This window comes from Balaenoptera musculus, chromosome 7 (genome assembly GCF_009873245.2).
Source record: "Balaenoptera musculus isolate JJ_BM4_2016_0621 chromosome 7, mBalMus1.pri.v3, whole genome shotgun sequence".
NCBI classification, from domain to species: domain Eukaryota; kingdom Metazoa; phylum Chordata; class Mammalia; order Artiodactyla; family Balaenopteridae; genus Balaenoptera; species Balaenoptera musculus.
The window spans coordinates 78,570,849-78,690,763 of NC_045791.1; the positions used below are offsets into that span (position 1 = coordinate 78,570,849).

At 38.5% G+C, this 119,915-nt stretch overlaps 4 protein-coding genes and 2 non-coding genes across 12 annotated transcripts; 2 read left to right on the forward strand and 4 right to left on the reverse strand.

Moving 5' to 3' along the window:
- Positions 1-2,384: 2,384 nt before the first annotated feature.
- CLK1 (CDC like kinase 1) lies at positions 2,385-11,005 on the reverse strand. Of its 2 annotated transcripts, XM_036857694.1 has the most exons (13): positions 10,865-10,975; positions 9,190-9,353; positions 8,633-8,861; positions 7,523-7,613; positions 7,057-7,123; positions 5,811-5,927; positions 5,555-5,721; positions 4,599-4,693; positions 4,379-4,508; positions 3,604-3,686; positions 3,071-3,150; positions 2,882-2,972; positions 2,385-2,758 (listed from the first exon to the last, which is right to left on the reverse strand). In XM_036857694.1, exons 2-13 carry the CDS (start codon positions 9,351-9,353, stop codon positions 2,615-2,617), a joined length of 1,458 nt encoding a protein of 485 aa, XP_036713589.1. In that variant the 5' UTR covers positions 10,865-10,975; the 3' UTR covers positions 2,385-2,614. The 2 variants fall into 2 exon arrangements, with proteins under 2 accessions (XP_036713589.1, XP_036713590.1); XM_036857695.1 differs by lacking the exon at positions 7,523-7,613 and having other exon boundaries at positions 10,865-11,005.
- Positions 11,006-25,051: 14,046 nt separating this feature from the next.
- PPIL3 (peptidylprolyl isomerase like 3) lies at positions 25,052-35,232 on the reverse strand. Of its 3 annotated transcripts, none has more exons than XM_036859044.1 (7): positions 34,913-35,232; positions 34,309-34,382; positions 33,129-33,203; positions 31,523-31,616; positions 31,083-31,150; positions 28,182-28,300; positions 25,052-25,500 (listed from the first exon to the last, which is right to left on the reverse strand). In XM_036859044.1, the coding sequence occupies exons 2-7, from the start codon at positions 34,309-34,311 to the stop codon at positions 25,374-25,376; spliced, it is 486 nt and encodes a 161-aa protein (XP_036714939.1). In that variant the 5' UTR covers positions 34,312-34,382; positions 34,913-35,232; the 3' UTR covers positions 25,052-25,373. The 3 variants fall into 3 exon arrangements, with proteins under 3 accessions (XP_036714939.1, XP_036714940.1, XP_036714941.1); XM_036859045.1 differs by having other exon boundaries at positions 35,165-35,218; XM_036859046.1 differs by lacking the exon at positions 25,052-25,500 and adding an exon at positions 25,585-25,646.
- On the forward strand, positions 26,791-26,897 carry LOC118898642. Its single transcript, XR_005020785.1, has one exon. It is a non-coding gene; the product is annotated as a U6 spliceosomal RNA (small nuclear RNA).
- Positions 35,233-35,248: 16 nt separating the features above from the next.
- On the forward strand, positions 35,249-50,665 carry NIF3L1 (NGG1 interacting factor 3 like 1). Of its 3 annotated transcripts, none has more exons than XM_036859048.1 (7): positions 35,249-35,329; positions 38,228-38,688; positions 39,541-39,703; positions 42,996-43,122; positions 44,763-44,901; positions 46,509-46,592; positions 50,108-50,665. In XM_036859048.1, exons 2-7 carry the CDS (start codon positions 38,253-38,255, stop codon positions 50,290-50,292), a joined length of 1,134 nt encoding a protein of 377 aa, XP_036714943.1. In that variant the 5' UTR covers positions 35,249-35,329; positions 38,228-38,252; the 3' UTR covers positions 50,293-50,665. The 3 variants fall into 3 exon arrangements, with proteins under 3 accessions (XP_036714943.1, XP_036714942.1, XP_036714944.1); XM_036859047.1 differs by lacking the exon at positions 35,249-35,329 and adding an exon at positions 35,351-36,091; XM_036859049.1 differs by lacking the exon at positions 35,249-35,329 and adding an exon at positions 35,351-36,062.
- Positions 40,887-41,021, reverse strand: LOC118898617. Its single transcript, XR_005020761.1, has one exon. It is a non-coding gene; the product is annotated as a U4 spliceosomal RNA (small nuclear RNA).
- Positions 50,666-53,091: 2,426 nt separating the features above from the next.
- Positions 53,092-108,426, reverse strand: ORC2 (origin recognition complex subunit 2). Of its 2 annotated transcripts, XM_036858522.1 has the most exons (19): positions 108,139-108,383; positions 104,712-104,760; positions 103,675-103,778; positions 103,062-103,205; positions 88,828-88,917; positions 84,187-84,279; positions 83,485-83,516; positions 81,959-82,006; positions 81,480-81,540; positions 78,866-79,059; positions 77,776-77,874; positions 68,262-68,371; positions 65,992-66,124; positions 65,068-65,164; positions 62,968-63,114; positions 62,189-62,360; positions 59,809-59,870; positions 58,621-58,739; positions 53,092-56,476 (listed from the first exon to the last, which is right to left on the reverse strand). In XM_036858522.1, the coding sequence occupies exons 3-19, from the start codon at positions 103,769-103,771 to the stop codon at positions 56,390-56,392; spliced, it is 1,785 nt and encodes a 594-aa protein (XP_036714417.1). In that variant the 5' UTR covers positions 103,772-103,778; positions 104,712-104,760; positions 108,139-108,383; the 3' UTR covers positions 53,092-56,389. The 2 variants fall into 2 exon arrangements, with proteins under 2 accessions (XP_036714417.1, XP_036714418.1); XM_036858523.1 differs by lacking the exon at positions 81,959-82,006 and having other exon boundaries at positions 54,670-56,476; positions 108,139-108,426.
- Positions 108,427-119,915: the final 11,489 nt, after the last annotated feature.

The window sequence follows — 119,915 nt, forward strand, 5'->3', positions numbered from 1 at the left end:
CTGCGTGCTGCAACTACTGAAGCCTGCGTGCCTAGAGACCATGCTCCGCAACAAGAGAAGCTACTGCAATGAGAAGCCGGTGCACTGCAACAAAGAGTAGCTCCCACTCGCCACAACTAGAGAATGCCTGCACACAGCAAAGAAGACTCAACGCAGCCAAAAATAAATAAATTAAATTAAAAATCAAAAAACACTATTGCATGGGCCAAAGGAAAATACCAAAACACATGTCCCTTCTTCCATAACAAATAGCCTATGTAGAATCTAGGCCACTATTCCAACCGTGCTTTTCATATATTAAACTAACTTATGCTCCTAACCGTAACACAAATACTATAGTCTTCTGCAGTTTTACAAATAATATAGGCAAGCAGAGATTTAGTGATAGTCCAAGGTCACACAGCTAGTAAGGGCTAGATTTGAATCTATGCAGTTTGGCTCTGGAGTTGGGATCCTTATCTTGGCAACAAGGAAGTATATCATGGATGACAAATCCACTTAAAATCTCTCGGCCTTAATGTACTTTTAAATTTCTAACACTCCTGTCACCCAAAACAAAAACCCTCTTTTCAACAAATGGTGCAGGAATAACTGGACATCAACATGCACAAAATTTAAGGACTTCCCTGGTGGTGCAATGGTTAAGAAGCTGCCTTCCAATGCTGGGGACTTGGGTCCTCGGGGAACTAAGATCCCACATGCCACGGGGCAACTAAGCCCATGGGCACTAGAGCCCGTATGCCACAACTACTGAGCCCACGCACAACTAGAGAGAAGCCCATGTGCCACAACGAAGAGAACATGTGCAGCAACGTAAGAGCCTGCATGCCGCAATGAAGACCAGACATGGCCAAATAAATAAATTTTTTAAAATAGATAAAAAGTCCACATAATCTTAGAGAACAGATGTTTATTATCTGCAACCAGAATGCTTTAGTTCTTGATAGCCCTCTCTGGTACACATCTATTAATACTTCACTGGACCAAACCACCCTGGAAAATATATGCTCATACAGGTTCTTTTTGTAAAAGATATTTATGATAGACAACTGTGAACTGCACAAAGATACAGACTAAAATGGAATGTTTCAGAAAGAACTAGGATAAAACAGCATTAGGTAGTAATGCTGCTAAGTCTTTATTAGTGTTACCATATAAATAATCTGAGTGAAAGTTGCCATTTTATGTGGTTTTAGGATACTTAAATTCAAATTTTTTTTTAATTTGATTAGGTACATTTGTAATTTACATTAAAATATTAACAAGGATATGCTATGTATAATTTTAAAAATTGCAGTAAAAATATATCCATACCGCACAACTCTACCGTTGCAATGCTTCCTACAAAGTGGCCTCTTCTACTGGGTTCCTGACCAGGTGTGTTTGCGTGTGGGGAGCACTACCTGAAGTTTAGATCTTTCAGTGTCTTCCAGGATTTAAAAATAAACTGGGGACTTCCCTGGTGGTCCAGTGGGTAAGATTCCATGCTCCCAATGCAGGGGGGCCCGGGTTCCATCCCTGGCCAGGGAACTATATCCCGCATACATGCAGCAACTAAGAAGCCTGCATGCAGCGACTAAGACGTTTGCATGCCACAACTAAGAACTGGTGCAGCCAAAATAAAAAAAAATAAATTAAAAAAATAAAAAATAAATTGTAAGCTAAAAAGAAATGAGCTATAAAGCTATGGAAACACAGAGGAAACTTCAATGCACATTACTCAAAAAGTGAAAGCCAATCTGAAAAGACTACATACTATACGACACCAACTATATGACAGTCTAGGAAAGGCAAAACTAAGGACAGTAAAAATATCAGTGGTTGCTAGAGGTTGGAGGTGAGAAGAACGATGAATAGAGCAGATTTTTAGAGCAGTGAAAACACTCTGTGTCCTATGCTAAATACATGAGGGATGTGGATAATGCGGGAGGCTATACATGTGTGGAGCAAGAAGTATACTGGAAATCTCTGCACCTTTCTCTCAATTTTGCTGTGAATCTGTAACTACTCTAAAAAAGTCTTAAAAAAAAAAAAAAAAAGCCACTGCGTAGAATCCTAAGTTCTAAAACCTAAATTCCCCACTAACTTAAGCCATTTGTGGAATCCCACTGGGGGTGACAAGAAAGCAGCAATATTAAATTTGGGAATAAAGGGAGAACAAAATTTTCTTGGCTCATCTCTAGTTCTTTGTATTCTATAACCTGTTTCATTGCATTTGGTTTAGAGAAGGAAGGCATAACTCCCAATGCTGGCAACCCCTAAAATGCAAACAAAGCTAAACATTTCCAAAGACTTAAGGAAAACTCCAGGAAGAGATACACATCCATTCTTACAATAACAGGTAGAACAAAAATGGTGCTAAAAACAAACTATACAGATTCATATAAATTTTATAAGTACAAAAATTTATTCTGAATAAATCATTTTGTAATTACTGAAAAAGATGTTCATTACTTTACTTAGCTGATATTTACTTAAATCGAGTTACCCAAACAAAATAAACATGGCAATACAAAAATGTAAATTTACAAAAGCTGTACAAAATAACTTAATATTTAAAAATTAGACTGATACAGTCCACATGATCTCTTAAGGGAGCTATACAATTATAGATTTATATACTTTTTTTAAGGGGGTAAAAGAAAGGATGCTTTAAGGCTTCTTTAAGAGTAATCCTTTTAGCTGGATCATACTCCAACATTTTCTGAATGAGGTCAAAGAGAAGCTCATGTTCAGCATCTTGAGAAAGCATAAACTCCTGAAAGGAAAATAAATACAATCAACAGCCTTTTCTACTACCACTTATTATAATTTTATTTCCCCACCAAAAAAAGAGGGAAAACTCAAGGTTTTGATCACTTAAGCAATGACCCAGGCTTACCTTCAGAGGTTTACAGCGCCTTGAAACATATCTGCCAGCAGAACTATGTTCATCCCAGTCTAATCGATCATGATGGAAATATTTACGTTTCCTAAGAGTAAGTCCATATCCATTCATGTTTATAATGTTGACAATGAAAACTTAAAACATCTAGCAAAGGTGATCAATGGCACTTACTCTTAAACATACCTGGTTTTCTGTATCATATGTTTTGGCAAAGGTCCAAGAATCCTTTCCATCATTGCCAAATGTTCCTTACTATCGTGTGTCTAAAATAGTAAAGAAAAGTTATTAACTACCTCTATTTGCACATCGTGCTTTGTTCTTATTTAACACAGCTGCTAAATTTTTGGTCCATAGATTACAGGTCACAAAGGAAGGTGATCTCTAAAACAGGCATACTTTTAGCAAGTTACAGCTTAGAAGAAAAAATAATTAAGGCCTACAGAAGTTCACCAACAACTTCCCTAAATAAACAAAGATAACTATTTGTCATATACTTAGAAATGTTTCCAATAAAATGATAAATTATAAAGAAAATACAAATGCCCAACAGCATCAGAATTACATGTGATTTTATTTCTTTACCTTTACCTACAATTAACAGTCTATAATGAGAGAGAGAGAAAAAGCGCTATCTAAATGTGTGTACTTTGTGTTAAATTCATATAAACAGGCAATTTACTTTTGCAAAGTCATTGAAACAGATCATTGACACTTACTGGAAATACTGTAAACCCAAGGTAATATTCAATAAGAATACATCCTATACTCCAGACATCACATGGTTGGGACCATCCTAGGGCTGCAAAGTAAAGCAAATTGTTAATGAAAAAATCCTCAATATTTCTTATCAACATTTTAAAAAACAAGGATATAATCTGATGTTTGAGCTGGAAAGATCATAAAGGAATCACTTAATCCAAGCTTAAACATAATACGATAGCACAGCATGTAAGAATTAGTTAGGGCTCTGGAGACATCTAGTTTCAAGCCCCAAATCTGGCTTACTCTTTTGGGACTGATTTGGGGAAAAAATTTTTTTCCTAAACCTCCATTTACTAACTTGTAAAATGGGAGCAATCTACACCATGCAAAGACTGACTAGACATGACATGTATGAAGTATAACAGGCATTATATGATTATGTTTTAAAATCCCATCACGGGATTTCCCTGGCGGTCCAGTGGTTAAGACTCCATCTTCCACCACAGGGGGCGCACGTTGGCCATGCAGCCAAAAAATAAATAAAAGTAACATCCCATCACATATTACAAATGTGCAAACTGAATTCTAGGAAGATTAAGCAACTTCTCAAAGTCCCAGAGCTGACTACTTGGAATAAGCAAGAGCTTAAAACCCTTAATGTGTTTTACTATACTAATCCCTAAAAGGGAAAAAGGTAGTCCCACAAACACCTAGAACTGTAAATAAATTTTAAAGTTAGCTTCAATAAAGACATACACAGGTCTCAAAGCACAATTAAGAAATTCTTACCTAAGATAACTTCAGGTGCCCTATAGTGTCTTGTAGATACCAATGTACTGTGATGTTCATCATCATATGTTGCACTTCCAAAGTCTACAACTTTAACATCTGGATTTATTAAAGTACGTTCATCACGTTTCTGAAAATCATAAATGATTTAGGAGGCATTACATTAAGAAGGTGTAAAATATTCACTTAAAACTATGAAGATAAAAGATCAAAGACTTACCATTTTGGGATTATACGCCTCTGTGTAGTCAGACTGTACAAATAAGATGTTTTCAGGCTTTAAGTCTGTGTGAGTCAACTTATTACTGTGCAGAACTGAGAAAGAAACAGAAAAAGTTCCTGTATTCGAAAAATCGAAAACCAAAAACCTAACCAAACCCCAAAGCCCTACAACAAAAATCCTCTCTGAATGCCTTTTCATATGTCCAAATAAGTGGTCAACATTCAATAGCCTACTACAAAACCACCAGGGACTAAAACCCATTACCCCTCTAAAAAGTTAGTTCACTGACAGCTAACTGCTTACGAGAAGTATCTTTCTCTTATGAAGCTGAGATTTGCCATTCCTTAATTTTAACCCAGTGGTTCTAGATTATCATTTTTAGAAATCAGGAAGGTTAAATCAGTCTTATACAATTTATTATTATGTGCTGGACAATATTCTCTTTACTGAATGAAATGCAGTAAACTGACCAACCGCTTGTAATCAACCACATCTTTCTCCTGCAGGATATTTTTTTTAATATAATTTATTTTATTTATGGCTGCATTGGGTCTTCGTTGCGGTGCGCGGGCTTCTCATTGCAGTGGCTTCTCTTGTTGTGGAGCACGGGCTCTAGGCGCGCGGGCTTCAGCAGCTGCGGCTCATGGGCTCAGTAGTTGTGGCTCACGGGCTCTAGAGCGCAGGCTCAGTAGTTGTGGCACACGGGCTTAGTTGCTCCGCAGCACGTGGGATCCTCCTGGACCAGGGCTCGAACCCGTGTCCCCTGCATTGGCAGGCGGATTCTTAACCCCTGTGCCACCAGGGAAGCCCTCTCCTACCTACTCTTAATTAAGTCAGGCCTCCAAGTCATATATGTTAGATTGTATTTTTTTCTTTTCAAAGATTCAAATTGGTCTGGCATTAAAATCAGTCTCCATAAACTCAAGTTTCTGGAATATATGCCAAACACTTACAATTCACAGACTTGCATATCTGATATGCCATCTTCCTGATATGATCCAGTCGAAAGGGCAGAAAACCATTTTCCTTAATAAAGTCATAAGTACTAAGTCCTAGTAGTTCAAACACAATGCAGACATGACCATGATGTTCAAACCACTCCAACATCTGGACACAGCGGCTATAAACATATGAGAAAAAAACTGAGTACAGCCTCTTACAATTCAAATCTACCCGAGGCCATTTTCTAAGTTCTATTTTGATACTTACAATGTTCTGCTGGGGTCTGTTGTATTTAAGTGTTCCAGAACTTGTATTTCTGAGTGAGCAGCTTCACAATATCTATCCACATTTTTAACTATTTTTACTGCTACATGTCTACCTCCCCTGTTAACGAAAAGTTAACATTAAAAAAATGATAACGATGATGTCCAATTCCATTTTTCCATCACTCTTCAAACTGTACTACTTCTATTCTGACCCACTGTATTTGTTTTTTTGAATTTATGGTCTAGCATTCAGTTTTGTCTAATTATATGTAAGTACTCTAACTTCAACTCAGTGTAAGCAACTAGAATGACCTTTGGGCATATGGTAGGGTCGGTAACACATGCTGAATGACAGATTTTTTTCATCAGACCATCACTCACTTGAATTTTTTTTTGGTCCTTTAACTATGTACCAATAGCTCTAATTTAACAATACTGGGACACTATCACCTCAATTTACATTCCAACTAAGACGTAAAACAAGTGTACATAGAGCAGTTTCTTCCTATTATACCAGTCACTGGCTAATAACTCCAATCTTCCTTTGGTCCAGGTTACCAAAAAAGTTGGGATATAGCGGGGATAAAGAGTTCTAGTTCTCAGAACCTTACCAACCAATAGTAGGAAGCCTCCTCTAATAATTCACTTAGAAAAGCTTTGCCATTCCAAAGGGAAAAAAAAATCAAACAGGAAGCAAAGTAAAGAACATTTCTTACACTATGTTAAGAAATTTCAATCAGTTGTTTGAAGGGCATAGATAATTAAACTTATGACACCAATCTAGGAGAGTTCTCAGCTCTAGCTGTGTTATCCCTTATCAATTAGGTTACTTTCTAAAAATATAGGTTCCCAGGTAAACTACCCTGAAGATTGGTTCAATGTCTGGGGTGAGCAAAGCTCCACAGGCTCCTAATATGAAACCAAGGCTAAAATCTACTGATCCAGGAAAAAAAAAAAAACAAAACAATGGCCACAACTGTGCCCAGTGGGACAACAAAAGAATACTTTCTGAAACAATAAAATCTATTCTCAGCTTGTAATTAGAGACTTACACATACTATTAATAGCTACTGCTTAAGAACACAAAAGGCTAGTAACTTTACTGGAGTTTCCTATACATAAGTCAAAAATCCAAGCTAAAAGGGTATAATGATGTGTGTAATTCGTGGCCAGACTATATATTAAAGCTGAATAAATTTTCTATACTGTTCACCTTCCCAAGTGCAATCCCAGGCCAGGAGACTTACGCTTTATGATCAATGCACTCCACGACTTTCCCAAAAGCTCCTTCACCTAAAGTATCAACAATTTCATCTAAAAGAGAGAAATAAAACTCAGTTATACCAAGAAGTGGAAACAGTTTACTTACAATAAAGGCTATCAAATGCAGATTATTCTAGTTGATGCTACAAATTTCCTTAGTCACTAGATATTTTATTGGTCAACACTGCCAAAAAACATATATAACTATTTTTAGGTCTAATTTCATTCTTAAGCTAATTTCATTAACTTGATTTACTGTTTTGGAAGTTCTGCATAACAAACATTAAATTTCTAAAGAAAGTAAAAACACAATCCCCCCCCACCAAAAGAAATGGAAAAAAACAAACAAAAACAGAGAAAGAAAAAAAGATTTCCAAATCCCTGAAATCTTAATCTATATATAGATTATGTTATCTGAAAAGTTAATAAGTGTTGAAAAATATTCTATACATCTTGCACTTAGTACGTCTCCACTCTGACAGATCAGGTGACCCTCCTCATCATCCTCTACACTCCTGGTTCTTTTCCTTCGGTGACTCTTCTGGAAACGTCAAGTGGGCGGCACCAAGATCATCCAGCCAATCAATATACCCGAGTGAATTCAGGGCAGAATACGAAATTCATTCAGCGGGGAGATATTCAGGCATTCAGATACACGCCAGGCCACAAACGGTTGGCAGGAGCAATTTCAAATTCAGTCCCCAGAAATTCACAGGGCACATAGTTTATGTTAACAGGAGAAAAACATGGCAAGGAACAGATTTTCAGATAAGATACTCAAAGTGGCAAGGCAACAAAACATAATACAATTGTTTTTCTTTTTTAAAAAAATGCTTAGTTGTAGCATTCACTGAAACATAATTTTAAGTTTCTAGTGTCCTAATTTAATGTTGCAAAATTGTAGAATATTTACTTGTCAAAAGTAGACTGTGGCCAAATTATAATTTCCCGGCTAAACTAAGAAAACAAATAACAAAACAGCAAATAAAATTTAAAATCCTAATTTTGGGGAGAAAAAAAAATTGGCATACAAGAATAACACTATGGTATTTAAAATGTCATCTGAGCTTGATCACCAAATTAACCCATAACCCATAACATTCAAATCTGTTTAAGTGGTTTCCTTAGTGAAAAAAGGATTAGAGAATATGCTTTGCCAGAACAAAGAGGCACGCACGGCATAATCCTCAGTCGTACAAATATAAAATTCTACTTCTATTTGTAGTAAGACTTTAATTTAACAAATCACATTTCTTGAAGTACTATAAGAAAACTTTCAAAATATCTTGTAATCCCTGCTATAAAACCAACCTAAATTACCTCCTGTCACTGGAATGACAATTAGTTGCCAACTACTAATAAAATCTATTACTATATAACTATACACATATGGTATTTGAAGAATTTCCTATCCAATGTACAAACACAAAGAATCCTGCAAGTTAAAATCGAGACGACTTTATCTTAAACAGAACTTCCTCAAATGATCAAACACAATTTCAAGTTTTCCTGTTCCACAAGGGAAATAAAATTTCCAAAGTATTTTAGAAGAGCTCATACCCCATGTGAACGATGATATGAAGTACTGTGGTGAATTCTGTGTTTGCTTTTATAACTACTTCTTCCACTTCTACCAGAGGACTTGCTACTATGGTTCTGATATCTGCTTTCATTATCTCTATGACGATGTCCAGGTTCACATCCTTGATTGTAGTCATTTCTGTATTCATCAATGTAGCGTCGACTATGATAATCCTTCCCATTTATGGATCTGCTTTCCAGATAATAGCTAGAAAAAGAGAAAATGTGTTTTCAATGCTCTATGTTAATCCCAAATATCCTCAAATTCTCAGTAAATCTCTTCAAACAGTACTCTGAACAAGATTTTACGCTTTTCTTACCAAAAAGAAAAAAAAACAAAAACAAAAAAACCTCTCACAATTTTACAACCATTACAAGTTATCACTGGAAACAGAAATGGTAATCAGTTATTTTAAGTCGCCTCTAGTTTTAATCATGAAAATGTATTTTTTCCCCGGTTTTACTGAGATACAACTGATATGCAACACTGTAATGAAAATATTTTTATACTGAGACACTATAAATACCCTCCTTACCTATCAGATGTTTTAGAGTAATTATATCTGCAGCGCTTGTTCTCCCGCGCACTGCTATGCGATCTCCTCCGTCTTTTATGACTGCCGCTGCTGCTCCTCCATTTTCCATAATCCCAATCTTTTTCATCCCAATCAGGACAATAAGTTCTCTTTGAGTGCCTCATCTACATAAAAGACAAGTTTTTCCCAGTTAAATACTACCCCACATGTCAACACTGTTGCAAATTCACTCTAGTTGTGACGTTTAATTGTTCTTTTAAATCAAAGTTCAAAAATCATTATCGGGCTTCCCTGGTGGCGCAGTGGTTGAGAATCTGCCTGCTAATGCAGGGGACACGGGTTCGAGCCCTGGTCTGGGGAGATCCCACATGCCGCGGAGCCACTGGGCCCGTGAGCCACAACTACTGAGCCTGCGCGTCTGGAGCCTGTGCTCTGCAACGAGAGGCCGCGATAGTGAGAGGCCCGCACACCGCGATGAAGAGTGGCCCCCGCTCGCCGCAACTAGAGAAAGCCCTCGCACAGAAACGAAGACCCAACACAGCCAAAAAAATATATAAAAATAAATTAAAAAAAAAAAAGACCTAAAGAAGAAATACATGGCGAATATCTTTCTTCTCTTTAAAAAAAAAAAAAAATCATTATCACCCAACCTGAAATCACTGATATACCCAATGATTTTTTTTTCTGCTGTCTCAAAATCTAGAGTCTGAACTTTATTCATAGATATTCTGCATTATTTATGTCACGCTCAGATTTACTAGAAGAGTGTTGGAAAAGAAAAACAGAGAGGAGGAAATCCCAATTTCTGAACGTTGGGAAAAATCCTTTCCTGCCAGAAGCACAAATTCCTAACAACTTGAAAAAGACGTTATATAGAAACTTTTCACCAACTACCGTTCATACCAGTACTAACTGCCCGGGCCTCACCTCGTCTCTAAAAGCAACTCGAAATCAAGAAGCTCCAATTGTTCTGGGCGGGGGGCCGCAAAAATACTTTCGGCTAAAGGGCCCCACTGCCCGACTTCTCTCACGCGCTCCTTCAAATACGCCATATTATTTTTCTTTCCTCGAGATCCTAAACCTGACTTTTGTTTACACCACTGAAGGCAAAGGCACGCGCCATTTTCCCTGGAATCCTTTAAGACTCAACAAGACATTAAGTGACACCGCCTTACACCAGGTCAACGTGTTCTTTCTTTTCATTTGTTAAGAACACTTCCTCAGAGGAGCGAGACTTAGGCACATTCCAGAACCCGAGTCAACGCCACCCCCCGCAGGCGGCCTTGCCCTCTCCGCCCCGCCGCCATTTTACAGCCCGGCCGAGGCCTCCACCGCCGTGGACAAGATGGCGGCCGTGGGTTCCTGGGCTTGGCCCTCCCCGCTCCCTTCGGGGAAGGCAAACGTTCGAGAACCCCACCCCGCCTGGCAAACTCTATCGCTACCCTCCACCAGTGACTAGAGCGTTGCGGTTCAAACAGAAATTCGCAGCGACGGGCTAGGCAAAGCATGGAAGACAAGCGAGCCACCTTTGTGCAGCCGGGAGGGTAGGGAAAAGGGGGGGGTCACCGTGCCGGAGACTGCGGGCGCCCAACAAGCTTGGAGGGGAGCGTCACAAGCGCTCTCGAGGCACAAAAAAGAGGCCCTGCCACCTGGCCTGCTTCCTCCTGCGTCTTACCGTCCTGGAAAAGAGTCCAAGCCTAAGGAGACAATGCTTGCAACGCGACCACAGAGAAAACGCAGCTGCCTGCTGCGAGCTCCGGCAGCAAAATGGAGCTGACAGCCACCGCGTCAGGACTCTCCTGGAAAACACGATGACGCTGCAAGCGGGCCTCCGCCTCCGGGCGGGGCGTGCACGCGGGGAGGGCTGAGCCGACTCAGGCTCCGACTTGTGCGCAGGTTCTGGGTCGGGCGCTCAGCGACCGAGGGTGGAGGGAGGGAAGCTGTTGCTGGCCGCCATGTTGGCCCCGCTCTCCGTTCCGACTCTGAGAAAACATTGTAAGAGTTGGAGAGAAGAGACTCGCTCATGGTCACTAAAAATTGTGTTTGTGAACGCTAGAAATGAGGAAAAGTGAGGGAAGCAGGGTACAAAATAGCCTGTGCCCTATTGCAACCGCTTAAACGATGCTTTAAAAAAAATTACACCATCTGCATCAAATAGCCCCAAATTGGGAATTGTCTGGATTTGGGCTTTTGTTAAAGTTCTGAGACCTGTTTAAAACTAGTTAAATCTTCAGTGGCTGGGACCCACACGCACTGAACTTAGATTGTAAAGATTTTTCCCGAGGTTTTAAAAGTCGAAGAAATGTGAGAGCAAAAGCCTGGAGACAGAAAGTGAAACTCCTCACAAGCAACATTTCCGCGTTAAGCGAGGCCTCTGCGGTGTAAAGGTCAAGCAAACTGTAAAAGGGGGAAGTGGAAGGTCATTAGAAGAAGACAATTATCAGGAAACAACCTCTGAACAACAAAAATCAAGCTGCAATTTTTTTTTTCCAAGCTGCAATTTGATGGAAAAAGTAATTGCCAATCCTGACTCCCGCGCCCCGCCCCTTCTCCATTTTGTCACTTGAAAAAAATCATGTACTCATTACAAATTTAGTGGAATGCATAAAATTATCACGCGTTAAGGTAAAGCGTAGTCTTACTGGTTTTATTTGCACAGGAGAGCAGCATAGATAACCTGCCCGATAGGGATACACAACTACTGTAGGGTAAAGAGATGGGAAATACACATTCCCAAAATCCCTGTGGTTGTTTGCATTTCTTAAGCCGCTTCTCAAAATGGATTTGAAGATGCTTTAAAACCATTAATACCTAGATTCTTACATGGGGTCAGGATCACTAAGTACAAGGTAAGTATTTCACTTGTGAGGGAGAAATTTCTCACAGTAACTTGTGAAATTTCCAGCTATTCGGTATATGTTTAACAGCACATTTAAATGTTAGGCAAAACCTAGGGAATCCCAGTCCTTGGAGTATTAACAGTTAATCGAAGTCGTTGTGCTAAACACTGTACATAAGTTCTCACTTAATCCTAACAGCAATCTAAATATGGGCATTAGCCATGTTCTGCTATTACAGGTCAAAGTTGCAGTTTGTGCAGACAGCAATTTAGAGTATTTAATTTCTTTAGGCGAAATCCTCACAGTAAAATTACAGGGTAAAAGCCAATGAAAAAATCTTGTACATGTTGCCAAAATTGCTTTCCAAAATGGTTTTAAATTTAGCAAAGCCCACATACAGCCGATTACTGGTTCAGGATATACCCAAAGTTTCATTAATGAAGTTAGCCATTTTAGTGTGTCTGTTAGTTGAAGGGCTGTTCCGCCCCCGCACCCCATATACTCATGTGTTTAAGTCCTAACTTCCACTACCTCAGAATGTGACTGTATTTGCAGTGTGGACTGAAAAAAAATGCACAATGTGAGAGTTGTGAGTTTTATTTGGGGCAAAATGCCTGGGGAGATAGCCTCTCAGCGCTGAGGAACTGCTCACAGGAGGTAGGGGGAGAAGTTAGTGTTATCTGTGATTTTAGTGAAGGGGGATATGTGCAGTCAAGCACACGTTTTGGCAGAAGGTTGCTGCTAGTCACGAGGAGCAGGTAGGTGTCTCCATTAATGATTTTAGTGCTTTTCTGGATATGAGAAGGTGCAAGAAATTGGGCTCCTAAAATCTTCTCCTGAAAATATCTGTCTGAAGGCCTGTTCTGCCAGTTTTCCCCAAAGCACAGGGTGCCTCATTCCTGATCTCCACTCTGAACTCCCTTCAAGGTGTGTTGAAGGTCAGTGACTGCGGCGGCTCGTGACTTCACTCTTATACACTAGAGCCAGATGGTAAGCGACAATTTTTAGTTGGCAGTAAATAGGGTCTTTACAGAGGTAATATGATTAAATGAGGTCATTAGGGAGGGACCTAATCCACTTTAGCTGGTGTCTTTATAAAGAGATTGGGAAACACACACCCAGAGGAAAGATGACGTGAAGACAGGAGATGGTCATCTACGTGCCAAGGAGAAGGGCCTCGGAGTAAACAACCCTGCCCACACCGTGATCTCCCAACTTGTCTCTAGAACCGTGAGAAATTTTTCTGTTGTTTAAGCCACCCAGTCTCTGGTACAGTACTTTGTTTTGGCGGCTCTAACTAAATTAGTGCATAACATTAAACATTTTGTTATTTTGGTGGATACTGAACTTGTAACTTTATTTTCTAATTAGTGAAGTTGAACATTTTCTCTTGTGACTTGCCCATTCATACCTTATTGCTTTTTTGAATGTACAGTTCTCTTTTGTCCTGTTTTCGTGCAGTTAAACCTATTCCATCTTTACCTCTGTCAAGTTTGTAAACTGAGAAATTCCTTTCTTCTTCAGAGGAATTCTTTGAAATGTTTTAAGTTTTTCTTCTGTTTTCTTTAAAAAGGCAACTCTTTTATCCATCTGGAATTTTGGTATATCATGTGAGGTGAAATTCTTCTGCTTTTTTTTCTCCATGTCATTTACTGGTTATCCTAACACAGTTTATGGGATAACTTTTTTTTTTTTTTTTTTTTTTTTTGGCTGCGCTGTGCAGCACATGGGATCTTAGTTCCCTGGCCAGGGATCAAACTCATGCGCCCTGCAATGGAAGCACAGAGCGTTAACCACCACCAGGGAAGTCCCCTCTTCTCTCTTTTTAATGATTTTTGGATACTGCTTTAAATAAACTATGTATACACTACTGTTTACACTCTTTTTCTATTATTCTAGTCTTATCCCTCACACCATCACAGTTTTTTTTGTTGTTGTTTTTGTTTATTTATTTATTTATTTATTTATTTATTTATGGCTGTGTTGGGTCTTCGTTTCTGTGTGAGGGCTTTCTCTAGTTGTGGCAAGCGGGGGCCACTCTTCATCGCGGTGCGCGGGCCTCTCACTATCGTGGCCTCTCTTGTTGCGGAGCACAGGCTCCAGACGCGCAGGCTCAGTAATTGTGGCTCACGGGCCCAGTCGCTCCGTGGCATGTGGGATCCTCCCAGACCAGGGCTCGAACCCGTGTCCCCTGCACCGGCAGGCAGATTCTCAACCACTGCGCCACCAGGGAAGCCCCATCACAGTTTTAATATTGATATTTGCAGCTTTATAAAGATTGGGATTAATTCCTTTTTCATTATATTTTAAAAATTTTCCATTATCATGTATTCTTCTAGATTTGCTTTAGAATTATTATATGGAGTATCACTACCTGAACCACAATTGGTACAAATTGAATTTAAAGAACCATCAATCCATTAGTGAAATAGTAACTGATCTATCCACTTTACTAACCTGATTAAAAGTTGAGTCTTTGTATGAAAATTTATCTATTTACATGTCTCTTAGGTCCTCAGACTGTGCTCCCATGGAGTAGACAGTGTCCGATGACCTTTGTATCCAAACTTGGAAGAAGCTCAATAAATTACTTACTAGTTTTAGTTGTTCAAACAACAACAAAAAAACATGTCTTCAGAAATTCCCACCATAGAGATTATGAATGTGTTGCTAAATGGATTTGGAAATTTCCAAGTTCAACCAAGGTATGAATTACAACTATTCAATTTGCCATTAACCAAAAGGTCTGCAAGCCTTCTACTCAAGAGCTCCAAACGAGGATCTAACAGGACTCAAGAATTCTAAGGAATTCAGGTACAATTCAAGAATGGTGGCTGCAGCAAAAAGAGCCATGAAGTCTTACCTCCCCTGAGAGCAAGGGAGACAAAGGGAGCAGCGAGCAGGCAGAGAAGCAGCACAGCCGGCCCTGAGTTAATCGTGTTGCGATGTAAATAGAAGTGAGAGTTTTCTTTTTTCTTCTCCTGAGAGCAAGGGGGAAAAAAGGAGCATCGAGCAGGCGAAAGAAGCAGCACAGCCGGCCCTGAGAGAGTTAATCACTCCTTGTTTAACTGTCACTAATTTGTAGTAACTGGATTTGTACTTTACAAAGCGAAACTCACTCCCTGACACTATGTAATTTACATTCGGCACCCATCACCCCTAACTCTGTGAGTTACATACCCCGCCTTTCACTCCTGGCACTTACATTCTATACGCCCCTCGTAACAAATCACCCCCTATAGTTTTTGCATTTCAGAGACAAGGTCACAGGCTGATAAACCAGAGGCAAATGGACGCAGTTACCAGACTGCCGGACCCCAATTACCAGGCAGCGTGACGCCAGCTATGACTGTTTTGAAATAATGCAAAGGAAAGGAAGCATGCAAGACCTTCACTACTTCGATCCTTATCATATACCCCGGGCTGTGAGCCCCACATGTAAAATCTCCCGATTCCCAAGGAGGGGGCGGGGCACAGTTCTTGAGGCGCTAGCTTGCTGTGTCTTCCCTTCTGCCTAGCAGAAAAATAAAGCCATCTCTCTCTTCCTCCAAAATCCCTGTCTCCGTATTTCTGTTCGGCCTCGGTGCACAGGGAAGCCGATATTTCGGCAACATGGTGAAGAAGGTTTCAGGCATAGTTTGTTTATACTATCCCTTAAACTCATACAACTCCCTTTGCTGTGAAACCATGATTATTTGGCAACTTCTGATAGTCTGGGTCAAGGGTTGGCAAACTTTCTTAAACGGCCAGAGAGTAAATATTCTAGGCTTGCAGGCTATTTGGTCTCTGTCACAGCCAATCATTTCTGCTCTTGTAGCACAAAAAAGCCAGAGCCACTGCATAAACATGGGAATGGCAGAGTTCCAAGAAAATGTTATCTGCCAAAACAGGTGGCCAGCCTGAGGGCTGCAGTTTGCCAACCTCTTGTCTAGTTGGGGAACCACTTTACTTTCGTTTTAAAGAGAATTTGGGTTGATCAGCAATATTCTAGTCTTCTAGTCTTCTTAGTAGTTTATACTTACTGCCAAGTAATACATGGAACAGAATGTCAATTACCCAACTGCTAATGTGATCAGTGAACCAGTCAATTCAGTGTGAGTGGACAGAAATCAACGTTCTGGATTTTGATCCTCATGGTAGCCTATGAGAGGCCCAAGGGGGCAGCCAGTATACCTCCCTATCTATGAGATCCTTATGGGTACAACTAAGCAGACATAAGAATAAGACATAAGAATGAGCTCTAAGAACCCAAAAGTCATATTTGTACCACTAATGGCACAGTTTGGAATAAAAATTGAGGCAGGGGCTTCCCTGGTGGCGCAGTGGTTGAGAGTCTGCCTGCCAATGCAGGGGACACGGGTTCGAGCCCTGGTCTGGGAAGATCCCACATGCCGTGGAGCGACTGGGCCCGTGGGCCACAACTACTGAGCCTGCGCGTCTGGAGCCTGTGCTCCGCAACGAGAGAGGCCGCGATAGTGAGAGGCCCGCGCACCGCGATGAAGAGTGGCCCCCACTTGCCGCAACTAGAGAAAGCCTTCGCACATAAACGAAGACCCAACACAGCCAAAAATAAATATAAAAAAAAAAAAAAAAAAAGAAATGCCAATTCTCAGGTCCCATCCCAAAAAAAAAAAAAAAAAAAAATTGAGGCAATGTCAGTCAGTACAAAAACTTCCTGACAATCAGTAAAATACTCTTAAGGGTGGTGATAAAAATTCAATGACATGTTTGGAGAAGAAAGATATCAAGTGTAAGAAGTGGCAAACCAAATTCTGGCCTAAAAGAGGCCTTAATACTAATTCTAGAAACTAATGGTTAAATTAAAAGGGTGAAACAAAACATGAGGGCATTAGTGTAACTGGCCCCTCAGTTTAGTGTAAGGTATGGAAGGTACCAATAGTAACAAGAGAATAACTGCAAGCTAACTCCCAAATTGCAGTTAAGAAAGAATCAATTAATTAGATCAGCCATCTGCAGAAATGATACAAACGAAGAAATGTTTGGTATCGGTTTTAGGAATACCGTAAATCTAACCTAGGTTAGATCTAGACAGTGAGTGGGACATAGTTCTTGGACAAATCAGTGGTAGAGCCTGACAAATGGCCTGATTAGGTGAGAGCCCTGATATGGTTAAGAGCACAGCTTCCATTTACTTGCTACAGAACACTTACTACATGCCAGAAGCTTTATACACACTTTCATTTAATCCTCACAAGAGTCATGTGAAGGATTATGTATGTTATGAGAAAATTAAAGCTTGGAGATGTTAACTTGCCTAAAGTTAATAGTAGGGGGCAGAGCTGTGATTCAAACCCAGACCAGAATTCTACAACTAATTGTATTTTTCAAATGGATCATCTGTAGAACTCTATCCTGCATTATATTTATTTATTTATTTTTTACCCTGCATTTTGAAAAGATATATTCTTAAAAAATGTTCCATGGGCAAATCAGTCGGGAAATTCTGAGTGTTTACTGTTTTGAGACTTCTCTGAGCCTTTACTATAAATTTAAAGACCAGGGAAAATAGCAACTGGACTGACTGGCCTTTCTAGGCCATCTCTTTATTTGTCCTACCTCTTTCTAACTGTACAAAGTAAATAATTAATAGAAAATAATATTTCCAGGATGTGGACTACGTATGGTAGGAGCATGTAATTAGGGTGCTCAACAATGCCTGGATTTGAGACTCAGCATTTAAAAATGAATATTTATATGGAAAAACAAAATTAAACATAGGGTTTTTTAAAAAAAAAATTAAAGAAATGCATTAGATAATAGTTACAGTAGAAGATGGCGGAGTAGAAGGACGTGCTCTCACTCCCTCTTGCGAGAGCACCAGAATCACAACTGGCTGCTGGACAATCATCGACAGGAAGACACTGGAATTCACCAAGGAGGATACCCCACGTCCAAGGACAGAGGAGAAGCCACAGTGAGACGGTAGGAGGGGCGCAATCAGAGTAAAATCAAATCCCTAACTGCTGGGTGGATGACTCACAGACTGGCGAACACTTATACCACAGAAGTCCACCCACTGGAGTGGAGGTTCTGAGCCCCACGTCAGGCTTCCCAACCTGGGGGTCCGGCAACGGGAGGAGGAATTCATAGAGAATCAGACTTTGAAGCCTAGTGGGGATTGCAGGACTTCGACAGGACTGGGGGAAACAGTGACCCCACTCTTGGAGGGTGCACACGGAATAGTGTGCGCATCGGGACCCGGGGGAAGGAGCAGTGACCCTGGGGGAGACTGAACCAGACCTACCTGCTAATGTTGGAGGGTCTCCTGCAGAGGCGGGGGGCTGGCTCTGTTTCACCGTGGGGACAAGGACACTGGCAGCGGAGGTTCTGGGAAGTACTCCTTGGCGTGAGCCCTCCCAGAGTCTGCCATTAGCCCCACCAAAGAGCCCAGGTAGGCTCCAATGTTGGGTTGCCTCAGGCAAAACAACCAACAGGGAGGGAACCCAGCCCCACCCATCAACAGTCAAGTGGATTAAAGTTTTACGGAGCTCTGACCGACACAGCAACAGTCAGCTCTACCCACCACCAGAGCCTCCCATCAAGCCTCTTAGATAGCCTCAACCACCAGAGGGCAGACAGCAGAAGCAAGAAAAACTACAATCCTGCAGCCTGTGGACCAAGAAACACAGTTAGAGAAAGATAGACAAGATGAAAAGGCAGAGGGCTATGTACCAGATGAAGGAACAAGAAAAAACCCCAGAAAAACAACTAAATGAAATGGAGATAGGCAACCTTCCAGAGAAAGAATTCAAAATAACGATAGTGAAGATGATCCAGGACCTCGGAATAAGAATGGAGGCAAAGATTGAGAAGATGCAAGAAATGATGAACAAAGACCTAGAAGAATTAAAGAACAAACAAACAGAGATGACCAATACAATAACTGAAATGAAAACTACACTAGAAGGAATCAATAGCAGAATAACTGAGGCAGAAGAACGGATAAGTGACCTGGAAGACAAAATGGTGGAATTCACTGCTGTGGAACAGACTAAAGAAAAAAGAATGAAAAGAAATGAAGACAGCCTAAGAGACCTCTGGGACAACATTAAACGCAACAACATTCGGATTATAGGGGTCCCAGAAGGAGAAGAGAGAGAGAGAAAGGACCAGAGAAAATATTTGAAGAGATTATAGTCGAAAACTTCCCTAACATGGGAAAGGAAATAGCCACCCAAGTCCAGGAAGCACAGAGAGTCCCATACAGGATAAACCCAAGGAGAAACACGCCGAGACACATAGTAATCAAAGTGGCAAAAATTAAAGACAAAGAAAAATTATTGAAAGCAGCATGGGAAAAACGACACATAACATATGAGGGAACTCCCATAAGGTTAACAGCTGATTTCTCAGCAGAAACTCTGCAAGCCAGAAGGGAGTGGCATGATATACTTAAAGTGATGAAAGGGAAGAACCTACAACCAAGATTACTCTACCCGGCAAGGATCTCATTTAGATTTGATGGAGAAATCAAAAGCTTTAGAGACAAGCAAAAGCTAAGAGAATTCAGCACCACCAAACCAGCTCTACAACAAATGCTAAAGGAACTTCTCTAAGTGGGAAACACAAGAGAAGAAAAGGACCTACAAAAACAAACCCAAAACAATTAAGAAAATGGTCCATAGGAACATACATATCGATAATTACCTTAAACGTGAATGGATTAAATGCCCCAACCAAAAGACATAGACTGGCTGAATGGATACAAAAACAAGACCCATATATATGCTGTCTACAAGAGACCCACTTTAGACCTAGGGACACATACAGACTGAAAGTGAGGGGATGGAAAAAGATATTCCATGCAAATGGAAATCAAAAGAAAGCTGGAGTAGCTATACTCATATCAGATAAAATAGACTTTAAAATAAAGAATGTTAAAAGAGACAAGGAAGGACACTACATAATGATCCAGGGATCAATCCATGAAGAAGATATAACAATTATAAATATATATGCACCCAACATAGGAGCACCTCAATACATAAGGCAACTGCTAACAGCTATAAAAGAGGAAATCGACAGTAACACAATAATAGTGGGGGACTTTAACACTTCACTTACACCAATGGACAGATCATCCAAAATGAAAATAAATAAGGAAACAGAAGCTTTAAATGACACAATAGACCAGATAGATTTAATTGATTTATATAGGACATTCCATCCAAAAACAGCAGATTACACGTTCTTCTCAAGTGCGCACGGAACATTCTCCAGGATAGATCACATCTTGGGTCACAAATCAAGCCTCAGTAAATTTAAGAAAATCGAAATTATATCAAGCATCTTTTCTGACCACAACGCTATGAGATTAGAAATGAATTACAGGGAAAAAAACGTAAAAAAGACAAACACATGGAGGCTAAACAATACGTTACTAAATAACCAAGAGATCACTGAAGAAATCAAAGAGGAAATCAAAAAATACCTAGAGACAAATGACAATGAAAACACGACGACCCAAAACCTATGGGATGCAGCAAAAGCAGTTCTAAGAGGGAAGTTTATAGCTATACAAGCCTACCTAAAGAAACAAGAAAAATCTCAAGTAAACAATCTAACCTTACACCTAAAGAAACTAGAGAAAGAAGAACAAACAAAACCCAAAGTTAGCAGAAGGAAAGAAATCATAAAGATCAGAGCAGAAATAAATGAAATAGAAACAAAGAAAACAATAGCAAAGATCAATAAAACTAAAAGTTGGTTCTTTGAGAAGATAAACAAAATTGATAAACCTTTAGCCAGACTCATCAAGAAAAAGAGAGGACTCAAATCAATAAAATCAGAAATGAAAAAGGAGAAGTTACAACAGACACCGCAGAAATACAAAGCATCCTAAGAGACTACTACAAGCAACTTTATGCCAATAAAATGGACAACCTGGAAGAAATGGACAAATTCTTAGAAAGGTATAACCTTCCAAGACTGAATCAGGAAGAAACAGAAAATATGAACAGACCAATCACAAGTAATGAAATGGAAACTGTGATTAAAAATCTTCCAACAAACAAAAGTCCAGGACCAGATGGCTTCACAGGTGAATTCTATCAAACATTTAGAGAAGAGCTAACACCCACCCTTCTCAAACTCTTCCAAAAAATTGCAGAGGAAGGAACACTCCCAAACTCATTCTATGAGGCCACCATCACCCTGATACCAAAACCAGACAAAGACACTACAAAAAAAGAAAATTACAGACCAATATCACTGATGAATATAGATGCAAAAATCCTCAACAAAATACTAGCAAACAGAATCCAACAACACATTAAAAGGATCATACACCACGATCAAGTGGGATTTATCCCAGGGATGCAAGGATTCTTCACTATACGCAAATCAATCAATGTGATACACCATATTAACAAATTGAAGAATAAAAACCATATGATCATCTCAATAGATGCAGAAAAAGCTTTTGACAAAATTCAACACCCATTTCTGATAAAAACTCTCCAGAAAGTGGGCATAGAGGGAACCTACCTCAACATAATAAAGGCCATATATGACAAACCCACAGCAAACATCATTCTCAATGGTGAAAAACTGAAAGCATTTCCTCTAAGATCAGGAACGAGACAAGGATGTCCACTCTCACCACTATTATTCAACATAGTTCTGGAAGTCCTAGCCATGGCAATCAGAGAAGAAAAAGAAATAAAAGGAATACAAATTGGAAAGGAAGAAGTAAAACTGTCATTGTTTGCGGATGACATGATACTATACATAGAGAATCCTAAAACTGCCACCAGAAAACTGCTAGAGCTAATTAATGAATATGGTAAAGTTGCAGGATACAAAATTAATGCACAGAAATCTCTTGCATTCCTATACACTAATGATGAAAAATCTGAAAGAGAAATTATGGAAACACTCCCATTTACCATTGCAACAAAAAGAATAAAATACCTAGGAATAAACCTACCTAGGGAGACAAAAGACCTGTATGCAGAAAACTATAAGACACTGATGAAAGAAATTAAAGATGATACCAACAGATGGAGAGATATACCATGTTCTTGGATTGGAAGAATCAACACTGTGAAAATGAGTATACTACCCAAAGCAATCTACAGATTCAATGCAATCCCTATCAAATTACCAATGGCATTTTTTAAAGAACTAGAACAAATCATCTTAAAATTTTTATGGAGACACAAAAGACCCCGAATAGCCAAAGCAGTCTTGAGGCAAAAAAATGGCGCTGGAGGAATCAGACTCCCTGACTTCAGACTATACTACAAAGCTACAGTAATCAAGACAGTATGGTACTGGCACAAAAACAGAAACATAGATCAATGGAACAAGATAGAAAGCCCAGAGATTAACCCACGCACCTATGGTCAACTAATCTATGACAAAGGAGGCAAAGATATACAATGGAGAAAAGACAGTCTCTTCAATAAGTGGTGCTGGGAAAACTGGACAGCTACATGTAAAAGAATGAAATTAGAATACTCCCTAACACCATACACAAAAATAAACTCAAAATGGATTAGAGACCTAAATATAAGACTGGACACTATAAAACTCTTAGAGGAAAACATAGGAAGAACACTCTTTGACATAAATCACAGCAAGATCTTTTTTGATCCACCTCCTAGAGTAATGGAAATAAAAACAAAAATAAACAAATGGGACCTAATGAAACTTCAAAGCTTTTGCACAGCAAAGGAAACCATAAACAAGACAAAAAGACAACCCTCAGAATGGGAGAAAATATTTGCAAATGAATCAACGGACAAAGGATTAATCTCCAAAATATATAAACAGCTCATTCAGCTCAATATCAAAGAAACAAACACCCCAATCCAAAAATGGGCAGAAGACCTAAATAGACATTTCTCCAAAGAAGACATACAGACGGCCACGAAGCACATGAAAAGATGCTCAACATCACTAATTATTAGAGAAATGCAAATCAAAACTACAATGAGGTATCACCTCACACCAGTTAGTATGGGCATCATCAGAAAATCTACAAACAACAAATGCTGGAGAGGGTGTGGAGAAAAGAGAACCCTCTTGCACTGTTGGTGGGAATGTAAATTGATACAGCCACTATGGAGAACAATATGGAGGTTCCTTAAAAAACTAAAAATAGAATTACCATATGACCCAGCAATCCCACTACTGGGCATATACCCAGAGAAAACCGTAATTCAAAAAGACACATGCACCCGAATGTTCATTGCAGCACTATTTACAATAGCCAGGTCATGGAAGCAACCTAAATGCCCATCAACAGACGAATGGCTAAAGAAGATGTGGTACATATATACAATGGAATATTACTCAGCCATAGAAAGGAACGAAATTGAGTCATTTGTTGAGACGTGGATGGATCTAGAGACTGTCATACAGAGTGAAGTAAGTCAGAAAGAGAAAAACAAATATCGTATATTAATGCATGTATGTGGAACCTAGAAAAATGGTACAGATGAGCCAGTTTGCAGGGCAGAAGTTGAGACACAGATGTGGAGAATGGACATATGGACACCAAGGGGGGAAAACTGCGGTGAGGTGGGGATGGTGGTGTGCTGAATTGGGCGATTGGGATTGACATGTATACACTGATGTGTATAAAATTGATGACTGGACTTCCCTGGTGGCGCAGTGGTTGAGAATCTGCCTGCTAATGCAGGGGACACGGGTTCGTGCCCTGGTCTGGGAAGATCCCACATGCTGCAGAGCAACTGGGCCCGTGAGCCGCAATTACTGAGCCTGCGCATCTGGAGCCTGTGCTCCGCAACAAGAGAGGCCGTGATAGTGAGAGGCCCGCGCACCACGATGAAGAGTGGCCCCCACTTGCCACAACTAGAGAAAGCCCTCGCACAGAAACGAAGACCCAACACAGCCATAAATAAATAAAAATAAAAATAAAAATTATAAAAAAATTAAAAAAATAAAAAAATAAAATTGATGACTAATAAGAACCTGCAGTATAAAAAAACAAACAAACAAAACAACTAATACTAAACTTTCATTGGGTTATTTGTATGGAAATATGTTAATATAAATGTTTCAGACATTACATGAAATTTCTAAAAATCTTATATGTTCTGGTATAATGTTATAAGTCATAATCCTAGTTATTACTTTAAAATGTATATCTCAGAAATAACTAATTTTCTTGTCAACTGCATTATTATGAACTTTCATCAAATCTTTAACCGTGGTCATTTTTAAGTCTTTTGTCATTTACAGACAGTTCTGGGTGTACTCTGATGCTTTTGCAAATATGTTCCTATAAAAGGGTTTCATCTTCAAGAAATTCATGGAAAAGACTCTGACAAGTACAGGTTTCTGGTAACTGACTGTACTGCTGAACTGAATGAATAAGCATTTTCAGAACTCTAATGAAAAACTGATGAACTCATAAAAGTGCTAACAAAAGATCAAGATGAAAAAAAAATTAATTACATGGGACTGAGTCAACTGATGAGGATGAGTATAATTTTTGTGACTTTCTGTTTGAATTAAAAAAAAAAAAATCCGGGCTTCCCTGGTGGCGCAGTGGTTGAGAGTCTGCCTGCCAATGCAGGGGACGCGGGTTCGAGCCCTGGTCTGGGAAGATCCCACATGCCGCGGAGCAGCTCGGCCCGTGGGCCACAATTACTGAGCCTGCGCGTCTGGAGCCTGTGCTCCGCAACGGGAGAGCCCACGACGGTGAGAGGCCCGCGCACCGCGATGACGAGTGGCCCCCGCTTGCCGCAGCTAGAGAGGGACCTCGCACAGAAACGAAGACCCAACACAGCCATACATACATACATACATACATAAAAAAAAAAAAAAAAAAGAATGTAAGCAGACAAGAATCTCATTAAAATATAAAAAAAAAAAAAAAATCCCACAAGGACTCAGAGGCAAAGAATATACAAATCAATTTTCACTGCAAAGTAAAGGAGCTGTTACAGTGGAGGATTACTGGACTGAATGTCAATATTATGACATAGTATGAGTGTGTTTCATGTTTGGTAATTGCAATCATGGTTGCTTTTGTTGTGGTCATCCCTGTACAATGCTTGGTGTCAGTCTATTTATCTCTTGTAAAAATAAAATACAGTGTGTGTGTGTGTGTGTGTGTGTGTGTGAAAAAAAAAAAGTTACAGTAAAGAATATCCTCTAAGAATAGGAGTTAAAGCTGTTTGGCTTCCCTTGGTACCACCAACTCATAGAAGATCTTAGCTGTAAACAAGTAGATCTTAGTTGTAAACAAGTTGTATAATGATGCAATCTCTGACATAATTAAAACTGGGTAAACCATAATAGGTGTGTTCCTTGAGTAGTTTGCCAAGTATTTGTCCAGGTCTATTATAGCTACTGAGCAAATGGGTTGGCATGAATAGTTATGTCCTTAATGTGTACATCATTAAGAGGTCGATATGTCTTCTCATTTACTGGTAACTTCTCCAGTTCATCTAGAGTCTCCAGACCATCTATTACCCTGAAAGAGAAACAATATAATGTTGGAAAATATCCTGAGATTGAAACATAATATCCAAGTACCTATAGCAATTACAGTCTCTCACCATGTCTCATAGTTCTTTGAATTCTACAGTTGAGTGTACAACAAAATATCGCTTTGATTTTCTGCCATAGGTAGGGGCCAAAATTCAGAAACAAAAATTCATTTTTATGCCTTTAGACAACAATAGCAACGGGCAGGAATATTCCCACCAAAGTATCTAAACATTGCATTCGGCCTCATTCACATGGAATAGCTACAAATGGGGCCAATATAACCAGTCATAAGGTTTTCTTTGTTATAGGAAAAACCTGGAGAAAGTGTGTAAGGATAACACTAGTATTATCAGTACTGCCCTACACTGAAGGTCCTGAAGTGGGTGGCCTCTTTGCACTTTATTGTTTAAATACGGTGTTTTTATTTTTTGCTTCTGGACAACAAAAAACAATATTCAGAATAGGAGAAGAGAAGATCAACAGTTAAGCCCACTTCCAGCAAGCCCACTTCATGTTTCTATCAAGAAAAAATATATATATATATTGAGAGCTATCCTTCTAATATGTTCTAGAAAGTTAGTCTAAAACATTTGCTAAGAAAAAGTGGCTTTTTAGATTATACTTCCTAGTGCAATTCAAATCAATTCCTAAGACATACTATGTACTTAAAAAAAGATAAGATTTCCATTTTGTTTTACATTTCCACTAAAGTGATACTATAACCAAACCTTTGGATTTTACACCCAAATGTAGGACAATTAAGGTCTTGAAATTATAAGTTTTAAATGCTTTCCCATGTGAAGGAAATCTAAAAAAGAGGGGATATAAGTATATGTATCGTTGATTCATTTTGCTGTACAGTAGAAACTAACACAATATTGTAAAGCAACTATACTCCAGTAAAAACTAACTAACTAACTAACTAACTAAATAAAGGCTTTCCCACCTTCTGGGTCAGTAAGAGAAAAAGAGGGTACAAGAAACAGATCTCAGGCAAAAAAGGGCATGTAGAACTGAGGCAAGTAAGCCTAGTTAAGTATCTGGGACATGGGCCCCTTTGAGAACCAGTGGAAAGCTATGTACCCTTTTTCTCAGAAAAATGTATGTGCATATATATACAAAACAATTTCAAGGAGGTACTGGACCAAAGATTAAGAATCTTTGCTCTAAACTCTACAGTTTTTTTACCAATCCAGTAAGATAAGTCCTGGTAATTACTAATCAATAATTCTGAATGGTGGGTTAGGGGAGAAAAGAGAAAAAAGGAAGTCTGGTGCTCGCTTCGGCAGCACGTATACTAAAATTGGAATGATACAGAGAAGGTTAGCGTGGCCCCTGAGCAAGGAAGACACGCAAATTCGTGAAGCCTGTGGAAGTTTTAAAACTATAAAAGATTAGGGCCTAAAGGCTATAATGTAACTACTAAAGGCTATAATATTCCTTTTCATTGATTATTATTAATCTATAAATTAGACATGTATATGGAATAGAAAAGAAAAGTTGTAGACTCTTCTATTTTTAATTAACCTAGCTTGGCATTCAAACTGTTAAATAAAACACACTCTAAAACTGTGCCTTGGTTTTTTTTTTTTAAATTAATTTATTTTATTTTATTTATTTATTTTTTATTTATGGCTGTGTTGGGTGTCTGTTTCTGTGCGAGGGCTTTCTCTAGTTGCGGCAAGCGGGGGCCACTCTTCATCGCGGTGCGCGGGCCTCTCACTATCGCGGCCTCTCTTGTTGCGGAGCACAGGCTCCAGACGCGCAGGCTCAGTAGTTGTGGCTCACGGGCCTAGTTGCTCCGCGGCATGTGGGATCTTCCCAGACCAGGGCTCGAACCCGTGTCCCCTGCATTGGCAGGCGGATTCTCAACCACTGCGCCACCAGGGAAGCCCTGTGCCCTGGTTTATTAAGCATAGTAAATATCTGTTGACAAACTGACTTTCTGTTGATTTATAAAAACAATTCCCAGGTAGAGTGCTTGTAATGGATATTCTTGCAGAGACTGCTAAACACTCCCTAGGATCCAATCTCCCCTTCTTCTTATTCACAGAGGCCTGGTTTTATTGCGAGTGGCAATATGTCTGGCTAAGAAACACTGCCTACCCTCCCTTGTAGGTAAGTTCTGGGCTTTCCAGGAAAGCTCTTGAGAAAGGGGCTGACTCAGCTGGCAAGCACCTTTGCCCTTCCTCCTTCTTCCTGCTTGGAGTACAACTGTTCCGACTGGGGCTGTGCTGCCCAAGTTATGGCCATGAAGTGAGCTTCAGAATGACAGCTAAAGACGGTTGAGAAGAAAGACAGAGGCACCTGGAACACCGGTGATATAACAGAACCACCATCCCAGTCCATCTTGTTTAAGCAACTGTTTTTCAGATGTGTTAGTTGATGCAAGATGCTATTCTTAATGAAAACAGATACATACTGTTAACTTGCATAATGACCCTGAAAAAATAGTACTGGCCCTTCTTTTACAAAATAAGAAAACTGAGGCTCAGAGAGGTTGTACGTTTCCCAAGGTCACAGGGCTGTTACGTGGTGGACTTAAATTTCAGGTACGTTTAGCTCTCATACTGCTCTTTGAGTATTAGTTATGCTATGATCACAGCCACTCATATGCATCCTTTGCATTGAAATTCCAAAGAAAACCATAACCAGAATACTCACTTTCCAAATACTGTGTATTTCATGTCCAGATGTGGCTGCTTCCCATAGGTGATGAAGAACTGAGATCCATTGGTGTTTGGGCCATTATTAGCCATAGATACAACACCTCTAACGCTGTGCTGAAAAAGAAAGACCAAAGTATTAGCTGCTTTTGCATAAGTATTCCAAATAACGGACTGAAACAAGACGTGCACTCTACCTTCCCAGTATTTAAGGGATCAAGAAAACATGTAATCAGCTTCCAGCAGGGCTAATCCAAATGTTCAGTTTCTGTATTATCTGTACCTCTGGAAACTTGTATCTAAGTTGTTATATATCAAATCACATTGCCCAATTAATGTCATCTTTGGAGAAGCAGAGCCACAAACACTTTTGGCAATACCAATGTATAATAGAAATAATCCTTACATTTATATTAAGGAACAGTGTGCTGGCATGAAATGATCAAGCAGACAACAAAACCAAAATCCCCATAATCTCTTCACATATACACTGGACTCAGTTTCTTTATCTGTAAAACAAGGGAGGTTGGACTAATTCAGGGGTTTATTCATAATTCAAATGCTCACAAGGGTTACCAGACAATAAATTGATAATTGGGCAGAATGTAAACATTAGGGAATGGTGGAGCCTGGCAAAAGGAATAGTGTAGCTCTTGCCTCATGACGTTTACAATTTTTTTAAACCAATGGCCATAGAGAATGCATCTGTGGGTCTTCCATCCATGGGCAGTCAGTTTATAACCCCAGGACTGGATGATCTAAGGAAGGCCTTGTCTAGCTCTCATATTCATGATACTATTTGCTATACAAGGGACTGTGTACAGGAATTAAAAGGACTTTACTGATAAGATTGAAGACAGACAGAACTGTCTTACAGGGAGATGCCCAAATATAAAATACACTATAAGTAACTCCAATGATTACTCTGTCTTTAGCTATTCATCAGGGGACACTAATGAGACAAACTCCAGAGATGCAGCTTCATAGAGATATTAATGCTTTACTGTTCCCTAAAAGGTGACTACCAATAACATATGTAGTGTTTGATACATACATAAGAATATATGTACCACTTACAACTTAATAAAATAAGCACCCATTAACCTATTTCCAAGTTTTAAGAATTAAAATTTACCAAACTGTTGCATATGCCTATGTGCTCCTCTCAGCTATTACTTCAGCCTCTCCAAGAGGTAACCTGTGTTCTGATATCTTTACATTCAATACATGCCTATACAATATATTGTTTCCTTTTGCTTGTTTCTGAGCTCTATAAAATAGTATCATACTATTTGTAGTCTTCTGGGAAATGATTTCTACACTTAACATTATGTTTCTAAGATTCATACATGTATACATAGCTGTAGTTCTGATTTCTTTCACTGTATAACATTTTATTTCTGAATATACTACAATTTGTCCATTCAAAGATCAACAGACATTGTTTCTAGACTTTTGTTATTACCAATAGTACTCTAGGAACACTCTTGTACATGCTTCCTAGTGCACATGTACATGAATTTCTCTAGGGTAAACATGTGGGAATGGAATTTCTGGGTTAGAGTACGTGAATATTCAATACGCATCCTCAAGTCTGGTATATAAGAAAATAGTTCTTAACCTTGTCTGTCTAGGAATCACCAGGGAACCTTAAAATACAACCGAGGTCCTAATCAGTTCTACTGACTTTTTCTCTAGACTTAGGGAGGTAAGGCCCTAATCTTTTATAGTTTTAAAACTTCCACAGGTGAATCTGTAACAGCAAAGTTTGAAAACCACTGGCATAGGATGACAGATTACTACCAAGGAAGCAGTCACTCATTAATGCCTAAAAAATCATTTCATTTCCAATTCAGAAAAAGGATGACTTTTTAAACAATTTATCACCTCCTAACCCCAACTCTGTAACAATATTTCTTCATGATAGAAAAGCAAAAGGATAAATTACTCCTAGTCACCATCCAGAGATAAACACTGCAACGAATATTTTTCAGAAGTTTTGCTGAGTATATTTTACTATAACTGAAAAATAACATACTAAATTACATATTCTGATTGAGGAGAACTGATGTCTTTTTTTCTAATTATAAACTTATCATTCTATGCAGATACAAGTTTGAAAGACCACACAATAAATTGTTAACTCATGTCATCTCTGGGGAATGGAACTGATTTTTTTTAAAATTGGCATGTACTAGTTTTTTAATTTTTAGAAAGTTTGAAAAATACAAAAAAAAAAAGGAAATATAAATATCTAATTTTTCTATGATGAAGATTTATTTATATGCACTTCTCTTTGACCTAGTTGAGATCTACCACAGACATTAAGTTAATACAGGATTCAAACATCTCAGAGAAGATGGTAAAAGTTGGAGATTGATAATAGGCAATATTGCAAGCAGGAGGTCTGATAGTCTCTCCTCTCCACTCTCAAAAATAAATGCCAATGAGGGACTTCCCCGGCGTTCCAGTGAAGACGCCGCCTTCTAATGTGGGAGGTGAGGGTTCGAACCCTGGTTGGGGAACTAAGGTCCTGCATGCCACAAGGTGCAGCCAAAAATTAAAAAAAAAAAAAAAAGGCCAATGATTCATGTCATTCAACATGAATTTTATAGTGAGGCATTAAGCCCCTTAGGTACATTGCTGATTAAACATTTCAGATTGGACCCAAAGATGAGCTCACTTAATGTCAAGATTCATGTGATGGTGAGATTCCAGTACATATTAGGCTAGAACTGCTACTTATATTTTCTCCCTGACATCACTTATCAAGTGTGCAAAAACTACAAAAAAGTATCTTTACTAATTATTTTAACCTGTATTATTACAACATATGTACCAAAGTTTCCAAGTGTAAACACAGCATGAAAAAATAGATTTTGAAGTATTTTGGATTTACCTTAAGATATTCACTGTATTCATCTTCAAATTTCTTGCCCCAGATACTGCTACCTCCTCTTCCAGTACCTATATTACAAGACGAACAAAGGAAAAAAAGTATTTAATTAAAGCTGAAAAAGGGTTCATTTTCTAAACATAAGGGCTAATTTATATAGCATAACCCTTTAAATACAAATAAAATTTGGTATGTCCTCTCTTACTTACCAAAATTGAACTTTAAAAACCATAAAAATAAAATATCTCTAAAAAAACCAAAAACCCTCCTTATCAATATTGTTCATATTTTAGGGCTTGGTGCTAGTAGCTTCTGCTTAAAAATTTCTCGCTAAGGTAAGTTATAAAAACCCCACATGCTTTTATTTTTCTATTCTTTGTCTAGTCTCTTCTTCACACTACATACCCTAGGTATATACCCTAGGTATTACTGGAGTAACTTACCTGTCGGATCTCCTGTTTGAACCATGAAACCCTTGATATTTCTATGAAATATACAGCCATTGTAGTAATTACTGGCACAAAGAGCCAAGAAATTCTGAAGAGAATAAAAACAATGATTGAGAAATGATGTAGCAGAAGATAAGAACCATTTAAGATTTAAGAATATTTAAGATAAAGAACCAACTGTAGGGACTTCCCTGGTGGCGCAGTGGTTAAGAATCTGCCTGCCAATGCAGGGGACATAGGTTCGAGCCCTGGTCCAGGATTATCCCACATGCCGCGGAGCAACTAAGCCTGTGTGCCACAACTACTGAGCCTGCGCCCTGGAGCCCGCACGCCTAGAGACCATGCTCCACAACAAGAGAAGTCACTGCAATGAGAAGCCCAATCACCACAACTCGAGAAAGCCTGCGCACATTAACAAAGACCAAACACAGCCAAAAAAAAAAAAAAAAAAAAGCCAATTGTATTTACTGAAAACACTACAACAACCTATTTAAATGATATCTTTTAGGCATTACTTTGGATAATGTCACTGCCTAAAACTCTTCAATAGCTTCCTTCTGTTCTTGAAATAAAATGCAAAATCCTCAGGAGAGCCTAGCAAGCCCTGCATGACCTAGCCTACTTCTACATCTCATAATGATAATAACCCCTTCCCTGCTGCTTACTGTGTTAACCCCATCAGGCTTCTGAAAATTCATCCAAAAAACACAGGCTTTCCCACCTTAAGGCCCTTGTACCTGCTATTTCTATACCTGGAATGTTCTTTTTATAAGTTCTTCCAGAGAGATGCCTTCATGACCTTTCACACTCAGTTTTTAAAATATCACTTTCTTGGCTAGGCTTGCCCTCACCTTCTTTTAAATAAATCCTTTCCCATTATTCTCTATCTCAAAACTTTATTTCCTTCAGAGCATTATTACCCTCTAGAATTACTTTTTTTCTAGAATGAATCTGCCCCCTTGCCTATCTTCCCGGGTAGAATACTAGCTCCACAATAGCAAGGAATGTCTCTTGTTCATCACTGTAGTTCTAGTTACTGGCAAGATAGCCTTCCATAAATAAATTACTTAATGAATGAATATATATAGCTGACTCTTTTTCCTTCTTGTATCTCTCTCTTTTTTTTTTTGGCTGAGCAACGAAGCTTGCAGGATCTTAGTTTCCCGACCAGGGACTGAACCTGGGCCGTGGCAGTGAAAGCACCAAGTCCTAACCACTGGACCACCAGGGAACTCCCTCTTTTTCCCTTGTTTAAATGACAAGGATAGAACCTTGTCATTTAAACAAGTGAAATAATGTATGGAACAGTTCTCTTACCTAATATCTAATGATTATTTACATTTCTTGAGGAAACTGAGCCAAAAGAAAAAGATAACAGCCACTCTATGGTTAGAGAAAAATTCTCTACCCTTTCTTTGATCCACCTTTGACATCAGAAAAAGAAGTGTAAATTAGACCAGAAATTATCATTGCAGGTTTTTCTTGACAATAGTTTTATAGAAACTTGTTTTTTGGATGTTGTTTAAGTTAGATGACTCAATTGCAAAGTGGTTATCCTGTTGCATTAACTCATCTTTTATACATACATTATGGTACTCACTTCACAAGTTCTGGGTGTCCTCTCACAGAAGACTTCTATTTTAATATCACCTACATCTGTATGCAGTGTCACCGACTAAAAAGGAGAGAGAATGTGAGAACGAATGAGATTTCTTCAGGTGACTTTGTGCACTGTATCATTTCCCTAACTAGATATTAAAGATGACTATCTGAATAAAAACAGAAAGAAACACCATTTCAGAGATGATCCACCCACACAGTAGCTCTGAAAGATAAGTTGTATTTCTTCAAAATTTATTTCAGCAGTAGAAAAAAAATTCCAGAGGAGAAATATAAATGTTAAGTTAAAATGATATCTATGATAAAATATTTGGGAGCAAATATTGTGATGGAAATAATCATTTTAAGCTTGAATTTTTCATCAGTAAAAACAGTTTTTATGTTAGTATTACTGACTTAAATGGCAATTCACTAAGTCATTAATATATATTGAAAAATAGTAAGAAAATGACTTTTACATAGTTTCCACCATTTCCCTTATGTAATTTAATGGCGAGAGACTTAAAAAACAATTTCTTTCTCCACTAAAGACAACAGACATAAAAAGCGTCAGTGTTTTCAGATCGTAAATGTGCAGAGGTAACCAGAGTACTTCTTCTTGCTTTTTGTTTAATCTGTTGTTTTGGTAGCTAGAATGTTCCTTTTGTTACCCCATTCCAGAGAGGGTGGAAAACTTCTGAGGCTTCCTTTTTAAATTCTCTTCTTACAATAGTATCTAGCAGTCAGAGCATGACCAGGTTGAAGACAGAGGGCAGGAGTGTGTGTGTGTGTGTGTGTGTGTGTGTGTGTGTGTGTGTGTGTGTGTGTGTTGGGGGAGGGGCATGTGCTGTCTTTCTGTCTCAGGCTCTAGTTGTCCACCTTAGATCAAGAGCAAAAGGATCCAATTAAAATGATCACAGCTGGCTATGCTCTTCTGACCCTGCAACACCACCTTTCCATCTCTATCCATCTTGTATCAATCTTTTTCCATAAAAGGTAAATTCTGTGTGTTTTAAGTGAAAAACATAAAGAATCTGAAATCACTTTACACTGTATGCTTCTACAGGTTATCATTGCTCTGTTTTGTCACTGAAATTTCCATGCAGTTTTATTTCCCTTGACTGAGTTTCTAAAAATTACTTATAATGAAAGACATTCATAAGAATTCTGTAAAAATTTACCATTTTTCTTCTTGATGCTTTCAGGAAGTACTGTTAGTTTCTCAGTTTACTGAGAGAAGTTCAAAAACGGGCCTCTATTTCCAAAAGAAAAAAGAATTAAATTCATTTCCCTCTCTTAATTCATACTTGCTCATTTTACCGCATATTTAAGAGAAAAAGTCTCCATGAGCACCCATCCTGCCCCAAGTAATAAAAAACCGGTTATGGAAGCGATCAGGCGATACTACTCGTCTCAAGCCCCTCAACTCCTACTTCCACTCTTCACGGGCCGGGTACATTCCCGCCTTGGGGTCTAGGCACTGGGTGTTCCCCTTGCTTGGAACACGTACACTCAGACATCTGTACGGCTACTTTCCTCATCTCCAAGTCTCTTCTCAAAAGTCTGGTCTGGACCTGATAACTCTATTTAAACCTGCCTTAACGATTTCCTTTTCCATAGCAGTTGGCACTAATATACTCTATGCTTTACTAATTGTCTTATTTCAACAACACCCTCCCCGTACAGAATACTCAGTGGAAGCAGCCCAAGAACTAACATACACAGCGCTCTGCGAGCATTTGAGTTAAGTGAATGAAAGAATAACTGACGTTACCCCATACTTACTTAACCACTTCGATTAGCACAGCGGTTGTTAAAAGAGCAAAGGTGCAATCGCAGTTGCCCGATTCGAAGTTAGTTTCTTCAGGCCACCGGAAGTCGAGCAAGGGACCCATTAGAAAGAACGCCCCTCACCTGCTCGCCTCCTCCCTCCCCCCCGTCTCAAACCAAAACGACTAGAACTAGGGAGACACTAATTTCTCCCCACCAGGAACACTTTTGACTATGAAAGGGTCATAATTATCTTTTAATAATTACACTAGGACAAGAAGCGTAACTCTGGTCAACCTCTAGAAGTGCCTTGGGCTCAGACGCAAAATCAGCAGGACCACCTCCGGCAGACTCCCCCGCCCCGCCCACTTTCACGAAGCCAGGAAGTTCCGCGCAGGACCGGAAGTAGCGCTCGCGGAGTTCCCGGGGCTGGTGAGTCTTGGGCGGGTTAAATTCCAGCGTGGGTAGCTGAGGTTTTGGCGGCGGGCTGTGGTTTAGGATCCTGCTGCAGCGAAAGGTGGCAGGGGAGGAGATAGGCGCAGAAAACCGGCTTGCCGCGGGAGAGCATAGCGCTCTAGAGGGGCCGGGGACTTAACTCACGGACTTATCGGCCGTGCCACCTGCGCTCTTCATTGTCCTAGAAAAGGCCTGAAGTGGGACTGAAACAAGAGGGCGCAGTTTGCAGGCTGTAAAGTGGGCCTTGCTAATGAATCTTAATAACAAACAGTGCAGACTCTAGGCCAGGCACTGTTCCCAGCTTCACGGTTAAATCTTGCAACCACGCTGGGAGCTGGGCACTATTATTTGCATGCTTCAGAGGTGGAAACCGCAGAGGTAGAGTCCTCTGAGACAGCTGTGGCTTTGGGAGTCAGTCTGGTTTTAGAGTCGGTGCTCTTCCCACCATGCTCTGCCGCCTCCCATTCTCATTCTCTTTAATTGTGACTTCAAGCTACTCAGCTTCGTAGGAAATGGGGAGTGTTTTGTTACTTACAAGGGCTCCTTCAAATGTAACAGTAGGTAACAGAACCGGCGTGGCGGCCCACTAGAGCTTCCCTTTAGGGCTTGCCAGATTTAGAAGAGTCTGGAGAGTGGAGTAGTATCAGGACGTGGAAGCTGGAGAGTGGAAGTGGTATAAGGACCCTTAGAAGATCTTCCAAGACCCCAGGTTCGAGTGGTTCCACCTCACTCCAAACCGTAGGTTGAATAAGTGCATTAAATATTAAATATTTCTTTTTTATTATTTTATTTTACTTTTGGCTGCGTTGGGTCTTCGTTGCTGCACGCGGGCTTTTCTCTAGTTGCAGCGAGTGGGGGCTACTCTTGGTTGCGGTGTGCGGGCTTCTCATTGCAGTGGCTTCTCTTGTTGCAGAGCACGGGCTCTAGGCATGCGGGCTTCAGTAGTTGTGGCTCACGGGCTCTAGAGCGCAGGCTCAGTAGTTGTGGCGCATGGGCATAGTTGCTTCACGGCAGGTGGGATCTTCCCGGACCAGGGCTCGAACCCGTGTCCCCTGCATTGGCAGGCTGATTCTTAACCACTGTGCCACCAGGGAAGTCCCAATATTAAATATTTCTGCGTACAAATACTGAAAAAAATTTGCTTTTGAAATTGAGTTGAGTATTTCATTAAATTTACAATTAACTATGCTTTCTTGTTAATTATTTTGCATACCATGAAATGCTTTTCTTCAAAAACAAAAGTGTTGGGCTTCCCTGGTGGCGCAGTGGTTGAGAATCTGCCTGCTAATGCAGGGGACACGGGTTCGAGCCCTGGTCTGGGAAGATCCCACATGCCACGGAGTGGCTGGGCCCGTGAGCCACCACTACTGAGCCTGCGCGTCTGGAGCCTGTGCCCCGCAACGGGAGGAGCCGCGATAGTGAAAGGCCCGCGCACCGCGATGAAGAGTGGCCCCCGCTTGCCGCAACTGGAGAAAGCCCTCGCACGAACCGAAGACCCAACACAGCCAAAAATAAAAATAAATAAATAAATAAAGTAGCTATAAAAACAAACAAACAAACAAAAGTGTTCATAGATAACTAAATTTAAGAATGGAGCTGACAGTGTTATCTTTTGTGTTGGATATAGATGTCTACAAGGCTTACAGACTGTGTGGGTCCCTACATCTTCACCTCTCCCACCTCTTGATTCTGGCCTTTGTGTGGCAGATAGCTGTTGGCTCGGGGACAGCAGCTCCTGCCCTTTCCTGCCTTGACCCTACCCATTCACAGAGTGACTCACCTGTGCATCCCATGGTTCTGGCTGCTGATAAAACACTTAACTATTTTTTTTTTTAACTAATTTTTTTTTTTGAATTTTATTTTATTTATTTTTTATACAGCAGGTTCTTTATACATATTAGTGTATACATGTCAATCCCAATCTCCCAGTTCATCCCACCACCACCCACACCTCGCCACTTTCCCCCCTTGGTGTCCATACAAAACAATTAACTTTTTAAATATGTTATTGTTACTCTTTTGATAAAGCACTTTTTAATGTCAGTATGTACCACCCTAACTCCAAATTCTGCTATGATGGGGGAAGGGGGACTGTGTCAGTCTGTATAGTAAGCATTTAGTGCTGGCCTATGTTGGTGATGCTGAGATATAGAAAAGGTAGTTTCTGTCCTCCAGTAGCTTTAGCGTACTGGGGGAGACAAACAGGAATATAATATTATGAGAATAACTAGTGCAAAAGCAGGTGGAACAGGGAGAGGGAAGACACTGAAAGGGAAGGTTTGTCAAGAAAAGCTTTATTTAGGAAGTCGAGGGCTTCCCTGGTGGTGCAGTGGTTGAGAATCTGCCTGCCAATGCAGGAGACACGGGTTCGGGCCCTGGTCTGGGAGGATCCCACATGCCACGGAGCAACTAAGAGCCCGTGAGCCACTATTACTGATAAATAAATTAAAAAAAAAAAAAAAAAAAAAAAAAAAAAAAAAAAAAAAGGAAGTCGAAAGGGTCTTGGAAGGAAGGGTAATATTTAGAGAAATGGAGAAGGGTGGTTGAAGCACGGGTGGGGAGAACAAGAACAAGGGTGTGTGGGAGGGGGCAGGGAGGAGGGAAGGAACATAATTGTGTGTTGTGCACCAGGCTTGTGCAAGGTGACTTAAACATATTAATCCATTTACTCCTCCAGACGGCCTGTGAGGTAAGTTATAGTGTCTCCATTTTGTAGATGAGAAAACAAGCTCAGAGAGGTTAAATGACTTACCTGTGATACCACGTGCCGGTAAGTGGCAGAGCCAGTATTTGAAGCCAGGCATGTAGGACTACAGCTCTTTTGCTCACATGCTTTGCTGTCTCAAAGGTCCATTTTCTGTGTTTTGACTTCAGATACTCAGTTTTACCTGACTTCTGCATGTTGTCATCTCGTGTACGCCTGGTCCCCACGGCAGTCCGCCTAGTCCATTCCCTGATCCGCGGTTATTCCCGTTCCTTCATGGATCTACAGGCTCTCCTTTCCTCCTTGAATGACTTTGCATCCCTCTCATTTGCTGAGAGTTGGGACAATGTTGGATTACTGGTGGAACCAAGCCCACCACACACTGTAAACACGCTCTTCCTAACCAATGATTTGACAGAAGAAGTGATGGAGGAGGCGCTGCAGAAGAAGGCGGATCTCATTCTCTCCTACCATCCGCCCATTTTCCGCCCTATGAAGCGCATCACCTGGAAAACCTGGAAAGAGCGCCTGGTGATCCGGGCGCTGGAGAACAGAGTCGGGATCTACTCTCCTCACACGGCCTATGATGCTGCTCCCCAGGGAGTCAACAACTGGCTGGCTAAAGGGCTTGGTGAGAAGCCTCTTGTTCTTTCATATTCAGGATTTTCCCTACCAGTGCTTTGAAATTTTAGAATGTCTTTCCAGTAGTGTTTTAACTGTTTTAGGGATGGGGACCATTATTCTATTTTTATATATTTTAAAATAATCTTGCTGAAATCTGGCAATTAAATTGCATTTGAAAAATGAAATTTTTATCCTTAGTGAATAAGGACAGCATAGGAAATCTTCATTTTTGATGGAGCTTTATGATTCCTTACTCATGCGGCACAGTGCCTGGCACTCAGGCACTCCAGAAACGCTTATTAAACTGAACTGAAAGCTCAAGCCTCTCCAAAGTATACTTCATATGTCAATCAAATAGAGTTTTATTGAATTAGTCCTTATGCCCAGCACAATGAGGGAATTCAGCATATGTGTTTCAGCTTTTAGTAAGTCTTTTTAGTTTACTCATTTTGGGCTGAAGCTTCTGTGATGATATAATCTGGATTAATGTGGTCAAGTAAATTATGAGCATTTGCAACTTGAATCATAGTTTACATGAGTAAATTTAGGCAGTCACAATTCTATATGTTATGTAAAAATTCATGAGTCAGTCTTGTCCAACTTTTTGTGATATTTAAGAGTCTTATGGAAAATCTGAAAATAAATTTGATTCTGTATGTCTGTACTAAATCCCTAAATTACAGGGATTGTTGGATGTATATATAAGGGATATGTATGTGTGTGTATATTATGTAAGCATCTGAGAATGAATCTTTTCAAAAATACTCATTTCTTAGAAGTTTTGCCCATAGTGGTTTATCTTTCTAATTTTTTAATAAACCCACAAAAACTCCAATTTCTGACAATTTTTTTTTTCTAGGAGTTTGCACCTCCAGACCCATCCATGCTTCCAGAGCTCCTGACTACCCCACAGAGGGAACACACAGAGTAGAATTCAATGTTACCCACACCCAAGACCTGGACAAAGTCATTTCTACAGTGAAAGGAATTGCAGGTGTATCTGTCACTTCTTTTTCTGCTAGGTACAATATCGTTTCCTCTTTTTGTATATATTAATTTGTAAGAATCTTTCTTACAAATTCTATGACTCTGTTATTTAAGTTTGCAGCAAATCACTTTCCTAGGGTGGGTTTACAAAGCAGCATACTTCTCATTTGCCTGTGGGTCCCTAAGGAGAACCATGGGATCTTTTCAAAGCAATAAAAATGATAAGTAATACTTATTGACTATTTTCTATGTGGGAGGGACTATACCACACATCCTACAGTATTTCTAATCTTCCTGGCAATGTTGAAAGTTATTTTTACCTTAGGGTATACAGATATATCCGAGTTATATGCTGATAACATAGGTTTACTTTTTTTTTCTTTAAAGTTAATTAATTAATTAATTTTATTTTTTTTGGCTGCTTTGGGTCTTCATTGCATGCAGGCTTTCTCTAGTTGGGGCGAGCGGGGGCTGCTCTTCCTTGTGGTGCGCGGGCTTCTCATTGCCGTGGCTTCTCTTGTTGCAGAGCACAGGCTCTAGGCACGCGGACTTCATTAGTTGTGGCACGTGGGCTCAGTAGTTGTGGCTCGCGGGCTCTAGAGTGCAGGCTCAGTAGTTGTGGCGCACGGGCTTAGTTGCTCCGTGGCATGTGGGATCTTCCCGGACCAGGGCTCGAACCCGTGTCCCCTGCATTAGCAGGCAGATTCTTAACCACTGCACCACCAGGGAAGTCCCCATAGGTTTACTTTTATCAGTTCCCAGCAAATGATGATTCCCAAACACTTGAAAAGAAAAATACATTAAAGTGCCTCTTGGAAGGTCAATCATTTATTTAATTAGGGCTGAGATACCAAAATGTTGCTTCAGGGACGTCCCTGGTGGTGCAGGGGTTAAGAATCCGCCTGCCAATGCAGGGGACATGGGTTCGAACCCTGGTCCGGGAAGATCCCACATGCCGTGTAGCAACTAAGCCCGCATGCCACAACTACTGAAGCCCGCGCACCTAGAGCCCATGCTCCGCAGCAAGAGAAGCCACTGCAATGAGAAGCCTGCATACCGTAACGAAGAGTAGCCCCCGGTTGCTGCACAGCAACAAAGACCCAGTGCAGCCAAAAATAAATAAATTAATTAATTAAAAAAAATAATGTTGCTTCATTAGAGATTTTTTGGGGGGCTGATTTACCCTAATACCTACTAAAGCATCGTAAAAGACAAGTTATATAAAGCTAGGACTTAATAATTGTTAAAAAAAAAAAGATAGATATAATGACTTTTTTATAAAGTGGAAATCTATTGCAATAATCGCACCTTGGGTAAACCCCATTGGCTACGATACTGCCACTGCACAAAGCTAAAATGGAAATCTATATCGGGCTACACCAAAAAGTGACTCTTTGATAAGTGGTTTTTAAGTGTAGATACATTATAGTAAAATCATAGTAAATGTCCTCTAATAATATTGGGGAATTCCAAGAATCTTAAGAAAAATTGTTTATAAGATTTTGCATAGGTTCCAGTCATGGTGTCTTTTACCATACTGAAATACTGTGCAAATACTGAAATTAAAACTATACAAATAAAGCATGAAAAATTTAAGCAATACAAAAGTTCTCCTTGTCCCCTCTACTCAATCCCGGTATCTTCAACTCAAGTTGTCTTTTCCTTTGTTTTCAGAGAAGTGGGTATCTTTTCAAACACGTATAGGGACACAAAGAAATGTGTAGTTTTGTCTTATTCATTGCTTTCTTAATTAAATGGTATGCTGTATTTGCCTTTTTAACTTAAGATGTCTTAGAAATCTTTCCATGTACATCTCTCTTTTTAATTGCTACGCAGTGTTTATTATGAATGTACTGTAATTTCTTGAAGTATTCCTCTTCCTAACTGATGGACTTTTTAAAAAACTGATGCACATTTAGTTTGGTTCCAGTTTCTCCATATTACAGGTAATATCTGGGATTTACCATTAGATTGGGGGCCGGGCATTGTTTTTGCTTTTTCTTTTCAAATCTCTGCAGATGGTTCCAGTGTTGAAACTACACTTCCACATTATCTTGTTAGGTGTCTTAGTTCTAGAATTCTATGATTATATTTAGAGTTTATGGTTAAATATAAAATTTTCTTTTTTTTTTTTTTTTAAATTTTTTTTTAATTAATTAGTTAATTTATTTATTTTTGGCTGTCTTGGGTCTTCGTTTCTGTGTGCGGGCTTTCTCCAGTTGCGGCGAGCGGGGGCCACTCTTCACCGCGGTGTGCGGGCCTCTCACTGTCGCGGCCTCTCTTGTTGCGGAGCACAGGCTCCAGACGCGCAGGCTCAGTAGTTGTGGCTCACGGGCTTAGTTGCTCCGCGGCATGTGGGATCTTCCCAGACCAGGGCTCGAACCCGTGTCCCCTGCATTGGCAGGCAGATTCTTAACCACTGCGCCACCAGGGAAGCCCTAAAATTTTCTTGATGCTAGTTTTTTTGGAGAAGCTCTGGGGCATTGGTTTTTTGGTTTTTTTTTTTTGGGCTGCACCCCACGGCTTGCAGGATCTTAGTTCCCCAACCAGGGATCCAGGGATTGAAGGGGTTGAACCCGGACCTCAGCAGTGAAAGCACCGAGTTCTAACCACAGAACCACCAGGGAATTCCCAAGGGCATTGCTTTATTTATTTATTTATTTATTTATTTATTTTTTTTTTAAGGGCCTTGCTTTTTAAAGGGTGATTCAGGGACCTCTGAATCATTGCTAACGGGTGCTTATGAAAAATGCAGATTTTTGGCTTCATCCTAGATCTGTGTAATTAGAATGGGGTTTGCCTGAGAATCTGTCCAGGAGATTCTTGTATTCAGTGATGTTTGAAAACTAACTTTTCTAGGGCTTTACAAAAATTCAGTTTGCCCCAGCCCCATTCATAGATGTTCTGTTTCACTGGATCTATAGAAGGGTCCAGCAGCTGTTATCTTAAGAAGCCAGCAGGAGATTTCTGATGCACAACCAGGACTGAGAACTGTTCTAGAACAGGGGTTTCAAAGTGAGGTCCCTGGACCAGCCACATCAGCGTCACCTGGAACTTGTTAGAAAGATCAATTCTTAGCCCCCACTCAGACCTAGTGAATTAGAAACTCGGGGGGTAGGGCCCGGCAGTCTGTTTTAATAAGGCCACGAGATGATTCTGATGCATGTGAAAGTTTGAGAAACACTATTCTAGAAAATAGTTTGGCTTGGAATTAAATCCTAAATTCCATATAAATCCAATCTCCTATTATAGGAGGTTGTAAACTATGGATTCTTTTAAATACGTTGTTTATATTTATCCTAAACCAGGAAGTGACTTTTTTTCTAGGACTGATGATGAAGAACAAACACGGCTCAGTCTGAATTGTACTCAGCAAGCTTTGATGGAGGTGGTGGCTTTTCTTTCCCAGAACAGACAATATTATCAGAAGACTGAAATTCTGTCACTGGAGAAGGTAATAAAAAATATGTTACTGTGCATTTTTGACAAACTCATATGTAAATTATTAGATACAAAGTGGTGATTGAAGGCATGTCATGCCCTGGAAAGTATATTTAAAACGGGAGACGTTTCAGGAATAAGAAAATGTTGGAACTTGTCTTAGTCCATTCGGGCTACTATAACATGTTTGGACTGCTATAACAGAGTACCACAGACTGGATAGCTTATAAACAACAGAAAGTTATTTCTCACAGTTTTGGAGGCTGGGAAGTCCAAGATCATGGCACTGGTAGATTCGGAGTGGTTTCTGTTGGGAGTTCACTTTGTGGTTCAAAGATGGCGCCTTCTCTCTGTGTCCTCACGTGGTGGAGGGGACTAAGGATCTCTCTGGAGCCTCTTTTCTACAGCACTAATCCCATTCTTGTAGGTTCCAGCCTCATGACTTAAGTACCTCCCAAAGGCTACACCTCCTAATCCGTAGGTTAGGATTTCAACCTATGAATTTGAGGGGGACAGAAACATTTAGACCATAGTGGTACTTCTTCAGGATTAGAGACTCAGTTACAGGTTCAGTCTCTTATTTTATACCCTCTGCCTGGCCCATTTTTATTCATTCCTTTAACTTGACAGCCATTTGTATGATGATTCCTATGTCTTTACTTCCTGTCTCAGAGTGCTTTCTTAAGGTAAAAAATTTTAAAAGAACCTATATTTCCAGCCACTTTCTGAACATTTTCCACTTATGACTCTTACAAGTATTTAAAATCCAATATATACAAGTATTGACCTTATCCCCATAACACGCCTTTAAATACCACTTTTTTCTGTTTTATTGGTGGCGTCATCATCTATCTTACTTGTGGTTTGCACAACTCTCCCTTGCCCCTGTAAATCCAAGCCCTGCTGATTCTGTCCCTAAATCTACAAAATGTTTCTCCTCTCCGTTTGCTTCGCCACCACAGTAGTTGAAACTCTCATCTTTTCTCACTTGGGATATGAGTAGTCTCCTGAGTGGGCGCCTGCAGGAGACAGTCCAGGCTTTTTAGCTTAGAGTGTGAAGCCCTTCATGACTGGCAAGGACCCCTGTCTCCGCGTCTTCTCCATCCGCATCCCTTGCTCTGTATACCAGCTACACTGTCTGCTTTTCCATCTGCCCTGTGCGGTCTCTCCCACCTTGGCACCTTTGTACGTGATCTCTCTCTTTAGAATGCCTCTCCACATCTCACCCTGTCCCTAACCCACCACACTGCCCTTGATATCACTCCTTTTTTAACTCCTTTCTGGTCTGTCTTCGAGACCCAAGTTGTTGTAGAACCTTGTTTGACTCCACTTACTCCAAGTACCCCCCTCCCCTAGTCTCAACTCATTTATTTTGTCATTCCTTTGTGCTCCCATAAAAAAACAATACCTACTTTGTATTTAAAAACGCTTTTATTTTCATTGTTTAAACATCTGCCTTCCCAGGAGACTGAGCTCCTAGAAGTCAGAGAATGTTTTTGTCAGGTTTGCATCCCCAAATTTTAGTCTGGAGCTGGTTTTATAGCAAGCTGATTGTATGCTTGTTTTATTGATCTCGGCATTTGCTGTTTGTTCTATGGATTTGTTTTCTAGGACTGATGACGTACAGTTTTTCTAATTTCTGTTTCTCTTCAGCCTCTGCTTCTACATACTGGCATGGGACGGTTATGCACACTGGATGAGTCTGTCTCCTTGGCAACCATGATTGAGCAAATCAAAAGGCACCTGAAACTGTCTCATGTTCGCCTTGCTCTTGGAGTAGGGAAGACCTTAGGTAAATATGTCTCCTTTATTTGTCCAGTATACTTACTGATACTGTTGGGCAAACTTGAAACTCTTGGCTGTGTCAGTATAGATGATAGAAACGTGTCACAGCTCACAGGAGATGACTGCTTTACTTTATCGATCAGGGTGGTTGAGGTTATACTGTGTATACATCTCATTGGCCTAAACAGGATTTATTTCTCAGGCACACTCCACATTCATCTCAAATCAGCGGGGGAAATTTGCTCCTTGTAGACTGGGCACTTTTGCAGAGGGAGGGTCTCAAACCATCAGTTAAACATTCCGGTCTGGAAATACATATTCTGTTCAACTCATTGTCCGGAATTATTCAACCCAGGGAGAGCATGAAGTGCAATCCTACCAATATCCAGGAAGAAAGCTGGAAATTGTGATTGCTCCAGTTACAATGCAAATCTTAAATTTTACAATGCTGGCAGTATTTTATAGTGAGGTAGTGCTAAGTGATGTGATCCAGTGCAGTTTCTGAGTTTTGTAGCCACTGCCTTTCCTCTTGGCTTTCCCCAGTATTTTGGGTAACAAAAGGAACAGGCAGAACATTTGTTGGACCCCTGCAGTGAGCCTAGCACTGTACCTAGTGTCCTGAGTGTGTGAGTTCCCACTGTGAAGGCGGCGAGTGGAGCGCAGGTGTTATGAGTGTGGAATCTGAACGCCTTGGGTTCACATTTGTCCTGTCTGCTGCGTGACTTTGACAGGCTATTTAACCCCCTGTGTCCCGGTAGCCTCATCTGTAAAAACTGCAGAAATAATAAAACCTAACTCATCGAGGTGGTGGTATAATTCATGTGACTGGCACACATTAAGTGCAGTAAACGCTAGCCGTCGTTAGCTGTCTGGGAGGTGTCGTTATTCCCCTTGTATAGGTGAAAAAAATTGAGGTTTGGAGAGAAACTTATCCAAAGTCCACAGCTGGATCAAACAACTCATGAGGGTTCGTTTCCAAAAAGGGTCGGTGGCAGAGATGGGATTGGACTTCTGACCAGCTCCAGTGCCACTCTTTTGAAATACCACTAATGAAGTGTCCATTCTAGAAACCTAAGTGCTAAACACTTGGATTTTGGCTTGAAAGAGTCTGTATTTCACTCTTCAGAGGATGCTCTTTTAGGATAAATACGATATTAAAAAAAATGTGTGTCAAATCCATTTATAGCATCCTCTAGCCCTTTTAGTTCCTTAGCTTCCTTACCTGGGAACAGAGAGTTACCTGCTTACCTCTCACTGTTGCCTGGAGACCCAGGTGAGGTTGCTTTACTGAGCAGCATTGCAGTAAAGCCCAAAGCCTAGTGCTAATAGTGGTTGATACCATTCAGGGGTGCCTTATGTGGGCTTCTGCAGCAACATACGTCTGAAGGAATGATAATGCTGCCTTGGGTTAGCTCTGCAATGCCAAGGAATAGTCTGTTTGCCTATGTGAAGATGTGTTTTATTATTTTTTAAAACTTGGTAAGCAAAATTCACATACTGGTGATGAGACTAGGAGTGAAATCTGCATTACATTTAGGATTCTCGGTACAAATTATAATATTAAAATGAAGGGGAATTATAAAGTAGTGGCCTCTTGTTTCCTTTATCTGGAAGAGTCCCCAGTCAAAGTCGTGGCCGTGTGCGCTGGTTCTGGGAGCAGCGTCCTTCAGGGAACAGAGGCCGACCTCTACCTCACAGGTAGGACAGCCTTTGGATCTTTTTTCTACCCTTTTCTTGTGCATCCCTTCCCTACCTTGGTTTATTTTCTTTCAAGTTAAAAACCAGCATATTTTAGGACAGCATCTGACATATAGATGGATCTAATAATAGCAGGTTTTAGGACAGCATCTGACATATAGATGGATCTAATAATAGCAGGTTTTAGGACAGCATGTGACATATAGATGGATCTAATAATAGCAGGTTTTAGGACAGCATCTGACGTATAGATGGATCTGTTATTTGAACCTGAAAATAGGGACTATGCCAAAATTGGGAACATACCATATTCTTTGTGGAGGGGAAAAAATCATTAAACAATTAGATTATCTAAAAAACTGATGTTCAGCATTTATTTAACCTAACTTCTTCCTAAACATGATTTCTCTCAGATTTCATATGTAAGTTAATGGGACACTTTTTACCTTGTCGTCTTAGGTAGAAAATGGTTCCTCTTACTCAGCCCTAAAGACAATCATCAGTTTCTATCAGTTATAACTCCAAAACCTTTCTAGAACTTTTCCCTGTATCTCCATCCAGGCATCCTCTACCTGAAGTACTTCATCAAGCCTCTAATCTTAATCTTCCACACACTCCCCCAAAACTAACTTTAAAAAGTACAAATATGATGGTGTATAATATTATCCAGGCTATAAAACCCTTCAGTGATCTCCGTCAGCTGTCCTGGTGAAGCCTAAATGTTTCATCCTCTTTCAGGCAGCCTTTGCTCATGCTGTTTTCCCTGGCTAAGATGTCTTCTCTTTGCCACTTTCTTAAACTTCTAGTGGTAAGCTCAAAGATACCTCCCCTGAGAAGCTTTTTCTTGACAGTGTCCAGCTCCTGCCCCTGATGGTCATGACTTCCTCTCCCGATTCCTGTCACTTTGTTCTTAACCTACAGTATGCATTTCTTATTGGACATTAATTGTTTGGCTCCCAGGCTTTATACTCTGTCCTTGTGGGTAATACCTAACTGGTAACTTGGCCCATCATTCCTCCAAGGAGATGGAGGCACTTTGTACACTGCTGCTACCAGCGGTATTTCCACCTCTGCGCCTCCTGAGGGTTAGGAGACTGGGGGTTAAAGATTACTTTTCCCACTTCTAGGACTAGACTCAAGGGTCTTAAGGCCCCCCCCTTTCCTTTGGCTACCTCTGGGGCCCTCCATTACTAAGGCCTCTCCTGCCACCCACACCCATGCCTTATTGTCTAGCACACCCCCTTACAGAGGCTGCTGCACTAGAAACATTGTCACATCCCTAAGTATAGAGGTGCAGCATCTGAGCAAGCATGATGTATTTTTTGAACCAACTAAAAATGTATGTGACCATTATCTGTTTTCTTTTCTATCCTTCTAAAGATGTAAGATATTTATACCAGATTGAAATAAACTTTCAGTGTATAGGCAATTTGATATCTTACAACATGGTGTTTCTATTTTAAAATTTTAACATTTTACTTTGAAGGAATTTTAGACCTATAGAAAAGTTGCAAGAGTAGTACAATGAACTCCTGTATACCCTTCACCTAGATTACTAATGGTTATATTTTGCCACATTTGTACATTTTCTCTCTCTCTCTCTCTAACATATCATACAATATGTGTGTATATATTTGTGTATGCATAAGTATATTTATATATTTACATGTTTCCTCCCAAACTGTTTTGTAATAAATTGCAGATATGGTGACCTTTTACCCCTAAATACCTCAGCATTATATCTCCTAAGAACAAGGACTTTCTCTTACATGACCATGTTGTGATGATTTCAGGTTGATATCCAATCCATGATCACACACTACCTCTGGAATAGTTCTAAACTTTGTCTTCAGAGCATTGACATTTTTGAAGAGTGTAGGCCATTTGCTTTGTTGTATATCTCTCAGTTTGGAGTGTCTGTTTCTTCATAAATAGTGACTTTTTTTAAATTAGTTTTTTTATTATAAAGGAATATGTACGTAAGATAAATTCACACAGTTCCAAAATGTTAAAATGTCCTTCCTATCTGGTTAGTTGGGGAAACAGAAAATATCTTCTTATCTGGCTAACTTAAGATGTCTATGGTCTGTGAGGCATCACTTTGAATATAACTTCAGGGATGGGAAGTGCCAGCCAAAAGACCAGTTTCATCACCCTTCCTTTGAGCTTGATGTGTTAGGTCATAAAGGGTAATATCCTAGAAAGACCAGCAGATGGCGAGCTTGCTCCTTGCAAATATAAATTGTCTTTCATTTGCTTTTTCTTTCCCACAGCTGCCATCCTGAGTCAGGCTTTCTTTCCTTTGTCTTCTGGTGTTATTGCAGGGTCTTTATGGATTTTCCCACTTCCATGCCTTCTCCAGCCAGTGCATTTATAATAGTCCAGGCAGCCAGATTGTCTTTCCTAAAGCATGACTTCTAACTGAGCCACCCTAGTGTCTTTTTCTCCTTTTACTTTTTCTCTACTGTTACTTAGATTAAGATATTTTAAAAGGTGCCTGAATAAAAACTATTCCTTATAATGAAATGATGCATATTTGGGTAGGGGGGAGTGTGGGGAATTGAAGATTTGGGCAGGGGGGATTTTTTTTCTAAGAACCTTTTTTTTAAATGCCTTTATGTCTCTTAAGTGTATTTCAAAATTATGCTTTTTATGAACAAGCCAAATTGTGCATACTATATTTTTGCTCTTAAGTTGGAAGTCACCAGATTCATAAATGGTGTTTTTTTAAAATTCAAAACATTTGAGTTTTCCCAAAATCTTTTCACAAAAGATGAGATCCCCTTCCACCAGTAACTTCAGAATTTCTAGGCGTTTTGCCTAAGTCAAAGGAAAATACTTTGCTTTTAATTTAGAAATAACCTTGAGTTCATTTCATCCTTATGAATTAGACTACGGTTGATGCTGAAAATTTTGGTACTCAAAAAGTGTAAAGGAGTCTCTGGGAAGTAAGCCTAGGATTTTCTTTTCTTTTTTTTTTAAAGATTTATTTATTCATTTTATGTTTTGTTATTGCTGCGTTGGGTCTTTGTTGCTGCACACGGGCTTTCTCTAGTTGCGGTGAGCGGGGGCTACTCTTTGTTGCAGTGTGTGGGCTTCACATCGCGGTAAGCCTAGGATTTTCTTGAGGTATTTGCTATTTAATAGTTACATAAGAAAGAAACTTTTTGAAAGCCCCATTTTACTTAGCAATGGTCATTTATTTTATTGTGGAAACATTTTGAATGGGTGTTCCTACAGGTCTAGTTATGGCAGTATCAGATGCTGTTGGATGTGTGTATTTGGTTACTTGCCTTGGGTCTGCCAAGGAGAAAGAATTTGGAATTCTGTATCTCTTTTTAAATTGGAGGACATGTAAGACACATGCATATAACTTTCTAGATTTCTATGTAAAGTTCTGCTGTATTACATTTGCTGCATACAGAATGCAAAGTTGGTATTTCTGCTGTTACGGTTCAGCATTCCACAGACTCTGTGTCTAATATTTCAGTATTTGTTCTTTCTTTTGTTGGCAGGTGAGATGTCCCATCATGATGTTCTGGATGCCGCTTCCCAAGGAATAAATGTGATCCTCTGTGAACATAGCAACACTGAACGAGGCTTTCTTTCTGATCTTCGAGATATGCTGGGTGCTTACTTGGAGGATAAGATTAATATTATCGTGTCAGAAATAGACAGGGACCCTCTTCATGTGGTATAATGCATGCAGGAACAACCAGATGACACAGTCTACAAATCGAATGGCTCCCAACTCAAATGCATAACATGAATCAGGGGGGTATCCTTCTGAAAGAACGTCTTAGAAGGTACATTATCATTTCTGGTTTCTTGATCTGCTTCACCAGATGTTCTGTAGCTCAGAAGGTAAAAACAATAATGTAATTACCATTAAAGAACAATTATTATAAAGGACAAATTAAAGAATATATTGTATATAATATGTATTCATTATAACCTCTAGGAAAGATGGAGTAAACCTGTTTACTTAACATTCTTGGGAAATATCAATAGCTCAAGTAATCATCTCCTTAGCTTAATTATAGATGGGATGTGTCATTCTATATCTCTCTGTCCTTAGTTATTTTAAAAATATACTTTTCCAAAAAATATATATATATATATACATATAAACTTTAAAAACTTGGGATTAGAACACCTATATATAGGTAGTAGCCTCTGGAGGGTGATAAGGTCTGTCTATATGTTTCTGTTCCTAGATCACTAATCTCCCACCTAAATTTCAGAATCAGGATGAGATTTATCAGGATGAGTATTTTTTGTTTTTTTTTTTTTTTTTGGCCATGCTGTGCCGCATGCAGGATCTTAGTTCCCCGACCAGGGATCAAACCAGTGCCCCCTGCAGTGGAAGCACAGAGTCTTAACCACTGGACTGCCAGGGAAGTCCCTCAGGATGAGTTTTGCTTTTTGTTTTAAATATACATGATCATTATTCATGTAATTATTGCTTTATTGCTTTTTAGGTAACTCACCTGTAATTTTATTAGTAATGTATTCAATATAAAGATGGTTAACTTTCAAAATAATGTTAGTGAGTACTCATACAGTATTAATTTTGTGCCAGGCACTCTTCTAGGTGCTTTACTTTCAATCCTTTATAAACAAGCATATAAGTATTGTTACTCCCATTTTACAGATGAGGAAACTGAAACAGAGGTTAAGTAGTTTGCCCAAGGCCACGTAGCTAGGAAGTGATGGAGTTAGGACACAAACTCAGGCAGTCTGGCTCTGGAGCCTGTGTGCTTAACTACAGTGTATCTTAATCAAATACATTGATGACAGAACTGATATAAGAGGTATGGAAGAAATCCTGAAGGGAAAAAAAAACCCATTTTAACTGTGATTTTCTCTGGGGGGTATGATGAGAGGTGTCTTGGTTTTGTTTTTTTTTAATAATTTTATTTTTTTTTTTTTTTTTTTTTTGGCTGTGTTGGGTCTTCATTGCTGCGCGTGGACTTTCTCTAGTTGCGGCGAGCGGGGGCTACTCTTCATAGCGGTGTGCAGTCTTCTCATTTTGGTGGCTTCTTTAGTTGCGGAGCACGGGCTCTAGGCAGGCAGGCTTCAGTAGTTGTGGCACATGGGCTTAGTTGCTCCGCAGCATGTGGAATCTTCCCGGACCAGGGATCAAACCTATGTCCCCTTCATTGGCAGGCGGATTCTTAACCATTGCGCCATCAGGGAAGTCCCCGAGTTTTTTCTTTTTAATGCTTTTATATGTATTTCCAATTTCTCCACTGAGCATGTTAGTATGGTAATGGCAAAAGCAAATCTTTTTTTTTTGAAATGCATCCTCTTTATTTATTTATTTATTTATTTATGGCTGTGTTGGGTCTTCGTTTCTGTGCGAGGGCTTTCTCTAGTTGCAGCAAGCGGGGGCCACTCTTCATCGCAGTGCGCGGGCCTCTCACTATCGTGGCCTCTCTTGTTGTGGAGCACAGGCTCCAGACGCGCAGGCTCAGTAATTGTGGCTCACGGGCCCAGTTGCTCCGTGGCACGTGGGATCTTCCCAGACCAGGGCTCGAGCCCGTGTCCCCTGCATTGGCAGGCAGATTCTCAACCACTGTGCCACCAGGGAAGCCCAGCAAATCTTTTAAAATACTATTTGTCTAAGATGAGAAAGCATAGAATTTTATATTTCCTTTGTAGGATCCTTTTCCTACCAATCTTTTTTCTCCTGGAGGCTTTGGGATCCTAACTTATAAATTATTCTTGGTGGTTCATCTGTAATACTGATTCACTACAGAAATAACCAATAGGAGTGAGCCTTATGAAATGCCCCCAGTTAGAGTTGGAGGAGCCACCAAGAAAGGTGGGAGAACAGCTAAGTGTCAGAAGCCAAGAAGTAGAAAGCTTCAATGAGATGGTCAGCTTTGTCAAAGTAGAGAGAATGAGATAGCAGCTTTGAGAGACTGTCTTAATGGTATTTGCTTCATTCATTCATTCACTGTTTGCTTTCTGTGTGCTGGGCCCATAGAGATGTGGGGAGGATAGGACAGAAATTTGGATGACGGTTACAATAAACTCTTAAGTAACTATGATAAAGATATGCATAGGGTTTATAGGGAAGGTCTTCTGGGGAAAGGGGGTAGAATTCAGTCAAGAGGGACAGCTTGAACAAGTGCACTAAGTAGAGAAACAGCACAGCACATTGAAAAACCCCAGTAATTAATTCATTATTGTCACGGTGGAAAGCACAACGTAGGGAAGGTATGGTCAGAGGTGATGATGAAGAAATAAACTGAGGCCAGTAGCTCTCAAACCCTCCTTTTTTCTTTATAGCACACTCAAGGTGTGATGTGATTTCATCTGTAACAGTGACTGACGACAGCAGTAAGGATCTCAATGGAGCTGAAGTAATTTTATGTTAGTTAAATCCAGTTTCTTTACTGGCATGCTAGCATTTCTAAATAATTAAAAATACCCCCAAACACATCCTATGCAGGATTTATTTTTATTTTTTATTTTTTTCTTCCTGTGCAGTTTTTAAAATATTAAAGTACCACTCAAGATTATTTACTTTCAGCTGTCAAATTTTCTGAACTGTTAACTTTAACATGTTGATCGCTTAGTTGTATATACCATTGCTTTTCAAACTTTAATGGGTACCAGAGCATCTGGAGATTTAGTTAACATGCAGATTGATTCAGATGCTCGAGTAAGGGCCCAAGCATTTCTTAAGTTCCCAGCAGATGCTGATGCTGCCATTTTGAGGACCACACTTTGGGGAGCAAAAGTAAAGATGCTAAAGCATTTAGGTGACCTAAATACTTAAGACTTGAGGCCCAAGTGATATATGCCAAAATAATGAAAATTTGGTAATAAGCTTTGTTATACTCATGCTTAAAGTTATATTTTCCATAGCATTAGTTATTTCAAATTTACTTTATTCAACACATTAAGGATACTGCAATTTTTAATGCTGTTAAAACCTCAACTAGATATTTCACATCACATTTTCATATTCTCTCAACTGCCTAGCACAGAGCCTTCTACTTAGTAAGTTCTCAACAAACATGAATTAACATGGCTTAACAGCAATTTGAAAAATTAAAGAGACTCTCCCAAGGGAGAGAAATCAAATAATTACAAAAAGCCTGAGAAAGTCATTTACATGACAGTTTATTTATCCCTTGGCTTTTAGGAGACACAATCTGTGATGAGGCAGACTCTCATGACTCACTGTTAGATCTGAGAGCTACTCAGGACTAAGCTGGAAGAGTCACCTTACCTCCTAGAATGTAGGAAAATACATTGTGAACGTGCTACTGGCTCCAGGTTTGAATTGGTTGGGGGGAAGAATACAGTTGTCCCTTAAACAATGTGGGGTTTAGGAGTGCTGACCATCTGCACAGTAAAAAATCCAAGTATAACTTATAGTTGGCTCTTCCTGTGTAGGCTCAGTTTCTCTTTATATATCCGTGGGTTCAACCAACCGTGGACTGTGTAGTACTGTAGTATTTACTATTGGAAAAAATCTGCATTTAAGTGGACCCACACAATTCAGACCTGTGTTGTTCAAGGGTCAACTGTAGATTTCTAAAGTTTTGTTAGTAATTTTTTTTTAAAGAAGTAAAACCTATGCACCATCCCTCAAACTTACTGATCTTTTGTATGAATGACATGTTCATATATTAAAATGACAAACATGATGCTAAGAAAGTTCGGTTTCTGGAGTATCACAAGAACCGTTTTAGAACTCCCTGCCTAAGGAATTCAGTATTACGCCAAGTTTGTAGAGTGTTAACTGTCTGTCCTGCATCCCCTGTGCCTTTTTTGGCCTATTTTAGCCATTTTGTTAAGAGAGGCCAGAAAAATCTTTCAAGGCTTCAGGTCTGTTCAATCTTGCGAGAAGCGAGTAACAGCAGAAGTTTGGAGCCTTAGCAATCAAACTGATTGATAGAGCTTAAGCAACACTGATGTTGAAACAAGGTAATGAAGAACGTATAATTCTGCCAAGATCACCATCAGAACTGTAAGATGCACTCATAAAACTTGTGAAGCACTTCAAGATATCTTTAGTAAAAAAACCCAGTACTATAAATGAAAAAAAAAATGGTTATATCCAAATTGGTTTCTTTATTAATAGTAAAGACTATTCACATATACTGCTTGCAAACAGTATAGACACAAAAATTATAAAAATAAACCAGTAGATATTTAAGGGCAAATGCAAAGTTTGCACATTAGTTCATTAAAGATTTCGTATACTTTTTTATACTGTAAGTTATTATAAACTAAATATATTAAGCAAAAAACAAAAACAAGGTGCAAACCAGCAAGTATCATATGCCACCATTTGTGTTTTTAAAATGAGAAATACAGACAAATATCCTTAGATGTGCATAGAATACCTTGGGAAGAATGCTTAAACTGCTGTCAATGGCTGCCTAAGGGACTGGATCAGAGGATGGTAAGGAAAATCACTTTTCATTGAATATCCTTTGGTACAATTTAAAAATTTTAGAATCCTATTCATGTATAAATTTAAATATTTTGACTAGTAATTATGCTTAAGACTAAACCCCTTAATACATGGATTTAAAATAAAATTCATTATATGACACAAAGAAATGATTTTAAAAATTCTGATCATTTTGGGAAATACTTTCATAAAAGGGGTTTACAAGATGAGAAATGAGTGAGAAATGATGATGCAGTATATTACAGTGATATTTTAATGAAGAATTTCATTTCCAAGTATGAAATAGTTCAGGGAGTATGTGAAGACTATCAGCTGACTACAGTGGCCAAGATTAGCCTTCTTTTCTTTCCTAAGAGAAAAAAAGGCTTGAGTATTTAGGAGGTTTGAAATTGTCATTTTAAGAAAAAAAACTGAAATGTCTTACAGTGAATTTTAGGCCTGCTTGATAGAGAAATCAAATTCATTTAAAGCCAGCCATTAATATGCTGCTCATCTGCATGTTATTCAAGAAAAGAAAAACATGTTGATATACAAGAATAGTTAAATTTTTATTTTCTGTTGCCTTGAAAAAATAACTAAAACGAAATTCAGGTTTGTGTTTCTCTAGCCTGGCTTCTAACTTGTATCATGAAGGTGACGGCACAGACGTTAACTGTCCTGAGCAGCGCGATCTGTTACTGTTCACGTGCTTTCTGGGATGGGCATGCACCCTATATACGCTTCATGTTTTTCCTACTCTCCCAACTGGAACAGCATCGTGCTCCTTCCTCCTCTATCAATCAGCGTGTAGCCTAAATCCAAAAGGAGAAAGCTGAATCACCCACTTTCCCCCAACCTTACACCTTTTGTTAAGCCATTTCAGAAACAGTAAGAGATGATCTGCCTTCTCTGTTATACTCTTCAATTCTGACACATGGAATAGCAAATAAAGCCGATTTACGTGATGCTGCAGTGTCTTTGTACTTCCACACTCTGGAACAAGCACATTTGCAAATAGCTCCAGGAGTGTTAAAAGGCCCTTGAAATATTAGGAATATCATCTCTGGTATAAAAGAATTCAAAACATCCAGTTCCAAATAGTCCCTGAGCACACTGTCCCTTCCAGCAAGGAGTCTCCAGAGAGGTAATGAATGAAAGGCACGTTGTCTCCAACTTGAGGACCACTGCATAGTACTAGGATGGTACACCAGCCAGGCTAATAATCAAGGTTCTAACTGATGACATTCCCCCTCCCAATTTTAAATCTTGTACATTGGAAAAAGAGTCTAACATTGGATGTAAACACAACACTTTAGACTAGAGGAGTGGCAGCTGGGGTACAACTCTTCCACAGAAGATTCAAGAGTACAGGAGAGCTTCAAAATTCCTCTTCTTCCTTCTCCAAGAAATCAGTCAATGTTCCATTGTCAACAGGAATTAATAAATATTCCACTCCATCAGTTCCCTAAAAGATGTAAGAATACCCTGGATGTTAGTCATTCGTAAGAGATATATTTGAATCCTATTGTAGGTTAAACAAAAAATTGACTGGATTTCATTAATATTTTATATAAATGTAAAAGTATAAAAATTGAGGCCAGAGGGCACACAGGCATATATATCTATTAAATACACGGAATTTACAGTTAAGCCGCTTTATAGTGGAAAAGACTAAAGGATGAGAAGGTGGGTATTTTATTTTCCACCTGCCTGCTCTTTCTAAAATCTTATACCACTGATTTCTCTTTTAGTCCCCTTTCAACTGGATCCTTCCCATTGGCTAGAGGTTCGGGTATCTCCCATTTTAAAATAACCCTCACTAGATTCCTCATTCTTCTCCATCCGTCATATAACCCTGGCACCTTTCCAGAAGAGTTGTCTATAAATGGTGGTCTCCATTTCCTTGCTTTTCACTCAACCCAGGCCAACCTACCTACTGCCACCATTATCATGTCACCAGAAGAGCTTTTGCTTAGCCCACCAAGGAATTCCAGTTTCCTAAATTCATTATGTATCTTCAGTCTTTGTCTTTTTGGCCTCTCGGCAGCTCCTGAGACTGCTGACCTTTTTTTTTTTTGGCTGCACCACGCAGCATGTGGAATGTGGGATCTTAGTTCCTTGACCAGGGATCGAACTCGTGCCCACTGTGTTGGAAGCGTGGAGTCTAAACCACTGGACCACCAGCGAAGTCCCTGACCTTTCTTAAAATATGCTTCTCTTGGCTTCTGTGACAACTTAGTTTTCTTGGCTCTGTGGCTGTTTCACCTCTGCAGGCTTATCTTCTACTTGGCCGTTAAGTGTCACGCTGCTAGGCTTAGTTCTTGGCCCTCTAATCTCACTGTATGTCCTCTCTCTAGATAGTCTCACCAATGCCTGGTTTCAGTTATAACTTAAATATGTAGGAATCATAACCTTGTATCTCTAGCCCAGATCTTTTCTCTGGTATCTTGTCCCAGGAATCCAAATGCCTAGCTGACATCTCTACTTGGAAATCTCAGAAGAACCTCAAACAGAGGAAGTCCAAACATATAAGACCATGAACTCATGCTATGTCTCCCCCAAAATGTAGCTCTTCCAGCTTCTCATCCAATGATCCCACCATCTCTCTGGTCGTGCAAGCCAGAAACCAGGAATCACTCTTGACACTTTCCTTTCCCTTGGCTCCCATATCCAATCTGTCATCAATTCTTGTCAATTTTGAATCCAACTACTCTTCTCTCTTTACCCTAGTCCAGATTACCATCATCTCACCCAGGCTACTAACACCTTTCTAGCTGGTCTCTGTGCCTTGACTTCCGGCAATCACCATCTTACCCTGCCCCATTCCACTCTCCATACCATTGTCAGAACAATTTTTTAAATGACTTCCCATTATTTCAGAATAAAGATTAAAACTCTTTCCTTGGCCTAAAAGTCATGCATAGTCTAGCCCTTACATCACTATCTTTTCAGCCTCATTTGTGTCATGCTGGCTGCCTTTTTGTTCTGGGGCCTCTTTACATGCTCCTCCTGCCTAGAATTCTCTTCCCTTCCCTCTCGGACTAGTTATCTCCTAGTCTTCCTAGGTCTCAGCTCAGTGGTCTCTTCTGATACCCATAACTAGGTCAAATCCACCTATTGTCATATGCTCTTTCAGAACCATGTCCCTTCTGATCACAGGACTTACCACAGTTTAAATTTTACGTGTGTGTGATTATTTGGCAAATGTCCATCTCCTCCATTAGACTTTAAGCTTTATGAGAAAAGAAATTAGGTTTTTGCTAACTTCTGTATCCTAATGCTTAGTGAAATATCTCATATAAAGTTAGTGCTCAATAAATATAGACTGGATTAATGATAGGGTAGAAGGAAGAGAGGGAGAAGGAAATAGGATTATTTGACTCGTTTCTAATGGCCTGTTACTCTGGACTAGAAGTCATAAGTCTTCTGATCTACTCTGAAGCAGAGTACTTTTCCCTTCCCTCTGTCTACAGAACTCAAATGGCACGCTGCCTAAATGGATCCTTGTGACCCATCAGGCAACCTCAGTTTCATAATCAGGCATACTTGTCCTTAAGTAAATGAGATACACTAATCCTGGCACACAATGCTACAGCAGCAAAGTCTCACCTTCTTTGTTCTTATAAGCTTGTGGTCCCTAAATTCAGTTAATTGGGCCCGAAGTGTCAGATCACTATTGACGAGGAATGCCTCCCGACACTGCTGGTAAAAGTCTTGAAAAGAAAGTCCTGGAGAGTTCAAAAGATAATGTGAACATAAGTCAGTATTTAAGACATGACCCCATATATGGATACCCATGCCGAAGAACACAGAAAAAAAGTGCTATTACCAAAGTATGTCAAAGCAGCCAGTAAGTGTTGAAGTAAGTATCTCTGGAAGAAGCAAAGCTAGGGAATACTTAGGTCTTATGTACTGTGGCTTACATTCTTAAAAGAGAACTGATTGGTTGAAAGCAGTCAGCTGTGGCCAAGTATGACATAATCCCATGGGCAGTTTTAAACAGCGTGAATAAAGTTGACTTTTTTTAAAAGAGGGAACTAGTAAGTCAAATGAGAGCTGAATGATTATTAGAATGTGTGTTTAAATTTAACACATTATTTCACTCAAGGGGAAGAAAATCTAAGATGCCCAGCATATGAAATATATGTAGTTGGTAGACACACATCCATAGGTAGCACAGGAAATCTTAAAAGTAAGCTGGATTTGTCTTTCAATTTGTACTGGCAAACAGCCTGTTCAGCAGTGTATCTGTAGGGCTGCTTGAAAATTTTTGATATGGCAGACACGATATCACAGAGCAAACCATTTATTCACTGCTGTGAAAAACTGCAGTGCTATTATTAGATTCTAGAAAAAAACAATTTATGGGATGAAACAGAAAGTCACACAATTTAATATCATAAATATTGGATACCATGGGGCTTCCCTGGTGGTGCAGTGGTTAAAAATCCACCTGCCAATGCAGGGGACACGGGTTCGAGCCCTGGTCCAGGAAGATCCCACATGCCATGGAGTGGCTAAGCCCGTGCGCCACAACTACTGAGCCTGCACTCTAGAGCCCATGAGCCACAACTACTGAGCCCACGTGCCATAACTACTGAATCCCACGCGCCTAGAGCCCGTGCTCCCAACAAGAGAAGCCACCGCAATGAGAAGCCCGCGCACCACAACGAAGGGTAGCCCCCGCTCGCCGCAACCAGAGAAAAACTGCGCGCAGCAACGAAGACCCAATGCGGCCAAAAATAAAATAAATAGAATAAAATAAAATAAATTAATTAAAAAATATATATTGGATACCAATGTAAGAAGGGTTATCCTGGTTATCCAGCTGATACTTTATTAGTAGCCTGAAAATCCCCCTAAGGAAAAAAACAAACAAACAAACAGGAATTCAAATCCACAATGTTAGCATTCAAAGATAACAGCTAATAGTAAAATACACAAAGAGTGTGAAACACCTGGCCTGTCTGTATTACCTTCTGTTCCTTTCTCAAGGAACATCGTATCCTGGTCTACTTAAAAAGGAGAAGCTTTTTTATTTCCTTTTAAAGAAAAACTAGGAGTACAGCTGACCCTTGAACATCACGGGTTTGAACTGCGTGGGTCTACTTATGCGTGGATATTTTTCAACAGTAAACACTACAGTACCACACAGCCCCCAGTTAGTTGAACCTGCGGATGCAGAGGAACTGTGGATATGGAGGGCTGACTGTAAGTTAGGCACAGATTGACCCCCACGTTGTTCAGGGTCAACTTGTTTTTTTTTAGACTACAGGTTGGTCCACTATAGAAAACTTGGAATATATAATAAAAACTAAAGAGGAAAATATTAACCCCATAACTTTAAAATAACAGCCACTAACATCTGATGTGGAGATCATACGTGCATATGCTGCTTTCTCAAGTTTTTGTGGAACAAGGCAGTGTGAAAACATAAATTCATGCATTTACATATGGTATACACCATTTTATACCTCTCTTTTTCACTTATTGATTTTCCCATGTCTTTAAAAATTCTTCCTAAAGTTTTTAATGTCTGCTCATCTATCGTACCACAAACTGACCATTTCCCTACTGGTTTTGGATGTTCACATTACTTCCAATTTTAATTAATAAAAAATATTAATTTATTAAATTAAATACAATTGTAAATAAATACTCTTTCATATTTTGGATTGTTTCTGTAGGAGTGTGTACCAAGTAGAATTATTGGGTTGGAAGCAGTGTTACATAAACTAAGTTCCCCAGAAATCCCTGGATTTGGCAAAAATTTTAAACCTTTTGCATTTTCATTTTTATGACAGTCTAGAAGATAATTTCTATAAGCATATTTTGGATCATCTGAATGACCACTTTATAACTAAGTACTACCACTGACTACACTGCTGAATTCTGGTGAAGATTTTTTGATCAATCACATTCATACCAAGTAAAGACTAAATTATATTGGAGTATACAGAACGAACCAAAAAAGCATTGGAGACTAGCACACATTTAGGTATGCCCAACTAAAAAATAATTGCATTAGAGCATTTACATTGCATGGATTCCCAAGTTTATATGTAATAACTTGCAATAGTCCATTAGGAGTAAGCATAATAGTAAAATTAAATGAACACTTTTTCTATTCCCAATTCCATCAAAAATTTTGATTAGATATTCATTTAATACATATTTCACTATTACTGCATGATAATCTTCAAGTGTACAAAAACAGCTTTATAGAGTAACAAAATTCACTGAAATTAGCATTTGAGGGTTAACATCACAAGGAAGTCTTGTGATGATAAAGTTGCATATCTTGATTGTGGTAGTTACACAAGGCTACACATGTGACAAAACTGCACAGACCTAAACACACACACATGCACAAATGGGTGCACATATCAATGGTGAAATCTGAATAAGCTCTCTGGATTATGCCAATGTCAGTCTCCTAGTTTTAACACTGCACTGTGGTATGAGATACTGGCAGGGGGTGGTTGGGAAAGGAATGCTCAGGACTCGCCTCTTACGTTTCTCTGTGGCCTCCTGTGAGGCTACTAAACACCTTTTTTCAACAGGTTAATTATGCAGTTTATTTTTTGCTTGCTTATGCTGTATACAACTTTCCTTAGCCTTTATTAATTAGCTTTTATTAATTCAGATATGCCTCTTGGTTAGGCTGCTGAAGGGCTTAACTGGAGACACTATACAAAGATGTTCGAGATTTAAGAGCATGAGCTTTGGAACCACGCAGATTTGGGTCAAAATCTCTGTGCCCTTTACTATCTACCTTAGAGGAGCTGTGAGGATCACATGAGCTGTTTCATGTAAAGGGCCCTGTGTTTGAATCATAATGTTCAATATGTAATTAAAAATAACTATCAAATTTAAGTAATATCCATCAAAATTCTGCTTTTTCCTCTATGATGAACACTGAGATGCTCTTACTCAGAAACATAAAAATCTATTAAAAACAAAAATGCTGGTACTCCTGCTTTATTATCGGGCAATTTGAGACTACTACTGAGTAGTCTGCCTAATGCATAACCCAATACTGGCAACTATTATTACTACTATTTCTCTCAATCCTGCAAACTAAGTAAGGACTTTAGTATCACCATTAAAACCTAGTATGGCATATCTTAAAATATATAGAGTTTTTTGAAAAAGAAACTATAGTTTTCATTCTTACCTTGCGTTAGGGGTAAGGCTTCGTAAGACATGAGTTAGGGAACTAAGTGGTAGTGATCCAGATTGTTTAACCAGAAGAGAATTCTCATAGGAGGTTTCTTCAGTATAATGACTATATGTAGTAGTTTCATACCAGAGCCAGTTATAAAGACTCTGCTTTGCATGATCCCACACTAGAGTACATGATCAAAGAAAACAAGAATTACTAATTATTTTCATATTGTCTTGTTACTAGATTCCGCTCTAGGAAAGAACAAGAAAGCATTAAATAAAAAGTGAATCCTGAAAATTTTCATTTTTGCTATTTCCCCATCCAAATCAGTACCTCACAATCTAATTTCACTGTCAATCAACATCTGAATCTTTATTTGTATATTAAATACAAGTTAAAATATATTAGCACTACCAAGGCATTCTTTTAAAAATTTTAATAATTTAACATTTTGTTTTATAGGATTATCACAAGGTCTGAATTAAATACATAAAATAAATGTTGCAATTCCACAAAGAAGAGTAGAAAGAAACCAAAATAATAGTTGGGTCTCCTCTCCGTCATGAAACTTTAGCTGTAAAACACACCCTTTACTATCTAAATTTTTATTTCCAAGAATTATGTTCTAAATCAGATTGAGGACACCTATATTTTTGGCAACTATGTCTTTAAACACGCAACAAAGGAAAAGCATACTTAAAATCAATAAAAATGCTGTGACAACATTAAGAAAATTAATTTTCAAAGACTGATATCTCAAGAAGGAAAAATAGTAATATTTAACTTACTGAGAGGAGCATTGAGGTGATCAATAGATGCTATAAGGTATATATTACGTAAAGATGACAACTGTCCAATAATCTGCTGGCTTTTGTCTCCTCTCAACATTTGGCTATCCAAATTGTGGATAAGAAGAAAGAGTTCTAAAGAAGACTCTAAAAGGAAAGAGAATGCAATTATTATTTTCAGTGAGTACTTGTGAAGCCCCCTACCACATGCAAGGACTGTATTAAAGAATATATCAAAGTAGCACAGGACAAAAGAACTATTGCTTAGGGGTATGCAATTTATTTGAGAAGCTATGTCAGTCACTCATAAAACAGGCAAGACATTATTATAGTCTTAAAAAAAAAAAGAAATTCATTGGAAATCAGTAGACACTGGAGCAGTTAGAGACTTAACTGGAATGGTTAACACTTGAATCAGACCATGAAGAAACCAGTTTTAATACGGCATAGGAAATAAGGCAAGATACATATTGGATTGGAGGTGAATCTGTGCATGTTGAATTGCAAGGTGGGATAAAGGAGGGAGTGGTCCCCTCCTCCAAAAAAAAGAGTTCTCATTAAGCATTAAGAGAGAATATAGAAAACTCTGGTTATCACAAAAGCCAAGAGGCAAAAGAAGAGAAGGGGAGAGGCTTAGGATATTGCCCAAAGCATGAGGAAGGTCAGAGAAGTAAAATATCATAAAAGCCAGTGAAGGAAGAATTTGGATGATGGAGATGTCAACACCATCAAATACTGGAGGGATCAAGATAAACAAAGGGTGAGGCAAGGTCAGTGTTTTTAGTATGAAAAAAATTACAGGTGATCTTTAAGCATACAATTCAGGTAGCACAGAGGCAAGAAATTAAGAAGGAAACAAGTAAAAAGTAGAAGGCAGGACATGTCTTCAAAAACTCTCAAATCATATTGAAATAGGGAAATAAAATAGAGTGAAAGGGCAATAGAATCAGGTAAATATTTTTCTTAAGATGGAAGAAGTTCTATACATGTTTAAAAGCCATTGCTAAGTCCCTCAGGAGCTGGTAAGAAATGGGACATTGGCATTTATGACAAAAGATGAGCCTTTTAAAGAGAATAAGTACATTTCTCTTCCACTGGGGATACAGGGACAAGAGAGACAATATAGTGACAAAGATTCTGAGATGACACATTTTTGAAAGTCCAAGGTTCCTTAAATTCTAGAAGTCACCAAAGTCAGTATTTAAATTATATGTAAACAAACATATAATTATTATATTACATATGTAATATACAATTATAATTTATATAATTCATAATTATAAAACATTTATATTATATCTATGTAAAAACATTTATATGATTTATATAATTATAAATTATTTAATATAAATATAAGTTATATTTAGATAATACAGATTATATAATATATAAATATTTATTATAATATGGATTATATATAAAATAGAGTAACTACATATAAATATATATAAAAAAATGACTTAGGCACCTATTTTAGTGAGTGTACAAAAAATATCAAACTCATCCATTAAATCATTAAGCATAACCAATTACTCCATTTAATTGTTAAGCAATGACTAAATGACAATTGTTAGACCCTAAATAATTTTATTTTTAATTTTCTGAAATGCTCATATAACAAAAACATTCACACCAAAAGAATAACAAACATATGTTTTTTCCCCATTTCTCAGATTTTAGTATATGAAATTATTCAAATGCATTGATATTTACTCAGGATAAAGATAAGAATGCTTTATAAACATATTAAACAATATAAAACTATCAGACATAGAGGTACCAATTAACTGGAAACACTTTACACTGGCCAAACAAAACTTGAAAATTATCCTGAAATAAAAGGTTTTGGGGGACAAAAAAAGAGGCTTTGGCTATATAAATTCAAGGTGGCAGGAGTAATTCTTTCCTGTTAGGTAAGTGAAGTTCACAGAAAAAGTCCACAGAAAAAGACAGGACAAATTATTTTAAAGAAATCAAAATCAAATCAGCACTGAGAGAAGTGTCATTATTAAAACAATCCTCAATTTTATGTGTACTAGTACACAAATAAGTGTACGCTTAGCTTCACCCTAAAACTACAGAGCATCTCCTTCACGTTACCTTCTTTAAATTTGTTTATTATCCAGTCTAGCTGATCCACCACACTGCGGAAAGTACCCATATGATTAAGGACTTCTTCTGTTATAGAATTCAGGATCTATGTCATAAAAGTGCAAGAAGTACATCAGTTATAACTTATTCTGTCATGTAGGATAAATACAACTAGCAAACCAATCCTTTTTTTTTATAAATTAAAAATAAATTTGGATTTCCCACTAAGTCTGAAAAATCACTTCAAAAATTCTACTGGTACTTAAGTACATCTAATTCATTTCTTTGCATAAGTTATCGCTAAAAGGAAACAGGGAAGAATAGCAAAGTTGTAAAGATAACATAAGCAGGTAGTAAAAACAAAACAAAACAAAAAACTAACAATATGAGAAATATTAGAAAACTATAGATTTATCAAATGAAAGAGGACCCAAACATTAAGGACACTTCTAAAAAGGAATATTACATCGGTTAATATCCAGAACTCAAAAGGTTTAAATTAATTTCCAAATGATGAAGAGATATGAGCATCTGGAGTAAAAATGATCAAAGAACTATAAACCATTCTTATATTTTTATTATTTTTAGAGCACTAAAGTGACATAAAAGCATAATAAAATTGAAGTCCCCCATAATCCTATCCTTGAGAGAAGTACTGTTGGTATTCAATGTAGTAAACAAAGCTAACATTTCCCTAAGATTTAATACATTATCAGTTACCAAATAGGAAATTCAAGGATGGGGATTCAAAGCTAGAACCCTCTGAGTCCAAACACATGATCTTAAGCACTGTGCAATCTTACTAGTGTGAAAACTATTGCAATAAAAACAAAAACTGAATGCTCCAGAATATGAAACAGCATCCTCATTAACATGGGGATATGGATTGGCAGGGGATATGATGTCGTTCCTTTTAACATTTTAAAAACTTACTGATTTCACACTGATTCCAGGAAAGAAGCCATTGATGACAACATGAATACAGTCTTGCAGCACGGTGGTTCGAAATCTTTCCAGTAAATCTCTCTTAGAACCCAGACCATAAAGCACAATGTTGAACCCCAGGCTGTAATAAAAACAGCACTCATGAAATTAAAGTTCAGTACTTCTTATTGCCAATTCTATAATCAACCAGTTTCCTTAATTTAAGCTTATAAAGAATACAGGAAGAAATGGCATGGCTAAGTAACTATATTGATTCCCAACTTATATAAAGCAAAAGCACAGTTTTATTATCTGTACACCAAGCTTGCAGTTCCAACTTTCTCTCAAGCTCCTACTACCTTTCAAGTAATAAGAGGCAAGGGAGAACACGGCACTAGGTACAAGACACTAAGAAGTCTTGTAGGCTGAAGCAGAGTTTTAACTGATAGATTAAACTGGAAAAGTAATCAGGGGCCAGGTCACAAAGGTGTTGTTAAATCAACTAAGACATGAACTGGATTTTATTCCAAGGAACATGAGCATTTAGAAGTAAATAGTCAGGTGTTAAGTGAAAGGTTTTAATAGGAAAGTTAACATGATCTTTTTAGAAGATTACATTGACTGAGTGGGGGAATGGATAGGAAGGAGGGTAAAACCACCAAAGACTATGGACTTGAATTAGGTGTCATGGAGACAAATGTGTCAAGAGCTTTATACGTCAAATCGGTTGGATTTGGAGAGTGATTAGACACGGAAGGTTAAGTGAAAGGGACTACTAAGAATAGCTCAGTTTTTTGGCATAGACTACATGAATGGGGTGCATCCACTATGCGAGGTAGCTGGGGCAGGTGGGATTGAGGGATTTAAGATAAGTTAAATTTTATGCATATTGAATTATTTACAGGACATCCACCTGGACACTTCCAATATACATTCACATCTGCTGCTGAGGAGTGAGATCTGGCTGGGCTGGAGATATAGTTATGGCAGTTATTCACATACAAAAAGCAACTGAAGCCAAGGGAGTAAATGAGACAACCCAGAACACCAAGCACTAGGGGTCAGGCTAAAATTCAACTCCATGATTTTTTAACGGAGGTCAATCAGAAACAGTATTTATGTGATGCTCTGTAGCAAGGCAGGATAGCCTGGAAATAGAAAAGAAAAGAGATAACCCCCGAAGGCAGAGATTAGCAAGATAGTAGCAGCAGAAAAAAAGAAGCAAGGGAGTTCAGAGAGCTAGCAATTCTACTAAAGTAGCTGACTATGAGGTCTAGGCTGGGAAGCAAAGCAAATCAAGTTATCAAAGTTGACATATGGGAAGAAAGAAGAATTGGTGGACTGGGGGATGGGATCAGAGTGACGATCTGCCTTATTAATTCAAAATGAACAGATCCATAAATAGTTATTGAGAGAAGGTGAGGTCCTAACAGGGAAGATAATTATTTTCTTACTAGCATACTCCTTTGATTTATTATTGGCAAAGAAAACCAGGATCAATTGGGGAAAATTGTGGCAATTTTTACGTTCTTACTGCACCATTCACATTTTAGCATAAAATGTGAAGCACTTCTTTATACTAAGGTCCTTCTAAAGCACTTTAAGCACTTCTTTATACTAAGGTCCTTTCAAATACGAATATAAAAGTAATTACAGAAAAAAATTACTATGTTTTAATCTTTATCATTCTTCTAGGTGTTTTAATGGAAATTTAAATTTAACCTGAGGTATGTGAAAAATGATAAAATTAAAAAAATATTCTAAGAAACAATTTTAAAATGGTAAAATAATGTTTAGAGAACAGATCTCATGAAATTCTGAAGGTCTACAGTACATGTAAACAGAATGAGATTGAAAGAAAAATATATATTCTTTCATTTTAGAAACTCTGAATTAAAAAAACTGAATTAAAATCTAACTGATATATTTATCAATCTTGACAAATTATATTTTCAAATATTTTTATAAGTAATAATTCATAATTCTAAGAAAGGCTATTTTACACAATAGCTTTCAAGTCTGATTAAACTTAGAAAAGACATATTTCTTGAAAATTGTAATTTCTGAGAAGAGTCATATAATAATATGACATTTCTACATCTGGGTCATAAAACTGGGAAAACACCTGTTTTTTCAAATTTTTACATATAAATAAAAATACATATCAAGTTCATTGCAAAAAAGAAAATTAAATGTCAAACTGCTTTGACTTTAACATAGATATGTAAATATATATTATTCTTTATTTTACAAAGGTTTACAATGATAATAGTACTTACTGTAACTGCAACATCCATTTATGAAATAACTGTTCATATTGTTGATTTAGTTGTTTAAGTTCAGCAGAAAAGGAAGGAGAAACCTTGCTCAATAAGTTATGCAAAGTTTGCTTTAAAAAAAAAAGGAAGAGGGAGGGAAGAAAATCACTCTCAATCCACATACATCACAGCAATCCACACTAAAAATATTTCCTTAGAGGTAGAGGTTAGAAGAGGCCATCAGTGGAAATATTACTTTAATCAGGTTTGGCAATGAGTGCATCTACTGAGAATACACATAATATTTCAATATTTCTTTCTTAAAATGTTTTATACATTCTTTAAGTACAAATATGTAAAACAGTAAAGAATTTGCTACATTTTCTCTAGAACCATTTACATGACTATAAATTCCAAATATCAATATAAGTCTTTAATTTCTAAAACAATTGTTACCATAAGGAGACGATTAAACCTGCCTCCCAGCTTTGACAACAAATCCAGACACTCTTTTAAAAACCTATGGATTTGAAAAAATGTAAAAGATTAAGGTAACAGTTCAATATTAATTCTCAGAAAACAGTCAAGTTTCTTTATAATTTACCATTATCATTAGTAAAATTCACTGCTCCTCTTTAAAAGCTGTTTCTAACAAATCCTTTATCTTTCGTAAGTATGGCAAAGTTTTTAAAACAATAATGTAAAAATAAACTGAGGAAGATACATTGCTCTGCACCCAAAACTTGGAAATTCATGCTAGTGACTCAAACACAGCTCACTTCTTGAAATGAAAACTCTAGTAAAAAGCTGTATATGCATTTTTACCCTGGCACTACTGTGTTTTCATGATTCTATCCTTTAAGTAAAATATTTTTTTAATACTGAAGACTAAAGCAGCAACCAAGATTCCAGGCACTCTAGCCTATACAGTTTTTATTCATCCATATACTTAAAGAGAAACAGGACAAATTCTAAGTAAAACTGTAAAGTAGTAGCTTTACAAAATTTCTCTCTCCATCTGATGTTTTTTTCCCTAACGTCTAGGGCCCTGAAAAGCAGATAAAGCACTAGTGTCATTTTCAGTAGTTATTTATACTGGATTATCAGAGCATACTCACACTTAGTGTGAACTCTGAAATGTTATGTCACCTATTCACCTTCATTTCAAACTTTAGTATCTGTGCAGAATTACATTATTAGCCCCAATACTTGCCCCTTCTCCTATCTGCACCCTTTGCCATGTGACTTTGCAATCCCTCCTACTAAATGGGTGGAGTCTAGTCCCGTGTTCTGTGACTTTGTTTTCAGCCACGTGATTTACTGTGGCCACTAGAATGAAGCAGAAGTGACACTGAGAAAGTTTGAGCCCAGGCTTTAGGAGGTCTTTTGTTTTTCTACTTCTTCTGTCTCTGACATTGTTATGAGAAGAACATGCCTCTGCTAGCTTTCCAAGGAGGTCCAACAAGGAAGACAGACATGTGGAGCAAATCCTAGATCAGCCAACTCCCAGGTGACCCGCAGACATGAGAAATAAATGCTTATTGACACATGTTACTATGACTGTATCTGTCAACTATGTCCACAATTAATGAAAGACCTCCCTTTCTTCACTATCAGTAACAGGTGTTTCTTTCATCCTCCAACATGTCTTTTTGTCTCTAGGTCCTATGAAGTCCTACTTTGACCCTAGATCCACTTCTCCTTCCCCCATGTTGCTTATATAAAAATACATGCACTAAGGAAGAAGCAAGAGGAACTACAATCCTGCAGCCTGTGGAACAAAAAACACATTCGCAGAAAGACAGACAAGGTGAAAAGGCAGAGGGCTATGTACCAGATGAAGGAACAAGATAAAACCCCAGAAAAACAACTAAATGAAGAGGAGATAGGCAATCTTTCAGAAAAAGAATTCAGAATAATGATAGTGAAGATGATCCAGGATCTCGGAAAAAGAATGGAGGCAAAGATCGAGAAGATGCAAGAAATGTTTAACAAAGATCTAGAAGAATTAAAGAACAAACAAACAGAGATGAACAATACAATAACTGAAATGAAAACTACACTAGAAGGAATCAATAGCAGAATAACTGAGGCAGAAGAACAGACAAGTGACCTGGAAGACAGAATGGTGGAATTCACTGCTGCGGAACAGAATAAAGAAAAAAGAATGAAAAGAAATGAAGACAGCCTAAGAGACCTCTGGGTAAAACGCAACAACATTCGCATTATAGGGGTCCCAGAAGGAGAAGAGAAAGAGAGAAAGGATCCGAGAAAATATCTGAAGAGATTATAGTCGAAAACTTCCCTAACATGGGAAAGGAAATAGCCACCCAAGTCCAGGAAGTGCAGAGAGTCCTATAGAGGATAAACCCAAGGAGAAACACGCTGAGACACACAGTAATCAAACTGGCAAAAATTAAAGACAAAGAAAAATTACTGAAAGCAGCAAGGTAAAAACGACAAATAACATACAAGGGAACTCCCGTAAGGTTAACAGCTGATTTCTCAGCAGAAACTCTACAAGCCAGAAGAGAGTGGCATGATATACTTAAAGTGATGAAAGGGAAGAACCTACAACCAAGATTACTCTACCCAGCAAGGATCTCATTCAGATTCAACGGAGAAATCAAAAGCTTTACAGACAAGCAAAAACTAAGAGAATTCAGCACCACCAAACCAGCTCTACAACAAATGCTAAAGGAACTTCTCTAAGTGGGAAACACAAGAGAAGAAAAGGACCTAACAATTAAGAAAATGGTAATAGGAACATACATATAGATAATTACCTTAAATGTGAATGGATTAAATGCTCCAACCAAAAGATACAGGCTTGCTGAATGGATACAAAAACAAGACCCATATATATGCTGTCTACAAGAGACCCACTTCAGACCTAGGGACACATTCAGACTGAAAGTGAGGGGATGGAAAAAGATATTCCATGCAAATGGAAATCAAAAGAAAGCTGGAGTGGCAATACTCGTATCTGATAAAATAGACTTTAAAATAAAGACTGTTACAAGAGATAAGGAAGGACACTACCTAATGATCAAAGGATCAATCCAAAAAGAAGATATAACAATTATAAATGTTTATGCACCCAACATAGGAGCACCTCAATACATAAGGCAAATGCTAACAACCATGAAAGGAGAAATCAACAGTAAAACAATAATAGTTGGGGACTTTAACACCCCACTTACACCAATGGACAGATCATCCAAACAGAAAATAAATAAGGAAACACAAGCTTTAAATGACACAATAGACCAGGTAAATTTAACTGATATTTATAGACCATTCCACCTAAAAGTAGCAGAATACACTTTCTTCTCAAGTGCACACGGAACATTCTCCAGGATAGACCACATCTTGGGTCACAAATCAAGCCTCAGTAAATTTAAGAAAACTGAAATCATAGCAAGCATCTTTTCTGACCACAACATTATGAGATTAGAAATCAATTACGGGGAAAAAAACCATAAAAAACACAAACACATGGAGGCTAAACAATACATTACTAAATAACCAAGAGATCACTGAAGAAATCAAAGAGGAAATCAAAAAGTACCTAGAGACAGGGCTTCCCTGGTGGCACAGTGGTTAAGAATCTGCCTGACTATGCAGGGGACATGGGTTCGAGCCCTGGTCAGGGAAGATCCCACATGCCGCGGAGCAACTAAGCCTGTGAGCCACAACTACTGAAGCCTACATGCCTGGAGTCCGTGCTCTGCAACAACAGAAGCCACCGCAATGAGAAGCCAGCGCACCACAACGAAGGGTAGCCCCGCTCGCCACAACTAGAGAAAGCCCGCGCGCAGCAACGAAGATCCAACGCAGCCAAAAATAAATAAATAAAATAAGTAAATTTAAAAAAAAAAAAAAAAGAGTACCTAGAGACAAATGGCAATGAAAACACAAAGATCCAAAACCTATGGGATGCAGCAAAAGCAGTTCTAAGAGGGAAGTTTATAGCTATACAAGCCTACCTAAAGAAACAAGAAAAATCTCAAATAAACAATCTAACCTTACACCTAAAGGAACTAGAGAAAGAAGAACAAACAAAACCCAAAGTTAGCAGAAGGAAAGAAATCATAAAGAACAGAGTAGAAATAAATGAAATAGAAACAAAGAAAGCAATAGCAAACATCAATAAAACTAAAAGCTGGTTCTTTGAGAAAATAAACAAAATTGATAAACCATTAGCCATACTCGTCAAGAAAAACAGGGATTGGACTCAAATCAATAAAATTAGAAACGAAAAAGGAGAAGTTACAACAGACACCGCAGAAATACAAAGCATCCTAAGAGACTACTACAAGCAACTCTATGCCAATAAAATGGACAACCTGGAAGAAATGGACAAATTCTTAGAAAGGTATAAGCTTCCAAGACTGAACCAGGAAGAAACAGAAAATATGAACAGACCAATCACAAGTAATGAAATTGAAACTGTGATTAAAAATCTTCCAACAAACAAAAGTCCAGGACCAGATGGCTTCACAGGTGAATTCTATCAAACATTTAGAGAAGAGCTAACACCCATCCTTCTCAAACTTCTCCAAAAAACTGCAGAGGAAGGAACACTCCCAAACTCATTCTACCAGGCCACCGTCACCCTGATACCAAAACCAGACAAAGATACTATAAAAAAAGAAAATTACAGACCAATATCACTGATAAATATAGATGCAAAAGTCCTGAACAAAATACTAGCAAACAGAATCCAACAACACATTAAAAGGATCATACACCATGATCAAGTGGGATTTATCCCAGGGATGCAAGGATTCTTCAGTATACGCAAATCAATCAATGTGATACACCATATTAACAAACTGAAGAATAAAAACCACATGATCATCTCAATAGATGCAGAAAAAGCTTTTGACAAAATTCAACACCCATTTATGATAAAAACTCTCCAGAAAGTGGGCAGAGAGGGAACCTACCTCAACATAATAAAGGCCATATATGACAAACCCACAGCAAACATCATTCTCAATGGTGAAAAACTTAAAGTATTCCTAAGATCAGGAACAAGACAAGGATGTCCACTCTCACCACTATTATTCGACATAGTTTTGGAAGTCTGAGCCATGGCAATCAGAGAAGAAAAAAGAAATAAAAGGAATACAAATTGGAAAAGAAGAAGTAAAACTGTCACTGTTTGCAGATGACACTATACACAGAGAATCCTAAAGATGCCACCAGAAAACTACTAGAGCTGATTAATGAATTTGGTAAAGTTGCAGGATACTAAATTAATGCACAGAAATCTCTTGCATTCCTATACACTAATGATGAAAAATCTGAAAGAGAAATTAAGGAAACACTCCCATTTACCATTGCAACAAAAAGAATAAAATACCTAGGAATAAACCTACTGAGGGAGACAAGAGACCTGTATGCAGAAAAGTATAAGACACTGTTGAAAGAAATTAAAGATGATACCAACAGATGGAGAGATATACCATGTTCTTGGATTGGAAGAATCAATATTGTGAAAATGATTATACTACCCAAAGCAATCTACAGATTCAATGCAATCCCTATCAAATTACCAATGGCATTTTTTACAGAACTAGAGCAAAAAATCTTAAAATTTGTATAAAGACACAAAGGACCCCGAAGAGCCAAAGCAGTCTTGAGGGAAAAAAATGGAGCTGGAGGAATCAGACTCCCTGACTTCAGACTATACTACAAAGCTACAGTAATCAAGACAATACGGTACTGGCACAAAAACAGAAATATAGATCAATGGAACAGGATAGAAAGCCCAGAGATAAACCCACGCACCTATGGTCAACTAATCTATGACAAAGGAGGCAAGGATATACAATGGAGAAAAGACAGTCTCTTCAATAAGTGGTGCTGGGAAAACTGGACAGCTATGTGTAAAAGAATGAAATTAGAACACTCCCTAACACCATACACAAAAGTAAACTCAAAATGGATTAAAGACCTAAATGTAAGATCGGACACTCTAAAACTCTTAGAGGAAAACATAGGAAGAACACTCTTTGACATAAATCACAGCAAGATCTTTTTTGATCCACCTCCTAGAGTAATGGAAATAAAAACAAAAATAAACAAATGGGACCTAATGAAACTTAAAAGCTTTTTCAAAGCAAAGGAATCTACAAATAAGACGAAGAGACAACCCTCAGAATGGGAGAAAATATTTGCAAATGAATCAACGGACAAAGGATTAATCTCCAAAATATATAAACAGCTCATGCAGCTCAATATTTAAAAACAAACAACCCAATCCAAAAATGGGCAGAAGACCTAAACAGACATTTCTCCAAAGAGGACATACAGATGGCCAAGAAGCACATGAAAAGCTGCTCAACATCACTAATTATTAGAGAAATGTAAATCAAAACTACAATGAGGTATCACCTCACACCAGCTAGAATGGGCATCATCAGAAAATCTACACACAACAAATGCTGGAGAGGGTGTGGAGAAAAGGGAACCCTCTTGCACTGTTGGTGGGAATGTAAATTGATACAGCCACTATGGAGAACAGTATGCAGGTTCCTTAAAAAACTAAAAATAGAATTACCATATGATCCAGCAATCCCACTGCTGGGCATATACCCAGAGAAAACCATAATTCAAAAAGACACATGCACTCCATTGTTCATTGCAGCACTATTTACAATAGCCAGGTCATGGAAGCAACCTAAATGCCCATCAACAGACAAATGGATAAAGAAGATGTGGTACAACAATGTTCATTGCAGCTCTATTTACAATAGCCAGGACCTGGAAGCAACCTAAATGTCCATCGACAGATGAATGGATAAAGAAGATGTGGCACATATATACAATGGAATATTACTCAGCCATAAAAAGAAATGAAATGGAGGTATTTGTAATGAGGTGGATGGAGTTAGAGTCTGTCATACAGAGTGAAGTAAGTCAGAAAGAGAAAAACAAATACAGTATGCTAACACATATATACGGAATCTAAGGAAAAAAAAAAAAAAAAAGGCCATGAAGAACCTAGTGGCAAGACGGGAATAAAGACACAGACCTACTAGAGAATGGACTTGAGGATATGGGGAGGGGGTGGGGTGAGATGGGACAGGGTAAGAGAGTGTCATGGACATATATACACTACCAAATGTAAAATAGATAGCTAGTGGGAAGCAGCCGCATAGCACAGGGAGATCAGCTCGGTGCTTTGTGACCACCTAGAGGGGTGGGATGGGGAGGGTGGGAGGGAGGGAGATGCAAGAGGGAAGAGTAATGGGAACCTATTGTATATGTATAACTGATTCACTTTGTTATAAAGCAGAAGCTAACACACTATTGTAAGGCAATTATACTTTAATAAAGATGTTTAAAAAAAAAAAAAAAAAAAAAAAAGAAGATGTGGTACATATATACAATGGAATATTACTCAGCCATAAAAAGGAACCATATTGGGTCATTTGTAGAGACGTGGATGAATCTAGAGACTGTTATACAGAGTGAAGTAAGTCAGAAAGAGAAAAACAAATATCATATATTAACACATATATGTGGAATCTAGAAAAATGGTACAGATGAACCGGTTTGCAGTGCAGAAATAGAGACACAGATGTAGAGAACAAACGTATGGACACCAAGGGGGGAAGCGGTGGCAGGTGGGTGTGGGTGTGGTGGGATGAACTGGGAGACTGGGATTGACATGTATACACTGATGTGTATAAAACTGATGACTAATAAGAACCTGCTGTAGATAAAAAAAAAAAAATACATGCACTACGCAGATGTTAGTGCCATCTCTTCCTTGAACAGCTTGGTTTCTTGACACATGTTTTCAGCTGGTCTCTGATCTGAGTTGCAATACCTATGAGACAGGTGGAAACAAACAAACAAAACAGAAAAAAAACAAAAACCCCCAACCACACAGCACCATGTCATCCAAGCCATAGAGGTTTACCCTATGGTAAACCTCTCTTCTCTCTTTTCTATAGCTGGAAAACTCTGTCAAAAGCCCTGTATACCTTAGGAAATTGCACTGAATTCCTATTTCAGATAAAATCTTGATTCTCTCTGAGTCAATAACAATCTCTTCATGACTTAAATTATCAAGCCAGTTTCTTTTTTTTTCTAGCTGCATGGCTTGTGGGATCTTAGTTCCCTGACCAGGGATTGAACCCATGTCCCCTGCAGTGGAAGCACGGAGTCCTAACCAAGGATCGCCAGGGAAGTCCCTCAAGCCCAGTTTCTAATGAAAGATTTTCTTATTCAGATGGTTCTTTGTCCTCTCTTAGTGAGGTATCTGTCAAAGCCCTGAGTCTAACTGTATGGTATTTTTTTATAAAACAAGACACTGGAACCATAGTATATAGCAACCTTGTTACCTTACTGCAGTGGGCAGGCTTTCCATAATAGCAAGAAGCAGAATATCCTCTGCTTTTTGCAAGGTTTTTAACTGAGAGTCAGGTCAGTCTTTGTTTTATGACCAGTGTGAGGTTCAATGAATATGTGGGTTAAACTGATAACAGAGATTAATGGTACATGGATATCAAAGAAACTATGACCCTGCACAGAGAACTATATTCAAAATCCTGTGATACATATATATACAATGGAATATTACTCAGCCATAAAAAGGAACGAAACTGAGTTATTTGTAGTGAGGTGGATGGACCTAGAGACTGTCATACAGAGTGAAGTAAGTCAGAAAGAGAAAAACAAATACTGTATGCTAACACATATACATGGAATCTAAAAAAAAAAAAGAAGAAGAAAAAAAGAAAGTGGTCAGAAGAACGTAGTGGCAAGACGGGAATAGAGATGTAGACCTACTAGATAATGGACTTGAGGATACGGGGAGGGGGAAGGGTAAGCTGGGACAAAGTGAGAGAGTGGCATGGACATATATACACTACCAAACGTAAAATAGATAGCTAGTGGGAAGCAGCCGCATAGCACAGGGAGATCAGCTGGGTGCTTTGTGACCACCTAGAGGGGTGGGATAGGGAGGGTGGGAGGGAGGGAGATGCAAGAGGGAAGCGATATGGGGACATATGTATATGTATAACTGATTCATTTTGTTATAAAGCAGAAACTGACACACCATTGTAAAGCAATTATACTCTAATAAAGATGTTAAAAAAAAAATCCTGTGATAAACCATAATGGAAAATATGAAAAAATATATATACAGGTATAACTGAATCACTTTGCTGTACAGTAGAAATTAATACAACATTGTAAATCAACTATACTTCAATAAATTAAAAAAAAGAAACTATGACCCTGATGATTATAGATCCTGAAGAAACAATAAATAAGAGAAAAATATGTAATTATATATGTATAATTAGAGTATGTCAAACAATTCTAATCCAATGAACCAGTTACCATTTACATAATAAAATACACAATAGTGATGTCACACTAATTTGTGTTTCATTTGATCAGGATAGTATTCTGCTATGTACACTTACTCTTCAGATTTGCTGCTTATGTACTGTATTTTTCAGCTCACAATAAGAACAATTTACAAATAACACTCCTTGCAACATACCTGATCCAGTTTAGCCCTCTTTAGTTTCTGCAGTGTTCTATCAGAGGTTAAAACTTTTGAACTGCTGTGGGCTTCAAAATATTCTTCTACTAAGTCACTCTGAAAGTGGACAAAGCAAAGTGAGTTCTTAGTTTCAGATATTTGTTTTATATGAGGACTAGACAGTAATATTAGCATAGAACAGGATATGTGAAATTCTTTACTTGGCAGTCAGTATTTTCTTTTTGAAGCAACAACACAGACTAAGGACCAAGCAAATTTAATTCCAGTAGTAAAACTGAGTAACTCTTAGGATCATAAAAGTTGAAGAAAATCACTAGATTGAAGTAGTCTGCCCAAAAATGATTCCTAAATTCCAACGTACAATTCCCATTTAGACTGGGGAAAAAAAAGGGTTTTACACATCAGGACCTTTGTTTTGCCTCACACACTCCTAGCAAATCCTTTAATTAGTACAGATGAAGGACTGTGGAAATGAGAGAGACATCAACAGCAAGGTAAAAAAAGACTTGCCTACTATTCCAGTAAAATGACTCACCACGTGTTCTACTGATTTGGGGCAGGACTGAGCTGCGTGGTGGTAAGGAAGGAATGGAAAGTCATTCAAGCAGGAGGCTTCCTAGACTGCTCTGAGTCTTTACAGAGCACGCTGGGATAATTAGCCTTTTCTCAGGCCATAGTAGGTGCAGTGTTCTCCAAACGACGCAACATGGGTCCATAGTCACATCATTTATTACTTACACTGACTTTACATCAGCAACGTTACAAAAATGAAACTATATAAAAAGGTATATACTGAGAAGTCTTGCCTCCAATTATCCAATCAATATTTATTTAAAAGCTCTTTTTATTCAACTGAATTGTCACCTTTAGCATATACTATGGTACTGATATATGAATATGGATACAGAGAGGCCAGGATACGAAGTCCAGGAATAGACACAAATATATGTGGGAATTTATGTGAAAGGCTGAGAAAATGTAGAAAAGTGAAGAAAAAAAATTATGTTCCTCCTCCCATTTAGATCTCTTAGGTAGCTTATCTTTGAGATATTACTGATTTTTCTTTAAAGTCTCTCTCTTCACTTACTGTTTTATCTCTTTTCATTTTCTTAGAAGGCGTTTCTTTGCAAACAGGAGCCGAAAGTACTCTATTCTGAGCTTGAATCTGTTCGCTCAATATGACTTCATTAGTGTCCTCTTCATATTCCTGTGCAACCCCTTCATCGTCCTCCGAGTTGGAAGCAGAATATTCACTTTCACTGTCAGAATGAGACCTTGGAACTGTGTGGGGAGGAAGCAATTGGGAAAATTGGACAGTTTGACAAGAGAGGCATTGTGGGGTATTAAGAAGAGTGTGGGCTTTGAAGTAAGATATTGTGACTTCTGGTTTTGTCATTACTTGCTGATGATTTCACCAGAGCTAGTTATGTAAGTTTTCTGAGCACCAGTTTCCTCACTTATCAAATGAGGCTACCAGTGTCTAATTTAATAAAGCATTGTGAAGATTACATTGAAATGCATGTAAAGCAACAAACAATGCCTAACACATAGGAAATGTGGCAGAAATTGTCAGTCATACCTAATACCATTCTCTTTCCTTCTTCCTTGCTAATAGAATTCATTGTAAAATGTGGCAATGTGCTCCACCCTAAGGGATAAATAATCACAGTAATTTAATTGTCTTTTCCTTTGCCAGATACGTGCTCTCTCAGCCTCCTTTGCAACTAGAGTTGGCTATGTAAACCTTTAACCAATGAAACTTGAGGGGAAATTTGCTGGAAGCTTCTGGGAAAGATTTTCCTCACTTATGGAAGGAAAGCCCCTTACTTATACCCATAGCTTAAAGCTATGGAAATCATTTTGCAATATAAAATATCAAAACTAAAGATGAAAAATGCCAGCGGCAAAGTGAAAAGATAGGAAGAATCCGTATCCCTCATGACACTGTTGAGTCACTACATCAACCGTGAACTGTGTATCCCTAGACTTATGATGTGAGATACTTCAGTGTCCATGGCTTAAGCCATTGTTATAGAATTTTCCATTGCTGCCTACTGAAAATGCCACCCTAACTGATAGAGCACTCAATAAATGACAGCTACTACTTTAAGTACTACTAATACATACGCACAATCCATCCCATAGTAGATATAAGAATTATATTTTTAAACAAACCATAGCCACCCCCACCACTCTCTAGAAATAATAAAGCTAGTTTTATAATCACAAAGGATAAAACTTACACTCAACAAAATAAGTATAAAACTATCATAAAAGGTTAACTTCTAAAATATGAATGAAATAATTTTAAGCAAATCACTCTTTATTTTGAAGAGCATATTTCAGAATATCCAGAGTCAGCATATAACAAATATAGATACTGAAAAAGAAAAAAAAAAAAAAAGGCTTGATTTTGTGGGCATACATAGCTTAGCAGATTCAGATTTGCACTGATTGCTGCCCATGGTAGATGCAAGGGTTAGAAGTGGTAGGAGGTACCAGACAATGTCTTTACCCTATTTACATGAATACATCACACATGTTGATATATTTGTTTGGTGGTGATTGAGAAGGAGAAGGAAGTTCACCTTCTCTCTAAAAAGGATTCTTCTGTGGGGTAAGGAGGAAACTTAAGATGTGGGATGTATTTGACATAAAATAATAATAATCAATTGCATATATCATCTTTTATTGCTTCAGATATACAATAATTTAGTGTTACAATTTTTATGTTGATTAAAAATGTATTATCAACTCTATACCTTGAAAAAAAAAGGGCTACAGGGCATAGATTTAACAATGTTAGCTAACATTATTGTCAAGAGGTCAACCCCAAGAAAGGAGCTGACATCTTTCATAAATATAAAGGTCAAAAAGTCATTTGCCCCTAAGTTAAATATTTAAACCCCAAACCAGAGAGTTCCCTGGCAGTCCAGTGTTTAGGACTCAGCGCTTTCGCTGCCGTGGCCCGGGTTCAACCCCGGGCTGGGGAACTAAGATCCCGCAAGCCACGTGGTGTGGCCAAAAAAACCCCCCCAAAACATAAAAAAACCCAAAACCATTTATAATTTTCCCAAAGGCGGGAACCATGTCTGTTTACTTGGCTTTGTATAGTATTCAGTACAACTGTAAATATTTAAAATTGCTTCAATATATTGATAAAACTTCTAAATAAATCAACAGAACCATTTCTAAAACTGTCTCAGGCAAATAAACTAAAAGGCATGTTATTTTATTGAAGAATTTTAACTAACCTCAATATCCATTGACTATAATGTAAAAACATAGTGCTAAGTGTTATGAGTTAAAATATAAGATATAGTCCTTGCCCTTAAGGAATCTACAGCTTAATTGAAGACATGAACATATCCTTTCTTTCATGAAAAGAAATAGCAATAAGTAGTTATAATAATAAAAGGTAATAATAGCCAATACCTGTTAAGCACATACCAAGGTCAAGCACTACACTAAGCACTTTGACATCCTTTATTTCAATTAATCTCAAAATAACTCTGAGGCTGGTACCATTATTATCCCTATTTCACAAACGAAAAAAATTGAGGCATAGAGAGGTCCCTGTAAGTGGCAGCCCAAAGATAAAAAGTAAGCATTCTAAGACTAGAACCTGTATATTTAACCATTATTGCCTCTTGTTTAGATGCTTGTTTTTATAAAAACTCAGTGTAAAAAGAAATACACACCTATTAGTCTTTTCCTTAGCCCACGAGGTGCTGTTGACAGAAATTCACTTTTATCATTGTTCTGTTTAAAAATAAAAAAGCAATATAGTTTAAATAGTCAAATAATAATGATGACATGAAAATTAATGATGTCTCTGAGTCAAAGAAAGGCTAGAAAGGAAGAAAAATATTTTGTTTTCAATAGACATTAGAACCAGATGAGCTCCTTCCTAGACCTGGAAGACAACAATATACGAATTTGTTGCGGGGGGAGAGTATGACAACAAAAATGATACAACGAATTCCGAAGGATTCCTAGAGTGGTTCTAGAAGTTGTATTCCAGACACCTGCAAAGGATGCACTTCTATTATTATGTAAAGAAAAAGCTTATCAGCCTTTGAATCATTCTTCACCCATGAGATTAGAATATTTTTTCTAAAACAAGGTAATACTGTCCAGGGATGATGAGTAAGCAAGGAAATGGGACTCCTATACTTACTGCAGTGGGCCTTTCCATGTACGAGAAATTTACTGGTGTTAAAGTAGTCTGTGAGAAGGAGAGAAAAAAGATTTCTACTTTTTACTTCTGTATTTTTAATTTTTTAAACATTTTACAGAGTATAACGCACGTTTTTCTTTTCCTTACAGAATACAACACTTTAACACCATTCAATTTCTAGCACAATAAAATGACTACTGGTGTATACATGATAACTTAACAGTACTGATAAAAAGATAAAGTACCCTGTGTTTTTTTGGCAACATGAAAATATGACAAAAAATTTAAGTCTGTTATCTTGTGATAAGTTGTGGGTGCTAGTTACAAATATTATAACTAAATTTTGATTTGGGATATTAAGAATACTATTATAATAGGTGATCTGATCACTTACTGGGTTTATAAAGTATATCACACTATATTTCAAACTTCTTTGGTCCAGATCCTTACAGTTTTTTTTTACGTTTTGCCACCTTGATCCAGTACACATGTGCATATATAACTTAACCAAATTATAATTAAATAATACTTATAAAATAGAAATTTTCTAATTTATTCTATTTCATTTTTTTAAACTGTAGATCATGCCCTACTAAACTGATTTCAACACTGAGAGTTGAGACAACCTATATCCATATAGCTTAATTATCAGGTCTGAGAATATTTGTGTCAAAATAACCATTTCAGAAAATTCTTGCTCAAAAAGATAAGGCTATAAACTATTAAATAACTTCACTGTTTGCTACAGAAATTTCTGCAAACTAATTTATCTTGACAGTTTGCTCATTTGGGCAACCTATTTTCCCATCAGGACAACAGACTACTTACCAGGGCAAACAGCTAGCTTATCAAACATTGGTTTACTTATCAAAACTCAATTCAAGACCCTCTCCTCACTGTGTCCACTACTCCTAAAATACTATGCCATGAATTCTGTCTAATACAGATCAGTTCCCCATCTTGATAGATGTGCCTTAAACCCCTCGAGTCCAGATCCCCAAGCCCTATACATATTCTCTCCTGAACTCCCCCTTCTAAGACAGTGCACTAAGACTCGCAGACTGATGTTCTCTTTTATTGTGGTATGTAAATATAATACCACTGACTAACAGGTTTTCTGATCGTCTCTTAGGGAATAAACAAGATCCACTAATGTGTTGTGATCCACAGCTTGAAAAAGAATGCCAGAAGACCCAACAGAGCCAAAAATAAATAAATTAAATTAAAAACAAACAAACAAACAAAAAAAACACCCAGGGATAGTTCTGACATAGAAAAGGCACAACAGGTGGGTCCAGAAGACCTAGCTTCATTTTCCAGCTTTTCTCCTTCCTAGTTTGGTGAACTTAGACAAGCCACTTCACCTCTCTGAGCCTCAGATTCTTTATCTCTAAGTTAGGTATTTAATTGGCAAATACCTATAAATGATAAAAGTATTATCTAAATTAAGAGATGAAATGGATATTTTCATCATGTCTTAACTTTGTAACACTAAGGGTTTTCCTTGTTTTTACTCAATTGCTTACCTTCAACTGAACTTTGTCTGAAGCAGAATGCCCTAAAGAATGAAACAAAAAGCCATTACTTACTACAAATACTTCACTTTCCATAATAGCCTAGTTTCATTAAAAGCAAAGGTGCAGGTTCTACCCAGAAGCCACTACATATTATTGAATTCTCAATTAACTGCATCTCCACTAGAGGCTGAACTGTCACTATTAATTTTATGATTTCTCCCATTAATGACATTTCTGTAGCACTCATGTAACAAGAAAAAATGGAGTCCTTTTCATTGTTCATTATTTTAAAAGTACACTATTTAATCTAGTTAGAATGGGTCATTCAAAAACAACTGCTCCACAATTCTCCAAACTATAAGACTTCCAAATCCCCAAAACCTTATTTCCAATAGTATTTGCCAAAGCAAATCTTCCACAAACATTTGGCTAACTCAAGCAAATGACAACAGGATTTAAGACTGTTTCTAGTTGGCCCTGTCAATCTGTACAACTTCAACCCACACAGATCTTTTCCCCTTTTATTGATAGCTAAATATGGGTATGCTAAAGCACAGAGGTTGGGGTACTAACTGCATTTACTGAATGAATTTTCAGAACAGAAAAGAAGAAAATATATAAAAATGCACTTAGACAAGAAAAAAAAGTAACATACTATAACTTTGAAGCAACTATGAAAACTCTCTTTAAAGAAGTGAAGTAAAATCTTACCCTTGCTACACTGAGGAATGTCTATGGTAATTTCAGGATCACTCTTCAAATTGGATGAAACACTTTTTCTTGGTGTTTTTGCTAGTTCTGAAGCTGTAAACAGACAAAAGAAATATATAAAAAAAACTTTTAATGGACAACAGTAGATTAAGAGGGGAAATAGCCTTATTTCACTTACATAAATTTAAAAAAATAAGAAACCTGCTGCTTCTAATATCAGAAAGATAAATAAACCTAGCCATATTAAGAGTACTACTGCTTTCACCTTTACTCACTGTGTTCCAAGCATCTTCCAAGTCTTCCTTCAGTTATCCACAGGTCTCGCAAAAAAATACAAATAAAGAGCTAACTTTAACCTCGCTGGTTTCTCCAATTATCACACACTCTCCCTCTCTCTTCTCCATTGACAGGTTTATACTCCTTCCATTTCTTTACCATATATATTTGAGGCACATCTTTGCTAACAGTTAAGAAAGAATGGCCAGAAAGTGGGATCTAAAATCAACTGAAGGGCTTCCCTGGTGGTGCAGTGGTTGAGAATCCGCCTGCCAATGCAGGGGACACAGGTTTGAGCCCTGGTCTGGGAAGATCCCACATGCCGCGGAGCAACTGGGCCCGTGAGCCACAACTACTGAGCCTGCGCGTCTGGAGCCTATGCTCCGCAACAAGAGAGGCTGCGATAGTGAGAGGCCCGCGCACAGCGATGAAGAGTGGCCCCCGCTCGCCGCAACTAGAGAAAGCCCTCGCACAGAAACGAAGACCCAACACAGCCAAAAATAAATAAATTAATTAATTAATTAAAATCAACTGAAAACTGTGTATATTTAAAATTATACTTTTAAAGCTCTTAAGTCTCCCATAAAATGTGGTTTATTTTATTACTTGTGCCTAAAACCCTAACACATACTAATAATGTATAAAATATGATATAGCACTGAACAGATAACATTTCATTTTCATTAATATTTATTTATTTATTCATTTATTTGGCTGTGCCGGGTCTTAGTTGTGGCACGGGGGATCTTTAGCTGCGGCATGCGAACTCTTAGTTGCAGCATGCACATGGGATCTAGTTCCCTGACCAGGATTCGAACCCAGGCCCCCTGCATTGGGAGTACGGAGTCTTAGCCACTGGACCACCAGGGAAGTCCCAGATGGCATTTCTTCAACTGAGCATCAGATGAAATAATTGGCTTCTGAATAGAAGGGGCCAGGACTTCCCTGGTGGTGCAGTGGTTAAGAATCTTCCTGCCAACGCAGGGGACATGGGTTTGAGCCCTGGTACGGGAAGATCCCACATGCCACGGAGCAACTAAGCCCATGCGCCACAACTGCTGAGCCTGTGCCCTAGAGCCCGTGAGCCACAACTATTGAGCCTGCATGCCATAACTACTGAAGCCCGCGCACCTAGAGCCCATGCTCAAGAGAAGCACTGCAATGAGAAACCCACGAACTGCAATGAAGAGTAGCCCCCGCTCGCCGCAACTAAAGAAAGCCTGCGCGCAGCAACAAAGACCCAACACAGTCAAAAATAAATAAATAAATAAATTTACTTTGAAAAAAGGGGGCCATTTAAAATGAAAAATACAATGTTTATCTTTAAAGATGCTCACATTCTCACACTGTGATAGGCATATGGGAATTGAGTCTAACTGAAGGAAGAGATTTACATTTCCCCAGTTAACATACACTAAGAACATTGTTCACTGAGAACACTATTTAAGTTCTCTTCCATCTTTTCTTTTTTTTTTAAAGACAAAGTATAGTTGAATTTGTGTAAATTAAGCCACTTTACTGACTCAAACTCTTTTTAACCTATTTCACACAGCTTTATCCAATCTTGGAACTGACCCAAGATATTCATGACAGTCCCTACAAATGCACTGGTTTCTTTTTTCTTAACCTCCTTGATCTTCTGTATCATTCATTACAGTTTTTTATATCTTTCTTTGAAATTGTTCCTCCATCTGGGTTCCATGGTATTAGCCTGGTCCCTGGCTACTGTTGGTAGTTATTCCATCTCTACTTCACTGCCCTCATCCTCCCAAGCATTCTAACCTGCAGGTACCTAAAGCTCAGGCGTTGGCCTTCTCTTTATACCAGAAAAATATGCCATGTTTGGATTAAAGGCTGTTGATCCACAGGATAGGAAAAAACCCTTCACATCAACAAAAAGCCACAAAAGTACAAAGTAACTTAGCTGACATAATTTTGGTTTTATATTGAAACAAAAATTCTCTGCTTTTAAATAACTTTAAACTACAAAAGGAGAAAGGAAGAAAAAGGAAGAATTGAAGAGGAAAGGAAACAAGAGACAGTCATCCATGTATGGATATTAATTTCAATAATAAAAAATTGGGGCAAATACTTTATTTAATTTTCTAATTCATTTGTATTATATTTCACACAACAACTGGTCTGCAACATATTAGAAATTTTAAAATAAAACTCCTCTTTGCCTAATAATAACTTCTCATCAGGTTATTATCTGATCCTATCTATCCAATCTAGTTTCAATTTCCTTAAATTCATCTCTTTCTCGAAGCTGGTCAAACTCCTTACTGTCCTTGCCCTTTCTATGTGGTAATTCTACCTTTGCTCTTTCTTTGCATTTACTTACTCATCCTGGACGTGTTCTCTGTGTTTTACAAAGCCTTCCAATCTAACTCTTGCTCTATTTCTAGCCCTATATCTTGGTTAGTCCAATTATATTTAATCATCTTTTATACTCAGAGTAATATATGATTTTCTGACAGATCATAACTTATTTTAAAATATTAAGGCATTCTATTTTATTGATATATTTAGATGTAAACACAATTAGCAAAAATACTTAATAAGTCAAAGAGCAACATAACTAAACACAGGTCCTAACTAAACACAGATTTTGGAAAGTATGATCAGTCTTAAACTATCCAGAAAACTATCTTTTCATGACTATATTTCTTTCAGACCTGATGACAGAAATGCCCATCATAACAATACTTAACTTCCTCACAGCACATATAGATATGAGACATGTATCATTGCAGTTATGTGCATGTTGACTATCCACTCAGGGAACTTCTATTTGATTACTCCAGTGAGGTTCCATTTTTCTTTTCACTATTAGTTCTCCTTCTCCAATGCTTCACTGTCCTTAGGGTTTCACTTTGGCCTTGGTGTCTATCTGATCTTTCCTCTAGTAATTATATTAGCATTTTCCTCTGGTGTCCCAGAGATCCTATACAGAATTCAGTCATTTTTACAGATCAAAAATTTTTTAATTTTTTTTAAATTAATTTATTTTTCATTGAAGTATAGTTGATTTAAGGTGTTGTGTTAGTTCCAGGTGTACAGCAAAGTGATTCCATTTTTTTCAGTTTCTTTTCCCATATAGGTTATCACAAAATATCAAGTATAGTTCCCTGTGCTATACAGTAAGTAGATCCTTGCTGTTTATCTATTTTCTATATAGTAGTGTGTATCTGTTAATCCCAGACTCCTAATTTAAACCTCCCCCCACTTTTCCCTTTGGTAACCATAAGTGTGTTTTCTAGGTCTGTGAGTCTATTTCTGTTTTGTAAATAAGTTCATTTGTATCAAAAACTTTTAAAATTTCTTTATGTAGATAATAAACTCCAAGAAACACATCAATTAGTGTAAATTATTGTATGTACCATGTTAGGTTCAAAATTAATGATGCATATAATATTATACCTTTCAGAAAAGCTGAATTTTGCAAATGCTTAAATTGTATTATGTTCAGAAACACAGGTCTTATAATTACTTCTTATATGTCCCTCATCAGTGTCAACACTCAACAAGTGTGACATTCATTTGACTTTGAATGTTTAAATGATCACTGGCTACAATGACTGCATAAAAATACACCACTTAAGACACATATATAGATGTTCTATAATTATAGATTATAAGTCCTCTTGTACAACGACTACATTTTGCCAGGTAGTTAATTATTATTCCCTTGCTCTTAACTTTTTGGTATTCCCAAACTTCCATATACTTATGGACGTCCTTAATTTTAAAGTGTTTTCACATGTTATTTCCTTTCCTCAAAGCTTTCAAAACTGATGACCCCTCATGCCACAGGATCCAAGAATAGTGCCACCTGAATTTTTAAAAAGAATTAAATTGCCAGTTTAATTTTAATGTTATATATAATTTAAGTTTAGTTCTCTGAAAATCAGTAATTCATGTGTAATTAGTATAAGTGGTAACCTGGGTAAGAAAAATGTTAGAACAGCCCATTCCTAACAATTTTACATAAATAATTTTCTATAATACGAACAACTCTTTTCTTCTACATACAGTGTAAAACTCTTATTCAATAAATTCAGAATATCTCTGTGTGACTTAAGTCACTCGTTTATGTAACAAAAATTTGTTAAGAGCCTATGCTAGATGTTGTGGGAAGGAATCTAAGACAGGGTCTCTACTATAACCTTAGGACCTAGCTGAGAACAGAAGACATCTGAGCATGAAAAAAACTAATAACTTTAAGTATGCTTGAAAATAAAATAACATCCCTCATTCACTCTTTTAGTGAATGCAATGGGGTGATAACAGTGGGAAATGTGGTTAAATACACCTTCTTAGAAAAGGTGAATAGTGATTACAGAAGTCAGAAAAGCAACATACCTAATTTAGCCATCTTTTCAGGGTGTTTTCTATTCTGAAAAGAATAAACTTTATTCCCACCATCTGTAGCAGAGCCATTTTTCAAGGATTCTGAAAGAAAAATGCAACATACATTTAGGAAAAATGGGTGAGGTTAATTAATAGGAAAAAAAAGACAGAATTTTAACAAAAACTTAGGATTTGTACCCCTCACTGTCTTGCATAAATGTTTAACAATACATATTTATAAATAAGATATTTAAAATACACAGTAGACTATGATACTTTTTACATAAATTTTAAAACACAGAAAACATGTTATTTACAGATACACAAAAATATATAAACAAACACAACAACAATAAAAAGCCCACTAAAAAACACTCCAGATTAGAGGGATATGCATTCAATTCATGATAGAAGTTGCCCCTGAGGAGGGAGGACAAAAGGAACTTTATTAGTTATGCTTCTTTCTTTTTTTTTTTTATAAATTTATTTATTTCATTTATTTTATTTTTGGCTGCGTTGGGTCTTCATTGCTGCATGCGGGCTTTCTCTAGTTGCGGCGAGCGGGGGCTACTCTTCGTTGTGGTGCGCGGGCTTCTCATTGCAGTGGCTTCTCTTGTTGCAGAGCATGCGCTCTAGGAGCGCGGGCTCAGTAGTTGTGGCTCGTGGGCTCCAGAGCACAGGTTCAGTAGTTGTGGCGCATGGACTTAGTTGCTCAGCGGCATGTGGGATCTTCCTGGACTAGGGCTCGAACCCATGTCCCCTGCATTGGCAGGCAGATTCTTAACCACTGCACAACCAGGGAAGCCCTGAGGTTGAGATTTAAACAGTTGTTATATGATAGAAGTTCTCTTACTCTCAACTAAGACCCTGACTTAATTTCATTCTTTAATCCTCCCTTTAAATAGCAACTGCTACCTACAACATACCGGATACTCATGGCTAGTAGTCTACTCGCTATCACAGTGATTCTCAAAATGTAGTCTGTTGCAGGGTGGCGGGTAGGGCGTCTCTGAGGTCCCTGAGGCTGAAACTGTTTCATAGTAACACTAAGACAAGATCTGACTTTCAGACCCTCAATCATGTGTATGTTGAGGTAATCCAGAAACTACATGATGTGTGGTGACATCACCACCCTGTCAGCTAACAGAATGCGTGAGCAGATATGAAAATCCAGCTGTTGTCTATTAGGTCAGACATTAAAGAGATTTGCAAAAATGTAAAACTATGCCCTCTTCAATAATTTTTTGAAATAGATGTTTTTCATCAAAATACATGTAATTTATGTTAACATGTAATGGGTTTATTATTGTGCCAAACTTTAAAAAATTTTTTTTGGCTGCATTGGGTCTTCATTGCTGCCAGCGGGCTTTCTCTAGTTGCGGTGAGTGGGTGCTACTCTTTGTGGCGGTGCGCAGTTTTCTCATTGTGGTGGCTTCTCTTTGTTGCAGAGCATGGGCTCTAGGCATGTGGGCTTCAGCAGTTGCAGCACGTGGGCTCAGTAGTTGTGGCACACAGGCCCTAGAGCGTGTGGGCTTCAGTAGTTGTGGCACACAGGCTCAGCAGTTGTGGCTCGTGGGCTCTAGAGCACAGGCTCAGTAGTTGTGATGCACAGGCTTAGTTGACCCGTGGCATGTGGGATCTTCCCGGACGAGGGATTGAACCCGCATCCCCTGCACTGGCAGGCAGATTCTTAACCACTGTGATGCCAGGGAAGTCCCCAAACTTTTAATGAGTTTATTAAAGTGCCAAACTTTTCCAAAGTCAGTGTTTGCTCCCTTTACTGCTTAAGAGTTCCCATTGGTGTGTATATGCACGAACACTTGGTATTATCTAAACTCCTTAATCTTTGCCAATCTAGTGGGTACAAAATGAATTTCACGGGGAAAAGCATTTTAATTTCCTTTCCCTAGTCACTAATGAAGCTTAACACCTTTTTACAGGTTTCTTATTTCCAGAAGAAGAAATATCTTCTCTATCCTGTGTCTTGTCTTTTCACTTCTTGATAATGTCATTTGATGAAGAGAAGTACTGAATTTTTGAAAAACAGACTTTATTTTTTAGAGCAGTTTTAGGTTCACAACCAAGTCAAGTGGAAGGTACAGAGATTTCCCATGTATCTCCTGCCCTACATATCCACAGCCTCCCCCCATTATCAATATCTCACACCAGAATGGTACATTTGTAAAAAAACAAACAAAATGAATAATTGATTAAAATTAAAACAAACAAACAAAAAAAACCAGAGTGGTACATTTGTTAGAATCGATGAACCTATGTTGACACTTCATTATCACCCAGAGTCCATAGTTTACATTACGGTTTACTCTTGCTGTTGTACATTCTATAGGTTTTGACAAAAGTATGATGACATGTATCCATCATTATAGTATCATACAGAATGGATTCACTGCCTTAAAAATCCTCTGTACTCCATCTATTCATCCCTTCCTTACCCCTGACCCTTGGCAACCCATGTCTTTTTTTACTGTCTGTATAGTTTTGCCTTTTCCAGAATGTCATAGAGTTGGAATCATACAGTTATGTAGCCTTTTCAGATTGACTTCTTTCATTTAGCAATATGCATTTAAGGCTCCTCTATGTCTTTTCATAGATTGATAACTTATTATTTTTTTTTAGCACTGAATAATATCCCACTGCATGGATGTATCAGTTTATTTATCCTTGGTTGACTTCTTGGTTGCTTCTAAGCCTTGGCAATTATGAACAAAGCTGCTACAAAAATCTGTGTGTGCAGGTTTTTGGGTGGACAAAAGATTTCAACTCATTTGAGTAAATACGAAGGAACACAACTGCTAAGTCACATGGTAAGAATATGTTTAGTTTGTAATAAACTGCCAAACTGTCTTCCAAGGAGCTGTACCATTTTGCTTTCCCACTAGTAGTAAATGGGTTCCTGTTACTCCACATCTCTGTCAGCATTTGGTGTTCTCAATATTTTGGATTTTGGCCTTTCTTTTTTTTTTTTTTGTAAGTTTTTTTTTTTGATGTGGACCATTTTTTTTAGTCTTTATTGAATTTGTTACAATATTGCTTCTGTTTTCTGTTTTGGTTTTCTGGCTGTGAGCCATGTGGGATCTTAGCTCCCCGACCAGGGATCGAACCCGTACCCCCCACATTGGAAGGTGAAGTCTTAACCACTAGACCGCCAGGGAAGTCCTGGATTTTGGCCATTCTAATAGATGTGTAGTGGTATCCCACTGTTGTCTGAATTGCAATTCCTTAATGACATATAATGTTTAACATCTTTTCATATGCTTATCTGCCATCTGTGTATCTTCTTTGGTGAGATGTCCAGGTCCTTTGCCCATTTTTTAATCAGGTTGTTCGTTTTCTTAATGTTGAGTTTTAAGAGCTCTTTGTATATTTTGGGTAACAGTTCTTTAATAGATATGTTTTTTGCTATATTTTCTCCTAGCTGTGGTTTGTCTTCTTGAGAAGTTCTGAATTTTATTTAGTTTGTCAATCTTTTCTTTTGATTACACATTTTTAAAGAAATTCTTCTATAATTAAGACCAAAGCCATATTCTCCTATATTTTCTTGTAAAAGCATTTATAATTTGCTTTTCATGTGTAAATCTTTAATTAAGGTAATTAAGTTGTTTATGATGGCAGTTAGGAATCCAATTTCTTTTTTTCATAAGGATACTCAATTGTTCCAACACTATTTATTGACCAGTTCATCCTTAGCCTAGTGATCTGCAATGCTACCTCTATCATATATCTATAATATGCACATATGGATAAGTCTGTTTATGGAGAACTTGTTACTGTAATTATGTAAATTAAATGTTTGGCACACAGACAAAATATGAATAAAAAATATCAAGTAGTTTCTATGTAAACTAAATTAAATGCTTTAGAAAGACTTGATAAAAGTTATTAACTAAAACAACTGATTTCAAATTAGGTATGGATGAGAAACCATAAAAGATGTAAGAAAAAAATTGAAAAACATAAAAGCACACTACATTCAGACTGCATCAGAAGTGTCTTTAAATGATCAATCTAATGGAAGGAAATAAAACTTGAAATCCTAGATAATACACTATGGATATGCTATCTAAAAAAACCCAAAACCAGAACAAAAAGGTGCTGCTGTTCTTCAACCAGCTGACTGGCAAATTTATATTTAAAGAAAAGACAATGATACATAAATATCTACATATATGTTTATATGTAAAACAAAATGTTTACAGTATATAATTATTTTTATGATTTCCTTGTTCTGATATTTTGATAAACTGACCAATTAACAATGGCTCTAATCACACTGGCCAACAGGGATTTAGTATAATACATAAATAAAACTTTTTAATAGTTTTAAAATTACTCAAAATAGACAATACCAAAATAACTATGAACATACAATTCACAGAAGAAGTTAAAATGGCTAATAAATAAAAGAAAAAATGTTTAATGCTGATGAGGGGTCTTAATACTAGTTGATACAATCTTCCTAGAAAGTAATTTAGCAATATGTAAGCCTTATAAAGTTCATATACTTTTTTTTTAAATTAAGTTCATATACTTTCACCAGTAATTCTATTTGAGGAATCTCTGATGAAAAAAATAAGACATCTGAACAAAGATTTATGTTCAAGGGTAATCACTACTACATTAGTTATAATAATAAAAACTTAGAAATAATTCAGAAGTCTAACAGAGGAAACTATGTATTATTTATAGGTTAGAATATATTATTATTCAGTTATTAGAGTTTTTTTTGTCCAGAGAATAATCTCTAAGAATTTAACAATATGTTAAATTTAGAAAGAAATAACACTACTACTTCACACACATTGGGATGGCTATTATTAAAAAACCAACAACAACAGAAACAACATGTGTTGGTGAGAATGTGGAGAAACTGGAACCCTTGTGCACTGTTGGTGGAAATGCAAAATGATGTAGTTGCTATGGAAAACAGTATGGTGGTTCCTCAAAAAATTAAAAATAGAATTACCATACGATCCAGCAATTCCACATCTGGGAATATTCCCAAAAGAATTCAAATCAAGATCTCACAGAGATATTTGTACACCCATGTTCCTAGTAGCATTATTACACTGTACAGCAAAGTGAATCAGCTATACATATACATATAGCCTCTCTTTTTTGGATTTCCTTCCCATTTAGGTCACCACAGAGCACTGAGTAGAGTTCCCTGTGCTATACAGTATGTTCTCATTAGTTTCACAATAGCCAAAAGGCTGAAGCAACCCAAATGTCCATCAACAGATAAACAGATAAACAAAATGTGGAATATACATACAATGCAATATTACTCAGCCTTGAAAAGGAAGGAAATTCAAAAAAGAAAAAGGAAGGAAACTCTGACACTTGCTAAACATGGATGAACCTTGAGGACATTATGCTAAGTGAAATAAGGCAAACACAAAAAGACAAATAGTGTACAATTCCACTTATATGAGGTACCTAGAGTAGTCAAATTCATAGAGTCAAAGGAAGTAGAATGGTGGCTTCCAGGGGCTGGGGGGAGGGGGGACTGGGCAGTTGTTTTATTGAGTACAGAATTTCAGTTTTGTAAGATGAAAAGAGTTCTAGAGATCGGTTGTAAAATAATGTGAATATACTTAGTACTGAACTATATACTTAAAAATGGTTAAGATGGTAAATTTTATATTAACGTATATCTTACCACAATATTTTCTTACCACAATTTTAAAAAATAGATTTTTATTTTAACCACAATTAAAAATCTGACATCATCCTTAAGTTCAAAAATGGAACTCTGAATAAGGCTAAATTAAAAATACTATGGATTGGGACTTCCCTGGTGGCACAATGCTTAAGAATCCTCCTGCCAATGCAGGGGACACAGGTTCGAGCACTGGTCTGGGACGATCCCACATGCCGCAGAGCAACTAAGCCTGTGGGCCATAACTACTGAGCCTGCACTCTAGAGCCTGCGAGTCAAAACTACTGAAGCCCGCATGCCTAGAGCTCGTGCTCCGTAAAAAGAGAAGCCACTGCAATGACAAGCCCGTGCACCACAAGGAAGAGTAGCCCCTGCTCGCCGCAACTAGAGAAAGCCCGCACACAGCAATGAAGACCCAACACAGCCAAAAATAAATAAATAAATTTTTAAAAATACTATGGATAGACCACATATTTGTCTCAGAATTTTCTAACAGCCAACTTATAATCAATTAAAGAATTATTCTGTTCATAAAATTAAAAAACAAATCAATTGTTTAAGAGAAGCATCAATAAGACAAATTGCTCTTGAGGACACCTGTCTGATTGGGGGAGAACTTTCGGAAAACCTTCTGTTTAACTCCTGAGATCACCTAGCACCTCCATGCAATGATTTTTCACCAGAGTGAATGGATTAATAGAATATAAGAGTTATGCCAGGTATGTCAAGATATGTGTTGCTTATTAAGAAGCAGCTTAAATGGGCATAGAGGGAACCTACCTCAACATAATAAAGGCCATATATGACAAACCCACAGCAAACATCATTCTCAATGGTGAAAAACTGAAAGCATTTCCTCTAAGATCAGGAACGAGACAAGGATGTCCACTCTCACCACTATTATTCAACATAGTTCTGGAAGTCCTAGCCACGGCAATCAGAGAAGAAAAAGAAATAAAAGGAATACAAATTGGAAAGGAAGAAGTAAAACTGTCACTGTTTGCGGATGACATGATACTATACATAGAGAATCCTAAAACTGCCACCAGAAAACTGCTAGAGCTAATTAATGAATATGGTAAAGTTGCAGGATACTAAATTAATGCACAGAAATCTCTTGCATTCCTATACACTAATGATGAAAAATCTGAAAGAGAAATTATGGAAACACTCACTCCCATTTACCATTGCAACAAAAAGAATAAAATACCTAGGAATAAACCTACCTAGGGAGACAAAAGACCTGTATGCAGAAAACTATAAGACACTGATGAAAGAAATTAAAGATGATACCAACAGATGGAGAGATATACCATGTTCTTGGTTTGGAAGAATCAACATTGTGAAAATGAGTATACTACCCAGAGCAATCTACAGATTCAATGCAATCCCTATCAAATTACCAATGGCATTTTTTACGGAGCTAGACACAAAAGACCCCGAATAGCCAAAGCAGTCTTGAGGGAAAAAAATGGAGCTGGAGGAATCAGACTCCCTGACTTCAGACTATACTACAAAGCTACAGTAATCAAGACAATATGGTACTGGCACAAAAACAGAAACATAGATCAATGGAACAAGATAGAAAGCCCAGAGATTAACCCATGCACCTATGGTCAACTCATCTATGACAAAGGAGGCAAAGATATACAATGGAGAAAAGACAGTCTCTTCAATAAGTGGTGCTGGGAAAACTGGACAGCTACATGTAAAAGAATGAAATTAGAATACTCCCTAACACCATACACAAAAATAAACTCAAAATGGATTAGAGACCTAAATATAAGACTGGACACTCTAAAACTCTTAGAGGAAAACATAGGAAGAACACTCTTTGACATAAATCACAGCAAGATCTTTTTTGATCCACCTCCTAGAGTAATGGAAATAAAAACAAAAATAAACAAATGGGACCTAATGAAACTTCAAAGCTTTTGCACAGCAAAGGAAACCATAAACAAGACGAAAAGACAACCCTCTGAATGGGAGAAAATATTTGCAAACGAAGCAACTGACAAAGGATTAATCTCCAAAATATATAAACAGCTCATTCAGCTCAATATTAAAGAAACAAACACCCCAATCCAAAAATGGGCAGAAGACCTAAATAGACATTTCTCCAAAGAAGACATACAGACGGCCACGAAGCACATGAAAAGATGCTCAACAGCACGAATTATTAGAGAAATGCAAATCAAAACTACAATGAGGTATCACCTCACTCCTGTTAGAATGGGCATCATCAGAAAATCTACAAACAACAAATGCTGGAGAGGGTGTGGAGAAAAGGGAACCCTCTTGCACTGTTGGTGGGAATGTAAACTGATACAGCCACTATGGAGAACATAATGGAGGTTCCTTAAAAAACTAAAAATAGAATTACCATATGACCCAGCAATCCCACTACTGGGCATATACCCAGAGAAAACCGTAATTCAAAAAGACACATGCACCCGAATGTTCATTGCAGCACTATTTACAATAGCCAGGTCATGGAAGCAACCTAAATGCCCATCAACAGACGAATGGCTAAAGAAGATGTGGTACATATATACAATGGAATATTACTCAGCCATAAAAAGGAACGAAATTGAGTCATTTGTTGAGAAGTGGATGGATCTAGAGACTGCCATACAGAGTGAAGTTAAGTCAGAAAGAGAAAAACAAATATCGTATATTAATGCATGTATGTGGAACCTAGAAAAATGGTACAGATGAGCCGGTTTGCAGGGCAGAAGTTGAGACACAGATGTAGAGAATGGACATATGGACACCAAGGGGGGAAAACTGCGGTGGGGTGGGGATGGTGGTGTGCTGAATTGGGCGATTGGGATTGACATGTATACACTGATGTGAATAAAATTGATGCCTAATAAGAACCTGCAGTATAAAAAAACAAACAAACAAAACAACTAATACTAAACTTTCATTGGGTTATTTGTATGGAAATATGTTAATATAAATGTTTCAGACATTACATGAAATTTCTAAAAATCTTATATTTGTATTTGTATGGAAATATGTATGGAAATATGTTAATATAAATGTTTCAGACATTACATGAAATTTCTAAAAATCTTATATGTTCTAGTATAATGTTATAAGTAATAATCCCAGTTATTACTTTAAAATGTATATCTCAGAAATACCTAATTTTCTTGTCAACTGAAAGTTCAATTATTATGAACTTTCATCAAATCTTTAACTGTGGTCATTTTTAAGTCTTTTGTCATTTACAGACAGTTCTGGGTGTACTCTGATGCTTTTGCAAATATGTTCCTATAAAAGGGTTTCATCTTCAAGAAATTCATGGAAAAGACTCTGACAAATACAGGTTTCTGGTAACTGACTGTACTGCTGAACTGAATGAAAAAGCATTTTCAGAACTCTAATGAAAAACTGATGAACTCATAAAAGTGCTAGAAAAGATCAAGATGAAAAAAAAAATTAATTACATGGGACTGAGTGAACTGATGAGGATGAGTATAATTTTTGTGACTTTCTGTCTGAATTAAAAAAAAAAAAAATCCCACAAGGACTCAGAGGCAAATAATATACAAATCAATTTTCACTGCAAAGTAAAGGAGCTGTTACAGTGGAGGATTACTGGACTGAATGTCAATATTATGACATAGTATGAGTGTGTCTCATGTTTGGTAATTGCAATCATTGTTGCTTGTGTTGTGGTCATCCATGTACAATGCTTGGTGTCAGTCTATTTATCTCTTGTAAAAATAAAATACAGTGTGTGTGTGTGAAAAAAAAAAAAAAAGAAGCAGCTTATACTTCAATAGTAAGTAAAGGGATTGATTAATAAAGTATTTAAAGGTCCTTGTTGAAAAGTTTTTTTCCTTTTAAATATTCCTTAAGATTTTTTGTGAAATGTCTCTCTGTGTTTTAAAAGTAATGCTTATCGGGACTTCCCTGGTGGTCCAGTGGTTAAGACTCAGTGCTTCCACTGCAGGGGACACAGGTTCGATCCCTGGTTGGAGAACTAAGTAAGATGTGTGGCCAAAAAAAAAAAAAAAAAAATCCTTATTGTCTTCTGTTTGTAATTAAGGATTAGGCAGAAGCTTATTGTTCAGTATCTCAAAGTTAAAGAAGATGGTAATAGATGTCACCTTTTCTTCCCTAAAGAAAACATTAAAAGAAAACTAAGGGGGCTTCCCTGGTGGCGCAGTGGTTGAGAGTCTGCCTGCCAATGCAGGGGACATGGGTTCGAGCCCTGGTCTGGGAAGATCCCACATGCCGCGGAGCAACTGGGCCCGTGAGCCACAATTACTGAGCCTGTGCGTCTGGAGCTTGTGCTCCGCAACAAGAGGGGTCGCGATGGTGAGAGGCCCGCGCACCGCAATGAAGAGTGGCCCCCGCTTGCCACAACTGGAGAAAGCCCTCGCACAGAAACGAAAACCCAACACAGCCATAAATAAATAAATAAATAAAAACACGCATTTAAAAAAAAAAAGAGAAAACTAAGAAAACTCTCCTTCCTACACCTTATCTGAAACACCACTCTCCACCTCATACACATTTTGGCAAATAAGAAAAAACAAAGCAAAACAGGAAAAGTCACGTTTGCAAGACTTAACTGTAAGTTACAGGCTCCTCTGTCGTACATGCCCATAGCCAAATGAACAGCCCCATTTCCTGGACTCGAGACAAACTTATGTGTGTGCATGCATGTGCAGACAGACAGATACACACCAAACTGTCAACAGGTCCATGTTCTTTTTTTAAAAATTAATTAATTTATTTATTTTTGGCTGCGTTGGGTTGGGTCTTCGTTGCTGCGCGTGGGCTTTCTCTAGTTGCAGCGAGCGGGGGCTACTCTTCCTTGCAGTGAGTGGGCTTCTCACTGTAGTGGCTTCTCTTATTGCGGAGCACGGGCTCTAGGCACGTGGGCTTCAGTAGTTGTGGTGCGCGGGCTCAGTAGTTGTGGCTCGCGGGCTCTAGAGCGCAGGCTCAGTAGTTGCGGCGCACGGGCTTAGTTGCTCCGCAGCATGTGGGATCTTCCTGGATCGGGCTCAAACCCGTGTCCCCTGCATTGGCAGGTGTATTCTTTTTTTTTTTCAGTTTACTTTTTTTTTTTTTTTGATGGAGTATAATTGCTTTACAATGTTGTATTAGTTTCTGCTGTACAATGAAGTGGATCAGCTCTATGCATACATATATCCCCTCCCTCTTGGACCTCCCTCCCACCCCCACACCCCCCAATCCCACCCATCTAGGTCATCACAGAGCACCGAGCTGAGCTCCCTGTGCTATACAGCAGGTTCCCACCAGCCATCTATTTTATGCGTGGTAGTGTATATATGTCACTCCTAATCTCCCAATTCATCCCACCCTCCCCTTCCCCTCTGTGTCTACATGTCCGTTCTCTACATCTGTGTCTCTATTCCTGCCCTGCAAATAGGTTCATCTGTACCATTTTTCTAGATTCCACATATATGCGTTAATATACGATATTTGTTTTTCCCTTTCTGACTTACTTCAGTCTGTATGACAGACTCTATGAACTTTTAAGAGACCACAGGTTAAACAACCACAAAAACAGCCTGGCCTTATCCAGTAAAGTTGAAGACACCCATATCTTATGACCCTAAAATTCCACTACTTGGGATATATTCTAGAAAAACTAGTACATGTGTGTACCAGGATAGATGTATATTCATAGCAACATTGTTCCTGATAGCTAAATGGCAGGTAGATTCTTAACCACTGCGTCGCCAGGTAAGTCCCAGGTCCATGTTCTTAAAGCATGCGTTCTCAACAGGAATAATACTGCTCCTGATGCAACGGAAATGGCTCTTGGTGGGAGGAGGGGGAGTGTGGAAAACATCTTAGATATTGCAATGGTCTGTTGCCCTCCAAAGAATCTTAGTACATAAAGAGATATACAGCATATATGTAGTATTAAAATTTCATGGGTGGGGGGTGATAAGGAGAAAAAGTCTAGAAAGGTTCCTTAGGGGATAATAATTTTAAAAAGGTTGAGAAATACAGCTTTAAAGCAAAGTTCCCCAACCAGTGTGCAGAAATTAAAGACATGGGTTACAGGTGTGCTGAGTATTGATCCTCTCAGGCCTCTGAGGATGCAGTCAGGGCCTGCAAAGGGGGTGGGAACAGGGGTCAGAAGCCCAAGGCATTTATCCTCGGTCTGGAGCATTTTCCTCTTTTCTTTTTTCTTTCTTTTTCTTTGGCTGCACCAGGGATTGAACCTGGACCACAGCAGTAAAAGCGCCAAGTCCTAACCACTGGACCGCCAGGGAAATCCCAAATTTTCCTCTTTATTTCAGTGTGCCTCCAAATATCATTTGCTGTGGGTGCCGTTACGAGAAAAAGGTTGGAAGCACTGAGTTTCTACTACAGATATGTATTACCATTACAGAAAGAAACTATTTTAAAGAAAACACTTAGAAAAAATATTGTTTTCAATGTCTTCTTAGGTCTAACACAATAGTCAAGAATCCAAAGTTCTACTCAGAATATGCCCTAAGGGCTTCCCTGGTGGCGCCCGTGGTTAAGAATCCGCCTGCCAATGCAGGGGACACGGGTTCGAGCCCTGCTCCAGGAAGATCCCACATGCCGCAGAGCAACTAAGCCCGTGTGCCACAACTACTGAGCCTGCACTCTAGAGCCTGTGAGCCACAACTACTGAGCCCGTGTGCCACAACTACTGAAGCCCGCACGCCTACAGCCCATGCTGAACAAGAGAAGCCACCACAATGAGAAGCCCGCGCACGGCAACAAAGAGTAGCCCCCGCTCGCCACAACTAGAGAAAGCCTGCGTGCAGCAACGAAGACCCAACACAGCCAAAAATAAATAAATAAATAAATAAACAAATAAATAAATAAATAAATAAATAAATAACAAGAATATGCTCTGTCCAGTAAGCCTACTGAGGGACAATGGTTGTTTTGTATATCATATCATTTAACACTGGGAACAAATCCAGAAGCAGTATCACTCAAGAGGTGACAAAAAGGTTGGGAGTAGTCACAGTGGCCATTTATAAGTCAAATATGAGAGAGTAAAAGACATGTACATGAGGGAGACAGGTGGCATAGAGAGAACAGAATTGATGCACAGAGATGACATGAGGGAGACCAGGAAATACGTGAAAGCAAAGTCCCTCATTTCTTAACATGCTCCCAGCTCCAATGCCCCTAGTACCCAACAATACTGATTTTGTTCCTTGATCTTTATTTTTTTAAGTCAACTGAAGTATGTCTATGCTCCTTGCACCCTAATATAAATCTGTGCTCTTTGAGCCCTAAGTAAATTATAATTCAAGACTAAGATTTTTTAAGCACAATCTGGCAGGAATCTGGTTTAGGTGTAAAAAAACATAACACTAGTATGCCTAGGTTGGAACACATTACTTCTTGGACTCTTCCTTCTAACTATTTCTATAAAGAAGATCAAGGTAATAATAAAGTGACTTGCTTTATGAAATTATTTCAAATTAGTTAAAAGTACAGATATCTTAAAAAAATAACTTTAGAGTGCTTGGTCTGTAGACTATCTTTCTAAAAATATTTAAGCACCAGACTGGTTTTTTTTTTTAAAAAAAAGAACTATGTATAGATTAAAAAACCTACAGTAGAAACTCAGTGCTTCCAACCTTTCCAACTGTAGAGAAAAAATCTGAAGCAATGCTCTTCTTTTTTTTTTTAAATTTATTTATTTAATTTATTTATTTTCGGCTGTGTTGGATCTTCGTTGCTGGGCACAGGCTTTCTCCAGTTGCAGTGAGTAGGGGCTACTCTTGGCTGCGGTGCGTGGGCTTCTCATTGTGGTGGTTTCTCTTGTTGTGGAGCACGGGCTCTAGGTGCACGGGCTCAGTAGTTGTGGCTCATGGGCTCTAGAGTGCAGGCTCAGTAGTTGTGGCGCACAGGCTTAGTTGCTCAACGGCATGTGGGATCTTCCTGGACCAGGGCTTGAACCCATGTCCCCTGCATTGGCAGGCGGATTCTTAACCACTGCGCCACCAGGGAAGCCCTGAAGCAATGCTCTTCTGATGAGAAATAAAATAATATAGCACACCACACAAAAAGTTTTGGAGGTGGATGATAGTGATGGTAGCACAACATTATGAATGTATTTAATATAACTGGACTGTACACTTAAAAATGGTAAAGATGGTAAATTTTATGTTATGGGTATATTACAATTTAAAAAATTGGGAAAGGGACTTCCCTGGTGGTCCACTGGGTAAGACTGTGTGCTCCCAGTGCAGGGGGCCCGGGTTCGATCCCTCGTCAGGGAACTAGATCCCACATGCCGCAACTAAGAGTCCACATGCCACAACCAAGAAGTCCGCATGCCACAACTAAGAGCCCACATGCCACAACGAGGATCCTGCATGCCGCAACTAAGACCTGGCGCAGCCAAAATAAATAAATAAATATTAAAAAAAAAAAATTGGGAAAAAAATTGTAGCACAATGTTGCCTAATCTACCAGACTACCTTTATGTATCCTGCAAAGCAATTTCGGCCACCCACAGAAATATGAGCGTACACTCCCAACTCCAACAACCACCCCCCCCCAACCCCACAAATACCTTGAACATGGCGTCCTAAAACTTCCACATAGTTCTGATCTTTTAAAACTTCCTGGTCATCTTCCTCCAAATCATATTCTGGCTTCTTTATTATTTTTTTTGTGTTGACCAAAAGCTGGGCTCGCTCCTTTTTTATTTTAGCTCCTATAAGAGCATCCAAAGAATTAGAATATGACAGGTATAAATTCTTTCTAAACACTACATTTAAATAAATAAACTATACTATTATATAGTCATTACTTAAAAGCTGGAAAAAAATTCAGTGTTTTCTCTTTGATTCAAGTACAGATCTCTCTTCCATAGTTTATAAGCTAAAAAAACAAAACCTTGAAATTATATATTTTGGGGGGTCAAAATAACTACACATTTTAATTACAATGGGTGGTTATCACTTACCACCACTACTAAGCATTTCACATTAGATGAGGCTTTATTATCTTTAATTTTCAAAACATTTTGAATGGAATAAACTAAAAATTAAGGTTTATTTGCAGTCTTACTAGATCAAATATTCTGTGCTGTATTTTCAAAATAGAAGATTAAATTATTTTTAAAGTGAAATAATACATAACCATTATATGAGCATCCCTTCAATTGCATAATCATTCAGTACCTCCTTCTCTATCAAGAATGTGATTAAGAACATCATCATCTCCCACAAACTGAACCTCCAGCATCTTATCTTCCTTTGATTCCAGCTTGCTCATCATTGCCAACCTAAACAAAAGCAATAAAGCACTCAAAAGTGATGAAAAATTCATATCAACAGCCAAATAAACATTCACATAATTAATACATGTATTTGCATAATAGTTTTAAAAGTCTTTAAGTATGAAAAATACATTATTCATTATTGTATCGATATTGTGTTTTTGATAATAAGTAACTCAATTCTTATCTGAAAAATGGAAGAGAGGAAGAAGTGCCTGAGATTAGGAAAAAGCCAAATCCAATCAAGGCAACTAAAATATAATGACAAGAAAACAATTCTGCCTGTAAAGAAAGCTCTAACCAATATACAGAATAACAACATTATTAGAAAGGGGGAGGTTAATACATGAGAGTTTAGAAAAGGGGCAGCCAAACAAAGAATAATGGTTTGGTGGATTTTCATATCTGTTCACTAGAAAGATATAGTCCACTGGGGGAAGTCTGTGTGCTTCACTGGTGTACCAAGCCTGGATCAAATAATCTTCAAGCATCCCCCTTTACTATTAAATTGCATGCTCACCAAACAACTTGACAATCATGAATATGGTTTTCTAGGTATCTCGGTAACTAAAGAGTAAGCATGAATCTTTCCAGTACTTTAGAGTCAGTTCTTCACTGAACAAATTTCAGATTTGGCAAGCAAAAGTTTGATCAACTCTGGCTATGCTGACAAAATTTAGTTTCAGAACTTATAATGCTAATGCCTGAAACAAATAAACGATTCCAACTAGTTGTCAGCTAATCAGTTTACTCAAAAAATGAATTTTTTTCTCTCTTCTCTCTCTCATAAATCCTATTTATGCCTTTTCCCCTGACAAGAGGATCTACTGATTGAGTCCCCCATGAGTCAGTTATCTGCATGCAGATAACTTACTAAATGTTGCCAAGTTTTCTTTTGTAACTAGCACACTTAAATGATTTGTCTCCGTTTTCATTTACCTTTAAAGGTACTACATATTCTGCCGCTGAGAAATTCAAGTAGAGTCACCTGTAATTGGAAAAAGAACTCAGTCAGGCCAGCTAACAGGAAAACAAAAGCAACCAAAGAAGTTCATGAGTTTTAACGAACAAGATGAGTAGATAAAGGCAGATCTTACAAAGCCAAAGTTGTTATGATGGCACAGTAAAGGGCAAAATCACCATTACCATTTTGGCCAGGGAGCCTTAGAGACTGAGAAGATCTAACTTGTGGGGGCAAGTAGGTGGAGGGAGGCCAAAATGTGAGCACTTACTATGTGCTAGACACACTTCTGAATATTCTTTATGTATTCTCATTTAATCCTCACAACAATTCCATTAGGTTTATACTTTGTGTACAAAGATTATACTTCATCTATAATTTATATGGCCACTGCCAGGAGAACATATCCATTTGGACCAACCTTCTAGTCATGATACTGCTTCTTATTATGGGGAATTGGGTGTATTAGAGAAGAAGTTTAATGCATCTATGTGACATTTATACAAAATTAAGAAACACAATTTCTTTCTATCTGTATAAAATAAAGTTTTTTAAGGGGCTGTTTGTCAGGCACTGTATTAGGCACTTTTACATATACCAGATCAATAAATCCTCAGATTCTCTGAGATCATTAAAATATATATAATTCCCCCAATTTACAGATGAGTAAACTGAGGTTAAAGATTACTCACTCAAATTCACACAATTAGAAAGTGTGGGGCTTCCCTGGTGGCGCAGTGGTTGAGAATCTGCCTGCCAATGCAGGGGACACGGGTTTGCGCCCTGGTCTGGGAGGATCCCACATGCCGCGGAGCGACTAAGCCCGTGAGCCACAATTGCTGAGCCTGCAAGTCTGGAGCCTGTGCTCCGCAACGGGAGAGGCCACGATAGTGAGAGGCCCGCGCACCGCGATGAAGAGTGGCCCCCACTTGCCGCAACTAGAGAAAGCCCTCACACAGAAACGAAGACCCAACACAGCCATAAATAAATAAATAAAAAAAAAAAAAAAAAAAAAAAAAGAAAGTGTGTTAGGGCTGAAACCCAAGTTTGACTAATTCCAAAGACCCTGATCATTTTATTAAATGACACACTTCTCCTGCCATTAAATACAAATCTGTTATCCTAAATGCTTGTCTTGACCTCTGGAAACTATTCATAATATGTTTAGTCATTCTCCCACACAGCGGTTCAAATATCCAAGAACTTCTACAGTTCCTCTAGGTTTCTAGTTCATTAGGTTAAATATCACTAGTTCTATCAAGCATACTTTTAAGAGAAGCATAGTCTACATTATTTAAAACTATATACTGCTGTGTTCTACAAAGGATTTGAAGCAATGACAATAAGCAGTGCAATACAACAAATGATAAACTATACACACTAATAGGGAGTCTGGATCAGGGAAAATATAAAGAAAGGCAGAAAATAAAATCATACAAAGAATCTGGGCTCTTAGCTTCCTGGCAATCAAAAGGAGTAAAGGTCAGTTATATTACCTCTTATTAGCAAAAGTTTAGTAGTCCCTTCAGGGGGGAAAAAAAAAGATTTTCAAGGAAAATTTAAAAACAAATATTCTAGACAACTTAATATTGTCCTAGGCAATTTCCATACGGTATTTTATGTAAGAATTGTCTGGACAGAGGCAACCTAACTTAGTCTTGTTTGTAGCCAAATGCATTTATACGTAATTTCCTTTTCTAGATTTTAAGGCATCTTATTATACAGTACAGAATCAAAAAATTGAAATTTCTACAAAAACCTTGAAAGAAACCTTTCCTTCCTTCTTCTCCAACATTTTCTGAAAACAAAAACAAAAAAACCCCAGTACAATCTCATAATAAAATGAAAATATTTAGTGACCACTTACTCTTCAAGGCACTGTCTTGGTGGTTACTTTTAAGTAGACTCTTTTCAAGGAGTTAACAAGGTAATACAGCAGCACCAAATGAGTGTTAACACAATACACTCTCCTTTGAGAGCAAATAAAAGATTTGCTAAAATTAAAAAAATAATAATCCTTTAAAAAAAGAAGGTGGTATAGTTTAGTGGCTATGCACCAATTTTAATATCAGATAAACCTGGTTTCCGATCTTAACTCCACACTTACAACTGTGTGACTTTGGACAAACTTGTGACGATTAAATGAGACCCTGTGCTTGGCCTATGAAAATGCTAACTAGGTTCCTTACTATGGGTATTTTTACTTTAAATTTCAACTTAACCATGCAGATCTCTTGTACAACTCCATATCCCAACTAATGTCTGACGAAATAAAATTCATATTTTATGGCAAGACGATTTAAACATATTTAAACATAAACATAAAATTTTTCTTTGCCTATTTGGGCCTCCTCCCTCCACTTTAGTGTGTATTGCGCATCTGCATTAACCAGACCTCTTTAGGAGATAACTTCCTTCTTATCTTGTAAGGGGCCACGATGACCCATGACCCACTATCTGCTTTGTATGTGTAGATTTGGATTGTGTAAACTGTCAATAATATGCCATTTAATGTACAGCCCACAGTCTCAAAAACATGTAACAGTGCTTTGACTTCTAACAAACGGAACAGTTCTTAGAGCTTTCTGAGAGGCTGTTCTCGGAGTTATAACCCTGTTTGGCTCAAATAAAATTTTCCACTTCTTCCTTAGATCGACTACTGATCAATTTTCGTCAGCACATCTAACAGAAAAAGTGCTCAATAAATGCTGAATGAATGATGCCCATTTAATGTGCAGTGCCATCACACAAAGGTGTAGGGCCATGCTATTTTTCTTCAGATTGCAATTTAACTAGGGGAAGGTGTAGTGGTTCTATTAGGATTTCAGCTGTAAAGCGAAAAGTAATGCATCAACTTGTTTTAACTTAAAAAGCTCTACCAAAGGAGCCTGGTTTATCAACATTTTACAACCAAGCACTGTCCCAGGGTGACCGTGTTCAGTTAGGAGGATTCATTTGGTGATTCCAGGCTGGGATGACATCAAAGGGTTCTCGCTCCAGTGGTAGTTCTGGGACAAGATCTCTTCCTCCTCAGCCCTCATTGTACCTGCTCCTCTCCCAGGACACGTTACTACTTTCGGTATGGATTTTTACAGTTCTCCCTCTGCACGCAGAAGGCTCATCGCGCCGGGAAACAGGTACGTTGGTAACAGACACCCCTTGCACAGAAGGCCCATCACTGCTGGACAGAGGAACCGTCTTTAAAGAGGGAGCCTCTCACCTCAACCAGTATTTACTGACTTCGGTCTGGGCCTCGCGCAACTGACCAGCTGGCCGTGCTCGGCCAGCCGAGGGTCCTCAGGCCGGCGGGGCCGGAGGCAGCCTGGGGAGGGCAGAGAAGGAGGCGCAGCGACCCTGCCCGGAGTGCTGAGGCGAAGGCCGGGGACTGGGTGCACCTGGACTCACCTCACAAGCCCCGAGCTAAGCAGGAGAGGGAGGCAGGCTGCCCCGCCGCCCAACCACGCACCGCCAAGTCTCCGGGTGGCGCGGCGGCGGCCGCCTCGTGCCTGCCGGACGCTACCCCGCTGAATGGTCGCCGCTGGAAAGGCGGCTTCGGCCCCAGCGGGAAAGGCCAAATTCTTTCAGGCAGTGCAGAAGCAGGGTTGCCGGGTCGCAGGGTCGATCAGGGGCGCTCAGGAGGCCGGTGGCGGGGGGGGGGGGGGGCGGGGGGGATGGGCAGCCTCCCTGCTGCACACCGAATCTCCCGCCCTGCTCAGGAGGCGGAGCCCCAGGGAGCCAATAGGAGGTGGAGTTGGCTGAGAGCGACGGCTCTGCCCTCCAGTCGGCGCCGGTCTGATGACCTCGCCCCCAAGAAACCCGAAGAAAACGAATCCCTAAGCGCTGGGTTCTGGGCTTTGCTTTTCCTCTTTCCGTTTCCGGTGAAGGGAGAAGGAAGTGTTGGTTAGAGCTGAGGAAACTGGAGGAGTTGGAGTGGGCTTAGTGGGCTCCCTCTGTCTTGACGCAATCTTGAAAGTGTTCATTGGTTTCTCTTTATACCTTCTTTTGAGGAAAAAGATAATGGGAATGAATTTGAGTTTGTTTGTTTGTTTGTTTATTTATTTATTTATTTATTTATAACTTTACCTCATTTGCCGTGAAAGGTAGGATCAAGTGCCTCTCAGGGGTTTGGGGTGGGGAGGCGGGGAGCAATGCTCTCTGGTAAGAAGAGAATTACGGCTGGGGCACTGAATGTGGAGATGGGAATCAGACTGCTAATAGGATGAAGAGACAGGGCAAATAGAAGGAATAGACGCGGAGAAAGCTGAGGAGAAAGATAATGAGGAAGAAAAGGAATGAACCTGCTGGGGTAACAGTGTTACCCACTAATAATACGATTTTATTCGGATTCATTCATTCATTCAAAACAAAACCTGCGTACAAGATACTAACGTTACACTTTTGAGCGAGCTGAGCACGGCCTCTGCCCTCACAGTAGATCCTATAGGGGAAGATACTGAATAGACAATATAGAGAAAAATGCTACGATTTGGGAAGTCCAGTGTTTATCGAACCACTGGCAGGAGTATCTAATTAAAGTACAGCAGGATTCAGGAACAATTTTCTTGGAGGAAGAGATATTTAAACTGAAACCTGAGGATTGAGTAGCTTTAAGCCAGAAAAAGAGGAGGGGTGAAGTTTTCCAGGTAGAAGGCCCAAATCAATATAGTGGGTGTATAAAGGGCCAAGAGGCAAGTGCCAAAGTTGGATCTGTTGTTATGAAGGGCTAGTTTGGCCCTTAGGGCACTAGTCAGATTTGTATTGAAAGATCATTCTGGATAAAGGAGGTAAAGAGAGGGAGCAGAGGGAAGGAAGAGACAGATGGAGTCACACCATTTTGGAAGCTGTTTAGGACATCAGATTGGGAAATGGAAATGGTTGTAGCCTGGATAGCTCAGTATTCCATTTTGGTTAGCAGGATTTAAGAAAACAAAAGAGAAAGGTAATTTTCTCTACATTGGAGATAAAGAATTTGGGGGGTTGAGTAGAGAGAAGATGAAAGAAAACGTAGCCAACAGTTAACAGTGAAGTGCTTGAAAAGTTCTTAAAAATGTGAAGATCTGGGAGTATTTAATATTCAACTAATATGTTCTTTATGTTTCTATGATGTAAACTCTCTTCCATCTCCCCCTCAAATCTTCACTGAAGTCTTCTGCAAACTCAAAGGAGTTGGTGTGATTTTGTTTTTAATGGTATATGTGTGGAAAATAGAGGGAAGGAGCTGAGTTTCCCTTCTAGATTGATACTAGGCTAGATAAAAACAAAGAGCCATACCATTCAGAATGGAGATCCAGAATTCAGAAGTGGTAGGAAGTTGAAGATAGAGGTGATCATAAAATGGCAACTCCCACATGTATTCACACACATTTTGTGTAGAACATTAGATTTTTCCAAGAGAAAGAGAGGACCAAGTCAATTTTGTGTATATCCTAAGGGGGTAGAGATGCCAGCAGTTAATTGGGTTATAGTTTGAAATTTAGGGCCAGGCTTTAAAAGTCTCTAATAGAATCTGATTAAACATGGTGAATTGAACACTGTCTTGAAATGCCACTAAAATAACAGAGTCAAAAAGATTTTTTAAAGTATAAACATACACACAAAAGAACAGGAAAGGAAGTGAGAGAAGTTAATAAAATTTTGGAAGATGTATGGTGATCAGGCAAAGCAGAGTAAGCTGAAACCCAGGCCAGCAAAGGATGACGACAATAAGTCTCTTCCTGTCCCAGAACTCCAGTTAGTCTCAGGAATTAGTGTACAGGAACCTCTGAAGTCAGAAGAGGAGAATGGGACTGAGAACTGGAGGACTGGTCAAAGTCTGAAACAAGGAACAATTAGATCCTAGATCTCTTGTCATACTTAGCATAATAGCAGGTGTTTACAAGGTGAACCAGAGGATTGAGACTCGACAGAGTAGAAATGAGAAGTCATACTGAATTTGGGGGTGGGGGTGGAACTGGAAGATTATGTGGGAGACTGGGAATTTTCTCTTGTTTGGCTCCCAGAGAGCACTGGCAACTAGTCATTTATTTAAACACTTCTTCTTCAGAAGACTAATCAGAAGATGAGGAGACCCCAATGGGAAAAGCCAGTTGATCTGCTGATCCACATTGAAACCTGCTAACTGATAATCCCTGCCCCTGCAGGCAGACTTTCCAGTCAATTTTTGCTTCACCAAACTTTTGAATAAAGCCTCAATTCTGAAAGAGACAAAACAAATAGACCAGGAGCAAAAAGACTATGTAGGAACCAGAAGAAAATTTATTCTGAACTGTAATTAAAAATACCTCAGAGATAAAGACTTTATATCTATAAAAGAAGGAATATAAAAAAGAATGTGGGTCATCAAGTTTAGATTTCTAAAGAAAAAATAACTTAAAGTTTTAATTTTTAAACAGACTGAGCATCAAGATATCAGCTGCACATTTTTCTTCACCAATGATCTCATTTGTCAGCACAACAAATCAGAATGTCTTTATGTATTTCTTCCTCAGGAAGATGACTGAGTTAAAAAATGTGAAATCGGGCTTCCCTGGTGGCGCAGTGGTTGAGAATCTGCCTGCCAATGCAGGGGACACGGGTTCGAGCCCTGGTCTGGGAAGATCCCACATGCCACGGAGCGACTAGGCCCGTGAGCCACAACTACTGAGCCTGCGCGTCTGGAGCCTGTGCTCTGCAACGAGAGGCCGCGACAGTGAAAGGCCCGCGCACTGCGATGAAGAGTGGCCCCCGCTCTCCGCAACTAGAGAAAGCCCTCGCACAGAAACGAAGACCCAACACAGCCATAAATAAATAAATAAATAAATAAATTTATTTAAAAAAAAAAGTGAAATCATTTTTTCAAGTTTAATTATTTTTATATTCAAACAAGAGTTTTTACCCAAACTATATTTTAGAAGCTCAAATTCAAGAATACCAGTTCCTATGTTGCAAATTGAAATATAACTTAAATAGCTGCATAGATGTCAGTGAAAGATCTAGGTTAATCAACCAGGACCAGGTAGTTCTTGCGGACAAGTTAAGAGATATTTGCATTCGTTCCTAAATTTGAGAAACTCAATTAACTTTTGTTTTTATTGCCAGTCTTATGAAAAGCTTTATATTGATACTTTTGCTGTTTGAAAAAATCCATTTTGTCTTTGGGTCTTCTTTTTTGAACTGTTCAGTTTATTCAGTGAACTCTGAGCGCCTACCTGTACCAGGAACATAGTGCCCAGGTATGTCCCTTACCCTTAAGATTCTAGTTGGGTAGAAGGAATCAGATAATTTCAATACTAAGGTGTTAAGTGCAGAGATAGAATTTACTGAGAACTGCTAGGACAAATACCATTTAGCTCAGCCTGGTGGGTAAGTGAGTAAGAGGGTGGGGTAGCAGAGTAAAGGCCATTCCAACTTTAAACGGTAGAGAACAGGGATGGAGAAGGAATTTCAGGAAGAAAATATGGTAATACAAACTGGGTGTGGTAATACAAAGTTTGGTGTTACTTAAATCTTAAGTGTAAGTAAGAATGATAGGAGAGGGACTTCCCTGGTTGTCCAGTGGTAAAGAATTCGCCTTACAATGCAGGGGATGCAGGCTCAATCCCTGGTCAAGAAACTAAGATCCCACATGCCATGGGGCAACTAAGCCCTCATGCCACAACTACTAACCTCGCGTGCTGCAAACTACAGAGCCCACGTGCCCCGGAGCCTGCACGCCGCAACTAGAGAGAAGCCTGAGCACCATGTCGAAGAGCCTGCGCACTGCAATGAAAGATCCTGCACGCCTCAACGAAGATCCTGCATGCTGCAACTAGGACCTGACACAGCCAAAAATAAATTAAATAAATAAATAAATAATAAATAAATCTTTAAAAAAAAGAATGATAGGAGATGGGATGGGAGAAGTAAAGGCCAGGCTAAAGAACATAGAACGTATCCTCTGTGATGGAACCATTGAATAATTGATAGGAGTTTTATATTAATCACTAAAGGAAGATAAATTTGAGAGGAGCACGGGCTCTAGTTAGGAGGCTATCAAAGCAGTGTGGATATGAAATAAGACATGAATTTGAGCTGTAGTAGTAAAAGTTGAGAGGAAATGATGGATTTGCAAAAAAAAAGGCAAAGTCAGCAAGATTTGGAGACAGGTTATAGAGGTAAGGGAGAGGAAAGATATAATTCCCAGGTTTCTGGTTTGGTTGCTTGGGTATAAGTTCCCAATTGTGCTATGAAAGAGAGATTACAAATAGAGGGAAGGAGTAGAAGAATTGAGTTTAGCTTGAGGCATCTTGACTTTGAAGTGCCTGAGGGATATTCAAACATCCGGCAAACAGTTGGATATGAGTTTGAAATTCATTCAAGAGGTCAAGGTCGAGAGAGAGAGAGAGAGAGAGAGAGAGAGAGAGAGAGAGAGATCTAGGGGTCATTAGCGTATAGATTAAATCCAAAGGGGGAAAATTAAGAATTACCCAGAGATGTTGAGTACAATAAGAAGTTAAGTGAGATACTTCATCTTCTGAGGCAGGCAGCAAGGGGATGAGGATAGTTGCAGATATAGTTGTTCTTTGAAGTGGTAGGTGAGAAGAGGAAATTAAGAGTGTTCTAGCTTGATGACCTCCATTTTATGGAGGAAGCAAGAGTTGAGGCTGCTGAGAAAGTGATACTTAAAGTGATAAAGCTTTGGGACAGAAACTGAAAGGAATAGAACTAGGGCAGGCCAAGAAGTACAAGGACCTCAAAGTGTTGGGGGCTTAAGTTTGGGGCCAATGAAATTGTATTGATGCCCATAGTGTTCAATGGCCTGATTAAGGTAATAGAGAAGGCAAATTGCAACATTGATATGAATGAATATATTTTTTTAATGGAATGGATTACTGCCTTTCTTATATTGTCGTTACTGTTTTATATATTTCTTTAGGAAAACATTCTTACTGAGTCAGTGGTTCTGGATGGAAGAAGGAAAGTTTAGGTATGAATGCCAGAAGATTGTCATAGGATTAAAGAGAGTCTTCAATGATGACTACACATGAGAATTGCCTGGGGAGCTTTTAAAACTACTGATGCTGGGCTTCCCTGGTGGCTCAGTGGTTAAGAATCTGCCTGCCAATGCAGCGGACACAGGTTCGAACCCTGGTCCGGGAAGATCCCACATGTCGTGGAGCAACTAAGCCAGTGCGCCACAATTACTGAGCCTGCACTCTAGAGCCTGTGCTCCACAACAAGAGAAGCCACCTCAATGAGAAGCCCACGCACTGCAACAAAGAGTAGTGCCCGCTCGCCACAACTAGAGAAAGCCTGCATGCAGCAATGAAGACCCAACGCAGTCAAAAATAAAATAAATTTATTAAAAAAAACCAAACTACTGATGCCATATCCCAATTCCAGAGGGCCTGAATGTGGCCCGTTCATCAGAATTTAAAAAAGAAATTCCCAGGGACTTCCCTGGTGGTCCAGTGGGTAAGACTCTGAGCTCCCAATGCAGGGCTCCTGGGTTTGATTCCTGGTCGGGGAACTAGATCCTGCATGCATGCCGCAACTAAGAGTCCCCATGCCGCAACCCCGCAGGCCACAACAAAGATCCCGTGTGCTGCAAGGAAGACCCAGTGCAGCCAAAAAAAAAAAAAAAAAAAAAAAAAAAAAATTTCCCAGATGATTTTAATGTTCAGCTAGGGGTGAAAACCACTGAGCTAGGGAGAATGAAAACTGGCAATAAATTTTTGTCAGATATGAAATGACCTAGATGCTATGCATTAAACACACACTTGATAAGGGTACAGTAGGTCTAGAATGTCAGTGGCAGATGCCTCAGCAAGTAATTTCTACTGAGAGATATTTAAAGATATCAATTGATTTTAATCATGCTCAAGAAACAAAAGTGATTACCTCTTAGCATCTAGGAATAAAAGAATATGGTAACCAGAAGCTATTTTATCTGCAGGATTTTCTTGAACCAGGGATAATGAGGCCTTCATAAATCACACACAAATTAGCAGTGAAAGATTTGGCAGAGTAAGCCCTAAAAAATGTGTATACAGTAATTCAAGTTCTGGGAAACTAGATATAGACTATAATCTTCAATTCAGAAATAATTTTACAGTGTGCATAACACCATTATTTATAGCAGTTGATAACAAATTAATGTCTATAGATTTCTTAAAATCCTGTGATTAATCTTTTTGAATGTAATAGTGCTTTTTAGTTAAATTATACAGTGATTCAGAACCTAAGTTTGTACTGGTAAACATAATCTGCCATAAAAAAAAGTTTTCATCATTCAGTGTGTACTAAACATTGTTCCCTAAGACAAAGTGCCAAAAGTGATTGGCCCTTCAAGTTTTAAAAGTCAGTACCATCCCTTTCTGATATAACATCTTGAACAAAACTAGGGCTGTTACCACAGATTATATCCATCCTATTTGGATTATGACCTAGGGCCACAGTTAGACCTTTAGAGGCCCTAAACACAAAAGACTTTTATTTCTACCCTCTCCCATGTAGTTTAAAATAACATTAAATCATAAAATAATTTCAAGTAAGTCTAACAAAATACTGATTTCTTCCTAAGTTACCTGGCCACTTTTTTCCACGGTGGTTGGGAGGAAGGAACTAAAATATTTTTAAGTTCTGTATTTGGGAGCCTCTTCTAGCTTTTCACAATTGAGGTTCCTCATATGAACCACAGAAAGACTATTTTCTCATTTCTCCAGAGAATGGTACATAATTAAGGATAGTACACAATTAGAACCATTGTATATATGTAGGAGAAAAGTTAGTTTATAACTATGGATACCTAGGGTATTAGGACTCAATTCTTTCATGGATTTAATTTGCCTGTTAGTTATCTAGCTCTGCTGAGGTCAAATCTCCCCTTCCTTCCCAACTCCACAGGGGCCTTGGCCTTGTGGGGATAGGGCAAGTGTACCAATGGCTGAGAACAATCAACATTGTATGAAGCAGTATCTTGATAGTTAAGTGCACAAGTCTGTGAGCCTGAGTGTCTGGGTTCAATCTCAGCTCTACCATTTACTAGCTCTGTGACCTTGGACAGATGAACTTTCCTTTTCTTAAATAGGAAGAATAACTACTTATCAGACACTTGTATTAACTGAATATTGAATTGTGGCACTTTCATCAAAGTGTTTAGAATGGTGCCTGGCACATCCTAGCACTGAATAAATGTTGTTTTTGTTTAATTCATCTTTGGACCATAAAGTATTGTGACCTGGACCAGACTTGTATGTGTGTGGAGGGATAGTGCCTCCATTATCTTATTAATATTCACTATTTTATTACAGTACCTTAAAGTGACTTTCCCCTTTGTACTTTCTCTGTATTTTCTAAGGTTTTCAAAATGAGCAAGTAATACTTTTTTTTTTGGCCGCACTGCATGGCATGCGGGATCTTACTTCCCCGACCAGGGATCAAACCTGTGCCTCCAGCAGTGGAAGCGTGGAGTCTTAACCACTGGAATGCCAGGGAAGCCCCAAGTAATACATTTTTAATAAAAGGAAAATTGAAACTGTCAACTGGTAAAGCTCATTCTTCCTAACTAATGCAGAACTAGAGTCGAGGAGAAAAAAAAAACAGGCTTGGTGAGTTGCCTTAAGCCACTCTTCTGGAACTGCTAATCTACGCCAGCAATTTTGGATTAAGGCATAACAAGATATAAAAGAGAAAACAAAGTTTTGATCCATCAATAAGGAATAATAGCCATAAGGAAAAGGTATAGAAGAGATTTTTCTAGGGAGTGCATGTAAAGGGAAGGGAAAAGGAGGCCTGAGGCTCAGCCCTTCATTAAACTCACATTCCAAGAGAAGGCTAAAGTATTACCTTTAGAAAAGACAATGTGGGAAAGAGTGAAAAGTTTATTGATTAGAGAACTAACTGCTGGTAAGACTGTCAGGAAAACAGGCACTTTCATACATTGCTGAAGAGTGTAAATGGTACTGTAATAATGATGGCTCCTCTTATAAGGACCCAGGAAAGAAAATTAGTTCTAATGTCTCAGTATTAGAAACAGTCGTGCTTCACCTGAGAAGTTGATTTGTTCTATCTTAAGGATACCTGAAAATCACATGACTAATCTATGCCTCTTTGTATTTGGCTGCTATAAAGTTCAGAGAGAAATTTGTATCTCAACAATAACATAAAAGTGTGGAACACATTTTATGGATTAATTTCTCTCCTGCCTACATGTTATTTCTTACTTTGGGTGCTATATGTAATTTTATATATTGCCTTAATTTTATAAATTTCCTTAATAGGGTATCATATAAATTTAAAAGTTCAGGGAGATAGGTTCAAGATGGCAGAGTAGAAGGACGTGCACTCTCTCCCTCTTGTGAGAGCACCGGAATCACAACTAACTGCTGAACAATCATCGACAGGAAGACACTGGAACTCACCAAAAAAGATATCCCATATCCAAAGACAAAGGAGAAGTTGCAATAAGACGGTAGGAGGGGCACAATCACAATAACATCAAATCCCATAACCGCTTGGTGGGTGACTCACAAACTGGAGAACAATTATATCACAGAAATCCATGCACTGGAATGAAAGTTCTGAGCCACATGTCAGGCTTCCCAACCTGGGGGTCTGGCAATGGGAGGAGGAATTCCCAGAGAATCAGACTTTGAAGGCTAGTGGGATTTGATTGCAGGACTTCAACAGGACTGGGGGAAACAGAGACTCCACTCTTGGAGGGCACACACAAAGTAGTGTGTGCATCAGGACCCAGGGGAAAGGAGCAGTGACCCCATAGGAGACTGAACCAGAGCTACCTGCTAGTACTGGAGGGTCTCTGCAGAGGTGGGGGACGGCTGTGGCTCACTGTGGGGACAAGGACACTGGCAGCAGAAGTTCTGGGAAGTAATCCTTGGCGTGAGCCATCCCGGAGTCCACCATTAGCCCCATCAAAGAACCTGTATGTAGGCTCCAGTGCTGGGTCACCTCAGGCCAAACAACCAACAGGAAGGGAACTCAGCCCCACACATCAGCAGACAAGGGGATTAAAGTTTTACTGAGCTCTGCCCACCAGAGCAACACCCAGCTCTACCCACCACCAGTCCCTCTCACCAGGAAGCTTGTACAAGTCTCTTAGATAGCCTCATCCACCAGAGGGCAGACAGCAGAAGCAAGAAGAACTACAATCCTGCAGCCTGTGGAATGAAAACCACACTCACAGAAAGATATACAAAATGAAAGGCAGAGCACTATGTACCAGATGAAGGAACAAGATAAAACCCCAGAAAAACAACTAAATGAAGTGGAGATAGGCAGCCTTCCAGAAAAAGAATTCAGAATAATGATAGTGAAGATGATGCAGGATCTCGGAAAAAGAATGGAGGCAAAGATCGAGAAGATGCAAGAAATGTTTAACAAAGACCTGGAAGAATTAAAGGACAAAAAAACAGAGATGAACAATACAATAACTGAATGAAAAATACACTAGAAGGAATCAATAACAGAATAACTGAGGCAGAAGAACGGATATAAGTGACCTGGAAAACAGAATGGTGGAAATCACTGCCACAGAACAAAATAAAGAAAAAAGAATGAAAAGAAATTAAGACAGCCTAAGAAGCCTCTGGGACAACATTAAATGCAGCAACATTAGCATTATAGGGGTCCCAGAAGAAGAGAGAGAAGAGAGAAAGGATCCGAGAAAATATTTGAAGAGATTATAGTCGAAAACTTCCCTAACATGGTAAAGGAAATAGCCACACAAGTCCAGGAAGCACAAAGAGTCCCAGGCAGGATAAACCCAAGGAGAAACACGCTGAGACACATAGTAATCTAACTGACAAAAATTAAAGACAACGAAAAATCATTAAAAGCAACAAGGGAAAAACGACAAATACATACAAGGGAACTCCCATAAGGTTAACAGCTGACTTCTCAGCAGAAACTCTACAAGCCAGTAGGGAGTGGCAGGATATATTTAAAGTGATGAAAAGGAAGAAGCTACAACCAAGATTACTCTACCCAGCAAGGATCTCATTCAGATTCAATGGAGAAATCAAAAGCTTTTCAGACAAGCAAAAGCTAAAAGAATTCAGCACCACCAAACCAGCTCTACAACAAATGCTAAAGGAATGTCTCTAAGTGGGAAACAAGAGAAGAAAAGGACCTACAAAAACAAACCCGAAACAATTAAGAAAATGGTAATAGGAACATACATATCGATAATTACCTTAAATGTGAATGGATTAAATGCTTCAACCAAAAGACACAGACTGGCTGAATGGACACAAAAACAAGACCTGTATATATGCTGTCTACAAGAGACTTACTTCAGACCAAGGGACACACACAGACTGAAAGTGAGGGGATGGAAAAAGATATTCCATGCAAATGGAAATCAAAAGAAAGCAGGAGTAGCAATATTCATATCAGATAAAATAGACTTTAAAATAAAGAATGTTACAAGAGACAACGAAGGATGCTATATAATGATCAAGGGATCAATCCAAGAAGAAGATATAACAACTGTAAATATATATGCACCCAACATAGAAGCACCTCAATACATATGGCAAATGCTAACAGCTATAAAAGAGGAAATCGACAGTAACACAATGATAGTGGGGGACTTTTACACCTAACTTACACCAATGGACAGATCAACCAGACAGAGAATAAGGAAACACAAGCTTTAAATGACACAATACACCAGAGAGATTTAGTTTATATATATAGGACATTCCATCCCAAAACAGCAGATTACACTTTCTTCTCAAGTGCACACAGAACATTCTCCAGGAGAGATCACATCTTGGGTCACAAACCAAGCCTTGGTAAATTTAAGAAAACTGAACTCATATCAGCATCTTTTCCAACCACAGCGCTATGAGATTACAAATAAATTACAGGGAAGAAAAACGTAAAAAACACAAACACATGGAGGTTAAACAATACGTTACTGGACTTCCCTGTTAGTGCAGTGGTTAAGAATCTGCCTGCCAATGCAGGAGATATGGGTTCGAGCCGTAGTTCAGGAAGATCCCACATGCCATGGAGCAACTAAGCCCGTGCACCACAACTACTGAGCCTGCGCTCTAGAGACTGTGAGCCACAGTTACTGAACCTGTGTGCCACAACTACTGAAGCCTGTGCACCTAGAACCCATGGTCCACAACAAGAGAAGCCACTACAAGGAGAGGCCCACTCACTGCAGTGAAGAGTATCCCCCACTCACCGCAACT

Coding starts and splice junctions, on each gene's coding strand:
- NIF3L1 (XM_036859048.1), top strand. CDS start 38,253: ATGTTGTCATCTCGTGTACGCCTGGTCCCCACGGCAGTCCGCCTAGTC. Junction 38,689..39,540: donor CTGGCTGGCTAAAGGGCTTG/GTGAGAAGCCTC, acceptor TTTTTTTTCTAG/GAGTTTGCACCTCCAGACCC. Junction 39,704..42,995: donor GTCACTTCTTTTTCTGCTAG/GTACAATATCGT, acceptor CTTTTTTTCTAG/GACTGATGATGAAGAACAAA.
- CLK1 (XM_036857694.1), bottom strand. CDS start 9,353: ATGAGGCACTCAAAGAGAACTTATTGTCCTGATTGGGATGAAAAAGAT. Junction 4,509..4,598: donor AGGCGTATAATCCCAAAATG/GTAAGTCTTTGA, acceptor TATGATTTTCAG/AAACGTGATGAACGTACTTT. Junction 3,687..4,378: donor GGCACCTGAAGTTATCTTAG/GTAAGAATTTCT, acceptor TTTACTTTGCAG/CCCTAGGATGGTCCCAACCA.
- PPIL3 (XM_036859044.1), bottom strand. Junction 31,151..31,522: donor TCAAACAGGAGATCCGACAG/GTAAGTTACTCC, acceptor CTTGTAATATAG/GTACTGGAAGAGGAGGTAGC. Junction 28,301..31,082: donor AATACAGTGAATATCTTAAG/GTAAATCCAAAA, acceptor TTTCTTTTTCAG/CACAGCGTTAGAGGTGTTGT.
- ORC2 (XM_036858522.1), bottom strand. CDS start 103,771: ATGATGAGCAAGCTGGAATCAAAGGAAGATAAGATGCTGGAGGTTCAG. Junction 63,115..65,067: donor AATAAACAAATTTAAAGAAG/GTAACGTGAAGG, acceptor CTTTCCTTTTAG/AGTCTTCTTTAGAACTCTTT. Junction 59,871..62,188: donor AGCCTTACCCCTAACGCAAG/GTAAGAATGAAA, acceptor TTTTTTCCTTAG/GGGGATTTTCAGGCTACTAA.